The sequence below is a fragment of the Melanaphis sacchari genome, unplaced genomic scaffold (genome assembly GCF_002803265.2).
Source record: "Melanaphis sacchari strain LSU unplaced genomic scaffold, SCAv2.0 Contig24_pilon_pilon, whole genome shotgun sequence".
Classification (NCBI taxonomy): Eukaryota; Metazoa; Arthropoda; class Insecta; order Hemiptera; family Aphididae; genus Melanaphis; species Melanaphis sacchari.
In genome coordinates this window covers 2,668,936-2,813,114 of record NW_020271125.1, presented here as the reverse complement: position 1 = coordinate 2,813,114, position 144,179 = coordinate 2,668,936, and the positions used below count along the sequence as shown (strand labels likewise).

General features: G+C 27.7%; 2 protein-coding genes and 1 long non-coding RNA gene across 5 annotated transcripts; 1 reads left to right on the top strand and 2 right to left on the bottom strand.

Annotated features, from left to right (window-relative positions):
* Window positions 1–6,962: 6,962 nt before the first annotated feature.
* Window positions 6,963–12,024, bottom strand: LOC112595021. Its single transcript, XR_003114684.1, has 4 exons — window positions 11,761–12,024; window positions 11,374–11,445; window positions 7,845–7,947; window positions 6,963–7,203 (listed from the first exon to the last, which is right to left on the bottom strand). It is a non-coding gene; the product is annotated as an uncharacterized LOC112595021 (long non-coding RNA).
* A 14,174-nt stretch (window positions 12,025–26,198) lies between these two features.
* Window positions 26,199–34,585, top strand: LOC112595022. The gene is made up of 5 exons (XM_025340092.1): window positions 26,199–26,590; window positions 29,238–29,382; window positions 29,489–29,628; window positions 33,864–34,049; window positions 34,237–34,585. The coding sequence occupies exons 1-5, from the start codon at window positions 26,401–26,403 to the stop codon at window positions 34,413–34,415; spliced, it is 840 nt and encodes a 279-aa protein (XP_025195877.1). The 5' UTR covers window positions 26,199–26,400; the 3' UTR covers window positions 34,416–34,585.
* A 16,055-nt stretch (window positions 34,586–50,640) lies between these two features.
* Window positions 50,641–121,995, bottom strand: LOC112594960 (putative inorganic phosphate cotransporter). Of its 3 annotated transcripts, none has more exons than XM_025340002.1 (10): window positions 97,006–97,364; window positions 87,752–88,321; window positions 70,570–70,760; window positions 69,153–69,398; window positions 67,834–67,921; window positions 66,608–66,834; window positions 62,553–62,702; window positions 62,201–62,333; window positions 55,562–55,803; window positions 50,641–51,175 (listed from the first exon to the last, which is right to left on the bottom strand). In XM_025340002.1, exons 2-10 carry the CDS (start codon window positions 88,143–88,145, stop codon window positions 50,978–50,980), a joined length of 1,869 nt encoding a protein of 622 aa, XP_025195787.1. In that variant the 5' UTR covers window positions 88,146–88,321; window positions 97,006–97,364; the 3' UTR covers window positions 50,641–50,977. The 3 variants fall into 3 exon arrangements, with proteins under 3 accessions (XP_025195787.1, XP_025195788.1, XP_025195789.1); XM_025340003.1 differs by having other exon boundaries at window positions 87,752–88,243; XM_025340004.1 differs by lacking the exons at window positions 87,752–88,321; window positions 97,006–97,364 and adding an exon at window positions 121,324–121,995.
* Window positions 121,996–144,179: the final 22,184 nt, after the last annotated feature.

The window sequence follows — 144,179 nt, the reverse complement described above, 5'->3', positions numbered from 1 at the left end:
TCATTCAGACAAAAATTAATTTTAATATTTACTGAAACGTCATTCGTAAAATATTTAGTAAGTAATATATTTTCAAAATTAAAAAAAAAGCTTTATAATCAGTTATGTATTATATTTCAGTAGTTTTTATATCTTAATAGTTCAATAGCTTTATCAGATCGCAGCCCATTTTAATTAAATTAAGCTAAGGGAAAGAATTATTGTGCGTAGGTAAAAAAAAAAAAAAAATGTATTCAAATTCTAAAAATATTTAAATACTATACAGTTTTAATAAACTACGTCTTTATATATTGAATTGAAGAATAAAATAAGTATTATTTATCAAAAACATAATTTTATAACTTTATGACTTATGTGTACGTAATGTTGTATGGACAGCTAGGTATTTTAAATATTGCGATGTACACAGTATGAAGGTATTGTATAAAAAATTGTTAGTGGTTTCGGATGTCAATAATTAATATTATTGTATTAGACACGGGTGAAATTAAAACGAGACTTTGACGATCAAAAACTGTGAAATCTACAGCCAATCGTGTTTGCGAAGCTAGTTGGACGGATTCCAATTTCTCTTAACGAATTAAATTTTGCCATTAATGCATTAAGTTCCATATCGATTTTTAAAGGTCGAAAAGGTTTTTTTTTTTTTTTTGGAGTCTTAATACAGGTTTTTGGACAATTTAAAACCGAGTTACTATTTACACCATCATTTTCTATTACTATTTGTTATTAGACGCTAAGATGGCATAGTGCAAAAAAAATTTAATTAAAAGAGATAAACATTTAACAGAAATAACAGAAATCCAAGACTTTCGAATGTCAACAGTGCAATAACCTGATGGAATAAAGTAAATTGCGACCGGATTTGGTGTTACAAAACCTTTCTAATAGACGTTCAGATTTCAAGTTTTAAAATATTTCAATGAACCTACATAGATTAAAATTAATATTTACGACAAATCGCTGATAGGGTAAATTATATAAGGAGCAAATAACATACTCATTTTTTGTATATTCAATAATAAATTATGAGCAATTTTTTTTTTTTTTTTTATAATGCACTTAAATATCAATTAACAAACAATTTGTTTACATATATGTATATTTTAAATTTATAACAACAACAGATAGTATTATTTCTGAAAGGAATTTAATGAATTTAAAAATATTTCACACATAAATTTTAACTGTATATACTATATATATTATATACATAATATATAAATTACTATTATTGTATACTATTATAGTAAAATAACAAGAAGTATTTTAGTTTGACTAACAAACAAATACTATAGACTATTATTTTACTTAGTCTCATACAAATTTCATAACCTAATTTGATATATAACTAACAAGATTTTTAAAAATCCTTAAACGATATTTTTTTATTAATTTACACCATAATTTTATAATTAATAATAAGACATACTTATTTTCAATCTAATAAAAACAATTATTTAACTTGTATACAAAATTATTTTAATATTTAATATTTCTTAAATTATACTTTCAGAATTGTGTAAAGTGATTATTTACTAATTATATAAAAAAAAAAATGATTCATTTAAATAATAACTTTATAATTAATATCAATCAATTATTAAAGATAATATATATTTAATTAATTTATAACACATACGTTGATTTATCAGATAACATTGAAACAATTTCATTCATTCTCAGATACTACTTGGAAGTATAGATTGAATAATACTGTGCAAAAATAGCAATACCAATGTTGGTTAAATGCTTATAAATCATTTATATCGTTTTAGTTATTTAAATTTGATCATTTATTACTCGAGTATATTTATATTGGATCAATTGTTTATATTGTTTTAGTGTCCTCGTTTATTATTTTGTAAGCTAATAACATTTACCGACAAACGCAATGTTGATGCATTATTATTTTTAATATATTGTGTTGTTGTATTCGTATCTATAACTGTTAACATGTATTGTACATAAACTCTCAGTATAAATAATGTATATGTGAACAATGAATATTGTTAAGTAGTTTAAAACTAGTACAATTTTTTTAATTTTATCTTACACTTAAGAAAATAAGTTGTGATTTTATGTTTTCGAAATTTAAGTACGTACGGCAGTCAGTAGCTATACACGCAACAAAAAATAAATAATAAATAAAAACGGTTAACACTAACATTGGTAAAGTATCTACTATCTAGTATACTTTTATCATTGTTAAAAATGTAAAATACTGCTTTTAGCGACCTATGGAATTTGATTTTACCGAATTTGTATGCTCAAAGTCTGTGTTTGAAGTATTATTATTGTTATGAACGTAATTAGTTTAAACTAATATTTGAAAATCGTCCAATAGTATATTATACCTAAAGTATTTGTTACATTGACGACTGGTTATAGCTGGCATGTCTGCTGTAAAATTTTATTTAGGTCTTCTGAAATACGTCAAGACTCTAGATCGCCAAAACGGTATATTATTATCATATTGATAGATCGCGGCTGTCGACCGCGTTCCATTGAAATTAGAAAAAAAAATAAGACGTACACTCGTGACATTTTGACCACGGAGAGGAATAATAATAATAATAATAATAATACCAATAATTATTATTTATTATAACCATGATCGGTGAAAAGATCTTTGTTCCGTTTGGTATCAATAAATGGTCGATTTCATACAATGATTCAATTATATATAATTCATATTATATAACATAATATACAAAATAATGATTCACCATACGTGTTTATCGCTATTTATTCAAACATGGTATTTTTGAATATACCTAACTGAGGTAATGAAAATAATATTTTAAATTATTTAGATTTTTGTATTGTTTAAGAAGTGGAATACATAATTTCAATGATTTTTTTTTTTAGAAAATTTGGATTTATCTAAAACAAAATTTGAAATTTTGAGTTATAAAAATATATTATGTTATAGCAAAGCTAATATAGGTAGTCATTAAAAATGGTATTTTTAAAAATATAAAATAGAAGTAATATTGAATCTAGTACTTATTATACTTGAAAAATTTGTACAAATTATACGGTGTTAATAAACTAATATAGATCACTATAATTTTCAAATTCTCATAGTTCTCATAATTTCTCAAGTTTATTATCATAGACCTACTATCCTTGATCATACAGAATAAAATATCCCAAAGCTACTGGTTCGGATTTTAAATTAGATACATTGAAATTTTCCACTCGTTTTATAAAAATGTATAAGAAAAAAAGGAACGGTTCTCATAAACTGTGAAACATAAATCGTTATCGTCACTGGCACACCTTGCTGATTGGTACCAATACAAAGTACTAAATATTTGAAAATTTAATCATCAAGACGTACCTATACTTAAGGATCTCGAAAACAATTAATGAGAAATCAAAATATAAATTCACTAACAAATGATAAAATTGCGGTGAAGGGGGGGGGGTGTACACCGTCGGTAAATCACTCTGTACGTTATGTGTGCGCGTTATTATTATAATATCGAGTAGGTAGCGTTATTATCGTTGTAGGAAATTTTCTGGTCAAATTGGCAAATGTGACGGATGTGTAACGCGGAATGTAATATAAACGTGGTCTGGGGAAAGGCGTTTATAATATAATATAATAACATTATATGGTCGGCGAAAGTATGTCCGGCTTGCCACTGCCGGTATAATATAAATATGTATTTGCGTGTGCGTGTGTGTGTGTGTGAATTATAGAGAAAAACACACACCGGTCCGGCAATGGTAGGCCGGTTTTCTGGGTCAAAGAATGCGGGATAAAGACCTTCGGAGGTCGTTCACTCACACCGCCTGCAGACGGCGGCGGCGGCGGTGGTGGTAGACCGTACATAATAATAATAATATTATAATATATAATATATTTATCGCACATAATATTATCCTCCTTACGTACGTTAAGTATAATATATTATTATTATTATTATTTTAAATGTTGTTTTGCGTGCTGGCCAATAGCGTCGTCCATGTCGCAGCTGCAGTTAGCCGTAGACGCTGTCGTCGTAGTCGTCGTTGTCCTCCCACTTATTCGTAATGATTTTCATTGAAATCGAATTTTCAATACGTACGTCCGCCGCGGACGTTTGACGTCATTTCTAAAATTATACTTCTTTATACTTCTAAGTTCCGCCAAACGTTACTAAACATACCTAAAAAATCAATAATTTTCAACCCGTTCGACGTCGTGATGATAATAAATTGCTTTTAATAATGGGCGCGTTGTCTTAACACATGCATCATTATGATGTATGATGGTGAATTGGTTCATCGAAAATGAAAACACCCTATTGATATCATACACACTTACCTGCAATATTCACATTTAATTTTTCGAGAAATATATATTATTTAATCCTATACAATATTATGCATTTAAGTTATGGTTTAAATTTTGTTTTTACCTGCGCTGTCGATTTGAAAAATAATTATTTCATACAAACAATATACACCTTGTCGATAAAACATTTTGGTATTTATTTTTAAGATATAATATACATATATTGAATATTAATAAATTAACGAAATCTTATGTCGTTGATAATCATTTAAACTTCAGGAGTTCATAATACGTTTCTAAACTGCAAATAAACTTTCTTTCTGTATATAAATCTATACATTAAATAAAATATACTTTCTTGTTGTCCACCGATCGATACGATGAATTTGTTTTTCACTGTTGAGAAATATCGAATGAGAAAAATCGTTTTTAACTTAGAATTGTACTAATCTATCGTCGTTTGGCTTAGTACATTTCAACGAAATAATTTAAGACTATAACACCATACATATATGAATATAAATGATTCGAATGATTTAACTGCATCGGAAAAAAATTACATACTAAATGGCCAAAAAAAATAAATATGTTTGAAACACAGTATAAAATGTTATAATTACAATCGTTTTACGTTGTGCACAAAGTATCAACGTGTTATTTATGTTTAATAAAGAATCAGTATAATATTATGTACGCACTACCATCGTTTCCAATCGTAATACACGTTTACGTCAAAGGTACAAAAGTGTTAAGAACAATTTTGAATCAGTTAGACGCTTCAAAATAATAGTAGGCATAGACACTCAAGACATTTTAGAGACTCGTTGGAAATGCCATTGAACGTTAAGATCAATCGGTGTTCGTATGTGTCAGACATAAATGAAGTGGCCACTGAGTTCAAGATTATTGTTTAAAGAAATCGCGCCATGTCAGCAGAATGCATTAAGTGTACCTACGTATTTTGTTCCGGATGCCATAAAACATTCTACTACTTTTCTCTCTCTCTCTCTCTCTTTCTCTCGAATGAACTATGCATTTCGTGCGAACAACAGCTGTTTCTTGAAATCACATTTATAACTGTTTCCATCAGTAAATGCATATATCATACAGATATATAAATACACGTAAAACATTACGAGTTTGGCATTAAAACGTCGCGAATGTGCATCACGTAGGCGGTATTCACAAAACATTATGAGTAAACTAATCTATTGCCTTTTTACTCAGCCGTTTCAAGTTATTGATTTCCAAGATCTGTTATGTTTTGACCGGAAGCTAGAATACGACGAAATGATGCGTGATGCATAATATATTATAATTATTTCTAAAGTTATACCGATGACGCATTTCAAGCGGTGGTTATCGTCTCATTCGTCTGAGTGTAATATTATTTTATACCTACACAAGTTTCCTACATAGAATATATACACAAAAAAAAAAAAAAACGAACAATGTCGCCATAAGTATATTCCATGACCTTTTACTGTTGATTTATTGTCATGTTTTCGACGTCGTTTTATATTTCAATCGCAAAGTAGATCAATAATATTATGTCACAATATTTGACTTGGCTTCTAAGCCAAAACATAGAAAATAAAATATGTTATATATTTTCATATAAATAGAAGATTATAGAAGGTACAATAAATAAATAAACACTACATCCATAAGTTATTGTTTTAATGAAATAATGTATTTTTAGTGTTCCTACATAGTTATTGATTTTTCTTGCATATCCGACCACAGACAGTTTGATAAATTACCAACCATCATAAAAACTGTTCTCGGACTGTTTTGTTCACGACATTTCGTCCATTTTTTTTTTTTTGCCCATCCATTTGTAAGTACCCAATTTGTTTTTGATCACGCCAAGCTGACATTAATAACAGCGCCACAACCCAAACATTAATCATTTCATTCAAATGTTATTTGAACTATCAAGTATACTAGGTCATATTTTACTCTTTTGGTAATATATCAAATATTTAAATAGATAGTATGGATTATACATTTAATTTTTTTTTTTTAGTAAGGTTTTAGTATATTGTTTATAATAATTAATAAAGATAGGTACCTAATTAATAAAACCGATTGTAATGTTATAAATGCTTAAGTATTTCTTAAGCGTAGCATAATATGAGAATAAAAAATTATACTTAACGACTTGTCATAATATAAATTGTTGTTTTATGATATAAATTAATAAAAAGTTTGCTAACATCAGTAAAAATATTTTATTTGATTGATTAAATATATGAAAAATATTTTTATTTCAACGAACTGTAAAGTTGAACAAAAATTCTATGCATAAACTTATTTAAATTATAAAAATAATAGACGAAAACACGTAAATGCCATTTAGTCGTATCGAATAAAATATATTGTGTTCTACAATATATTGTATTAATTTTAGATCAGGTGAGTAAAAATCATAAACATTGTTAAAATGGAGTTGTATTCTTTTATTTCCATTCGTATTACATATGTCTATAAATGTAGTAGGTATAGGTATAATATAAATATAATTGTGTGTGACATACGTCTAAGACGCTTACAAAGTATATATAGTATTATTAAACATTCAAAGATGTTTGAGCTTTAAATTTACAAAAAGTAAAACCATATGTGTGACATAATATTATTATACATAAAATATGTATAATAATTAATAATGCAATACTATTATAGTTGTTCTTCACTCTAAATGTTACAAAATATGTTTGGTCATTGAATACACGAAACGTGTCAAAATTTAAGGTAAGATTAACACGATCATTATTATGTAAATATACAATGAAATTGCGATGTGTATTATAAATTACAATAAAAATATTATAGTGTACTTAAAGAATTGTATTTGATTACGAATTACTGTGAAGTTATCATCTTCAGTGAGAGTGCTAAAAAAATAAAATCTGAAACAAAAAACAATTGTATATTATTGAAGATGGTGAAATATAAACATAAACTAAGTATCATTTATCATAATATATTTTTATAATTTTATTAGTGTTAATTAAATTTGGAAATAAAAATTAATCAATAGTTCTTTTCAAACCTATTATTCTATCAATCGTTTTTTGGTTTTCATTCTGATCTAAGTAAATATACTCATAACTCAAAACTTCATATCAATAATATTTTTAAATTTTAGATTTATACTCAAAAAAGTATTTTTGTCCAATAATTGTTTATATGATAATTTACAGAACAAATAAAAAAAATTAAAAATGAACAGAAATGAGCAATAATAATTTGTTTGAAAAACTCAACATCTATATTTCACGTTACTAAAATTAATACAGATACCTAAATAAGCTTTACTTAAAATTGATTTTTTTTTTTTTTAATGTCATATCTATTTATATGTTTAAACAATTATTGACAATTGATTCGTAAATTAATTACTGCACGCATAATTTATATGCAAACAGTATGTGATAAGTGTGCACCGTGGAAAAATAAAAAATATATTTTTATACAAATACACATGTTCATTGTTAAAATATTAACCACAAATAAATGTATTAATATACAATTATCATATAAATAGTACCTTTAATGTGTGAATATAGTTTCTCATTTCTCTTGTTTTTTGGTCTCAATACTTGGTGCTTTGGATAACGATTTGTCTGATGACTTCTGTCGTTCTACTTTGCCTTTAAAAACATAATAAAACAAATCGATTTTTACTATTTTTATTAAACTGTCAAAATTCAAATATGTATTTGTTTTGGTTGAAATGTAAACATATATGTTTTTTTTTTATTATTGAATAATCGTTCAAACATGGAAAAATAAGTGAATGCGGTGTTCGAGGAAAAGAAAAAATGGTTCACAGAGTGAAGAATTCATTCACTCAAGGAACTTTGACTCAAAATGCATTGTCTGTATTTTATTTATAATATTATTTAAGCAAAAAATATTCCATTAAACGAACTATTTTAATATAAAAAATTGAATTTTTAAATCGTTTAGAAATTTAAGTTTACCTAATTTAGATAAACTTTAGTGCTCATAAATATTTAAAACATAAATTTGATACACATTTTATTTATTAAAACATATGCACTTTAATATTAGCATAGTACTTATAATGTACTATTTTATTCATTCGATATTTGTGTAATATAAAATACATCCATAAAAGCGTTATTCAACTGTTATCATAGTAATTTGATATTCCATTGTTCGAGTAAGGGTGAAAAATACGACGGTAGTGAAAATAACATTTCTATATGATACCGATCGCCTAAGTTAACGTCCAGTGCATGTTTTCATTATTCATGATGATGTATATTGAATAATGTTGACAATTTTGTTACATGAACATTCAAGAAATAATACTCTACCGATTTATGGTTTCCAGTTAAACATAAATTTAGATAAATACAATAACAGTTTAAATGTTGAATCAACAACCGATCGACAATTGTAACCAATTTTTACATACCGTGCAATTGTGTATGTTGATTCAAATGACAATTAATAATAATGCACCTTAATTAAAATCGATGTCAATTATAAGTAATTTATTTTACAAAAAGTTGTATAATATGTGTTTATATGCATATTGTAGACATATTATAAACTACGACAGATAAAAATAATCGATAAATCTACTCTAACAAATATTAGGTAACATAACAATTTATAAAACTTAATAGAGTTGACTGAACATAGGTACTTATTGTATTCTTGTTTATTATATTATACTTATGTATTTATTTTAATTCTATACTTAAAATAAAATATTTTTGAATTTTAAATACATCACAGATAAACACATTTATTTTTATTGGCATTAGGTTTATATTATATTAATATTATGATATAAATCGGACATCAATTCAACTATGTCTCAACTAATAAATATGTAAAGAATTAAATAAAATTTACTATACAATAATAATGATTTTAAAGTTTAAAATTGTATCATAATATATTTTCATATCTATTTTATATTCGTGGTTAAAAAATTTAGAACTGTTATTGTTTTTTTAAATTTTGGAATAGAAAACATACATTTAAAGAATTTGTTTAAATATATTATGCTGTTTATAAATAATATTATAAACTATTGTTTAATATTTCCATTAAAATCTTCTAAGTTTCATACAATACATTTTCACCATTAAATGTAATTATTTTATTCACATTTTTAATTAAATTATTATTTATTTATTTACTATTAATTCTCTTATATATTCATATACTATACAGTATACACATATTATAATATAATTAGTTAAGGTACCAACAATCAATAATAAATGTTTATACTGCTTTAGGTATCTTTATAATTATTATAATATTTCTTAAATAATTCGGCGTATTATAATTTATTTCGTTAAACTTCAAACAGTAATTCGTTTTGCTTAGAAATTATTTTAAATAAAGGGTACCTGTATACAATTTTAATTTACTTTCAAGATAAGCACATTAATTAATGTAACAATTCATACAAATAAAAAAACATTTTAAATTAATTTTTTTATAGAATAAAAACTGCGTAATAAATAAATAATAATAATCTGAATTTCTCAGCGTATATGAATGTGACATTCTTTGCACCCTGAAAAACGTCAGTAAACATGCGTGTACACACACACACACATACGTATGTCTGAATTCCATAAATTGTTCGCGTTACCTTGACCCAGCATTAAGAAATTACTTCACCTACATTATAATTTCTACGCATCATTAAAATAAAACACATAACTGGATTGTAAACTCTATCGTTTTTGCAATATTTGTAAAAAAAAAAATTCAACTTTTATTACAAAATAAAACAAAATAGATTATCATTATTATGGTTTCTATAGAAAATATACAAAACAGAATAAATGTACTGTATTCAATAACTTTTAAAGGTTTTATAAATTAAAAGTAATAAAGTAAAAATATAAATATTACTTAGGAAATTTAATTTCATCGCTTTGGTGATTATGAGTTCTCAATTATTAATAACATTATATTATTATTCATAACTGCGTGTTTTGTAATTTTATTAAATACTTAAGATTAGTTGATTAAGTAGACAAGCAGCTTAAGTCTTTTACGCTTTGTAATTATTTTTAATACTCGTGTATAACATATTTAATTGCTTAGCATATAAATCGCTTCAATTTTACGTTCATAATGACTGTTATATTTTTCGAAACAAGGATTTGGTATAATATTTTATTTAAGTGAGATGTATAACACTTCAGTTATAGAAAGTGTATTAAATTGCTTAAAATTTGATAATAAATATATTTGGTATATGTCATACGATACATTGAGTCGTTAGTATGATAGCATTATCGTCCGAATGACCTTTTAAATGCATTAAATATGATTTTGAGTACGGATTGTCGGAACGTAATAATATTTTGACATTACGACGGGACAGCAAAATATTAACAATATCATAATCACAATGTGCAAAATCGTTTAACACGATGTTTTTCGTAAGCGAATAAATAACTTTATCGTCTTTCATAGTTTCGTGTTATTTTTTGACGTAAACACGACTTAGATTTCGTTAGTCAGAACCATATGCAATCGTCCAACTATATGCGCATAATTAAAACGGAGGGTGAGCGCATATTGTAACACGATGTTGTGATGTGCATGTTAACGTTAAACTTTCGTGGTTAACGTTCAACTCGAAGTTTCGTTAAGCGTAAGCGCTTTTACTTGTATGCAAAATTAAATAGCATCGAAAACGTAGTAACAGTTACGAACCGCACAGCGCGACAATAACTATAATATTAAATTATATTATTGTAATAATAAATGCAGAATCACTAGGCGGCGATCTCCGACGAGGGAGTGGGAGCGAAAAAAATTGACTAGTCGTCGCGTATTGGATTTTAGCGCCGTATGATTGATCAAACATAATAATATTAATACACTCTACGACCATCGTCGTTATATCAGTATTTTCATCGTTGTCGTGTGTGTGTGATGCATGCGTGTGCAGTCATGTCCACGTACAGGTATCCAATTCCGGCGAGACGCGCGCAGTAAATAATGATCATTTTATCATCGTCCATCGTAACATATTATTATTATTATTATTATTATTATACACTCACTGTTTTGTTTTTTCGCCATGTGTCTAGCCTTGGCCCTCTCCACTTCCTGCATGGCGACGTTCGGGAAGGTGCCTGCGAACAAACACGACAACAACAGTTGCAGCGAGTACAATAATAACGCGATAAGATAATAATATAACACTATAATGTATTCTAGGAAAATAATTACGGCGGCGGCGACTTTGAGTGCGATGGGTTCGAGGACAGATATTCGCCTGTATGGCGAGTTCACAATAAAGTGTGGATTGGTGGAAGGATGTGTGAGGGGGTGGAATATAGGATTTTCCAAAGGAAGTGGGCATCGGAGAGAGATATTTGTTACCGTATGTAGGTATACACATTTTATCTACGCATAATATTGTAATATCGTAACGTTTCGTCTTGTACCTCTCTTGCCTCCAAGCGCGGACGGTCCATAGTTATGTCTCCCCGTGGGAGACGACGAGCTCAGCCAACAGTAAATGGTGGTGGCCTTTGTAGTACCGGTGGAGCGTTTAAACGTCCGCCGCTGTCGGCGGATGAAACGGACACGAAACTCAAATGTCGTGACAAAGGACTACCGTGAGTCATCGGCAACGGTTGCGACGGCGGTGGTGGCGGACGGTCGCATCTCGCAAAGCCTCGGAGTCGCACTGACCGCCGCCGACGCCGTCCGGGCAAAGAGCTGTCGATATGCGTGCGAAACGGTCGTCGAGCGCAAGCGCCACCACCGCCCGCGCTACCAACGCGAACGCAACCTCCGGACGGCTAACGACGCCTTCGTTGTGCAAGTCTCGTCGTTAAATTCTGGTGTTGTTGTCGTGAGGAAGACAGTTTTTATTATTTTTAATTTTTTTTTTTTTTTTTTTATCACTGGATCTCACAAAATGTATGCGCATAATCTAATAACGCAATAATATTGTTATTGTACGATTTCATTGTCAGACTATTTTTCAAGCAGACGTACTAGAACATAATACAATGTCTACGTATAAACAAAGTGTGTGTGTGTGTGTGTGTGTGTGTGTGTGTGTGTACATATACGTATAATAATGTTTTGCGAGAGCAAATGCGTTGTTAGAATTTCTTTAATTTAGATTTGTCCATTTCCGGAGGGCCTCACTCTCACTGCGGTAGATAAAAACAATATTATCATCGAACCAGCGAGTATAACACGACGTGGAGTCCATCATTCACTGATATTGTATTATGTTTATCGTTATTGTTTTTTGTTATTGTAAGTACTAAGTACCTACCAAACGGTCGCATAAATCGAGTGGCTTGTGTCTTCATTTATTTCTTTCTTTTCTTTTTCCCGGTCAGATCATAATAAATCATTCTTTGTCCCGTTACATTTCTTTACCGTCGTCAAACTCTAATCGAAAATCGATCACTATATTATAAACGTGTAAGCATTTTTAACCACCTATAACGTACAAAAATACTATAATATTATAAAATAAAATCATTTATAACAATATCGCCCAATTATTTATTTATTTTTTTCTACACTTTTATTGTTTTCAAGTAGTAAGTCACTAACTATCCTTAATACTTATGCAGAAATTAGCATTATTGTGCAATGTTTATAATAGAATAGACAAGGAAAACAAACAGAATCGCTGAGGATCCTTTTAAATATATTTCTTATTATTTGGATTACTTTCAATGATTTCAAATACTTTTGTGTTCAAATGCCAAACTAACAATCAAAGAGTATACTAAAAATCATCTCATTTCCACACGAACGCATTATACTTTAAGTCTTGAAATCGAGTATGATTGTACTTCTTAAGTACTTGATAATGTTTGTTTATACTAGAATGTATCTACTAAGAATTTGAAAACTATATATTATTTAAGTGCCACCTCGTTCAATGAATTATGAATATTATCTATTTATGTCTTATAAATATTATTCCAAAATTAAATTAATTGTATCATATCGATAAATTAAAATTCTTTTTTATTTTAAGTAATGTATAGGTATAACTAGCTCTATAACTAATTATTTAATATTATCAATTAAACATTCCTCACATTACAATACAATCAGTAAAAGTTTATACAAAATATTTATTTCAAATTTAGTGTTTTTATATTAAACGATCTAAATCGTTTTATCATAGTTTTTTATATGTTTTTAACAAAATAAGTTCTAATTAGTTTATTATGTTTATTTTTAAAAGCTATCGTTATCTTTTTATAACTTAAATATTTAACCTAATATTTTGTAAATAAAGCTTTAATTATAAATAAAATTTATTAATTTAACAAAATTAAACAAATTTTACAGAAAAATTCTGTAACAAGTTTTTAATATTCGCAGGTACCAATAATTATTATTAAATTATATTTGTGTAACCACCTGAATAAAGTTATTTTTCAACAGAATAAAGTAAATTATTCTTAATGTATCAAATGAGTAACCTGTAATTTAGGAATTAACTCAACATTTAATTCAATGAATTTATTTATTTTTTTAAATTTAATTTTCAATTCTTTATTATTTGTGGATAAATTTAATTATAATAAAATATTGATATAAACATCAATTTTTTTCATTGCATCGTATTTGTGTAAAAACATGTAATTAAGTTTTCCTTATACTCTAAACAAAATACTTAACTTGCAGAGGTTAGGTTAGGTTTTTCCTAAAAATGTAAATTATTTATCTTTTGATTTATAAATAATAATATCAACGTTATGCCTATAACTGTGCAAAATAGTGTCATAGAAAATTTAAATGATGTAAATGTTTTATGATGTATTGTTATAATTGACGATGGTATAAAAGACAAAAATAATTGAAAAAATATTCTCTTAACGATACGCAATACGTACAAAATTAAAAACCATTTTAATCTTTATTATCAATTGAAAATGCAACAAATTTAAACGCTACTTATTTTAGTACAAATAATACTTGATATCTTCAAATCATTGAATATTAATTCTGATTTTATGCATGGGCAATGCTATAATGGCACTAGTGTGATGAGTATAGCTGGGATTTTGATGCAAAGGCATCTTTTTCTCTGATGTTTCGTAAGTATAACATGTGTTTTGGGTGATACTGCTTATATTAAAGTAATTTTTTTTTTTGCGTCTCTTAGAATTTTTTGACGAAATCTACCCTAAATGTTTTTTGAAGGCATTTTGACGATTTTAGTTCATTTTCCTAGTAATTAGAGCATTTTTTACAATATTTGAATTTGTGAATTCATTAAATGAACAAAAATTATTGCGATTAGTAAATAACTTTCAAAACTGCCGATGGAACGAGTAATTAATTATAAAACTCGACAAGTAATTGTCAATAACAATTATTTTATCATAACTTGGCCTTTTCGTTTAAATTTTTGTTTGAAAATATAACACAGTTTATTATTATTCAGTATAATTTATTCAGGTTAGTAATAATAAGTACTAACTAGCAAAAATCAGTTGAAATGTATTTTTAAATTATTAATTTAGAGAGAAAGATTAAGAAAAAACTGAAGAACATTCAGCTAAACAAGTAACAATGTACAATACTATTGAAAAAAAAACAAAAACAAAACAAATACACTGATGTAGTACTATTTTTAATTATTTTTCTAATTTTTAAGCTGTAATGAGTTAATTTAAATATATTTTTATAAAACATTTTTTGAGTTTTTTAAGTAACTTTAAAAAATTGTTGATATTTTTAAGGCGTTAAAATTCCAACTCTAGTGAGAGTGATACTAAAGGTACTGATCAAGTTTTAATATTAAAAAAAAAACTTAATAGAACCACGTCATATATTTATTGACATAGTTCGATGTTAATGTACTCCACAAATTGCACGCTCAATATTTTAACTAGGATGAAATTTAACATAAACGTGTTGAACTACCACCTAGTCATTAAGAGTATGTTCAAGTGTACAAATATGTTTTCATAATTTTAGAAAGCATCTTTCTTAGGTTTATCCACAAAGATCTAAAATTAAACGAGACATATGTACAATTTTACAGTAGTTTGCGAAAAATAAAATTCTAGAGTAAAAGCAAATCCGAACCAAAAATTGAATGAGTAATGTGGTATCATTTTTTTTTTTTTGTAGATTAAATAAATCTGGATAGTGGACGTAACAGCGCTGATAAATGATATATTTTTTATGGACATGAGGAATGGCACTCTATGAGGAGATAAACTAAAAATTTATAAAATTTATCCATTAAAATGTTATTGTATTTTACGGAAACCTGATATTTAGAACTACAGTTATAGTAATCTGATAACAATGCAATTAAATTTCAGTTAGGTTTTTTATATCTAAATTAATACATTTTGAATCATAAACATTTTAGTGATAGTAAACATATTTATATAAATCTATATCAACATGTTTTTGGATTTATTCCATTTTTAGTATTTATATTACTATATGTATATGATAAAAATATATTCTAATATATTGTTAAATATAACTGTTTATAAGTTTTTTCAACTTGATTTTTAATTTTTAGTTTTTATAAATAACTAGGTATTACTAAGAAATGCTAACATGGTTTTAAATATTATAAAAAAAATTAAAACTATAAAGTATATATTTATTGTATGACTGTATATATATATAAATCTATAAAACCTTGTATTTATGAAATTTAAATAAAAACAATTGTACTTGAAGCTTTAGATCAAACCAAAACATATCAAATATATAAAATGTATTTATTTATAAAAATAAATGTTCTGTTGTTAAATGTATAGATGGATCGTAAAGGTACTTTGAAAACACTTAAGTTTGTACAATAATTCATTGTGCATGGCAATTCTTATATTTAGTTTATTTATAAAGAGTGGTAATACAATATATTTTTTTAATTTTCAAAAAGTATTACTTTGTAAATTCAAACATTTCCATAAAGTAATGAATCTTATGTTATGACGTAACGTTACACAAAAATGTGATTTCTTAAATATTAGTTTATAATATATAATGCAGAACATCGTAAGATATTTTATAATAATTTGAATTGTTCTTTTATGTGATACCTACCTTTTAGTAAATATGACATATTTTAATGTATATAATGTAAATTGTAAAATATTTATAAATGTCTCCAAACTGTTTCTTAGTCTATAACGACTAAAAATAGAAAAATATTCTGTGAAAATGTAAGGGTAATCTATTGATTGAAAAAATCTAATCTTTTTATATTATTATTGCATCTATGTTGCGCTAGTTTATCAATTTTATCTGATATTTATTTATTTTTAGAAAAATATAAAATGTTTCTTGATAGAGTTTTATATAAACGATAAAAAATAATTAGAGAATTTTTAAAATTGATCATCGGAAAAAAAAAGAAGTCTACCACTCAACCACTATTGATTACAATAATTAAGAATTTTCTACAGATAACTGAAGAGTAAAGGCCGTGCTTTAAAATACTTTTACCATGCAAATAAAATAAATAAATATTATTGATAAAATATAAATCATACTATACTAAAAGTTAAAACATTCAATACTATCGTAATATTGTGGCAGTTAAAAATCTTAAAACAAATTTACTCAATATGATATTTTCTACGTTGTAGGTATTACAAGAAATACAAAATAAGTCAACAATAAGATAAGACATTAAAAATACAAAACTTATTTTAACTAAAATTACCAATAGTATATTTATGGTTGAATTCAGTTAATTTAGAATATATTATATTGAAAAAGTTTTAATGGTAATAATAAATAAATTATATTATATTAGAAATGGAAAAAATTTAATTAAGGTAATTGAAATAATTTAATTTTTTAAAACTGTTGAAACGGGTTTTTATGTTTATCAAATTAATTGATTGAGGTACTCGATGACTAAAAAAAAAAACGTTGAATTTTAATTAATATAATTTAACGAACAAATATAAGACTAAGAGTACTATGTACTAATTAGCACACGTCATACTGCATACTTGCCTACCTACAACCCTACAACATTGCGTTTATTTTGTTCGTGTAAAAAAACTTTGCTTACATAATCAATATTTCGTATACCTTTATAGCCTTTAGACATACACATTTTATTAGATTCACTTAATTGTTTAACAAAACTAACGATATTCAAACGTAGGTACGTTAAAATATTATCAGTTTAATTTCTTAATTTCATAATGATTATACATAATGGTATCGTACCTGATTAAAAAAACAACATATTATTTTACATCGATTATTATGAATTTTAAATTATTTAAACATATATTGGTAATATTCGTTGCACTTGAAAATTACTTATTGTTTTATATCATAAATTTAATTGAAAATAATATGTAACACAAACAATCCTACAATCCTAAGCAGGTAAAACGGTGGGTGTAACGTCCAGTAAATTTTTAGATACGTACTATATAATAAAGCAGGTAATAACTAATAATATGTTTTTGTAGAACGTCTCAAAACATCAAAGAATAATTTGACGGCTATAAAAATAGCACGTGACTTAAAGGTTAAAATTATTTTTACTTGTCATAGGTAAGTTAACGGACATTTTTAAATGTATTGAATTTTAAGTCGCGTTGAAGAAAAAAATTAATTCACATAAATTTTAATTTTTTTAGTAATTACATTTTGTTTTAACATATTATTTTAATTAGGGACTATTAATTTTTATGATCATTCGATCGTTAGATTCTTTTTTTAAATTCAATATCTGTTTCATAATCTAAGTTTTATTCAAAAGAAAAATGTATAATAACTTATATAATTTATATCCAATTTTATAATAATATATTATACTGGGAAAAGCGTAAACAAACCTCTCACAGTAACATAAATTCATTGTGACGGCTGATGATTAATTCGATTATTATAATAAAATTAATTAATGTAATATGATACTATATTAGATAAAATCCGATTTCATATAGGTAGTATTGTTACGATTTTACGAATATATTTGTGTTCAGTGTACAATTGCTATAATTTGTTTTTCCTTAAAATTAAAAATATATAAATCGGTTGTTCCATTCAATTAAAAATTTTAATTCATTGTGTAAGCTATTTTAATTAGTTTAAAAGTAAGTATGTTATTATAACTAATAATGTATAAATATCTCATCATAATAAATAAACAATACAATACGTATTACAAAATTTAGGTTATTTAACTATTTAAAATCAGCAAAACATACACAGTTATTATATAATTTATTTTTTTAATAATTTATATTTCCTCTAAGACTGTTATTAACTTATTACCTATATGTAGTTACTTAAGTACCATCAACACTTGATGAGTATCGTATTATATTTAAAAAAGATCAGCGTGGTAAATATTGAGTAAGTATCGAAAAATAATGAAGCGAAAATGTTCTAATATTACCTAAATAAAAGAATATCAAGAGTATCTATCAAATATCCTATTCGTAACATTAATTAATTTTACATTTTTCAATTTATGTTCTTTGTATTGTAACATTTTTTTGAAATATTAATATCATAAAGCACATTTATATGAATACGTTAAATTAAAGTATTGGGAATAATGCATAGTAAGTATTATTTTTATTTAAGATATATGCATATTTATAATTAGGTATATTATAATTATAGAAGTGAAAATATTTATATTTTATCACAAAAAACATTAAAAAACTAGTACAGGATATTTGTATATATTGTGGTAACATCACCACTTTAAATACCCAAAAGCAGCTATATGTAATACATTTATTTTTTTCATATTTAATATTAAAAACGTTATAGCATTACTCATATCTTATTTAAAATAAATTTTGCAGTTACATCGTCGCACCCATAAGCGCAACTAAACCAATAATTTCGGGAGTGCACAAAAAGTGGTAAGCTAACAGAAAGCCAGTAGCGTAACAAATACTTATTTTTTTTCAATACATGCTATAATTTGAAATATTTTAATTAATGTCAATATTTACTTCAAAATAATCAAATTTTAATGGAAAAACGTTTTTATTTTTGGGATGCACAAGTCCTGCACTGTGCGTCACTTTAATTTCACTAATGGTCATACCTATCAATATTATCGAATCAACAAAAACCAACTCTAGGTTTTTAAAAATCTAATCGGTACTAGCTGCGTAATATTGAATTTTGTTCGAACGTTATACAACGTACGACAGTATTCGATCGGTAGAAAAACGAATGCAAAACTACACCAAATGCATGTACAGGTGCCATCGCCTACCGGTGTGGGTTAACTTTTTACGTGTGCAATGCAGTGCACAGAAAACAATACAACGAATTACTATTTTAACAAATTCTATAAAAATAATCTGGTCATTGATCGTTTCCACCGGATTTCGAAATGTGTAAGACACGTCCCGCGGATTTCCAACCGACCGAACGCGTCTTAACTGCGTCGGCTAAAATGAAAAGTAATAAAAAAACGCACACGCGCACACACACACACACAGTTCAGTGGTATTCGATAACCGGATGTGATGTGGTCGCGTACGCCATACCGCTGGCTGTACAAGTGACGCAGACATACACGCGCCATCGCGACCACGTTCTTTGAAGACTTCCAATCGCTTTCGATACTCCGGACCGACGATTATTATTAAACTCCGATTAATGCCAAGATATACCTACATAATAGGTATCAGTCCGTTGGTTATTACCGTATGACTAGTGTCACGGCTGTTGGTCTCGGTGTTATGCATTGTACTACCTTATACTATCCCATACAGAACCGTCCGAAAAACGTAAAAACCTTAACCAGAACTCTGGGTTGTGGTGAAGATGACGTCGACAAACGATTCAATTAACAACATATTATGTAATCGTTTTTATCGACCATTGTGTCAATACCGTGATCTCAGGTAACGGTTACGTCACTTAGTCAGAGTTAATTTTTGTTTTTTATTTATTTATTTTTTTTTTTTCACGAAATAAAATGTAAAACACAAATTAAACAATATTCAAACGCCATGACACTCGAAAATACCAATGTAGATATATTCATATTTAATTTGTAATGACATTTTAATTTCCATTACAGGTAGGTATGTCTTACATTCATTATATTACACTCGAAACTATTTGCATTCGAGTCAGACAATAATATATGCAACTATAATTATATTAATGCATTAAAGATGTTTTGAGAAAAGTATTAAATTTTTCAACCCGTTTGAAAATAAAACCATATCGGATTCCATGAATATTTTATCAAAAGCAAAAAACTTAGTACTTACTATTTTCATATTGATACGACTATACGAGTAAATTAAGTATCATAAATTTCATGAATTGTCAAATAAAACTAAAAACTGTCTATAGTTGAATAATTTCACCTTGATTAAGTTAGTTTTCATACTACCTAATATTATAAATACCTAATTATTTATGGCCTTATTTGAATAGGTTATCGAAATGTATAATTAAAATCGAATATAAATACATGAATATATTTTTCTAATTTCAAAATTTTTAATTTACATCAATTAATGTATAAAATGAAATACCTACTACGTTTTGTTATGTTTACAAGTTTAAGAATGTATAATAAAAAAAAAAAATAAACAACCCATATAATTACTGGCTTTTAATCATTTAACTATCTATTTAAGGAATGTAAATAATAGCAATAATAATTAATGATTAATTATTTACTTATAATTAATATTCTAATATTAGTTTAACTTAATTATTCTACATTTCTTTAAGTACTAAATAACTTACATTATATTAAATATCATATTTTTATCTAAAGTTTGAACGAATAGTTTAGGATAGATAAGGATGACCATACGTCCCGTTTCAGACGGGATTGTACCTTTTTTGATCATCATGTCTCGTTGTTCCGACAAACTCCGAACGGGATGCTGTTTATCCTGTTTTTAAAAGATTGTATTGTTTGAATTCCGTTATTTCCATGTTATTAAATAATGTTTGTATAAAAAATATCAATGTATTAAAAAAATATAAAATAATTTTAAAAAGAGCAAGATGTTATAATTATTATTTTAAAAAATTGTAACGAAAATGTAATTAGAAAGAATAAAAAATTACCATATTAATAAAATTAGTTTGTTCCGTTTTTATTTTATAAAAAATGGTCACCCTAGGCTAGATATTATTAATGTTGGTGCAAAACACATGTATGTTTGTATACGAATATTAAATCATGGTAATTGATATATTGCCAACAATTATTGCATACATCAAACTATAATTTTATTTTTGGATTAATTGTTTAAATACCCATTAGTGTTGTAATAAAACAACGTAAATGATATAATAATCAGCATGAAAATAATAAAATAATTGTTATAACCCGTTTACGTTTCATAAATCAATTAATAATATACAATGTTAGGAATACATTTAAATTTGTTCAAAATCTGTGGTATTGTTAATATCTATTCTGTAGGAATATTAAATAATTTATACCGAAATTCAAGATTTTCATTTATTTAGTAATAATAATAAATATACATAGGTACACTGTTTGTAAAATTTTCATTTGAAACGCGGCCAATTTATAACAATAAATCATAATTACAAGTTTCAACAAGTCCACTGATTTTATGCTATTGGTACCACAAGAAAAGTAAATTTATACATGGTCATTTAATCAAATACGTTATTTAGTACCTAGTGAATAATAAAACAACTTTCAAAGTTAAACTCTGTTCTATTCATTATTTGTCAGGTTCATAAAAAAACGAAAATAGTTTGATACTAGCAGATCCATTAATAATTCTCAGTTCATAAATTAATCAAAACGTACGAACACACTGTTCACTCTTAAAATAAAAGAAAAAAGTTACTTATATCTCATACTGATTATATCATAATAAATTAACATTTTTTTTTTTTTATTAGTTTTATGCTTATAGTTGAGTTTAATGGGTATACATTAAATTGGACTGATATAAATAAAAATGTTTAGAGTGTTTTTGTATACCTAATTGATTAACATAATTACTAATTAGTATTTTAAAATATGTATTTTGAAGTTTCGAGTTACATGATAATTTATACTAGTGGTGTGTATTATTAAAAAAATTTATATTATTTATGTTTCCCTTTCGCAGTGAGTTAAACACTTAAACAAATCAATAGAGATAATATTATGTTAAAGTCGTTTATTATTATATAATAAAAATAAATTGAAGTAGTAGGCTACGAAAACCAAACTACACAGTACATACTATGTATGACTATTTAAAGATTGCCCAATAACCGTATACTTAAGTTTTACTAAAAATAAGCGTCTTCTAACAATTTATTTATTTTTTAAATCAGATAAAATAGAAACATTTTATTTCATTTTTATTTCCAATTTATAACGGAATTACTATTAATACTATAAAAATACTATTAATATACAATAATATGCGTTATGATAGTGCATCTAAAATTCTAAAGAATATGAATGAAACCTAAATACTTTTAACGTAGCACATGCATTGAAGTAGTATAACCCACTTGATCTCAAGGTTCAAACATGTAAAAAAAATTTGATCATACGATGGTGTAAAAATGATTTGACACGTTTTAAAGACGTATGCAGAGTGATACATTCTTTGTTCGCTTTAAAGACCATATTTTCAAATCATTAACCAAGTGCGCTGTGATGATACAAACATTGAATTTTCATATGATAACCTCTCTTTTTTACTGTAAATTATTTGTTGTATAATTTTCTTGAAAGATTTTATGTACCATATTAAAAATTGAAATGAATAATTTTTCCATCAAACAACTTGTTAAATAAATCAAAAATTACTCTCTCGAAAAAAAATGTTCGTCGAATAATTTAAAGTTGAAAATAAGGGTTCTAATTTGAAATATAGAAAATATTGACGCCAAAAGACCGCTACTCAAGTATAGAACAAAAAAATCACAATAATTCGTATGATATTACCTTTATGAATAAATTTTAAGAATTCTAAAAATCAGACTTTGAATTACTGCATTGTCGAAGAAAAAAAGGGTCGAGCACGGTTTAGGATTTAGGAATCACTACCCAGTGTACAACAGTAGGTAGGCTACGCACAGCTCTATGGCAGAAGTAGGTACATTTCGCACTCACGAAGACAGTATAATAATAATAATAATAATAATAATAATAATAATATTACTTCCGTCGGCCGTATTCGATCGTCATCGTCGTTACAAAAACAGTGCATCGATTTATCGTGTCACGCGTCGTTTTGGAATTATTCGTATCGGAACAGAGCGCGGATTGCAAGCCGCGGCCTCGAGACGGGCGCGCGAAAAGGAAGAAGCGCCGCGTATTCCGCCCGTCACGTAGCATTGTCTCGCGGAAAACCTTACCGGTATTTCCGGTATACCCGCGGTTGTTTTCATGCCGTTTTCGGACACGACCGACATCACGCACACGCTCGCAATACCGGTTGCTGCTCGCGGTTTCCCCGCGGTATATCCGGCTGGGCATAATAATAGTACCTACCCGAGTGGTCACAATATTAAAGTCTGCGACGCGTTTGCACGACCTCAACCTCACCGGGGTTATTTTAGTGGTAGTAATAGCAGCGTTAGTACTAGTACAGTAATAGTAGTACTGGTAGTAGTAGTAGTATAAGTCGTAGTAGTATAAGTCGTAGTAGTAGTCGTAGTACTAGTAATATTAGTAATTATAGTTGTGGTAGTGGCAGTTTAATATGGTAGTAGTAGTAGTAGTAGTAGTAGTAGTAGAAACGGACTATAAACGGTCAACCAAACCGGCCAGGAATCGCGTACCCATAGCCGTGTGTGTGAGTGAACGTGCGTGAATGTGTGTGTGTGTGTGTGTGAATGTGTGAGAGCGTCGTAAGTGAGCGAGCGAGTGTGTTAGCGTGAGTCGTTCAATGAATGGATAGGTACGAGTTCAGTACGTGTATGGACACTGGGCACGCGCACACGATATTACGCGCCGAACCGCTCGACCGGCGGCGGCGGCGGCGGCGGCGGCGGCGACCGTATCTCGCGAAATCCGTCGAAATATTCTATTCTATTATAATATCGTCTCTTGTTCGATTTCGATTTTTTCCGTTTTTTAAATTTTATCGTCGTCAAAGTCTGTACAGTTTTTTTTTTTTTTTTTTTTTTTTTTTTTTTTTAAATCCGAATCGTTTTTCTTTCCTCTCTGTGCGGCGGAAGTCGACGAAAAAAAAATACGTAACAGATCATCTCTCCGTCGATCACGCGGGTACCTACGTCGTGTTGCCATCGCGCACGGCGACACACACATCTCGAGTGCGTCACGGACGGACGAAGGTTTCATCAATCGTGTTACAGATGATCGTGTCGGTCGGTGGGACTTTCGTTCGTTTGGACCGCCCTCGCAACCACCGTCAGCAGAAATTTCGTTTCGTTTCGTTTCGATTTTGTTTTTCTCGCCGTCGCAATAATATTATTCGGTGACACACGGCGCGATGATTTTACATCGTATAACGTTCTACTCGCGTAAGTGTAAATCATTCGATTCGGCGAACGCTCTGCCAGTCGCCGAGGACCGAAGAAAGCTTTCTCCACTCGAACGGATATCCTCGCCGAGCGTAAGACGACGAAAGTTTTTTTCAGAAAAAATTATGCCGTTGTTAAAACGCCGTAAGACGCGTTTTTCTCGCCAACGATTATTGTTACCCATATTTTATTATTGTACACCGAATCATTAAGATGTATTGTTTGTAGATTCGTGTTTGATTACTAGACACTCCACATATTATTGTTATTATAATTTATAATATATAGTTGTATACACAATAATACAGCATCGACAAAATATAAATATTACGTAATTTTTTAAGTATTTTTTAGTTTTCGGAACACCGGTCAAATTGTATAATAATTTTATGTTTTATGGTTTTTATTTTTTCACTAAATGCATTCACAGTGTTTTAATCGTCTAATTAGTGTTTACTTTACCACATACCTATTTATTTTACAACAAAACTTGATAACAATATTTCTGTACAAACATATGTTAGTTCTTGCGATTGCCAGTGATGAGAACAGGTGATTTCGAGGTGTTATTTTGTGATTTACTTGGACTTTGAATTTCTTGATTATCGTGTTCAAATAATATGTACTTACTTATTGTATTTATTCTAATACTCTAATGACCTATTTTTGTAAGAATTTCCCTACAGATAGGCTCTAATACGAATTTGATTATTATTATTTATATCAATTATTACAAACACTTAAATTTCGAACACTTCACGTGCATCGTTGAACAATAACCGTGCAGAATAGAAACTATGACCGAATATTGTTGTCTCGCGTCTACCTATACATATATATATATATAAATATACGTTATTGTTATGATCGATAACGTTAATTAATAATAATGATTAGAACAAAAATTAAGTCGTAAAATGTGTATTAGCTATATTGGTATTTTATTTTTTTTTTTGTACACTTTTATTTTAACGACCGTGTTACGTAGTGTATTATATTACATTGAAATAATATGTTAAGCCGTCGCTATACGAGTCAAATATAATATAATATAATCTGCGGACGTGATTGTGCGTGCGCGTATTTTTTAGGACAAGATTTTCTCAATAACTCCAGCAGTGAACAATGTTTTTATCTATTAGAATAAGAAATACCGAAATAATAAATCCACCCGAGAGCTGTTGTATTCCACTAGTTATATCTGGGCCTGCGAGAGTTATATCAACGCACGTATGTGTAGGTACGGTACAGTAGAACACCGGAGACGGCTGGCGGCGGCAAATGGTATTCGGTTCATTGCGACCGGCATCGGCTTATCTGAATGTCAATGTCCAAAGACGGTTCTTCCGCCGCCGTCTTCATTCATCGGCTGGTCTTCTCCCACCCACGGGCCGACCTTATCGCTTCGCCCGGCGCGTCCGCCGACACCGTTGTTCGAGATCCGTTCGAGAAAGTCTCGAGTCGCGGACCGACCGTTTACCCACGTTCGCGGTACAAAATTTTGATAATAAATTACCGTAATTTTCCGTCTCCGTGGTCATCGCGAACCCGGTAACACTATACAATACATTATACTCCTGCACGAGAAATTATAGGACGGCGGAACCAACCATAATATAATGGCGCATTCACTGCGGTTGATCACATACCTGGTGCCCAGCCACCCCGTTGAGTTGTACGAGTGCATCGCCCATTTCCTGGAAGAACAACTGCACGTCAGCGCGACGCTCGTCTACGAATCCAGAGACCCCATCGGCTTGTACAACGATGACTGTCCCGATCCTTTTTGCCTGAAAGAAGTGGACATAGGTACAAAAACAAAAATAACTATTACTTAACATAGGTGTTATATTTTAATGTCAGTTGTTAGCTGACCGACTGGAATATTATAATGGCAATAACAGTATTATATTGTATAAATGTATGATCAATCTCAAATCTATATTAAAACAAGATTTCATATTGAAAGTAATGCAAATGCATAGGTAGTAAAGTTGTGCATATTATGTACTCGTTTCTTATGGCATATTATTTATTATTATTTGCCTATCACAATTATTATTTAACTAAATCAGAAAAAGCCGTTTACGCGCGATGTTAGGTTTCACCGGTGTTATTAATGGAACGAATATAACTTTGTTTAGATAAAAATGTTTCGTATTCGACAGTGTTCACGAAAATTTGTGATATTTAATTTTGCATAAACCCTGGTTTTTAATGAAATATTTTACTGCTTCATAATCGTTTTCTCGTAATATTATCATCTCATGGAAATTTTTTTTTTGAAAATTTTTTTTTTTTTTGAATGAACGACCATTGTATTGCATAAAAATGAAATTGTTATATTATATTTTCACACACGTCTAGTTACAGAGTAATTGATTTATTTTATTCAGTGAATGCCTTAACGCAGTTTTATTGATAACAAGACGTGTCAATACAGTTTTATTATTCAAGGTTTATCACGTGTTTCATAAATGTGCATTCAGAGTGTTCAAAAATAAACCTACAATAACAGCGATAACAGTTATAAACTTTAAAACTTATGAACTTTGTTATCGATATTATAATGCAATTCGGACCTAATTTTAAGAGAAAAAAACACTTAACACTTTCTAATTTAATATATTTATAGCATATTTCACATAATTAAATAAAATTTACTTTATAGTTAGGACTATATACTATTAAATTGTTTTGAATTAGTAATAACTTTTAATAATTGGATACTTTATTTTCCGGGTGATTTATTCGTTTAAATATAGTAATAATAATAATTAAATGTATTTATGCCAAGCATTAGTTTATCGTTTGCTAGTTTCACCTTGGTAGGTCGATACAGGTAGATTAGAAGGTATCTTGTTAGTATACATATTGAAAATCGATAATTTTCGATATGTATAAATTATTATTGAATTATAAAAGATAACTTGAACATTAAACTAATGTATTTAAATATCTGATGAGAAAAAACAACTTCTATTTGGTCATTGTGAGTTGTTGTGACCAACGCATTTTAATGTTATCTGTTTGTATATGACGTAATGAAAACATTCCTACTTTTTGTATATTTTATGTCTGCACGATTCCAAACAGTTAGATTTTTCAAATGAAATAGTTTTAGAAGAATTACGTTTTAGTTGTTTTACCAATAAATTTATGTCAAAGCCGCTTATGTTAGACTAGGGATTAGCTTTTTTCGAACCATTTAATTTTTAAACTTTTAATTTATTTATTTATTTATTTTTTTTTTGTTATTATCTCCTATTTTACGTAACTAATAAATATTAAATATGTATCGTTATAATTCTAAACTTCCACACTCTTAGCAAAAACAAAATAACCAAGTAATCTTAAAAATTATTTTTCATTTTGTTGCATTAATATAATACATCGATTTCAGTTATTACAACATTTTGAATTTTTACAATTAATGTTATTATTTATTATAATTTATTTATTTTTTTTTTGTTTCGATATCATGATATTAAAATTAATTTTTTTTTTTTTGAATAATTTAATACTTAAAAAATTTAAAATTATAAAACATAAATTAATTATTTACATATTGTATAGATTAAAAAAATATTAAAACTAACAATTTTAAAACAATGTTAACATAAAAAGAAAACATAAGATAAACATAAAAGATCTCCTTATAAATTTGATAATTATATATTGTTCAAACATTAGTTTATTATTGAATATTAATGTTTTTTATAATTACATAATTTATACTTACTTGGACAGAGAACACAAATCAATCATCAGTTTCTTTCCTAAATTATTATTGCTATCATCATCATCGCCATAATCTTTGTTGTCGTCGTTAACCGATAATTTTAAATGACTAATGATCTCATTAAAATATCCATTAATAGCGTTATGTGCCAAAAACAAAATTCTCAGTATAAAATTTATAATATGATTGGTGTATAGCGAATACAATCATTTTAAATTTTCATTCATCAAAATTTTAAATATTATACTATATAGTATATACAATTGTGACGATAAATAATTATATGTTCAATGTATAATAATTAATAAACCGCAAATATGAGAGCTGACAAAAATAAACATATTATATTTATAAATTATAGTCACAAAATAATGAGAAAATGTTTGTTGAAAGTGATGTGTTTTCGTTTAAAATATAGTACGTATAACAGCCGTAGATGAAAATAATATTTTATAAGTACTTTTTAATACTGATTACCGACTACAATATTACTAAAAAAATATATTATTTTGAAGTGTTTAATAGATTTTTATACGTCCGCGAAACATTATAACACCCACTCACTACATCACTTTCTCTGAATAAAAATGTGCACGTTAAGTTATTAATACGTATATTAAAACCGTATCAGAGGACCGATATACTGTAAAAATTTGTGTTACCTACATAAATAATATAAATAACTGTAACGCTTCCGTGTGTTTTGGTGAATAGGTTTTTTAAGCCCGACACAGTACTTGAAGATGAAAAGGTCGAAAAAAATCGAATTGCTGCCGATTACTCCTGTGTTCGTTCATTCCAATAACGCGGCACAAAAACCAGGATACTTCGCGGACATCATTATGCACACAAATGCCGAGTTAGCTAGCCCACAATATCAGCGGGAAATATTAAAATATAATCAACACAGCCAATAATCCTATTTTATTTGTTTTTTTTTTTCATTGAAACAACTGAAAATATAGGAAAACCGTTAAGTCGTTTCTGGACCTGAGAGGCTGCAATTGGGGATATACGGGAGACAATTCACTCAGCAGTAGCGTTTCCATACAGAAGTTGCTCAGGTTGCATGGCGAAAACTCGTCGTTTTTCGGCAACACGATAAGTAACTATAATTTTATTACAATTATATTTTGCACATTAAGTATCGGTGGAACAGCGGAGCATGTTAACATGAAGGCTGAAAGTAATACTTATAATGTGTATACACGACAAAACGTTAAAATTTTAAGGCGACAAATTATTTGTTTTCAATTTGTCATTTAAAAAATTCGAATTGATTATTAGTGCAAAATATTTAGGTCAAATTTAGTAGGTAAGTACACAATTTTTTTTTTGTTTTACACTGAATAATAATAATAATAATAAAAAAAAAATACATTCTTAGACATTTATAAGTATATATTATCCAACACTAAAAATATTTTAATTATACAATAGATGTGTGAAATTATGTCTTCATCTTGCATAAAATAAAAAAAAAAACAACATATATAAAAATATAATCATAAAAAAACAATGTTTGGTCGACAATAATATTATTAGAGTGACTACTTCAGTGCAGCTAACTCAACAGTAAAACAAATTCTGAAAAAATTGCACATGAAGACATTCCAATGTTCATACTAAAAATATAACAAGTGAAGGTAGCTCGACAAGTAAAACAGAAATTAATTAGAAAATGATAAACACGCATATATTATTGCAAAATATCAGATATAAAGTATTTGCGTGAAATATCTAAATAAACACGGATATGTCTGTCACACCTTAATCGCGTATAAACATATTAATAACAACTAAGTAAATATAATAATATATAAAATTATGGGGAACTATATAAATACTACCACAAATATATAAAACTATTATATTTTTATTAGGTTTGTATTTTACGTATTTAATTACAATGATGGTATTTTAATTTACTTTAATATTGAAAAAATATTTTGTGATCTTTGTATTATTATTTTATTATTTGACAAACTATGTGTGTAATATTATGTACCTATTTATTTACATTTTTATTTTCCATTGGTGAAATAAATTGAGTTTAAAAATATTGCCATTTCTTTAGCTTAAATTTTAAAATATTAAAACTTTAAAATACTGTGTAATACTATGTAAATATCACTATGAAATAATAAATGTCCATTTGACATTTGATGTACGACCTGATAATTTGTTGGAACTCAAAATATTTGTAAAATTAAATGCCGGACTTCATGAGCACTGGACATTGAAAAGTTTAATGAAAAATTATGATGTAATTAAATTTAATTCATTGGCTGTTCGCTAAATAATGTGTGCACGCATACATGCATATTGAAAGTTAAAAAGATAGTCATTGGTAATAAAAAAAATAACTTACTTTAAAACCAGTTATATATTTGTGTGCAAGCGTTTCACATACTCATATAATCTTCAATGTGATCTATATTTATAATGAATATCCTAACATATTTCACTGAATTAAAACCAACCTTAATTTGCACTATTTATAAGTATACAGTTTATACAGTTTATCTTTTACTGTAAACCAAGTATACTATTTTTATAATTTTAATCGCAAAGTTTTCTTATCTTATAAGTCTTCATATAAAATTTAAAAAAAATATGATTTATTTTATTTTTATTTCAACATTGTTTCTAATTATTTAGTTATATATCAATAGATCAGAATAGTTAAAAATTTATTTTAACCTTTATTTTAAAATATAAGCTAAATAATTGCTAAGAATGCTAACGTCGACATTGTTTGTTTTCGTATATTATTCATTGTATATCGGTCTTGTATAAAAAGTTCTGAAACACATTTGTCTGTGTTTTTCTCTTAAACGTATGTTATATACTTTTAATTAGATTTACTTATAATACATTTTAAAGTGAGAAAAGTTATTTTTCGTTATGTATAGAAATGTAAAATATATTTTATTATTTTTACAATATTTCGGATAGAAAGTTCACTTAATTTAAAATAGAAAGTACCTACAACGACAATGACAAACTAATTTATAAGCACGGTTCTTTCACTCAATTGTTCATATCGATTATCCTTTTATTATAACGTGGTTTTTAAAGACAATGGCCATAATTAGTCGTCTAATTAAGGGAGGGAGAGGGGTGGTTAATTAATTTTAATTGTAAAATAAACATTTTTTTATTAGTAAATAAACTAAGTTAAATTAAAATGTTTACAGTTAGAAAAAAAACCGATGAATACAAAAATTATTAAATCTTAGTAAAGAATATGCATTTATGTGTATAGTACCTACATATTTAAAATAATTAAATAACATTTATTGAAAATTAATAGCTTTTTAAGTTGTTTATCAAATCACTATAGTTGGCTTATTAATTGGATAATTATTTTTCTATTTAAGAAAAATTTTAACTAAAAAATTTGATCTTATATTGTTATTTTTTTATAGAAATACAGAAAAGTACTTACACATAATGAAACTAAAGAAAACCTACTTATTTGGTTGGTCATTCTGAAAAATAATTAGTTGTTGATTATTATTATTATTTTTATAGTGTTTTTCTTAGAAAACTTGATGCATACTCTTCACAGTATGTATTACCTATAATATTACGTTAGGATGATAATCAGTACAAGTCGTATCTGTCTATATATTTTATCACGATACATTACCTGTTATTATAATACACTTATAACTACTTGCTTAATTGTTTTTTGAGAGTAGAGTAATTATACACAATAACGATTATTATTATATATAATAGTTACTTAAATAATTATTATGAAAAAAAAATCAAAGACAGTTCATTACATGAAATTTTAAAACATCAGACGCATTGTATAAAATACCACAACGGTTAGATACTCCAATCATGCAATATTCATTTCAAATTATTTTTTTCTTTTCCAATTGATATACGCATTATGTCCATAATTATACGTATATTTTTGTATACAGTGAAACTTCTCTTAACGAAATCTTCTAAATAGTCGACATCTCCAAAAACTGGATATGTTTTCGAAAACTAAAATATCTTCACTGTTTATTTATAGAAAATCCTCTAAATAAGGGAAACTTAAAAAAACAGATACTTTATAGGTAGATTTTGATTATTTTTACCGTAAATATTAGCTGTTTATATTTTATTATAACGTATAATTTTCATTTTTATTTATTATTATGTTATTATAGCTTATCTTATCAGTAGTAGGAAATGGTCGTCTCATTTGGTAACCGAGTCTGTTTTAAATAATATTACATATAATTATATTAATGTATAAAAATAATATATTTAATAATTTGCATACGTGTATCATGTTTTTGTTTATTTTTGTATTTACCCCTCCACTACCTTTAAATAGTAGACACCTCCAAACAGCGACAAAATGTTGGCGACCGAAAATGTCCAGTATTCAAAGGTTTCATTGTAAATATAAGTATATTTAGAACGATTTACAAATCATGTTTATCCCCATTTTTCTCTTTAATAATAAATTTATTCAAGTTTTGATTTAGGAATTTTCGCATATTCTTATGAACCATTTTTTTTTTTAAATCCGAAGATTTTTATGCAATTAAAAGAGTTTTCTGAAGTGAATTTGTGATACGAACTTCTTTTTCCAAATGTAAACCACTTTGTTTTATTAAAAATTATTACCATTATTTTATAAATAAATTTAATAATATAATATAAAAAGCAAAATTAAAATTATTAATTCCTAAGTTATTAAATTTTAAGTGCTTAATAATGATAATAGTTCATGATAATACATTTATAAATTATAGAGGCCATTTAATGATTTTAAAATTGTAGTAACTAATAATATTAATTTACTAAAACTTAACAATTTAAAAAATAAATGATAGAGTATTATAAGTACTAGACTAAGTCTATTATTGTCAAGTACATTTTTCTTAGTACAAAATAAAATAACTCAGAAACAGAGTTAACATTCTTAACATAAAAAAAAAAAAAAAATTAAATTAATAATTCATAGAAAACATTATAGTTTTCTTATTAATATATTGAATATAAGAATTTTATTTCGTCGCAGGATACCAATTAAAATGTTAATTATAGGTATAAAAAAATCTAAGCATTTGAAAATATTATTTTCAATTAGTGTGTCTATAGTTACAGTTCAAACAATTATAATCTTAATAGAACAATGAAAATACGTGTTATAAAATAATAGTAGGGGGGGAGTGTGGTTATTATCCTATATATACACGTGCTACGCATAGTTTGTTCATTGAACCATAACTACAAGTTGAGACTACGACAAATTATGTGAATCATAAATTTATATTATAATATAGTATATGACGCCCATCGATGTGCGCGTGCGTGTTACAGAGACCGGAAATCATTTATTGACAGTGGAGAAGGTGAAAGATAAACAAGTGATTGCCGCAGCCGTTGACTCGGTGGCCTTTTACAATTACAAAAACGTTTTGCATAAAGACTCGGACGACATAATCATTTTGCAAAGCATCGGGCCGCTGCCTCCGTACGCAATTGTCTGCGGGAAAAACTTAAACGGTAATAAACGGTTTGATTTGTTATTATAGTAATGTTGCGCGCTACTATAACAATATAATTTTTATTTTGGCTCACTTATCATATTGTGTGTAACATTTTTTTTTTTTTTTTTTAATATTAAATTTTTAAATGAAGTTGCAGAACGTCTTTGTGGTAATAATTTGTTTATGTTGTTTGATTTCTACAGGAGATCTGAAATCGAAAATCGCGAATGCTCTGTTGAAAGCCACGACTTCTTTGCCATGGAAAGCGAAATTCGAGAAGTTCGGTCTGATCAAATTTGCGGAAAACTCTTCCAGCGCATACTCTGAACTAGAATTCAGCGAGCCTCTGGACGGAAAAGGGTTATCATCGATTTATTATTGAGGATACGATGGTACACGTAAAACAACTGCATCATAGTAATACCGTGATCCACTTATCAATCAATAATCATCGTTGGCTTTAAATCGGACGATCAACAGTTTTTTATTTATTTAATATTATACTCCGCTTTATATTTTAGAGAGAATTTTAGTTAAATTAATTATACTAGATCATACATAATATTATATAAATACTATTAAAAATCCATAAATATACATTACAATATATTATATTATTATAAATTTATTCATTTTTGTTATTTATAATATAAAAATTTCAAATCAGCATTACTGTAATTTTCTATTTTGTAACAATTAACCGATGTGTACCAAATAATTATTCTGTATAAAATATTTTATTATATTATAATTCATTCACACCAAATACGATTAATAAGTCTTATGTTGACTGTTGAGGTATTTTTGTCAATAATATTTGTTTATTAAGAACTTATTGGTCGTATTGACAATCAGTATGCTGTATGACGACTCACGCCAAACACCAATAATTACTTATTTTCGTTACTAAATTATAATTTGTTCACTGTGTTATAACCGATTTATAATTAAATAGTTTGATACTATCATTATAATATTTAAATTAAAAGATCAATAATCATTTTTATGTTTTATACTGTAGTAGTTATATTTTTAGAATAAACTGAATATAGAGTATTAATTACAAATTATGGGATTAGTGAAAACTATAAATAAACATTTTCATTTGTTAAATGTAAAAACTAAACAATACGATAAAAATGTAATTCTAATAAAAAAATCAAGTTTTTAAACATTATTTTATTTAATGTTTTTTATTTTTAATAAATTACTAATTAGTCAAAGTTATGAAAAAAATAAATCTATTATCCCTAAGACATAGAAATAATATTAAACAGACGTTTCAGTAAGTAACCACTAGATGGCTCGACAAGAATCTAAAAAACAAAATTATTGATGGTTGTAAATAATTATTGCAGAAAATAACGTTAAATATTTTTTTTATTGTTTAACGGAACCTCGGTAATTTAAGCACATCTGTTAATTAGGATAAACTGAACTTATTTTCATTTAATTTAATTAAATACAGACTATGAAGAATTCATAAATATTTAACGAAGCTATTAAGTTGTATTTTATTTAATTACAATAGAAAACAAAATGTAAATAAAATAATACTTCCTTTCTGTTAAAAAATAAAAATAAAATATCCGTTATAATTACACAATATACATTTATTTAAGACGTAATTTTTTCATGTGCAATATAATTAATTAAAATTTTGTGAACTGTAAGATTTACAAACGTTTTATTATTACAATTAGCTGATATAAATGATTCATTAATTATTTAATGAAAATTCCATTAAATTAATTTACTAGTTTACTTGAAAAAAATATAAAGTATCCTCTCCCAAGATATAATTCATGAGGTCAGCATTTTAGGAAATTGTACCTTTAAAATAGTATAAAATTGAAATTTAAAAAATGTCAAAAAAACAATAGTTGGACTTCAGAATTAAATCTCATCAAACAGACTTCTACTAGTTTGAGCCACATGAAGTGAATTAAATTTAGAATAAGACAGATTCAAACTTGTGTTATAATTGGTTATGAGATTATTGATACAAAATGGCTAACATATCATACTTACAGGTTATGGTTTTTGAAAAAAAATATTCAAAAGTAAAATATGCTGTGAACTAAGGGCTCTAATAACCTGAGATTTTGAATACAAAATTTCTATGATTACTACATTAATACTTTTAATTTATTTCAAAACATGGACGCGTTAATGAACTACAAATATTTATAGAAAGTTATAACTATTAAAGTTCAACAGTTATTACCGATAATTAGTAGTAGTGTAACTATTGAACACCTAAAAAAAAAACAATTTAACAACTAATCATAAAAACGAATAACAGATTAGTGTCATAGTACCTAACTGTGAATAACAACGTGAAATGGTAAGTAAATATCGGAACTTAAGTCTTCGAGTAAACAACATTTAAAATAAGATTGATTTTGATTATTTAGAAAATGGTTAACATATAATCATCAAGTTGAAAATTATAATGATAATGATTTAATGAATAATTGTTTTTTTTTTAATAACCTCGACTTTTTTACATAATAGAAACTTAAAATATAAGCAATTAATTTTTCACAATATTATTTTTTTTTTTAGAAATGCTAAGTTCAGAAATGTTTTTTTAAAAGATATTGATATACGACTTATACGTAATTATTCACTAATTCACTAATGATTTTAAAGAGTTGTGTGTAATATTTAAAATAAAAATTATTTTATGCACATTTACCTTGATATTAAGCGAAGCAAAGATCTTCACTTTCAAAATATATACAAACCCAACCGAGATGAAAATAAGTAACCAAACTATAACATGGAATAGCAAGGATCAGGCAATCAAATACCTCGGAGTGTTTCTTGATGAAAAACTAACCTGGAAAACACATATAAACAAGAAATTAAACCAAGCCCACGCTAGGATGAGACTACTATATCCCCTAATTAATTATAGCTCTACGCTACAGATTAAATATGCACTCTTAATATATACATCGATAATAAGAACACTAATAACATACGCATGCCCTATACGGGCTGCTGTTTCCCAATCAAAAATGAAAAAACTTCAGACAATACAGAACAAATTCCTTAGAATCCCTTAGCCCTTAAATCACCATGGTTTATGCGCAACAAACAGCTTCATAATGACACTGGAATCCCTTAACTAGATAAATGGATCCAAGACCAATACAAAAAATTCCACCAACTAAAATCAGTTAAAGGAGCCGTTCATTACGAAATCGGCAAACGAACAAAATACTCCAGACTGAAACTTCGTCTCCCACAAGATATCTTCTTATCTGAAGAACCAATATCAGGATCATCTGAGTCTGAATCAGAACAAACATAAATACACATTCACTACCTTAAAATTACAGCTTATATTTTATATTTATATTTATTTATAATTATTTTATAACATATAGGTACACAGGTACAATACATAAGGAATTATCAAATTATATATATCTTTTACTATCTATATATTCAAAAATAACGTGTAAATGTAAACCGCAACTTTAAACTTAACATTATTTATTAAAACCTTGTAAGAACAAAAATATTAATAAATAAAAAAACCTTGATACTATTTGAGTTTTTAATATTCCTCACAATATTATATCGTGCGATTTTTAAAACCGTAATTGGTAAATTTTAACACGGCGTAATGTTTAGGCAACATAGGATTATTATATTTTAAAATATAACATTATGTTTTTATATTACACAGATTTGTTTGTTTTGAGTTTTCTAATTGATGTTTAATATGACCTTACAAAAAAGTAAATATATTTATGTGAATTCTAGCATGATTTTAGGTTCCTAGATTCACGATGCTCATCCATGTCTGAAAATTGATGTCAAGCTTAGCTGAAGTTGGTAATGTAATTAATTAAAATCTTGTTGAAATACATTATTTCACTTTATTCGGTATTGTGAGTGTGTTTTTTAAAGATTCCAATCGCATGAAATATGAAAAGAATGCATTATATAATATGATAGTTTAACACTTTTCACCAATTAAATCTTCTTCGCCGGGTATTGAGATATTAAGATGGTCAAATTTTCATCCAAAACAACAGCTTACACATAATTTAAATAATAATAAGTATATAATTATTATTGTTAGGAAATGCACACATAAAGTAAAAATAATTGCTGTAATGAATTGTTTTTGTTTTATAAAGAGTAAACAAAAATATATACTAAAAGCCTGACAGGATGCATAAACCACGTATTGTGTATTCGTCACACATTATGTTACTCCGTGAAGGATAACCATAGAGTCATAATATTATCATCGGTAGGTTAATTTTAATACAATATGGAGTATGTTTTTAACAATATACTTCTAAAAATTATCTCAGTGATTATATTATAAAACATTTTTTAAATATTTACAAATATTGTTTTTTGAATTAAATACAACAAAATAACTCAAAATATGTCAAAGTTATAACTTATAATAATAAATAGGTTATATTAAAATATTATTTCCAATTGTTAAATACTTAAAAAAACTAGATAAAAAGATAAAAATCACATTTTTAAATTAAAATTATGATCAGATAAAAAAAAAGTTCTATGCAAAAGAAATGAAAAAATAATTAATGAAACAAAGTAGTAGACAACACTAATAAATGTATTGTCTTTCTGTAAGCATAAAATGCATCGATAAATTGAATTAAAACTAATTTTATTGTATGAAACCATTATTATAATCTACAAAAAAAAAAAGTTTTTCATTTAATATAAGGTTAAAAAACTATTTTTGATTTATTATGTATTAAATATTAATATATTGTGCATAATATTAATTTCGGAAAATTGTAAGGTGTCCCCAATGATATTTTCAATCTACTGTTGGTTAAATTTTAAACTTTTGTAATTAGTCAAAAAAAAATAATTACATTCTTCTTTAGACGTTTGATTATAAACTTAAAAAAAGAACAAATGAATGGATCGGGCCACAAATTTTGGTCAAGTTGACTCTACGATTTTTGTTTTTACGTTGAAGAACACAAACAAAAGTAAAACTTATAGTTTTTATGTAAATTCCTAAAGTTTTCTATTTAGTCAGAGATAAAATTAACTTTACTTAATTTTATTCGTCTGTGAGAGTATGAAACTAAAAGTCTTGCAAAATTCATCAGTATTAAGCGAAGTTAAAATAAATTGATAAATAAAAGTGTGAAGTGAGTAAATAATAAATATAATAATACTATATATTACTATTCGAACAACTTAAATTCAGGTTCTTTAATGTTGTTTATTTTAACTGAAAAAATGCGAAATTAGTTTATAGTGTGAACGTTTTATCAATTATCACAAAAAAAAAAAAAAAGTCTATAACATATTATACAATTAAATATACTGAGGTAATATATTTTTTTTATCAGTTTAAAAAATAAAACATTGTAATTTAGTTATTTTATTATTTTTATTATCGAATTACATAAATAATTTTATTTATTCATTTCGTAGACTTTCGTTATAATATAATCAAAACACTTTTACAAATAACAAGCACATATACACATTGTTATATTATTATTTTTACTGAATTTCAAACACTATTGTTGACCAAAAGCTACTCAGATACTTGATTCAAAACATTTTTCATTAAATGAATATAATCAGATTGTATTTATTTTTTTTTTCACAGAAATTTTGATGCTTTTTTTTTTAAATCCTTATACACATACACAGCAATCTATACTTTATAAATACAAAAAACAGCCATCGTAAATCGTGTATAATATAAAATAAGTAGAGGCTATGCACTTGGAGCGTTATGTTAGTGTCAACTTCACTAAATATTCGATGGGATGGTCCGTTAATGATGTTTATTTTTTAGCATTTGAAATAATGGGATTGGCCATTACTCCACTGGCTACACTTCACAAACTGTTAACCCTACTTATCATGGCACGTATGCATTTATAGTGAATTTGTTACACCGCAGTATGATTATCACAATATTATATTAGTAAATGTGTAAGTTCGGTTTTTAATTTAATTTTTTTTTTTTTTTTGGTTAGTGAACAATTTTCATGAAGAAGACTAAAATGATAGACTTGTAGATAATTTGGACGTTCGAGTATTTTATAATAATTAAATAAGCGACGTGGACTATACCTTTCTAAGCTGTATGTAGTGTAGTGAATATGGTTCGTAAATTACGGCGATAAATTTACATAGTTAATAATTATTGTTACTATTCGATTGATTTTGACCAAGTTTTAATATCCAAAATTATTGTTTTCATATTAATTATGTTATTATCCCAAGTGGGCTTAAAAGTTGATAGAGGTTTTCAAGCTTATTGATTTTGCATGTTGACGACCAACTCAAACACCTTCTAAAAACATTTCAAACTATATATTTATATTTATTAATTGATGACTAGAATCACGTTCTTGTTTGCTTTACAAAATCAGTTCTTGTTGCCATGTGTAGCTCCATATGTACGAACTTTACTTTAAACCGTATATATATTACTATTGATCTGTAAAAACTTTATAATACTTTTCTATATTGTTCGATATTAATTTGTTTATCTTAAAGTTTTTATGTTTTTATCCATCAAGTTTTTTATAAAATAAAAAAGTATATGTCCACTTGTATCATCTTGTGTAGTTTTAACTGTATTATTCTTATCGATTTTAACAATCAATAATTCTACACTATTAATAACATATTTTATTAAATGTCGCAAAAACTTAAAGTTTTTTATTGATATATTCTAATTTATTTACTCACAGGATGTTCTATGAACAACGTAGTTGTTTGCCAAAAGTTTGTTTAAATATAGTATGGGATGGATTCATTTAACGTAAAAACAATCATCGTATAAAATACACGATCAAAGTTGTTATTATATTAGAATAGTATACTGCGACAGTTTTAATATAATTTTAATTTGGTTTTCGGTAAATTGTATTTACAATTAGTTTATTCTTATTAAAAAAAAAAAAATAAATATTTTTATTATTTATAACAATTCTATGTTATTTATTAAAGTATCATTGTTATAATATCCTACAGCAATATCATCAAAAACGAATAAAAATCGCATTCACGTTTTACCCGTTATGACTTATTATTACATGATATCATAATACACACAATGCACGGGAAAATAACTTAATAACGATCGACCACGTATTATTTTCCTGAAGAACAAGAACGACGATTGAGTAGGTGCTAATAATCGGTGTCATTCGCAAACAGACTTATAACCAGATGGCGCGCCCGTAGGTACACGTGTTTGTACTGATTGCACCTTAATATTATAGGCGACGGTGAAGGAGCAATAAGCATAATATAGTAATATGCATACGCTTTTATAAAAGGTATATATTATATATATATATTATTTTTATTCCCAGTATCCATGTATTATATTGCATACATAATGCACTTTGTCAGCTTTTTAATTTGTTCCCATCGTGTGGCATTACGACAACGACAGAAAAACGTCATAGCACAATAATACACAGCTTTATGCAGAGTGGGAACGGGATAATTTACCACCGAACGAAGGAACACTCGACCGCTCTTATTTTTCATTTTTAAATGTGAAGGTTGTTTGAAATAAACACATTAAGGAAAATGTGTTTTTTATTTAAAATTGTGTTTTGTGCATAAAAAGGAAAAAAAGAAATAGAATGTGAGGTCATAATATGACCCGAGACCACGACGGCGACAGAGTGTTTTTAATACGGCCGATTTTTATTTAACCAAAAACGTTTTGATTTATTACTAGCAGTCACGAGCAGTGAAATTTTCTAAAATCTGATTACGAATATCGTGTTTCTGAGGCGCGTGAAAAATATATGCGAACATTACAAGGAAATACAATGTAACTCTTTATGTTTTTATTTTTACCCTCTTGTGGAGTGTAATAATTTATTTTAGCGATAAGTTTTTTAAACCAATTATAACTTTGATTAGTAGGTATATAATAATGTATTAGGTCATACCGGGTTGGTTTAATGTAGCTGTTACCACAACGTTAAACTTTTTCTATTTCATTTTTCCACGTATATGGGCAGGCTATATTCACTGATATTGTTTTGACGTCGTATGGAGTGGCGGAAATAATATTCACAAGCAATTATTGTAAAATATTGGTGAGTTGATAGGGATTATATTCTGCAGAGTGTAAAAAGTTCAAATAACAGTATTTATAAATCGAAGCACAGAATAAAATATTATTAATAATAATCGTATGCAAGTCACATAGCTCTACGAGTTAAATTTAACAATAGCGTGCCGTGTGTTTGTATGCGTTTAAGTATGGCTTTCGGCATTCGCCATTTAATATCTCTAGACACTAATAATACGTATCGTTTTTATATTAACAACAATATAATATACTTACTGTATGACGTGTCTTTAGGGCGTACCAAAGTTATGTGCTATGTTTCATTTTAATAAATATCTGCACCGCCAAACCGTTTGTCATATTTTATATTATACTATTGTTATAATAATATGTAATTTATAATATTTTTCAGCACGGTATACCTATACGTAGACGTGGGAATATGAATAGGAATTGAATTATGCACAAAACGACAGACATTTTTTAAATAAACTGTTATTCTTTTGGTGCACTCGAAACAATCTGGCGAGTGAAAATAATATTATTTAGGCATACATAAACACGCAATGCATTAAAGGTAAACAAAATTATTGAGAGTGGAAATCCTTACATTTCATATACAGTGACCAAAAAAAAAAACAAAACGCTAAAAATGTACTGTTAGGTCAGATCGCATGGTTTTAATGCGAATCTCGAAATGATTCCCGCGGGACAAACAGCGTCAGTGGCGGAATAAACGGATTGAACGGAAATTACGTTTCATTCATATATCACACACACTCACATACGTTCGTAAGAAGAGAGAGTATAAGGGTCAGAGGCGGAAAATCGGATTTTCAGTCATTTTCGGTTTGTACTTTCGTTAGAATCTATATCATACAGTATACAGTTTTCGAGTGTAGAAAGGATAAACGATGTGCGCAATAAGTATAACGGCGATAATGCTACTGGATCAGACGAGTTTGCCAAGCCCGATGCTTAGTCGAAACCTACCCATAGGTACCTGTATAATGAACGGTATGGACATCGTTAACATTCGCTGATCAAATTTACATTGTTCGTCTGTACGTTATTTATACTTTTGTCAGTCATTAATAATTCTGTCGCAAACATTAATAAAGAGTATCCTATACCAATGTAATTATTGTTCATTGTTGTAAAATAAAATTATCTAAACCATTATGTTTCACAATTCGCTGAGTTTTAACGAAACACTAAAAAATTTTAATATTAACAATAAAAATTACCAATAGGTATTTATATCGAATAAATTGTTTGCTTCTGAGTACTTTTAATCAATTAGTATTTTTAGTCAGAATATTATAAATATTGGTGTATTATTAAGTAGTATATTTGTATTTAATGTTGTCGTTAAGTATACGAGTAAAAAAATAAAACTATATTGAATAATTTTTATTATAATATGTTTATATACTGTTTAAAAATAATTTTGTAACATCATTTTGCAGTTGATAGGTATTTGATAGTGTTTACTATCATTGGAGCATGTAACTAGTATTTTTTTTAAATATTATTAATAAATAATCAAGTATACCAAATAATTTTTTATTCAAAATTAGAAGTGAAATTCAATATTAAATAATATTGATTCATTTTTATTTACCAATGACTATTTTAAGCTATTAAATTACTGAATATTATTGAATATGTTTAAATAAATAACCTAAATAAATAAGTTCTTTTTTCTTTTAATTAACTGAATCAAAATTAATGTAATATAAAAAAAAATACAGCATAAATTTAATATTATTTAGTTATATTCATTTAAAACGTAGTTTTTACTGAAATAAAGAAATACAATTGTTTTGTATTTCATTATAATTATAGCATTGGCGCACTACATAAAATACCTATATAATTGTACATAAATATTCTGACTACAATATTTCAAATTAGCTAAAAACTAATTAATGATAGTTGTGTACAAATATTATTATCGCAAAAAAAATATCGAGAAATAATAATGGGATCAAAATACTTGTTTCGTCATGTATAATTTTATATTCGTATGTTAGTAAAAAGTTTCTTCTCGGTATTATAAATTCCTAAAAGGTTTCTCAATTAGCTGGCTTCCAACGAACAATAATGAATTAATATATAAATGTTTCTACTGAATAAATGAAAATAGTATATAGAGTTGACCTACCGAATTTATATCCAATGTATAATGTTAATATTATAATGATTAGTGAGAATGAAACAAGATAACCTAAGAAAAAATATACATATATATATTGAAGATATTGGATCTTAAAATTGATTGGTGTATAAACGTTTAAATTTTTGGCATGCGTACACAGAGAGAAAAAAGCTAAATGTTATAATAAGTTCAATGTACTTAAGTTATTGGGAGATAAGACGGTTTCCATTTGCTATTAATTTTTACGATTTTAGTTATGGAAGTGATTTGGGTGGTTCCGGATATAATATCATGTATATTACTATACCTACGCTTATCCAAACAGACGTTATCAAGTAAACAAAAATAATGTGACAGATCTGATGATAGTTACATACGTATATATATAAATATATATATTTAATTGCGATAGGTGATATAAAAATACGCACAAGTGACTGTTAGTTTTTCCGTTTGATGGACAATTTAATTAAAACTTAGTTATTTTTAATTTCAAGAAAAATTTTATTTTAGATTGATATGTTTGTATTACTTTGTTATAAATATTTATATATATATATATATATATATATGTATTACTTAATTATTAATATATTTATATTATACTCGTTAAATTTTATTACAATTACGTACAAATTTCGTTCTACTTATATATATAAAAAAAAAACACTTATTTAACAATAAATAGATTCCGATAAATAAAACAAGAACAGTACAAACGTTGAAATTCTTAAGGATCCAATTAAGAACAGTAAAATGTTTACATTGGAAGAAGATATACGTGTATTTGTAGTCGTGAAAGATATTTGAAAAAGCACAAGAGCTCAAATACCTATTTTCAAAATGAATTCTTTTAGAATTCATCAGTTTAAGTTTATAACACATTACTCTAGTTGTAGAATCCACATAATGTAAGTTATTTACTTTGCTTCTATCTCATATTTTAAACCACTGGAAATTTATGAAAATAATTATTATAATACCTTTGTATATTTTATTCTGACTGAAGTTATAATGTATTGATTTCACATTCATTTTCGTAATTTATTATAGTAATTATAAGTAAAAAAAATTTTTATAGTTGTAAAAACTCATTTTTATGAAATGGAAATAGCACTTAAAAAAATAAGTTTTTTAGAATATATTGCATAATTTTAAACAAACTTTCGTTAAAAAAAATAAAATATTGGGAATAACTTCATTCCTACCATAGAATAATATTACCAACATATATTTTATCAAGCAGATATAAGTAAAAATTAAAATAATATTTCTAAATAATTATAATTATATTATAATATAATATCAGCTTATAAATGTCATAAAATTGAAATAAAAATATTTGAAAGGTCATTTTTTACCTAATAATTACTATATTAATTTAAAAATTATTATAAAACGTGATTTGAACAGATAAGCGTGGTAACAAAAAGAAATGAGAAAAAACGGTAAGTTTAATAACGTTTTAGTAACAATATTATTTATTTATCATTATCGTTCGAAGAGTACCTATATATTATACTGGGTTTTGTGGCCACTGGCGGTGGTTAAGAGTTTTATATTATAAACCTTTTTCTTCTTCACATTTTAACTCTACGCGCACCCGTCTTTAATTTCAATTACGTTCCAATACAACCGAGAGAATCGTATTATATAGTCGCCTGTGTGGGGCAATCGATTTAAAAACACCGAACTGTTCTCCTATCGTCCTTAATCAAAACGGATAACGTAGTTTTATCCAAAGTAAAACGACAGGTTGTCCAGTGGTACAAATATACGACTGACAGAAAAAACTATTTTCTTCAAGTGGTTTCAGGTGTGTATCCATCCTCGTTTTAGCAGAATATTGATCGAATTCCTTGGCCGAATTAAAATGGCCAGAAAAGAAAATAGAATCATTCCGGTTGATAAATTAACACGTCTTATACACAGCAAAAAACGTATAGAAATATTTCAGATCAACGCCGTCACGCCGTTAAGTGTATACTGTATTCAAAGATGAGCACGCAGGCGATGTCATATTATAATTTGGTTTAGCTTAATACCTATAAATATTTGTCTTACGATATAAACACTGTGACATCGTGTTTCTCTTGGTTTCCTTATAATAGTTATATTGTTCAATAATTACAGTATAATGATGTAATATCAATCTGGATTTTTATTAAAAGTGACTATTTGAATTTAAAAAAAAAAAAAAAAAAAAATTCTTACCAATCGTTATGAAAAAACATCAAAAACTTATAGTTTACATAACTGAGAGGTTAAAATTCAGCTTAATATTTGATTGGAACAAACAATAAATGATTATCAATGACAAAATATTATGTTTCAGTAATACATAATAATGTTGAGTTACGTACATTACGTTGTATATATTTATGGTGGAATAAAAGGCTAATATGCATTTAAATTACATAAATAAAATGAAATAACCAAGTGGTTTATCATTTTGTGTGATTCTACTACTACCTGCACTAATGTGATAATAATTAATTATAACCCGATGGATTTAAAATAAATCAGTAATAAAATATTTTAAACCACAAACTCACAATACATAAAAATTGGATTGAATAATCATTTTGTTCGTTAATTACATATTGGTGCATACACACAAACCGAATATTAAGCAGATGGTTATCTTATCAAGCATTTCAAGTTTAAAAAAGCAATTGTAATGTACCTACAACACACTAGCTATACTAGCTATGCTACTTACACTTCATTTACCTTATACAAGAGGTTTCTTCACAAGAAAATATTTAAAAACTTAACATCGGCGATGATCAAAAATGGATTTTCAAAAATTAACACAACCCATAGAGTAAGAACATTGAAATGATACATAAAATGTTAAAACCTAAAGCGTTTTAAATTTTTTTCATAAATGTACATATACATTACTCGTCTGACTCTAAACAACAAAATAAATGTTAGTTGTCAAAACCTTGTTTATTGTGATGTAACTGTTAAATATGAAAATCGATTCGCATTTTATATAATATGCTGATTGTCGTATATTATAATAATAATATCAATGTTCCGCACAAAAAATGTGCACGGGAACAGAGTAGAGGGATAAACTAACACGTATCAAAGCAATGTATAAATATATAATAATTTTTATAATAATAAAAAAAAATAATATTACACGTATGAATTTTACGCATGTGAAATTCACGTTGCGTGCTAAGCAAGTGCACAGCGTACACGTTATATTATGTACAACTATACGTATAATATATAATATTTTCCATCATAGTTATACATGCTTTTGTGCTTTGACACGATTTTTATAAATATTTTTAAAATACCTACGTATTTGCGACTTATAGATGGTATCTTATTCTCGAACCCATGTCGAATTTGACCGCTGTTTTGACTTATAAGGTTGACTCTATTCGTCAAATTTACATAATCATATAATACGTCTTAAAAGTGACTGTCGAAACTGAAAGTTTACTCATAATCTTTGAACAAGTCTTGTTGAACACTTCATTGATTTTGGCGTATTATTACCAGTTTTGGAGTTGAAAACTCCAATGGAAAAGTTTGGAATTTCTATCTTCAGGTTATATTTATTTATTTAGGTATTTTTTTATTTAGATTGAAAATTACACATCACAAGAGAAGATATTATTATTTGTACAGCCATGGATTGAGCTCCACTGCAGTAATTCTTCTTTTAATTTGTTCGTTATTGTGACGAACATAGAGGAGGCGGAAAATGTATTTCTTTGCTTGCCCTCTTATCTCATCAATCTCAATATGATGGTATAATATGTCAATGACGACAAATACACGCATGCACTGACTGTCGTCTTGTCGTATATTTCGAAAATATTCAAATCCAGTGAATGGATCACGTTGCATATCTGTAAATAAAACTCATTTATCAATATTGTATTTAAAATATTTTCAATAATTTTGCGCAAGGTCTCATTTAAGTCGGTTGTCTTTTGAAATGATACAACGAAATAAATGAGTCGTCGAAATAGGGTGATTCTATTCAGGATACAAAAAAAAAAAAAAACAACAATAATAACAGTTATTGACAACTCATGTATTTATTTCTAGAATAATAATTGACAACCTAAACAATAATAAACACATAATTTCAACTAATGAACAGTCATTTAATTTTGTTTTATTTTATATCAATATAAGTACAGTAAAACGTACGATACAGCATCGCACGCAGGTGGTATCGGATTAATAAATGTTCATTTAAATTGGATCGCGCTTCTTTTTAAAATACATTAATTGAATAAATAATTAGGTACTCTTTTAACCCTTGTATTTTGTTTGTATATTATTTGAAATAACGATTGGGTTTTTCTCTCCGAAATAACGTTTACCCCTCCTTCTAAATGGACCCCTTCCAAATTATAAGAACGATATTAATTAGTCACCAGAAAATGCACCAATTGATGGTTATAATAAGTTGCATTATATTATATAAATAAACTTGGTTCGGAGAGACAAAATTGTTTCGGTCTTCATAGTACATTATCAACATACAAGGGTTAAAAAAAATAATCAATATGCTTGCTAGTTATAAGTAAAATTTTAAAGTCAGTGATAAAAATTAACTGTGCTTAAGTAACGTGCGAAAAAATACAAATTAAAGGTAAAAAAAAAAAAAAAAAATAGTAAATAAATAAATAAATTAAATTAAATATATCCTACGTAATAATAATAATAATAATAATAATATTATCATCATTATTATCAAACAATGGTATGAACTTAAGTTAGGTACTATATAATATTATTTGACCTAAATTTAAATAATACTATTACCCTGTTAAATATAAGGATAAAGTAAAAAAAAATTAACATAACGTTAAGATAATAATAAACTATCTACTAAATAATGAGCCATGTATATTATAAACAAATATATATTATATATATATATAATAGGTTTGATAGTTTTTTTTTTATTTCGATAGAGCAGTGATTTAAGATATATTTCTCGTCATTTGCTGTTTATTGAGTTTTGTTTTAATTATTATTATTATAATATATATATTTTTTTTTTGTTTTGATTTTTGGTAACTTATCGACTCAACTATAGTAGTAATTTGGAAAAAAAATTGATACATTTTTTTTATATTCTACGTATATTATATAAATATATATATATAAATATATATTATCCTATAACATTTATGGTACATAGAGTAGTTTTTAATGGATTTCTAATAAATAACTATCATAACGTATTTTTTCTTTTAATTAAAAATGTAGTATAATTATTAATATTTGTAACAGTAATAATATTATCATTCTCACTAAACGACAAATCCTAAAAATGAATACAACAATAATATATGTAATCCAGAAACAGACCCTTAAACATAAAAATTAACTTTATTACTATAATAATAAATCTTTTAACGAATAATTTAATAAATATAATAACTATCACATTGGAAAAAAAATATGCAGCGATAATAATATAATTAATAATTTTATAATAGATATGTGAAAAAAAAATACTGACAAAATGTGAAAGAAATTAATGAGAAATTTTTGAATAATTTCCCCTTTCGTGAAATGCCCAGATCACCGTACACGCTCTCAAAAAATGTCACCTACAGAAAAACAAATATAATGACCTATTTTATTTATTGCTTAAGATTATTTTAATTTTTAGTTACATTTCGCACATCTTTTATCAAAATATGCATGTCTAAAACAACGAATATATTGAGCTAGTCGAAGGAACACAAGATCATATAATAATAATCAAATTATGTTTTTTTTTTGTTTTTCTTTTTTTTAATTTATATAATTAATCAAATATATTTTAATCTTATTGCGTTTACTCTTTTTTACTTACAATCTATTGAAGTATAATCGGAAAATTGAGAGGGAATAATTAATGTTTTTAAATGGGGAAGACATAAATTTTGAAAAAATCAAGAACACATCAGGCTATGTACTTTTCCGGAGCAACAATATACTTCTAACAATATCACAATTTTTCATATATATTTTTATTTTTTTTTTAAAAAAAAGAAGCTAAATAGTCAAATATAGAACGAAAAATTCAACTTATTTTCATATTTTATCCATTAAATAAGTTTTATTTTTAAAAATATACAATAATGATCTAACATCGACTTTTTTTTTTTTATTATTCATTAATAATTATTATAAAAAAATATAATTATAAATATAATTAATAGAATGTGCTTTCTATGGTGTCAAGATTCGACACCCAAGTAAGTTAAATGTAAATCTAAAAAAATTAAGTTTTTTTTTAAACGAAATAATAAATAAAGTGTGTATACATTTATCAACAATATTATATTATATAATATACTTTTACGAAGAATTATCCTTTTTTTTTTATATATATATATATATATTTCAAACCTTTCACAGATGTGCTTTACTTTTTGTTTTGTTAACAAACATAATATTCACTTTTACATAAACACATCCACGCTTAATATGCAAATTGTTGTATCCATCGTGCTTGGTACTCTCCTTATATAAATTTTTACACAAAAACGTGCATGCGCATATGTAGATGCAATATAAATGCAATACTCGCGCGATTCGACTGAGATGGTAGTTGATTTAATGGGACGTGGGTGATTGCATGATTATTTTGGGAGGAGGATTGGTGAGCTGGGGCTGTTGAGTGTAGGGTGATAGTGGGTACGACGTTGGGGTTCGCCGTTCATTGAACGGTGTCCTCGATGTCCATGGCCATCTTATTCTTCTTTTTATTTTTCTTGTGCTCCAAGTTAATTTGATCGTTAGACGGATTGTCCCACGGTTGACGAGTGCCGTTGCCAAATACCAGATAAATTGTACAGCACACCATGTACACGACTGCCGATGTTATGAATACGACTCTCCAGGCTGCTTGGGTGGGCTGAAATGTTAAACAAACATAAGACGAAAAATTAATTTTAGAGTAAAATATATTTTATCATGCACGTCATATTATAGACTATCGTAACGTATAGGTATTATTAATATACATATATAAATATATATATGTGTGTGTGTGTATACATTATTTGGGTTGGTATATTATGGCTGGCAATGGGATCGATTGATATTATGATCAACTATATATAATATTGTTAGGTATAATATTATACGCATCTCGTGCGTTGCGTTTTTGGTATTAACACGACCGTATCGGTATCGTATATATTAAAATTTATAATAATGTATAGGTGAGACGTAAGTATAATTATTATTACACATTATAGGTTATACCTATTTCATGGTTCGGGTGTTATCCAGACGTTTTTAATCCGGATTAAACAGGTTGTCATCGTTTTGGGTTAAGTTTCTTATTTGCTATGGTAATTCGAGAGAGATCAGATTAACCATCGTCCTAATTTGAATATTGAGTAATATGTCTTATATAATATATATATATATATATATATACATGTGATAACAATATCTTGAATTAAATCACTATACGTTGATGAATTAAAACTCGTTTAAGGATCATATAATCCTAACGCTATCAATATCGTTTTCAAAATCCAGAGTGTAATGTGGAAAATTTAATAACTTAAAAAAACTTAATAAAATTAAAAATCCAAATTTTAACATTGACATTATTCATTGGTTATCAATAGAAATTAACAGAAACAAAATTAAACATGTGAGAAGTTGATATTTTATAAAAACTATAAGTGTATTAGAAGTTTTTTTAGAAATAAAATAATATATTACAGTTATAGTCAATATAATACAATTATTAACATATGTGTTAAAATTATTGAAGGTAACATTTTATCGTCAAAAGATTGTATTAATATTAGTTTTACAGCTATTTAGTTGATAACACGATTTGCTGTCTTTACAAATCTACTTTTGAGTCTAATAAAATATGACCTTAATGTCACAAAAATAAAATAATTTATATTAAATTAAAAGCTGGGTAACTGCCATAAAAAGTGTTCATTTTGTTATTATTATTATTATTATTATTATTTTTTAATAAATTAAAGATTTAAAAAAGTCTTAATTTTACTTAATTTTTTTCAATAAGACATTTTGAAAATCTTTTACACATAAACATATTATAATACATAATATTTAAAGCTGTTATTAATAAGCTTTATCATTTTATAAACATACATTTTTTTTTTTTATGAAAAAATATTCTAAGTTAAGTGCTTTGAATAAATATAACAATAGTAAATAATAAAATATATTTTATACAAGGCCTTAATACTTCCATTAGCCCATTAAGCTATTGTTAAGATAACTTCATTGTGGTAAACAATTACTTTTTTGAATAAAGAAAATATTATTAATTATTATTAATGCAAATAGCATTTTACTAAAATATAAATTTTTATTAAATTTAAATTTTTTATTGAAATTTATAATAATGACTTAAATATAATGTTTAATTAATTATAGCGTTTAATTTTGATGTTAGACGGTATTAAAAAAAATATATATATATATATACTTTATTTATTTATATACATATACTTATATGTGCGCATAACACGTGATATGAATTCATTATATTATTGTATTTCGAAAGTGCCTTAACTATAATATTGTTATAGATAGTTAAATATTTTGTAAAAAAAATAAAATAATATAGAATATTGATTTAAATAGGAACATGTTTGTTTACACTGTAAAATATGTAAATTAACATGTATATATTTATTTTTAATAATATTCATTAAAATAATGAATACTTATAAGTGTAATTTAAAGATTGCTACACTTTTTGACTACCTACTTACATCGTTTCAACAAAATTTTAAAACTATTTATAATTACTTATTACATATTGAAATGTGTATTATTCATTTATAAACAAACAAATATATATTTATATACATATTATAATATTGTTGAACGGATTTACTTAAACTTTGTAACATACCATATTATATGTCATATAAAGTTCTACAGTAATCCTTACTATTTTGTATTGCAAAATTTGAATGTACTTTGTTGAAATATACATTTGCACACACATATTTATATCATATAAGATACTTATTTATTATTCAAGTAGATATTCCCTCTATCCCTCACGAACGAATTCTTTACATATTATATAAAGAATATCTAAGATGAATTTTTGGTAAACTTAGTATTATAAAATACCATTTTAGGTACATTGCACAAAATATAACTAATAATAAGTATTACGATCAATCGTTATAGAAGTTTAAAAGTAGTAATCAGATCAGCTTAATGCAAATTTATTATATGTAAAATACAATATTCACTCCTTACTTAGGTTTAAAACATTATAGGGTAGTAAACATTGTAATTTCATTAAGTATAATTTAACATGCAAACTCTGGATGGAGGTTTACACGAAAACGTTGTATAAAACACGTATTTGTGATATACGATTAAGTTAATCACAAATTTTATATATATATATAAAAAAAAAGAAAATTTCATTTCAGAATATACATATATTTTTAATAAAGTATTTAAGACCTATATTTATTTTATTTGGGTAATAACAAAATAAAAAAATAAAATTACCATATTTATAAACGGCATTATTAAATTAATTACGACGAACATAAATAGCGATATTATGATTATGTACTGTAAGATTTTCTTTTTATTGTATTATTTGTATTCTTCTATACTATTAGGGTTTGAGCAACTGAGTTTATATAAAGTTTCCATAATATTTTATAGTGGAATTTCGTCAAACATGTATAGAACACTTTATCTGAAATTTTACAGTAGCTTTCCTCAGGACATGAAAAAATTCTAGTCACGTAATACATTATTCGATTTAACAGAACACACGTTAATAATATAATGTTTGTTTTATAGACATAATAATAATATGCGGAAATAATTTTGAGGTTTTAAAATTTTGAAATTATATATTTTACATGGTATAATAGTTAAACATGACATCAATTATACGATATTCTATGCATGTTAAAATGACCAAAATCTAAACGTATTTAAAATTATTCTCATAACTTAAGTATTTGCATATTTTAGGTATTATTAATTCAAATCAATTATTTTACGTATTAATTGTATATTTATTTTTATTGGTATCATATATGTATTTATTATTAATGTCAGTTATTATTTATAAGAACTTTTATAAAAATATAATTAAGTATCACGTTTGAAGTAGTTTTATTAAACTATCTCATTAAATATCATAATATTATAGTCTATAATAGTAGACTTGGGTTTTTAAATACAAGATTTTGATATTAAAACATTAATAAAGATAAATTAGAAATAAATATTATACCTAATATATCTCTTAAGCTTTGACTAAATATTTTTTTACACCAAAATATTTTTCTAATAAACATATAATAAGCTACTCATCGTGTTAATATAATATGCTATTTTAAATGCACAGATACTGAATGTCTGAGTGTATCTACTTAAGTTTTGTTCGTATTATCATTGAAAAAGAAAATAACTTATTATTGCAATATAAGTTGGAATTTATTATATGTAATGTTTTAAAATTGTAAAACTAATTTTTTTTTTTTTTACCAAAAGTTTTTTTTAATTTAAAGATAATGCTAAGAAAAAATAATATCAAGAATTAGCTACTAAGAATCTATTATATATTTTTATTCGGAGACATTAATACATAAGGTAGATTTTTGTGTTTTCGTACTTTTTTCATGCATATTTTTTTTATTTTTTTTTTAAAGATGTTTTTAATTAAAACGTTGTTTTTTCAGGGCAACTATATAATAATTAGTTGAAAAGTATATTTTTTTCGTGTAGAAAAATACAGGTATACCTCAGGCTACCAAACGCGACCATTATTTTTAAGCATTTGTGTTCAGTCATTGAATAAAGTCTCAAAAATAAAAGAATAAAAAACCAAATTAATAATTGAATCGATAGCTCAAAAACCTAACTAAAAAGAGAATTATTAAATCGGAAGGGATAATAAGTCATAATTAGGAATATGATGAATTCACGATAAAATAGCAATTTTCCTTTCCTTATTCAAATGGTGATGTTGCGTTTGATCTCGATATCTTATTATTCAAGTTGTAAACTTTTATTTTCAGTATTTTATAATAATATTTGACTAATAAGTACATATTCGTAAGTAGATACCTATAAGCTCAAATTCAATACAAATTATCAATAGTACACCAAATAATATGATATTTAAATATGCCCACCTGTGACATAATTTAAAAGGTGTATGACCTTAATTAATACAAGTAATAACGTTCCACGATATACACTTGTGTTCACCTGTCACCATCCTTACACATTACAATTTTCGACTTACCCTTTTGTCGATAACGTAGCCGGCAACGATCGGGGCCAACAATCCAGCTAAGTTGGCCAAGCAATTGGTCAGGCTCATCAGTATTCCAGCGAACCGCGGCGATATGTCTAGATGGTTGACTTTGAATCCCGAGTAAATGGCGCCGTTGAGACCCACACCCACGGTCAATATGGCCACAGTCAGGTACGGATCGCAGCCTGTATATGATGCAGCGATTAGCGCTATTGCTGGACCGAATTGACCTAGAAACAGAAGATGGAGTAGAAGAAAAATTATCAAGGTTCGACCCGATCATTTATTAGAACTATCTCTGTGGTACAGTTTTCGAGACATGATCAATACACGTGTCTATAATAATAATAATAATAATAATAATAATAATAGTTATATATTTATCAGAATGGCGATGACGCTCTACAGAACACGAGGGAACCAGATTAGGGGTTAACTATCGTCAGTAGGCTAGGACAGCGTTTTTGTAAGACTAAAAATAGGGGCGTAAGTGGAGCGTGAAAGTTGTTGTTTGCCTAAGTGTGCAGTTGAAACACTCGAGTTGGTCTTGATTCTCTGATTATGATAATAATAATGATAATAACTGTTGCCTGATGGTGTCACACATAATATAATACATATAGTACACATTGCATATCCCGCAACATCAACGGAATCCCTTTGTACGCTAAAATATAATATATTACGCTAAATAATAATAGTTATTATGCAGGCACTCCAAGGTCTATCGTCGATCATTGTGTTTATTCTGTTAAGAAGCCGTATTAGAAGATGGCTCGTCGTCGAATTTCGGTCCGTAATCGGAAATCATTAAAGCGACCTCTGACCGGAAATTAGCTTTACGAACGTGTCGCTAACGATATTATAACCTCGGCAGCGGCTGCTGTTGTTATAATGTATAACTCACTACTTTATGTTATTTTTTATTTTAACTCATCGCCGTATCTTCGTCAACTGTATAATACTGGTCCTTTAAAATAATCTTTCAAAAAAATAAAAACTATCAAATTTTCTTTGAAAATATTTAATGTTATTATTATTATTATGTTTTTTTTTTTATCATTACTATAGTATCCATTTTAGATTTCGTTCAGTCTAATACATATTATCATTTAAATATCCTACTTAAGATTCATATATTTTTCGTTTAATGATCGGAATATCGCAGCCTATAATCAGAAATTTTGAACGAATATAATACACGGTAATTTGCTCGAAATGCCTTTTTATCGTTAATTAATGCATTATTTATTCTGTTTTTTGGATTTTTAAGAATATTTTAAGATCATGTCTTTGTATACTTAGATTTTTTTATACCATTCAAGGAGTAATATTCTTTATTTTAAATTAAAATTACCCTTTTTTACTGTAAATTAGGTACCTATAAATAATATATCAGCCATCAGCTATATTGATGTAAATTATGACACATTTAAATCAGAATTTGGACAAACAGTTTCTGAATAATTTAATACTTATATAATAACAATAATATAGTTCTTACTGACCATTATAAAATATAAAATATATGTAACATTTAGTCCAGTTCTTATAATACTTTGATACTCGGACAATTTTTATAAACTATACAATTGATTCATAAATATATTAATATTAAACTCTCAAATTTTCAAATCATCATCACTCACATATCTTTTCTGTCAGTTATTTCGAGCTATTATCAACAATATATTATGTTTGATAACTCAGAAACTGTTAGTTCAAATTTTAATTGAGATGTATCATTTTTCAGAAAAAAATATCTGTTTTGATTTATCATCTGACAGTGTAAAAAAAAAAAAAAACTAATTTGTTTGAAATAAGTTATAACTACCACAGAAGAAATTTCTAAAAATCACATAAAACAATTTAAAAAAATATAATTCTTGAGTACATTAAAATTATAAAATTTATAATACCAATAAATTCGTTGTTAAAGATATAAAAATGGTGATAACACTGATAACTATACTTGGTTTTCATTTAAAAACATATAGTTAAAAACGAGTTATTGTATTCAAGGTGTTCTCTTTTGCTAAAATGCCAACAAATATATATATATTTATCATTTCGATTATGTTTTAGAAAATAATTAAACAATAATTAATAATAATAAGAATGTATACACATTAAAAATATAAATATTAAATATTTAGTTAAAAAAAAAAAAAAAAAAAATGGAATTACTTTTTGAAATTATGGGCTAATTTGATTTACTTGGATCGTGAAAATCATCAGTCTATCTTTTTTTAGTAAGTTTCTATTTTTTTTTTTTTTTTTTTTTTTACTCAAACTTTAATTTATTTATTGTGTCAGTTTTAAATGTGCCTCCACTCAGAATCTGTTATCGAATTCTACAAGTCATCAAAAAAATTAAGTAATCTACCCTAAATATTGATGAAATGAAATGATATAATTAAAAATATAATTAACATAATGTGAATAAAATGAAAAGGTTTATATTTTTATATTTTTAAATTAATTTTAAAAAATGTATTTAAGCACAGTTGCATAAAATATTGAAAATGTATATGTTTACTGTAAATTATATTTTTATGTCGAATTATAATAATATTTACAAGTAGTTTATTATAAAAAGAAGTTATATAATAAATGTTGTATATGATATGTCTTCTGCATCCATTTTGTATAGTAACATTTAATTAAATAATTAAAGCATTTTTAATAGTTTAAATTTATGATTTTTTAGAATATAATACTACGGTTAAATTTAATTGAGAAATGTAAGAATATACAGTACTTACATCTCGTACCATCATTTATAATTTTTTTAATATCTGTATTTCCAAGAGTTTTGTTTATTTTATTAAAAAAGAAAATTTGAATAAATTTGTTTTTTTGTTTATAGTTTATAAATATTTTAATTTCCAGTTCACTGAACGTAATGGAGTTAACTACAAGTGTGATAATTATTTTTCGTGTTCAAAAGAAAGAAGAGAAAAAAAGAGAGAGAATATTCGGTCTAAAGACAAACAATACATGTAATACCCTTAAATAAACAACTCTTAATTAATTTAACGCCTCGAAAACAGTCTTGTGTTTGGATATTGTGCATTAATTAAATTGAATTACTGAATAAACCAATAATTTTATATGTGTATCATATAAGTAAAGTATATAATAATATGTATAATATTATAATAACATACATTTCATAAAATATAACATTTCATACACAATTTTTAGTGATATGAAAAAAAAAATATACTAAACAAGAAAAAATATAATAACTTTTTTTTTTTTTATGATATTACACCAAATACAAAACTTTTATATGACAATTAATGATTGTCGTCATATGTTGTAATTATTCAATTTTAATTTGTGATAATGTAATTAAATTCAAATTAAATTCGATGAGTTTTTAATAGAAACTATCATAAAAATGTTTTATATATTATTATAATTTATAATGTTTATTAAAAAGTTTATAAATATATTATATGTACTGTGTCCGTTGTACAACTCAATAAATATTATATGATTGAAATAGAATATCTCAGAACGTATACCGACATTTTCTTATATTCAGAGTATGATATGACATCAAAATTATTGTTATATATAAAATGTATATGCGTATACATATATATTAAAGGTAAATTAATAAATCTCAGTTACCAGCAAGCACAATAGTAAACCCGGATTAAATTATAAACTTGAACTCTGTAGACAATTTGAATGCTTTTCCAAACTTTAAGACTTCGAGATTATTAATTTAAATTATTATGACTCGTATTTCTTATACACTTAATATATTAGTATATTATTAAAAATCAATAAAAAATAGGGTTATTGTAGAAAGAAAAACTTAACTATCTAGCGTGATTTGTTGATAACATTTTGTTGGCGAATATTGATAAATGTTATAAATTATAATAATAATAATAATTTATGATTTATAAATCTACCTACATGATTATTCTGTCATTTTAATTGAATATTTGCTTAAATAATACTCTGACTGAAAATTATGCAACTATCATTAAAATTTAATATTATAATATCGTGCAGTCGGAAAAAACATCTCAAGTATTCATGATTTCTCATTATTTTTTTTCTTTGCTATAATATTGCGGCACTACATATATAGGTAATAAAAATATATATATAATTTTTAAGCCCATTTATTTAATGTGAAGTATTTATATATATATATATTTTTTTTTTTTACTACATTAGTGATTTCCCTTGGGCTGCACTATTATAATCAACATCTCGAAATTGCTGTTGAGATTACCAACAACTGCAGTTAGGCACTACTTTTGACGTCACAGACTAACATTGAACAAGATTTATGTGAATAAATATTGTGCAAGGCTGTTTTTTGTAAATATGAAAGAATTTTATATTGAAAATAAACCGTATATTTTAATAAACTTAAATTAATATATTTTTATAAAAGGAAATGTGTATGTGTGGTGAGTTTATAGTAGAAGCGATCTACAATCAAGTTTACCAGATTTCAAGTTTTGAATTTTGTTACATAGGTACATCTATACCTAAAAATGTGTACTTTGAAATCAGTTTTTAAATTTTGCGTTTTAAAGTCGTACTCATACAGGGATTTTTAGATTCATAAAAAACAATTTTCAGGGTTGTCATTAGATACAAAAAATAAAATATTTATTGTACACAATTTTTGACCAGCATTTTATAATTGTTTAAGAATAACCAAATGGCTGTATTAAAAATATGAATAATTTACTTTACTTTTAAGAAAGTTTAAGACAGGATAAATCTACTGGCATTATTTGATTTATCAAGGGCATAGCCATACAGAATAAGCTTATATATAATGTATATGTGTGTGTGTGTGTACGAAAACAATTAAGAACTCTATTTATTTTTATTGTTTTGATATGGATTCCTTTTTTCGTTTGTTTTTACATAGCTAATATTTGTTTTCTACCACCGACCTTAAAACATTATAAATCATTGCGATAGTGTTACTTTTATCCCTAAAAACTACAATTAAATCCCACCGTGAAATTATATTATTTTCCTCCTAATAAATTAGCCAAGAACGAGAAAAGGTTTTTCTTTTTAATTTACAAAAATGTAAGTTCAAATCGTATTTATTTTTATGGAATAAAATTCACGATTGGTTTATATAAGTATAGTTAAATAAGTTAAAATAATTGTAACATCTGTTTGTTTTGAACCTTTTTTAATTTGGGCGTATATACCGTATATAAATGCGAGTCTTCGAATAGAAAAGTACTATTTATAGACGCATCGTTAGATAACTACAATATGTCACGGAATAACGATAATGATACCTTAAATGCATGACTATTTTTTTTACGAAACCACATTCGTCTACTAGAATATTGTATGCACGTACGCATATATGGTCGCGAGCCGAAATATTATCTCAAACTATTATACTTTCTTTATACAGGTAGGTCTGTACGAAAGTACATACACTTGTAATAATATAATATTATAGACAATACGGTAAATATTTATGGTGTATACAGTGATATACAGTATACAAGGAGGATTTGATTAAAATTTATCAATATTTTTAAACATATTATAATCACTTTAATAATCCGCAGTTAAAATAATTGTTTCTGATTAAAAAAAAAAAAAATAAATAAATGTTTATCGTCGACGCTCTTTAAATGGTATAACAATTTTAAGTGCTTAAAAATATTATCTCAAGTGTTTATCTTACAACTACAAAAATCATTATTTGAATAAACTTGTTATTAAAAGACGAAATAGGGGTGGCACATGCTTGAAGAATCACACTGTATATATACGAAAACGACGATAACAAAAATTAACATCGATTTTCAATTATTATATAATATTATTATATTTTATGTTTAATTTTTATAAATTTGTTATACATTTATTAGTAACCTAACCTAACGGCTAAAATCCATACAACGGACAACTGTATCATACGTTGTTAAATCATTAACGACAGTCAATTAGTTATTAATATTTCAAAATTTCTTTCTGGGTAAACATTTTTTATTCAAGCTTGTGAATTTTTTACCAACCTTGAAAATACATTAAATGCAAAGACGGTAGACTAACGTTCCTTGTTTCCCCTCGTAGCTACAATATTATATTTTTCCGTCTAAATATTTTCTATGTGCTTAACATGCAGAATGTATTGTATACGCTTGTATTATAATTTGATAAGTTCTAAGACTTCAAAGCTTTTAAAAAAGCTTGTTCTTCACAAAGTCTCCTCGATACGATCCGCACTTTACAAATATATTACAACTTTGAAAGGAAACTCTTTCCGAACGTTCACCTTATTGGTTTATTTATTTAGTGCAAAATCGTGTTGAAGGTCATAAAATATAATTCGCTACGAAAACTTGGCTGTTTAAACTAATGACTACCTATAGGAAATGTTGTACTATAAAATGTATCTACCCAATATACATTGTATATGCGTAATGTACATTACATCGAGATCCAAGACCAAAAAGATCAATATACTCAAACATTCCGCCTGCCATTTGCACATCAGTTCAATATCGCCTGTTATTATCACTATATGTACCTATTGCACCTATCGTTTTTATAACTGTAAGCCAGGTATTCGTGACGGGTAAAATTAATTATTGTAATTCTTACCGATAGAGTTGACGATTTTGCGCGTGAGAGTGTGCGAAAACTTTTCTGAGGAGATCATCATGTCGGCTATATGGCTGGCCACCATTGAGAACACCCACATGGCGAGGTACGGCAGTGACGAGTACGTTCCGTTCTATCAAATAACAAACGAATAGTAATGTTTATCGATTACTGGAAACGTAGAGTGCAGGTAAATGAATAAAAATGAAGATAATAAAATAAATATCCCACCCCCCCACTCTTTCCAGTGGTAATATAGTTTTAGTATCCTGTAATGTTTATAAATCATAATAGTGTATACACACAAACGTAAATAACATAATAAAATACTATTATAGTTTTATATACTTACAGCTTTTATATTGAAGTGCAACACTTGTTTCATGAAAGTCGGCAGCTCGGTCATGAGCGTTTCGTATCCGTAATTTTGACCCATGTGAGCGACCAATATGGCCCAGAACGGAGCCGACTTTAATATGCTTCTCCATGGCACAGGGGGAGACTAGAAAATAAAAACAAGGAGTTGTGAGAAACGAGATTGTGTTTCTAAAAGTTCCGCCGAACAATAACATATCTATTGAGTTTTACTCGTTCTTCGCGCACAAAACGGCCAAAACCCCATTGCCCAAGACGTTATTACGATTGCATATTATACGAAATACTATAATACCGTACACTTGCGCATGGCTATTATTGCGCGTAGTTGCTAAACAAGAATAGTATTGTTTTTATTTTTTTAAATAAGGTAAAATAAAACGATTCGAACTTCCGTGCATCATAATAATTTATTTTATATTACATTCAAAGTAGTACGAGTACCTACAGCCATATTTAATATGCACACGGGTTACCCATGAATGTATATTTTACATGTCCCAGTATTCAATAACAAACACTTTGGTATAATAACAGTATTACTTTTTTTAATTTGGTGTAGGCATAAATGTCTATACGATCAGTTATTTCTAGAGTAAATTATACAATATCCTTTTAGTGTGTACTCTTATTTGTATGTATTATACAAATTAATAGTTTAATTAACATTGTATATAACTTTGAATAATACATTTTCACATCAATGAATAAAGTCTCAACGATATATTTTATGTTAAACATTATGCATAATAATTACAAAGAAAAAAGACAAAATGTATTAAATGTAAATAAAATGATAATTATACAGACATTAAGACTCATGAGAGATGTTGAGAAGATAAATACGCTCAAAAGTAACTGTTTTTTTTTTTTTTTAACAATCATGTTTCTTTAAGGATGAAGCCTATAACATTTTTCATTAATGTTTTACTTTATTGAAAGTTATTATTGAAGTTATTTTTGACAACTATAGTAAAAATATTTTTGGTTGAATATAGCTTTCTTTTTTTAATTTCGTGCAGTTGCCATATTATTATAATCTGTTAAAGAAAATATTAAACATTTTTTTATGCAACTATATTTTTTAGTTTCATGTGTCTACACATAGTTTGCGATGACTAAAATAGTATTTATTTATTTTTTTTTTTTATTTAAATTTAACTTTTATTAATGTTATATAAAAAAAAAAATAAATAAAAAAAAATGTCTTCATGTCACGTATACTGGTAATGCGAGAAATCATACAAATCAATTATATAAATAATGGTAGATTAAAAGTTTTATTCAAATCCGTGAATTATAAATTATAATCAAATATTAAACTAATACAAAAAACGATGATTGCAAAAAAAAAAAAAAATATGAATAAAGAATTAGAAGAATTTAAAATAAGGTAACGAGCTTAATTGGGTAAAAAAATATTTAAGATTACATTTTATTTTATTCACGAATTCTGTTAAAAGATTCACTAGTTGAGGTTCCGCAACATCGAAATATGGTAAGTTTGGGAAATTAAATTGCAACCAAAGATAAAAATTTAACAATATAATAAAACTGCATTGGAGCTGAAAATGCAAGAAAAAATCATAACCCAAGAAAAACATAAACAATATCGTTATTTAGGACACTGATAAATTAAACCCTCTGTAGCTCACGCCCAAGTTGATAAGTTGATACCCGGGAGTATAAATAAATAATGAATGTAGGTATTTCCCTTACCGTCGGATCTGTCGGAGTGTTTATATAATGTATATATACCCAGTAAGTTATAGCGAGTAGAAAGCAAGTAAAGGAAATTTCTTACTTAAAACGTGATATCAAAAGTAATTTTTTGTTGGTGTAAGGGCTTATCATATTTTAAAAATGTATAACATTAAGTAAATTAAAATAAAACACTTGCGCATTGGATTCTTAAAGTTTAACAAAAAAAAAAAAATTGACAAATTTAGTTGAAGAAGGTTTTTATAATTTATTTGTATACAAACATTATATATAAAAAAACTTTAACGGATCAAGTAAATAAACTTGAATATTATAAACGGAATACATACACAATATATAATTTCCCACTAAACGTACCTCACTCATTTGTTTAAAAACACTTAACAATTTATCAATATTCAAAATAATAGAATTTTGCAGGTATATTTTTTTAATCAATTCAACATAATATAATGCCCTACGAATTTCCTTTCAACTCATCAAACTGCCAACGGTTGTTTTATTCCACGCAAAAATAATAATTATTATGATAGGTAATTTAATTAAAAATTATTTTCATAAAAACAAATTAGTATACCAATAGAGATAAATAAATTGTACAACTTGTGTGGAAAGGGATTCATCAATAAGGGATAATTAGTCATAACTCACTTAATTATAAACTGTAAATTTTGTTTTAATGTTGAATAAAGGTATTATTATTACGTAATGTTTCCGAATGTGTAAATTCCGAATAAGAGTTTCACCAAGAACGAGGGGTTATTAGTTTATAGGCTGAAATTTAATTCATTAGTTGGAATATCGAATTATATTGTTTAACCTTCATCAAAACATTGTCAATAATTAATACTAAATTTTAACAAAACAATAAATTAAAATCCAAACACGATTTTACTCAAAACGATATTTTAATAAACGAATGAATGCCAATTTCATAAATTTATAATATATTATTCGTTTCATATTTTTTTAAACATCTTATATTTTATGAAATTCAAGGAAATAAAACCAACTACTAAAAATATTATCAAAGCTTTAATAAGGCGATGGAAAAGTCGCAGAAACTGCCAATTACAAGACTTCCACTTCGAGGCATTCTTTATATTATAAGAATCCTAAATACCCTTCAACAATGGAGGCTAGTTTTATTAATTAACGTTATTGTAAGACTTAACATTTTGACAAATTATGACCAAGACGAGTATTTTATTTATGCGCACAGCACAAATGATAAGTGAAACGCAAAAAAAAAAAAAAAAACAAAACCATACAATACTCGTATAATCTACTTTGCGTAATATATTGAGTGAAATACGTTAATCTCCTGTCAAACTGAATACTGTTATAAAAGAAATTATATTCAACACTAAAAAGCTACGGTTTTTTGAAGCTCGATTATATTAAACGCATGATATTGGAAACGTCCATATCATTTATCCTTAACACGTCTCATATCGTTTAATACGTAATTTTTATGGATTTTGTGATTAGACGCAATTTAATTAGTTGTTTTGCCTGCAATTAAACTATAATTCTTCCCGTAAATTGGTTATTTTTAGAAATTTTTTAAAAAGTGATAAGATATTCGAGCCAAGAAAATATGGCAAGTGTAAACATCAATAAAAATGGTCAACGGAGAATTAATATTACCATCAAACTAATAATAATATGTGTTTATTCGAAAATAGTGTCGTATCAAATACGATATAAATCTCATAATCTAATAAATCATGAATAATAATAGCCAAATTGTGTGACAGCAGAATTTTATTGCCAATTAATATTAATAATATTATAATATAATGTATTTAACAAATTAAACGTATATTTTGCGTATTCGTGCATTATAATACCGTAACTAGGCACGACGACGACTATTTGTTCTATTTCGAAACGATCGCGATGCATGTTTTTTATCCATACACGATGCATAATATTTGAACAGAATACTATATTATATAGTATTAATTATAATATCGTGTTTTCGAGTAAATAATACCTACATAGAATTTTAATTAATTATTATTTACATGTCGGTTCTTGTGTTCAGCGTGTACGGTACCAACGCGGGTTTCATAAATATTCCACAACCACCCACGATGCTCACAATGCACGGGGGACGGGGGTGTAGGTGCGGCGCTTCAGAGGGTCAGTGTTTAAAACGAGGGTGTGTATGCTTGCAGTACTTTGTGATCTGTGTGTGCGTGTACGTGTGATGTATATTTTATCATTTAAAAACCAATAAATTCCGGTAGTTTAATTGTTATTACCGTTCTACCGCGCGCGCCAAAATAGTTGTAATACACTCACGGACACACCGGCAGCTCCCCAAACGGAACTAATAATGTATTTCCTCTCGTCATGCGGTATGGTGGGATGAGACTCGGGGTCCTCGTGTACGAGCCACAAAAATGCGACGGACCACAGGGTGCCGATAGCACCGAACACGTAGAATATTGACGGCCATCCACCGGCAAACCCGTATTCCGAAAGTACGCCACTCAGTGGCATGGAAATGACTGTGCCAAATTGCGCCCCTGTTAAGTAAAAAACAAAATTATTAAACGATTATGGTTTGATAATATTATTGGCTGAGGTTAGGATAATATTTTATTGTCGAATACTGAAATCGGTGTACTCGAATACCAAATCCGTTATATTTTATATATGATAAATTATATACAACGAGCACATTATATATTTAGTGATCCTGTGTTACGGTGTATTGGAATAATATTATAATGATATAATTGATCATAATATGATTAAAATATTTTGTTTAGACGTAACGTTCATTACGCTTGAAAATGTTCAGTAATCTATATGTGATTTCTTAAAACTCTAGATAAAAAAAAAAAATAAAATAAAAATGTCAGTACACATTTACCGAATATTAGCATTATACCTGTATGTTGTAATAACCTTTTGTGTTAAGTCATGGTCGTTTCGCAAAAAAAAAAAAACCCAAATATATAAAAATACTAGGTATATTAAATTAACCAAAACACGACGCATGTATCCGATATATAGTACTCGTATGTTAGTTGAATAAGTACAAGCATAACCATAAATTCAGGATTAAACAAACATGACTTAAATTGTATACGCTTAAATTAACAAGGATGACTCAGCAGGATATTGCAATGTGTCACTTTAATAAGTTTAACTCTTTTAGGGATTACGTTATAATTTTAATGTTCAAAAAAAAAAAAAAAAATTAAAACCCAAGAATAACGACCATATTATACTTGTAAAGGTACTACTACTAACGTTTGTATAAAGATCACCTACAAGTACCCATTGTTATTTCACGTGTTTAAAAAATGTAGTTATCTATGAATTATCATTGATGTATTTTTTTTTTTTTTTTTTTTTTTTGTATGAAGACGAAAAGAGAAAATAAACTATAAAATTGAATAATAATAATAATAATAATAGTAATAATAATAAAAATAGGATAGGGATAGGCTATGCACTCCAGTAGCATTTGGTTGTATAATTGTACCTAACTTGGTGGTATACGCATAGTAACTAACCTGCATAGACGAATGCTCCCATACGGCTCCTCTCGTTCGGAGGGATCCATTTAGCAAGCAGGGCGTGTGTACAAGGAACTATGGGACCCTGAAAAAACAAACAAGGCAAACAACCATTAGAGTCTTTATTAGATGTTTGAAAAATAAAACACGGTCTATAGTTAAAGAGTAGAGTAGGTAATATATATATATATATACACGGTCATTAATCCATTTTCCTAACCAAGCTAAATTTTTGTGCACACCATTTTCACGAAATCAACACCATGCACTATCGACGCACGATAGTTTGAAATTTAAGGGACGTTTGTTAATTTTAAGTTCAAAAAAACGTCAAAAGCAATAACTAGGTCACGTGTATTTCGTATAAACGAACGTCCACTAACTTGCAATTTGTCAACACCTTAGTAATCGAAAAATAAATTATTATTCGGTTTAATATCGGATGTTCGCATTCCGAAATAGTATACATAATAAATGTATATATAAGTGAGAATTGTAAGATATAGGGATATACTGTCGAAACTAGTTATTAATTAAAATAGAGAAACAATAAAATTTCAATGTGAATATTATTTCATACGTATTTTTATTGTTTTTCTGGTAAAAGAGCAAAAATATAAATTTGAAAATGGATACACAGGTGGGATAAAATATAAACACATGTTCCATGATTTCAATCATCCGGCGATGTTAGGGTAAAAGACTGGTTAAATTGATCACATTTCAATATTTAAAACCCCCATGGGAACCATTCAGAACATGTGCGCCATCTAGATCTTCTGCTAAATCCTACCCACATCAATATTATAGGTAATAGTGAAAAAAACCCAACTGACGCATATTGCATAAACAGTGAACACGTTAAACATATTTTCTATGGTTTGAATGTTTTCCATAATTTACAATATTTCGTATCTAATTTGGTAAAATAATACATTTTTTAAAGTTTTTAATATTTTACTTAACCAACAACTGATGTTAAACACTTGCTTACAGTCATTCTTGGGATTTTAAAAATACATGTACCTACTGTTCTACTCCTATATTTATTTGCATTTTTTTTTCAAAATTAAAAAAAAAAATTTAAAAAATCTCGATAAAAACACGAACATAGTTAATATTTATTGAGAAAAAATAATTAGGTGTAACTAACCAACAATATGATTTCACCTATTTTAACTTTTACAATGTCATATTATACTAAATGCATCGTCTACGTTCTGAATAGAATATTCTGAATGTAGATATTTTTATATAAATAATCTATTTTCGTAAGTAAAATACTACGTCATATAATATTATACAACGAAACTTACTTCTCCAAGGCCCTGAATGAAACGTATGGTGATCAGAGAAAATATGCCGAAGTTGGCAGATAACGGCACCAAAAAGCCGAACACCGAATTTATGAGCATGCCAACGCCAAGGAAATACTTGGCGCCATACTTCTTCGACAGTATCCCAAATGGTATTTGCGTTATAACGTAGCCGTAGAAGAATGAACTGAGCACATAGCCCTGTTGGGACGTGCTCCATAAGAATGATCCCTCGTTGGACATGTTCTGAAATAATACACAAATAATAAAGCATGCGTTAGTCAATGATTTCATAATAAAGCTATTAAAATCTTCGTATATTATTATAATATGCGTTATTAATTATTTTTTAATAGTGTTAATATAGATAAGCATAATTATACAAAATAAAAAAAAAGAAAGAATATGTGTATTTGTATGCAAAACAAAAATACTAATATAGCTTAAAATTGAGCTTAAGCTATTTTATATAATTTATAACATTATTACATATATAACATTATATTTGAATAAAAAAATTAGTTATTATCTAAATTCTAAGAACTTAGTTTTTTTTTTTAAAGTATTACTATAACAGTATACAGCAGTGGTGGATTTGAAAATAATGACATGTAGTTTATAACACTCTTAGACTTGTTTATGTAGTCTTTAGTGAATTATAGTTGCCTTATAAATATAAATCATCAAAAATGGTTTTATATTATATTGCGTATACATAGCACTGTAGCAGTTAACCCCTTTCCCTTAAATGAGCTTCATATCCACCACTGATGTATTGCAACTTCCTATTTAAGATTACGTACTTTCTTACACTCACAATACATACAAAACAATTTTAAGATGAATAAATAAGTCTTAAATTAATATAAAAATCATATTAATCTTTAATATGAAAATAATTGTGAAGTCCATTTGAGATTTATACTAGCCGTGTATATTTCAATATAAAACACAATTGTTTTCATAGTTCACAGTACAATTACCCACGAACATGAATGTGAAGTTAAAAATTAAAATTCTGTTCAAAAAATTATAATAATAATTTATCCGTCCAACAATTTACGAATGAATTACGAAAAGTTTTTATAGTACCCCCGCTACCGAACTTAAACAATTATAATTTTTCATTGGTAGAACTTTTTTTGACTTTTATTAAAAATTGTATAAGACTTTTTTTTTTATTACTCCAATCAATATTGCTGTTCCATCGTTAGTTCTACTGCAGCGTAGTTGTATTATAAATAAACATAATTTAAACGTATTTTACGTTCACTTTTCAACGGCGGATTTTTTAGCGACGTCAATAACAAGTTAAACATTTCTACTAAATGTTTGATCATTCTTTTTTTTTTTTTTTTTACGTCCGAAAAAAGTTAATTGTGGGCTCTATTATATTGTGTAGTGTCGGTATACTTACGTGTACGGTTGTGTTCGCGGCGGGTGTGTAGTAGCCCTCACATTCGTCGTCCGGAATGGTCGGGTCCCTTTCCAGTGCTGTCTGGTTGACCATGGCCACTATGGCTACTGACATGTTGGTCCTCATGATGTAGGCGTTGGCCATGCCGAGGAACAACATGAACGTAACGATGTGACGGGAACCAATCCATGCTGAAAACAAAATAATATATAAGCGTTAATTTGTGTATAGTATATGTGGCGTAGCGACATTAATTTATGATGAGATGGCGTAATGTAGAAGAATGTTTATAAACCCTTTATTTTAAATTAAATTCTAAATTTTTATTTGGAGAAGTAACGATTAAAATGACGAATACTATTGGCTATAAGACCTACTATTGTTGTAATAATTAACGTGTGTACTACACAAGCACCGAGTGAAATGTTTTTACTCATCCAACAGGCCGGATGATTCCAAGTCTAATGAAAATTTATGTAATAAAAATATAATAATATGAACTACCTTTTTAAAATGGTCGTAAAAATTACTATTTTATTATAAGCAAGACTCAAATGTTTACACTTCTGGTAATAAACAGGAGACTAGAGATCTAGTTTTATATTTATCTATACACACGAACACTAACTTCGTTAGAATAAAACGGTATGTCTGTATCGCACACATGAAATAAGTAGTAAGAAGAAAAATTTAAAATTTTTCGAGTAGAGATAAAAAGAAAATCATGAATGGAAAGTTGTAAATCAAGTGATTTCAACAAATATGAAGTGTGTAAATATATATAAAACTTTTTATCAACTTAGCAAACAAATAATTGTGACCCAGAAAATCAGATTTTTTTCTTTTTAATTAGGTCCTTTAAATAATTTTCATTGGTACGTTTCAATGCAGTTTTAATAATTTAATTATAACGGAAGAATAAACTGAGAATTTTCTTAATTATACACAATATTATAAGTTTACAGTAATTTTAAGAAATTTTCAACCATTATTGGTCACATCTTATCAATCGTCAGACTCCTACTTAAACTAATGATTTTATTCGCATGATATGTATCCATTTGGTATACAACTGTTTGCTTTTAACATACTTCAACTTTCAAGTCATTGATAAATAATTATCGATTATTCTTTAATAGAGATGGTTACATTTTTAATAAATATAATTACCTACGTAAAAATACATTAACTCGTTGCAGTTAATTAGTGTATGTTAATATTTATAACGTCTAAATTCAAAGCTATGGTCAATCGTTATCACTCAATACTTGGTAATCTTTTGTTGACTATATTATAAGTATTTTAATATTTCATTGAACATTATAGTATAAAAACAATGCAAATAATTGTCATTTAGTCGGTGAGCAATTTTGTTACATTGTTACAAGTATCCTTGGCAATAAAGAATAACGGCTTTACATTATAACTATTATGCGTTTTAATACATGGAATTACAATTAGATTTATCCTTTTTCTTAGTATCAATAATATTTGAATGGGATAATTTTTTGCCTCGAAGATTAAATCATCGACACGTAGAAATACGATCCTCCGTTCATTTGAATTTTGTTGTAGTTGTATCTATTACACCACTCAAAATAACGATCGTCGTTTTAACATGGTCAATTTTCAAAATATTTAGTTACACGTACACCTAAAATTAATACATAATATCACCCACCGCATCACCATTAGGCTTAATGGTGTAGATTATTATATTTATTACTTCTGTTATAAAATCTGGACGTATAATATGTGGGCCGTTCGAGAATTAGTGTTACTCTGTTTATGCGTGTTTGTACATCAATATAGCATCAAAGCAATCAATTGAAATAGCAAATTAACATTCTAGGCATGGAACTAATTGATTATAGTAATTAATTGTGTAGACTATGCATCAAAGGCACGTGCATTATTATCAGTCAACTAAAACCAATATAAATTGTCAATTATCTGGTTAATATTTTCCTACGTAAATATGATACAAATTATTACACATAATTTATTATTTACAAAAGTAGTGTACCGGGCTTTGTACTTATAATTTAATACTATTAAGATGTTATTTTTTTTTTTTCCAATCGTTCTCGGCCTGTATTTTTTATTTTTACTTAAACAACGCCAATTGTTCTTCTATAACTATACACTTAAAATTGTTTAAGAAATGTTAAGGTACTGGAAGAGATAAGTCGTGTAATGAATTGTCTGGCTAAATGTACTGAAATTAATTTTATTCCGGTCTACCGAAATATTTGGCCGAAGCTCAAAAATGTAATCTGCTCAATGCGGTATACGTGGGATAATAAATCGAAATTTATCTATTTTTTTTTTTTTTTTTTTACTTCAAGGAGCACAAAATAGAAAGAAAATCGATGTCTAGATCCATCAAACATCTTTTTGCATTTGTCTGTTTTCTTATTATACTGAATCATATTTCAACAACTACTTCAACTAAACATAGTAGTACACTATAATTTAACTTAAAAAAAAAATACATTTCATATTAATAGAAATATCATTTGGCAGCATTATGATTAAAATGTTCCATAATAATATATTTGTTAAGAAGATGCCACACCTGCATATGTTACCTCTGTCTAGCAAACATACAACACAGCAAATTATTGTTCAGCAGAATCCATTTTATGTTGTTAGCTTTAATTTATAGTAAAATTACTATCATCATAGGCTTTTATTGATATTTTAATTTTGAACTGAATTATAGCAATGTAAAATATAAAACTTTAAAATGCTCATAACTTACTTTTAAATTATAATATTAATAAAAGCTTATATGGTGGACTAGATAAAATTCTAACGTTTAAGTTTGATAATAGGTAAATTTCTCTAACATTAAATCTTCTAACAACATAAAATGGATTTTTCTGAACGAACATTTTACATGTTGTATGTATACAAGACAGAAATAATGCATGCGGGCGTGGCGTCCTCTTAACACGAACGGCTGGTAATGTTTACAAAACAACCAAACGACTAACGATAATACAATAGGTACCAATCATATATACCATACATACCTACTGAATATTATATGCAGTACTAACTAATTACGCTTCGACGATTTCAAATATATAATTAACGTAATAAAATAGTTTTAGAACCAGGGAGAATTGTAAATAAGATTATAAATGTATACTAACTAGCGACAACATACCGTAAATGTATTACAAATGTGTCATTATTATTTAAGTTTAAGACGATACTTGTTTAGTCAAGTTGAACGTTGCAGATATTGTCATCGAAATAAATATAAATATTACTATTAACCCGATCTGGCCAATTTATATTATAATTAAATTATATTCGACCGTTCATTTCGTTATCGACTGGCGTAATATAATATTTTATGGATACGTACAACAAATTACAATATACTATATATACTGTACATTATATATTATATACACGTAATCGCATGCACAAACGGAATTAAAACGATTTTGTGGTATATATTATTATTATTATTATTAATATTATGGCTGTTGTATGCATCTACCGGATGTTGACGGATATCCGTTATTAATTACAGTTGCAGCGTGGAAATATATGAAGCGGATGTGCGGTTTTCGCGTTTCTAGAACCCGGAATACATACAACCCGAGTCCCGGATTGAGAACCCAGTATTAGGTCCTGACCTAGACATTACTCTAAATGAGGTAAATAAGTCTACATGATCCCAATCGATGGCTGACTATTTCAATCATGTACTATAACATATATAATTAAAAAAAAAATTAATTCGGATATACGATTAAATGGGTTATTACCTATTGGGACAATTGTGTTTTAAACTTGAGAGAAAATATTATTAATTAATAAATTTTTACTGAATTAAAACTATTCGAAATTAGTAGAAAGTTTGTTAAAAATAAATGGTTAGTTACATCACAAGAAATTTAAAAACTTGATTTTTTTTAATGTAAAATTGGCCATATTTTAATTTATAAGTGTAATCATTTTTTTAACACCACGAAAATAAATTTCTAAGAACAAAACATAATTATTGTAAAATTAATATAAGTGGATAAATACTTTAAAAGAAAAAAAAAATCAAATCATCTTGCGATTATTATTAATAATATGGTAATCTATGGTAAAATAACGTTTAATTATGATGTCCACGCAGCGATACCCTAAACCATTGAACTAACGACCATATTATACATATTATACATAATAGCCCACTTCTTCCGTATTATCGCTTACCATTCCTTTAATCCTGGATTAGAAACGATCAATTGGATGGCAGTCGATCGATAATGTATTACATATTACGGAACAATAATCGTGGCGATTGAGTGCGTAAACTATAATATTATATTATACGCATGGTCGTATATCATTAAAGCATTATTATTACTGTAGAAAGTCGAAAAGCCGAAAAGCCAACGACGATTATGCTCAACGGCGGCAATATCGAATGCATATAATAATACATTCTAACGGGACGATATTATATACGTACCCACACCGGAACCGGGATGTGTTCGGGAATCAAAAACCCTTTTGGTCTTTGCGTGACGGAGACATGACGACCGAGACGCGGTTCGTACGCGGGTTAACGACGATATCATCGCACGCGCCATGTCTCTGCAAGCGTGTGTTCCCCGCTTTGGCGACGTTCGATTAGGGATAAAAAAAAAAAAATGTGGCGGCATGCTGTTATCGCAAGACTCGTATAAAAATATGCGCGTCGCAGACCTTGCAGATGTAATAACAAACAATACTATAAAATAAGTACAGATATACACAATACATTATATCGTATGGCGTCTATATTATAATAGTGTATGTATGTAATAATAATAGCGTTGTAAATTTGAAACATTACAATCGAGATAAAAACGTTGCAGCCGTGCGCAGACAACGCACAGTATTGTAGTAAAACATTATTTACTATATCGTTATTATAAGTACCTATACCGTATAATATAATATAGTAAGGTTCAAACCTATTGTAACCAATGACTATTGAAGCCCAATAGTTTAAAGTTTAAGATTAACAAGAAATAAATAAAAAAAGTAGTACATATTATTGTTATAGTTTACATGATCTTATTCGTTTTTTTTTTTTTTTTTTTTGTTATGGACATGACCTTTGACGAAACCGTGAGTAAATATTATATTATATATCATTACGCAGTAGAAGTTCAAATCCCGAAACAACGCTTCATTTTTTATTTAATATCGAGCTGAGGCTCAATTAATAACTTTCTACGAAATAATTTAAAATCGAATTACATCACTGCTTAAAAATAAATATTCATCCCAACGGATTAAGTCGGGAAACTAAATAAGTAATAACCTCCCACAATAATTAATAACTCACGCGGAACTTAATTGATTTCATTTTTACTCAAATGAAGATTCAATATTTAATAACCATTATATTTTACCTTCGCTTATTTCAATAACTATTAATGAAATGAAATGAAAACGGTTTAATAAGTATTTTGTAATAAAAAATAATAATTAAAAAATAATTCACAAAATTGTATTCTACAAGTATAAGTATGAGAAAAAATTGTTATATATAGCACAATCAACGCAAAATCAAACATTTTAAGTTTTATAAATTGCCAATAGTTATGTTATATAGATAAAAACAATATGAAGAATAACTATGATTAAGTTATTTTATTTGAATACAAATAATCCAATACTCTATAAAGTAGAGTCTACACGAAGACTGGGTTCCGGCATCATGTTGACTACAAATTATTGAGCAGCGCAAAAATGGACATGTGCGAGAGAAGGAAATACAATTTAAGTTTTATTGTGGATAATTCAAGTTGAATTTAGTGATTTTATTTTGCATCAATATCAGAGAGTGTTTCTAAATTAAATAAATATACTTTTTTGTAATATAATAAATAGTTTGGTTTAAATGAATACCAATACCAATAATAATAATATAGTACTGCTTACGCATGCACACGTGAATAATATTGACTTGGATGTGTACTACTACAATAATGTATTAAAAAATTTTATTAACCAAGTTTGTTGTTTTTATTTTCATCCTATAAAAATATTTATCATTGTGTAAATATACACTATATATATATTATGTATATTGTATTTATGTATTATTTTACTGTCCTTCAATTATTAATACAATTTTACTTCTTAGATAAATGTAAACATGCACTATCATTATATTTTATAAATGTAATTGAAATTAATTTCCGTAAATAAAGAAATTATTATTATTGTTACATAATAAATTAGTATTTTTTATGTATTATCCAGTAAATAATCAGATACCCACTGCCATGCATTTCAATCGACTTTGTCTAATAATTACCTATAATTATTTTTATCTATACGTCACATTAAAATATTCTCTATATAGCTGTAAAACAGAGCTAGAAAATCTAATAAGTTAATTGCAACGCGATAAATCGACGAGATGCATCCATTACACAGCGTCAGACTGAAGAGGACAAAACATTAATTTATTGTTACTTTTCCTTATTGTAACGTCATCGTTTTTGTAAAAAATCCAATACTAAATAATTTTTATATGGGTTTTCACTAACGGACGTATCACTGCAGTGAGAAATCAACTTTTAACAGCGAGGTCGGCAGAGGTTTAAGTAACTAAGTAACCACGCCACCACTACCACTCGAGAAAAAAAACTATACATGTTTAAAACATGAAAATTTCCTTTATTTTACTACGCCATGTCTACAGGGTTTTTTTTTTTTTTTGCCGCCGATCGAAACACAAAATTAAAGCAAAACTATAATTTATTCTCTATTGTGGTTTTTTTTTTTTTTTAATTTATTTATTCATTTGCAATATTAGTAACCAGTACCAACTACGCGCAGGTCATAACAGATTAAGTTCCTTTGCGCTTGATGTAAAAAAAAAAAAATGTCAACTAATTACAAAGATGTACTATGAAAATAATCTGTATTTTCGTCGATGGTTCAAAAAAAAAAAAAAATAAAAAAAATACGCGAACTAGAATTTTGTCATAAAGTGAAACTATGGCAAGCCAACCGAATATTTGCGGTATACAAAACAAATATGCGCCACCGTGAATTTTTTAGGTTTACCGCGAACCGTCTGGTAAGAAGTAGTTATATTATTTTTTTTTTTTTTTTTAATGAAAACTTTGCTCCCACCGCGAAGGCTAATGAAGTTTTTTTACGACATCATTCATTTTTAATTTAATTTCAGTTTTTTTTTTTTTTTTCATTCAGTATACAATATTTACTTACATATTGTCGCATTTTTATCGGCTTTTATCGTTCCATACGTTGATTTTCCAATTAATTTTATGGGAATTTAATATTCAACGCCATACTTTAGCTCAACATATTTTTTAAACATTAATCCATGAAGAATGATAGCAAGACTACTGTCTATAATTAATGTTTTTTTTTTCTGTACAGTTATTCATTAATCAACCCAGCAACGAAACATATACCATATAATACCCATATTTTTAATTTATGAATAATTTGTGGTAGTAACAACATATTTTGGATAATAATTGTACACATTATATTAAAGAAAGTAACAACACACGATAAAAAAAAATAAAAAAAAAAGGTTTATCATATTATATAATGTACATTGAGTACATTTTTTTCATTACTTGTGATAATAAATATTCAGTATAATTATAATACAACCACGATTAGAAAAAGTTTACTTTAAAGTTGAAATATCAATTATTTGATCTCAAATCTTTTATATTAATTATAATGAAATTTTTTCAGCTATTCAATATGTTCATATTATGTAATTAGGTATCTTTTATTTGTTTGATAAATTTACACATGCTAGCAAAGATTTCTTATTTCGTATTTTTTTTTCTTATAATATTAATTATGTCCACTTAAATTGCAATAAAGGTTAATTGAAGTGCATTTATCAATTATGTTAGATTATTGTAGCACTTATTTGATTTATGGTAATTTACAATTAAAAAAGGATTTAATAATTATTGCTAAAACACTTACACGTGATTTTAAATATTATCATACAAAAATAATTTATAATCTCGGATTTTTAAAAATAACTATCGGAATGTCGTTTTCCTGGCAATTTAAGTATATCTTACGTTATCCATTTTGAGGAAAAGAAAGTGATTTATTTTAAATTTGAATACGTTGCTTATTTTTTTGCTGTAACTGACCAATTATTTTTTTTAAGATTCAACTACCATCCTATGCCACCAGTATATATTTTTATTCAAATCAAAGACCATTTACACTACGCGTGTAAATTTATGACATAATAGAATACGTTTTTAACGTTTTTACATGCCTGCGATAGCATATAATTTATAACCAATGTCGAATACTTCACCGAGTATCATCAAAACAGATAGTTCTTAGGAAATGATACACTTAAAATTCAATTAGATATATTGTACACGAAATCACAACACACGTATTAAGTTGGGTAAATGAAATGATAAAATATGTCGCACAAAAAAGAACCTTTTTATACTAAAAATCCCGTTGGCTGACGCGCTTAGAACTTTTTCATCAAAATCCGAAAAAGATAGAATTTTTGTTTTCACAAAGATTTATTTTTGAAAAAAAAACGTTTCTATAAAACATTATTTGATTATAAATATTGATTTAATTTTAATATGAAAACATAACAATCATATATGTAAGCTAAAGTAAGGAAACTTAATAATCATTATATTATATTGATATAACACATTTACGTATTTACGTTACATTAAAATATTTTAAAGAGTCATATAAAATTAAAATAATGTATAAACCAAATATTACATTTTAATTAAAAAAAAATCACATTCATGATCATAGATTCATCTTTAGAAATTTAACTATATTAAATAGTCGACTTATTTATTATTAAAGGTTAATAGATAGTTTAATCTCATCTAATATTAGTTTTATATTATATTTTAAAATATCTTGATGTAGTTAGTATTTCCGTTACCAACGATTATCGCTATATAATTGTACAGTAGTTGATATTATTTTCAAATTTCGAAGTGTTATTTAATTTTTTATTATTATGTATTATATTATCTAAAAATTAAAACCACCTGTTTTCAAACTTTGATTTTTATGTAAATGAGAATATTGTGCCTTTTTCGATATTATTTTGGTAAAAAAGATTAACACCCTACCAAAAGTGTACCTTTTTTTCCTTTTTTCCTTCAAATAAAATATTGAATGGTTCTATGTTTTTGCCGAAATTGATTGTTTTCATATTTCATTTCTTTACCATATTAAATACTTGCACTATAATTTTTTCTTTAATTTTACACAATGTCCGTTTTGAATTTTGAAAAAATTGTTCAGAAAATGGTAACGTTAAAATTAAGTTCCAATAAAAATAAAATGGGTACAACATGTTTGCGCATCGATTACTTTTTAATTAATTAAATCATAACACGATTGCGCACATAACATGTGAATAAACTATACATAATTAATACACAAAATAACACACATATAAGTAACGATAAAAAAAAAGATAAAATAAACAATTTAATGCATGTATTAATGGTATAAAAAATGTTTTATGGAGAGGGCGAAGCATACTTTTTGTTGAAATAAAACATAATTGATTGCAATGGTTTCCAAATGTATTGTTGTATCACAGTAAGAACCTATATGAGATAACCAGATAAGTAATGATAAAACTCCAATTTTCATTTAGATTTCCAAATTCAAAAAAATCCAGAATTTTAAATAATTTTATAGATTTGTTGTTATCACACGCAATGTATGTATTTGTTCAACATATTTTAGCTCGGTAATTAATTTACCGACTAACGATAGAACAAAATAAAGGTACACACCACACATAAATAGTGATTAGAGAACGAAACAAAAACTGTTGCCTTTGTTTATGAAAATTTTGAAACTTAGCACAATGTTTGTTGTTAATATAAATAATGTATCTGAGCATAATATATATACAAATACGTTTACATACATGCGGATAAACACGTGGAGCATAAACTAACAAAATCAATTTCAATAAAGCGTACATTGTCTTACCGTTATAAGCAAAACACTATAACATCAAAGTTGCAGCAAAAAACTATTTACTTTAAAATTGGCAATAATACAAAATACTTCCACTCAAATTTAAATCAATCGAAAACTTTTATATATAGTTTTAAATAAGTAACAAAGATACTAAATTATCATTACATGCAATGCATTTATTAAATTTAAAATAAAAAAAAAAAATTGTACCTAAACTATATATTTTGTTTAATCGTGTTTTTATATATGTATTTTTAGGCGTTAATTTAAATAAACATTATCTGATACTTTATTTAAAATGTATATAAACATATAGTTAATTTTATTATATTGTTAAATTTTAATATTTTAAAAACGATCAATACATTTTTTGAATAAAAAAAAAAAAAAGAGATAATTTATAAATTAATTTAAAAATCTACAAAATAGCATACCTGCATAAAGTTCATAATAAACATACATGTTACAAACAAATACTATAATGACAGTAGCAGCAACTACTATTAAACAATTAAAACAAATTTGACTCAATTATAATTAGTTATATTAATATTTGCACGGTTAAATTTTTGGACATGGCATTTCATAATTATTATTCGTTCTACGTATAGTAGGTAATATTTTATGTAATAGCATCGTTTATTATCAATTATCATAGAAACAGTTTACAAGGTCATATTTCATAATAATTTTAATCAATTAATTAAAAACAAATATTTTAGGGCTAATACACACTCTTCCTTGACAAGTAAAAACTTATATAAAGGCTATCAATTATTATTTCGATAAAATAAGTTTTTTTAAATATGATTAATTGTTCAAATCTGTTCTCTGTATCAATATTTTAAATGTTTCTTCATTTAGTTCATTGATTGTTTTTAAAATTATAACAGTAAAAAATAATTTATATGTATATTGTATATACAATATAAACTTTACACTATACATGTTAAACGAATTTACCATCATCATGAATCTTAACATAATAAATATATTTTGTTTTTTTTCATCGATTTATATCAAATTACTACTTAATAACTGCATACTAATAGATAATAAATGCAGTATATGTATGTAGTTTATAATTGGTCTAACGTGTTTATTTATTAAAAATAATTACACAATTACATAACCTTGTTATTTAATAATTAAAATATTTTTCATACCATAGCTCTAGTACACTTACAGTACTTGCAATTTTAATTCTTTTTTTCACGGAAGGTTAAAAGCGTCTTATGTCCTTCAAATTATAATGACGATCATTTTAAAAAGATTAGTTTAAAATACCAAAAACCATGCATATTAATTCAATAAACTAATTAGAAGTTAAATAATAATAAAGTGTTTATGTGGCCTTAATGAAAATTATTATATCATGTAAACGAGTTACAAAACAATATTTTTGTTTCATTAATATGTATATATATCAAGTGTAGTAAGTCGTAAAGGGTTACATCACGTATTTATAATATATATATATATATATATATATATATATATATATATATATATATATACATATTATATTAATATTGTTTATGTTTTATTTATTACTTCACAAAATTAGTTTGTTTCAAGTTATTAATAGCACCTAAAAAGCTTTAGACCTTATGCAACACCTAAAGCGGCAGCATATTATATTATTATGCAAATTGATAAAACGGATTTTGTGATACTATTTAGTATTTACCAGAACACCAGACATATATAACCAAATTATACATTTTGCATGCCATAATTCAACACTTAAGATATTAAATTTGGTTCTTAATAATTATTAATGATTATAGAAATTGAATGGCTAGTTTTAACTAAGCAAAATTGCAGATTATTACTTATTTAGTCCAACATTTATGGTCACTGCATAAGGGTTATTCGTCTTCTTTAAAACAGTTACTATAAATTTGTGTAGAAAATTTTTTTTATTAAAATAATATAATTTCGAAGTCATGAAAACATTTTAATATGTTTTTATTTCCTAATTACTTATATATTGTTTAAGAAAATGAAAATGTATATATAAAAAAAAAAAAATACTTATTATTCAATTATATATATATATATATATAATAATTAATAGTATAGTTTTTGGCATAAAATATGTAATTGACGACAATACGAGAAAAAATATATAAGAAAAATATCTAAAAAAATATATCAATTTGACTTGTTTAGTAATATATTTTTAAAATCAAATTGTAAAATTTCTATTTTTTTAATTTTGAGTAATGTAATATAGTTGTCAGTCCTCAAAGTTTACATTTTTAAATTTACAGGTACCTTAACAAAGTAAGTTTATTGGAAGTTTTGAACATTATGGTTGTATCTGTTTTATCCTCATCTATAAGTCTCAAAACAGTGACTTACACCCATATTAGATACAAATGAATTTATCGATTTTATTTAATCGATCATACTAAAAGCAACAACAAAACTATTAATGCAGTGAGTATAACTGCTTTACTGTAACTGTAGTAAATGGGCATTCAATCGTTTAATTTAAACCTGATTTGAGCAAAAACGACTTTTTTAAACCGATTTAAGACGTAACTGCGGTAAACTTTAAGTTTGAGGTAGATGTTTATTATATTCGTATGTATACCTATATATATTATTGTATACACTCGTATAAAATCAGTATCAATATATAATACTACATCGATTTATACTTAGTTGAACGTCTAAATATGAACAACCATTGTATAGTTACATGAAATACATCACAAGTCGTTTCAGAAATAATTTTATAATAATATAGTAAAATAAAGGTTATAGTTATAACATTTAATTTAATTAAAACTCTTAAGTCTATTAAATTTTTTTTATTAAATTCGTTTAAGTTATAATTCAATCCAATATGCATATATATATATATATATATATATATTATTAATGATTATAAGTATTTATTTTAAAGACTATTTTTTAATTGAAATAAAGCTTAATTTAGTAATATTAAAATAGACATGAACACGATTCCACAATATATTATTATACTTTAACGATGAATTAATTTATTTCATGCATAATAAAATGAATAATTTTACGGAATTATATAGTAGAATAATAAAAAAAAAAATGTTCAAGTTGAAAGCAGAAGATTCTGCTATTAAAGTTGAAGTTTGATCGGTCATATTTATATATATATACAATGATTAATGAAATATACATTAGGATAAAATTTCAGTAATTTGACAAATGGTTTGAAAATGATCTAGATAAGAAATAAGAAGGAAATAATAATGATTGGAATAATAACGAAAATATCTCTGTTGATTTCAGCGATAAAACGCAGGCATTTAATATTAAATGCGTTGTTTGTGTTTTTTTTTATATATCATGATAATATATTTTTTCAGTAACAATGAAAGATAAAAATACAGACATTGCTCATTCGAGAATTCAAAAATAATTTGATTATATGAATGTTGATATGATTATTTACTTTTTATTAATATATTATTTTCTATAAATTATATATATATAATATATTCATAGGTACCTTATTTATGTGTACTGGTTGTACAGTCGTATACAATTATCGTAATAATAGTTTTATAATCATTTACTAATTTTACTAATATACTAACGTGTAACGATTACAATTATTATATTTAAATTTTAAATTAATACGATTTTATGTATAATACGGATACCTATGGTTGATTAAATATTTCCTCAAAAAAATAACCCAATCGGTTATGATACATAATAAAATTTGTTTCCTTATTTTGACCATGTAAATTTTGTATTGTGTCTAAATATCAAATTAATTTCTTTTGAAAATAAGTAATAACTAGACTAAATCACTTTAATGAGAAATAAATCAAAATGCTATTTAGGTATGTAATCTGAACTGTTAAAGTGAATGGAGAATTGAGATTTATATCGGTCTACACAAATTGACATCACGATGACGGTTAAAGTGGAAACACGTTTTAATTGAACTGGAGCATTCTGGGATTATTGTTTTCTAACAAATCCAATTTTATCCGGATGCCAAATGTAATTGGATAATAGCACTAGGCTAGAGTAAAGTTTTAGATAATGAGAAAGAAAAAAATGGGATTTATAATAAGCACCATTGTTAAGAAAGTGTCGAAATAAAATCACCAGGATGCGCACACACTTTTGGATGATCGAGTAGTTATTGGCCAAGTCAACATTGACAGTGATTTTTTTTTCAAAAAACATTTGGCACAACGTGAAACTGTTTCGAGGTCGTTTGCACATGACTGATCATCACCTCGCTCCGTCCGGCCGGCACAAGTCCCTCATACAGAAATAAACTATCGCACGCTTTATAATAATTAATAATAATATTAATGCACCATAATGTGTTAAATGTAGATAAAAATCAAAATAAATAATAGTAAAAGGCTGTGTATACTTGTTGTTGGTATCAATTCACCGTGTTTTATTAACTTACAATATAGTTTCTCCGAAATTAAAACTTTAGCCATGGTAACTCCAAAACAACGAATGTAATGGGCAACATACTATGAATTAAAGTGTAAAGCGGAAAAGCGCGAAGAATAGAAGAATGCTGCCATATATTTTTTCAGCACAATCAATCGAAATCGTTTGGCGATTCAAATATTAATATCAATCGCATTGTACCTTATTATTTTGTAACAATACAATACGAGTATATACAAATATTTTATGTGAGGATATTTTAACAATACAGCACGTAGCTGTGGAACGTTGATGAGTTAATAAGTATATAAGTTAAATTGATTTTGACTTTTTTTTACATAGGCAGAAAAATACCAATGAGTTTTATTTTTATATTATAAATAGTTAAATTTTAATTAAATCAAATATACATACTAATCAGTAACTTTGTTACTCGAAGTATAACGCTGTGTAGTTAAAGAAAAATCGTTTAAAAATAAAATTAACTATTAACTTTTAAATTAGTTAAATTACAATTTCACATTTAATTAAACCAAATTACAATTATTCATCAACTTGGATAGCTTTCACAAAACCCACGCAATACTGAAACGTATAAGTTTATCATATTCAATGACAAAATATGTTGTATTTTAGTATGTACTAATAATTGCAATGATTATAATAATATCGTATAATATACCAATACATACTTAAACAATAAGTGTTTCTTTTTATTTTTTCAAGTTCAAGACACCTACAACTATATTAACTGTTTTAATTGTTGTTGTTTTTTGAGTAAAATGTTTACCAAAGTAGGATTAGAATCTTTTTTCAAAGTTATTGATACATTAATAGATTTTACAATAATATAACATTACTGAAAGTAGATAGGCATATGTTTTAAGATATTACAAATGTACGTATTATAGATTTCCATTGACAATGTAGTATAAATTCTTTACTACTCTAGTACAAAATCAAATATACTCGTTTTTTTAAATTATTCCAATAATTTATAATAGTAGATGTAATACTATAAATTGCGCGAACTTAAAAAAAAAAATTGTGACTGATGACAGTGACCCCTGAACTCTTATAATACAGCTTTGAAGCTCGTTTTAACAAACAAAAAAAAAACAACTATAAATCAAAATATTATAAAATTAAATATATATAATATATTGCATTCCCCTCCATGAACACAACTATTTTTTACGACTAGCAATTTACGTTTAATCGTGTCGACAAATTTAAAAATAATAAATTTATAATGCCTTACTTGTGCCTCCTATATTATATAATATGTACTTTAAATACCTTTACAGGTAAGAGGATAAATAAATATAATTATGCTCGACGAGAAGAGCTCAAACTTATGATAAAATTATAAAGTCACATACATTCAACAAAAACTCGATGCATAATAGTATGCGCATATTTAATGTCTGCTCTAATTTAAAAATTAAACATCAATGTAACCACCATAGTAAATTTAAACCAAAACTGAGATACTCCGACACTGTATGAAATAGGATCCAATTTAATTATGTTAGCTCAATTAAATAATACATTTTTTATACGAATTTCAAAGCTTCAAAGCATTTTAATTTTTATAAATAATAGGCGGTAACTTATACCCCATTTTGAAATATTTATTAACAAGCAATCGCAATTGAATTATTTTTAAAAAACCATTATATTTTTAAAATTTTCCCCACCTAAATTAAATTATTGTTTGTTTAGTTTATTGTATAATATATTTTTAACAAGACATCTATACAGAGCCAGTATAAGAGATGCATATAGAAAAGTTTAATTTGATATCGTTTCAAATGTTTTCTATGCATTTTTCAAAATCTTTTCTTGCATAGAAAGTGATTATTTAATATTAAATATATTAAGGGATATGAAGTAAACGTTGAGACAGGTACTTAACTACTGTTAAATATTCAGCACAGGGTTTCAAATGTATCGGAAACGAATGTCAACCAATGTTAAATCAAAGCAATGAAAATATAATATATAGATCTAGTAGAGACGTAGAGTTATACACAAAGAATGACGAATAATAAACGCTAGTCAATTTAGGTGGTTTAAATTAAATAATCATATTTTGTCTTACGATGAAAATGTATAATATTTAATTTTACTTTTTGTCTAATTTCTTTACCTACAGCTATTTAATAAAAAATACTTTTAAGTAAGAATATAAATCCAATTTCATCATACAATCTTACCTTTAAAGGATATAGGTAAGAAATAATCATTCTAACGTATTATATTTTTCTGTTTCCCTAAATATTAAAATCAGAAAAACTTATTCTCGATCTTCTCCACGATCAAGATATCACGTAGTTTTAGTAAGTGATAAATGTGATTAGTTTAATAATATTATCACATAACATAATCAAATCATTAAATTTACAATACTATTTTGTTATCTCACTGTCATATAATTATATCATACTCAATAATATCCATACTCTTAATATTACCTTCATTTTTTCAACTCATTACGATATATATATATATATATATTCTTCTCGAGAATAAAAACCAAAAAGTGCCATCGCTCGACCGTTCCATTAAATGGTCGAGAAACGACTTCAAATCTACATCTGCAGTGCGCAGTCGACAAAACATAGATAATAATGAAATATATAACACCGACCAACTAAAACGTATCGGCGGGACGAAACTCAATCTGAACGCAGCGTAATTATAACAACTATTAAATACGTGCGTTGATGTTCAATACCTTTGGCCGGCACGGGCCTGTGACTGTACCCGTTGTGGTTGTCCGCGGCCGTCAGTTCGTCCAGTTCCGGCTGATTCCAAATAAGCATGTGCGTGGCGCCGGACGTCCGGTTGTTGAGACAGCACGCGGACGAAGACGACGACGGCCCGGGACATCCTCCGCCGCCACCCCCACCGCCGGCACCGTCACCGCAGCCGCTAACGCCACTTCCACCGCGGCCACAGCCACCGTACTTGACGGACCCCCGGCCGCCGAACGACGATTCCTCCTCGAAGATGATGTCCTGCGGGTAACGGACGGCCACGTGCACGCCGGACATGAGGCCGACGCCGGCCTCCTCCTCCTCGGACTCTATCCCGCAGCCGCCGCCTCCATCCCATCTGCGGCCGGACATCAGCGCGGACCGCCGCCAGACGATGGCCAGCTCCTTCCGCCGAATCCGTTACAGCGCATTGGTTATCAGCCCGCCATCGCTGTGCAGTACAGCGCTGTCTATATACGTATATATGTGTATGTATATATATATATATATATATATATGCACACACCACACGCACAAGCCACTCAAGTCTGTCAACATGGGTCACCATCGATTATAGACGCGGAAATGCCCAAAGGCCGACGATATTAGATACGTGTGTACAGTGGACGTCAGACAAGATTGCCGCGGCGGCAGCACTCAATCTGTTCGCCGCATCGGTTTGTTTGTCACGAATCTGTATGGTAGGTACCGATCGATATTGTATTCGTTTGTTATAAAAAAAAAAAAAAAGAAAGAAAGTTTTTGCCAGGACATCATTTGCCTTTAAATGTCGAATACTATCGGTTTTAAAACGTTACGTGGCGCCAACAATTTGACGATAAAATAATTTATTGGTATCAAAGTCCGTGCGTGGAGGAGAACCACCCCCGGTTGTTCTTCTTATTCGCGCCTCCACGCCAATCTAGCTGACTCGTACTGTACACACACTACAACGACGGGTCGGTCGTCGTTCAAAATCAATTTAAATCGGTCGCACTTATTTGTCGGTATATTTTTATGGATTTAAAAGTAAAAAAATTCCCTATGCACCACACGTTTGCGAAGCTATTCACTTGGCACATCGACGCGGTCTAAACTTTCCCAAACGTTACAATATAAATCAACAAACTATACGCGAACAGTCAGTTTTTTAAACTTTGAACAAAATATTTATATTTTTTTTCAAAATCATAAAAATGTACCGATAAAACTAGTGTAACCGCCATTTATATTTTATAATAGTACGGCGTGTGTGTATCAATGCGCTCATAACTTTAGCCGAATTCGTGTAAGTTTACTAAGGAAACAACAATTCTAGGTTCGCTTGAAGATTGTCTCGATGAAAACAGTATGTGACGCCTACGATAATTTATTCTACGAGTTCTTTCAAATAATTTTGATTTTTTAAATTTTTATTTCTACACTCGAGTTGTAACACTCATTCGTCCATTATCGGCGAATCTTAAGACGTCGTATATTATGCTCGTCGATGTTGGTTTATGAAAACACCGAACTCAAATAACAGTCGGAAACTGACGGATAGGTATAATATTATATAGTGGCAAATTTCGCAGTGATTCAACAAAACTGTAAAGTAAACTGTAGCAGAAAACGCAGCCATGAAATATTATATGAATGTATTAAATTGTATGTATTATTATTTCGAGTCGTGCACATTTGTAAGACTCTGATTAAACTTCTGTCTTGACACAACTCGTTTGCTACGTATTTATTACCTCGTACACCTCTACGGCGCCCGGCTTTCTAATGCAAAATCCACAGCTGGGGTATGGCGACGTGTTTTCAACCATCACACGCTATAGCAGTCAATCGAAATTATTAGGATATGTGCCTAAAGCACGGTATAGAATTTCCGTAGTTAACTCATTGCATATGTCACATTAATGATGGGCGCATCATACACACACACACACACACACACGCATACGTACACACACACATAAACACATATTATTAATATCATATAATATACAATTACAACCGATACTATAAATAATGGTATCACATTCTATTATATTAAAATATTTAAACATTGTTATTACGGCACAACGCGCGCTGAGAAAAAATACGTTAAATCAATAAATATATAAATATTTACAAAACGTATGTACAAATAACTACATTAGTATTATGCTTATAATATATCATATGTGCCTACAAGATATATACGCTCCAGCATTGGGCAATTCAAATTCGCATTCTAATAAGTTCTTACTAAATTACGCAATATTATGTAATAACTGCTCAGACGGTAATTATACGGCTGAATTGACAATTAGAGAACGCGCAAAACGCCGGAAATATTATGATTATTAAATTATTGTCATCATTATCATGAATTTCACCGAATAACGTTGTACATCATTGCAGATTGTGGTGATTATGGATTATATTATAACGGCGTTTCGTGCATGAGTGAAACGTTACGGTCGCAAATAATCACGCAAGCTTAAAAGTATAGAAACGCGTTAAAAAAAAATTCGATTTTATCGCAAATTAACTTATTTATTGCTTAATATACACACACGATATTTAGTTAAGATTGATAGTATAAAAATATAAATAAATAAATCACACCTAAGTTTCATAAAAATATATTTCTATGATTTTTCTTAAAAATGTAATTCCCGTGAAAAATAATGGAATCGTTTTTACGCGACTAGTTGTAAAAGAGTTTATTGAAGTGTCAAACTAAATTATTCGTGCAAAGGTAATAATATTGTACACGAAAATCGAATACAAGAAAGAATAAATAGACGCCATTTTTTTTTTTCGTAATTTTTAGTTACGCCATTTGATGACATTCTACTCGGTGGAAAAATGTAATATTTTATTCACAATATTTGTTAAGTAGCAATGTATGTACAATATAACCACCATCTCATTTAAATATAATTTTTTTGAAAATATAACAACATCATAATATTAAGTGCATATTTTATTATTATAAAACATGTACATTCGCCTTTCAACAACTACGCGTTCACTCTCTGTGTATTTATATTGTGTCCAACAACGAACTTTTTGTTTGCGTGTTAACGGTTTTAAATTTGTTAAAATTTGATTTTAATATGACACAAAATATTGTTGTTGAGTATTATACATGTTAGACAAACAATGTTCTAATTAGGTCAAATATATAACACGGATTAGTATACAAATTACAAATCCAATTAAATCGAATTACTCGGTATACTAAAACATTTAATATCATATAGGTGGGAAAACTAAAACAAAAACGCCATTGCGAGTATTCAGAAGCTTATAAATACACTAAATGTATACCATATATTATTGATATATGAACCACACAATAAGTAAGTAGTAATAAATATCGTAATACCTACTAGTATGGTTGAAAAATGATATTAAATTATTTTTAGTGTTATTAGAATACTTGGCTATACTTATACTGATATTTGAAATCGTGAGAAAAGACTATGACAAATTACAAGTATAGCCGTATAGGTTCGTTTAATATACCGTTCATATCGATTATTGCGGGAGCAAGAATTATTGGTCGAGTCACTAAAATATTATATTATTAGCATCATATACGAATAACTATTGTCTAGGTGTATAATATGACCACCAATCCGAGAATAAAAATTTCTCGTCGGACACGATTATTTGTGCACAGCACGTCTATAAGTTGATCCTTTGAGGAAAAAAATAACACGTCCAACGAAACAAGCATTAGAGATATATTATTATATCATATACAACAGGGGGCCTGTAGTTAACGAGTTACACGAAGTGCAGTGGCGAAACGCAATTAAATTTCACCAGTCCGACACTTAAGAAAACAAAACAGTTCCTGGCAATTCCAGAAGAAGAGTGGTTTGGGGTAACAACAAAAAAAAAAAAAAAAAAAAAATGGGATGATATATTATATTTGTAGAGCTGAGAGCATTTCGACACAAAAGCGCTATAGGTGTAATTAGCCATTGTCGGAGGGCAAAAACGTTCAAAGCAGTTTCTTTTAAATAGGTAACCATTTCATGCATCATATTATTTATATAATTATGCGGCTGAAACGAACTTTTATCGGACAATATAATATAATATAATATATTAATATTAATATAATTAATGTAAAGTAAGGTCGTGGGTCGTGACGTGTGGCGGTATGGTAGGGAGTGGGGGCAGTGTGTTTCGTTATAATAATGTATTGCACATTACCGCAAACAAAAGCTTTTGAAATCGGTCGGATCATTTGACGGACAGGCGAAAAATTCGCGTGCGCCCGGCAACTATACGATGCGAGCTCGAATACTGAAATTTGATTTCCACCCGAGCTTTTCGGTTTCGTTATCGACCGAAATCTCGTTCACGACTCACCCGACCTGCAGCTCTGCCGCCGCCGCACAAAACGCGAACGGGTTAATGTGATATTGTAACGTAAGCCGTCGCAATAACATAATATTATATACGACGAGACAGTTGCGGGGTGTTGTTTTTTTTTCCTTCTCTCTCGCCGAAGTCGTTGTTTTCTTCGTGCTCGCGTTCCAAATCGCACAATTTGCATAGCAAGAAATACGCGTCCTGCGCCTCGAGCTCACGGTGAAATATAACAAGGTGCGCGCGCGCCACGGTCATTATAATATCATAATATTTAAAACGCAAAAAACTAATTATTGCGATTCCTTAAGGGGAGTTGTAATAATATGTTTTTTTAATAGTGTGTGCATGTGTGTACGTGTTTTATTGTGTTCGGCCGTCCTGTGCATAGATTTAACCTTGAAATCAAAACGCACAGTTCAACGCCTGCACGAACGCGATAATCGTATTAATATTATATAAGTACTTATACTCGAATATCATAATAATAGTCACGACCCGAGATCAATTCGTCGCGAATCGACCGTACAGGAGATGTATAGAGGTGTGTACCTATACTAATTCTGTGACGCATGACATTATGATAATAAAAAATATATATTATTGTTAATATTATTGACGTGGTCCGACATATTTTTACATGACAAACATTACATTATAATAATATTGTGTATAACTACGTAGTACACCATGACCCGACCGAAATTCGTCACGCTATTAGAATATTCAAAATCGGTCGTTTGCCGCTGTATCGACGTGCGTCTTAACCTGAACATCGTAATAATAACAATAACAACAACAATAATAACTACATAATATTATTATATGGGTACCATACAAGCCTACGCGTTTTTATGAATCATTTCTGAGAATATTATAACAAAGATCTAATATATCATAACAGATACGTCAATATGATTGTTCATATTAATAGAGGTGTCCCGTGCATGGCGTTTACAACGACGGATTGAGGGGGGGAGAAGAAAAGTTGGAAACGTATTGAAAACAAATTTTTGCAAACAGCGGTATGTCACGAGAGCGTCGACAAACGAAATATAAGAAAAAAACTAACACAAATTAGAAAGGTGAAATATGAAATCACAACACAAGAAGGTGTGTAGACCTGCAAATCACGGGAACTCTGATGTATTTTTATGATGGATGAGTCGGGAAAGTACCCCCCTCCAACCTTCGTAACAAGACCACTTCCTACACACCGAAGTTGCGCGATGCCAATTGACACTATTCGGTTCACTCTCCCATTCGCCAAATGAATATACACGTGCATCAGATATTTTCGTAATACAGTTGTATTTTTGTCACGAGTTCCACAGACCAGACAATCTATAAGCCTGTTCGATCTTCGCATTAAACTAACCATACGCTATAAATAATAATGCAATCCGTCGTCGGTCTCACCGGGTCACGAAATCGATACGCGGATACGTCAATCGTTGTTCAACTTCACAGATATTATATTTCCCGTGAAATATTTCAAAAAAAAAAAAAAAAAAAAAAAATATGGAAAAAGCAATAAATACACACATACACAACTACCAGCTACACTAAACGCTTTAATTGAAAAAAAAAACAATTAAAATTGAGAAGCAAAAATGTAAAAAGTGATGTGTGTACTTGAATATTTAATTATCTAATTAATACAATAAAATTATGAAATAATTGGAAGCGGTACGCAAAATAATTGTTTAAGAAGAAGAGAGCCTCCGTCTCTACATCCCTTCTCATTCAAGCACTATGTGTATAACATATCATTATGCTCACTAAAACACTCAGTCACTGTGAATAATTTGTTGTGTACGCAAATCGTAGGTATGATATACGCGTGTACCATATTAATATCAAAATAATAGTAATTACGTCGATAGTACTCGTATAAATGATATCATACAAAAAAAGACTAATAAAAAAAATACGTATTATACCATAAGCAACGATATGCTTGAGCATATCACTAAAACACGTATTTGATTGAAATAGTCCCTCGGTTAAATCCTCAGACCCGTTGTTCGACTTAGACAAATACAATACAAAAAAAATATATGTTTATAATAATAATAATACCATGCAGAGTTATGAACACAAATACGCATAATGATATTATCAAACTTCTATACAAAAACATAAATCATATTATTATTTATTATTATGCATTTGACTATCGTTTAGAAATAAAACTTGGTCTATTATATTAATAAGTAATAAAAACAAAGCATTTTCGTAAAACTTTACTTGTTAAGTTAAATCTAGTAGTGCCAAAGTCCACTACAATGTGTCCATTGAAAATGCAACTTCTCCAATGGATTAAAACAAATAATTACTTTGCTTTTGTGTTCTTTACTATCCGGAATATAAGTAAACATAATTCATAGTATTATAAACAGTAAAATTCACAAAATGTGTTTAATACATTTAAATATCTTATATCATTATATAGATTGATTTTTTTCAAAAAAAAAACTATTCTTTTTTTTGTATAATTGAAATTCTAATACTAATTCCATTGTAAAATATCAAAACCATTGCAGAAAAAATAACTAACAATCTGCAGGTTTTTTTCTTTAGAAACTAGAATAAACGTTAACTATTTTAAAAACAACTTTAACAAAATGAATAAAATATTAGGTTAGTTGACAAAATTTTGAGTTAAGGAAACATATCAACCTTTAAATAACAACTTTTGAGCTTTTTCAGGATTTAACAGATGTTATACCTACTTTTAAAAACCTTAGTTGCGTGACGTAAGTAATTTATTTTTTACTTTATGAACTTCTAGCAAATATATATACATGGAACATATCATCAAAAAGAAAAACGTACAGCATTTCACAATAATTATTCATCATATCGGGAAAGATTTATACAAACAATTTTAAATAAATTTATTTACTCTGTATACTATTTTTCATACTGAAAATACTTTGAATATTAAAATGTTATACTTAAAATACTCATTGTATATTTATAGAATAATTATACGCATGTGATAGCAATAACTTTTTTAACAAGCTCGTAAATTTATGAAAGTTTATTAAAATAAATGTAAATTATTATTTATTACAAAAGCAATAAAGATTTGAATTACTGTTTTAGATACAAATGAATCGCGGCCACTATAATACCTACATAGTATTATTACTCGAGAAAAATTTCAGTGACGTGTTAAATGCGTTATGAAATAATTATAACAAATGTTAGTAAATTAATTAGCTTATTGTTTAGACGACAACGGCTAATTTGAAATATTCTCTTGAATAATGGTAGGTAGGTGTTGTATCCATTAAAATTACACCTAAGTAATTTTCTAGAAAACAATATATACAATGTATACGACAAAGGAGTTTTCCTATTGTAAAAGCGCGAGAAAAAAATAAAACCTTAAACCACGTTTGCAAGCGATGACGTTCTATGTGCATATCTGAACAATATCTTAAGCAAAAAAAGACGGAAAGTAAAGAAAAATTGCTTCGATATCAACCATATCTAAATTATAGTGAAAATAAATAAACAAATAAATAAGACGAACGAGTGTTATTTAGCAGGTGAATTGTTTACACTTGGCAAGTGTTCAATTTTCTACGTTAAATCATCGTGTGCCAGTCGGGAGGACGTGTTTAAACTTAATGTGAAATAATATTTATGTACACTATACCGATATTGGAAACGTTTAAATGAGAATGAGTTGTACACGAGCGATTCCAAATGATTAAAATAGTATAATAACTTTTATTACTTTTAAACTGAGTCTCAGATTCGGTTTGTTAAATGTGTTTTTTTTTTTTTTTGACGACAATGTATACCCGGTCGTTAAGACGCCAACAATGATAGTTTAGACGTATTGTTGTGTCGCTCAACGAAAACGCGCGCGTGGCGACAATGTTAGGAGTTTTTTTTTGTTTTTGCGAAACGTGATTTTTGTTTATATTTTGAGATTTGACCGTTAGATCGGTTCACAGTAAAACAAACCAAATCTACGTTTCAAATAGTGGTGAAAAAACTCTTCCGAAGAAACTTCAAAGGGACAACAACGAATAGAATGTAATCACTACGAAACTCGTAAGATATCCAAGTTTCTAATGTATATACATAATATTATTATACAGTACGCAGTATACGTATAAAGTGACACCACCACGCGGCCAAACGTCGCAATACTGTATTACGTATTATAAATGCGCAAATAATGTGTTTAATATTATAATTTAGTACGCTCGTCACAAAAATATAATGCTAACGGCGCGGAATAAGTTTACGTACTCGACGTTATTAAATATTATTATAGCAGAGTACACAATTGTCAATTCGGGTATGTATTCTACACCCGGTCGGGTTTAAAACGTTTACATTTTTTTTTTTTTTTTTTTTGTGAATTCTTTAGGGCCCCCAACCCGTAAACACACATAATATATTATAAGAACCATACGTAAGGTATCTCCTCCAAAAACGTGTTTAAACGGAAACACCGCCGTTGGGGGAGGGAAAGGAAACATAAAACAATAAATAATATCTAATCGGAATAAAAATAAAAAATAAAAGAAAAAACGAGCGCAACGATCGATTTGCGCGGGCTGGGCGTATATTATTATGTATGTTAAACGACGTATAAATATATTATAATATATAAACATATTATACATATAAGCAGCGACGCGATAATGAGTGGAGCGTGCCGGTTGTGCCGTAATAACAATGTATAGTAAAAACACGTAATAACTACAACGTAAATGACCGGGAAAGGGTGTTAAGTGGGAATAGAGAACGATAGAGAGAGATAGAGGAAGAGGAAGAGGAAATAGAGAAAGAAAGCGTGAGTGAGGAAGAGGAGCAGGAGTAGGAAATAAAAACGACTTACACGTGCTTGGTCGGTAAAACGGCCGTTGATCTTATCGAGTGGTGTCGGTGCACAACGGTACACGACGTGCAGGACACGGAGCAATAGTGTGTAATATATTATACTGTCGACGCCACTACCCGCAGGACGGACGCGTTCAACAGGACGACGACAGCGGACCGCAATGCCGTCGAGCCGGACACAGTGTGCACACAACGACCGTGGCGGTCAGCAGCAGCGGCAGACTTCCGGACCGGCACGTGCACATGTCTGCACGACGACGGCTGCGGCACGGGGCGCGCGCGAGATAAAGCGTGGTCGTCGTTTTAGGCCTGCACTCGGATGCTCCTCTGCAAGGGTTTGGGGAGGACGGGGCCGAGATAGCGACCGGCGGCGCGCCCGCCACGCCGAGGCACGCGACGACGTCGGTCGGACACGGAATTCGGAAACGACGACGACGGCGACGAAGCGGACGACGGCGACGACGACGACGACGGCCAGAGGGACACTGCGCGCGCGAACCGTACACGACGACGACGACGACGACACCGCGTCGTTTGGTTGGTCGACGGCGCGCTGGCTTACGTTGCTGCCCGCCTGGTGGCGGTGCCCGATGATGCTGTCCCGCGGGAAGTAGCGTCGGCGGGGAGGAGGTGGGAGATACCGAACACGGGGCGCGCGCGCGCGCCGTTCGAGGCGGCGGCGGCGACGATGGACGAGCGCCGGTCGACGGCAACCACCGCGGTCGTACGACACGACAGCGACGGCGGACGTTCTGTCTGCGAGAGGCTGGCGGGCGGGCGAGGTGGGGGCTCGCGGCGGTACGACGGCTGCGGCAGCGGCGGCGGCGGCGGTGTGGTGTAGCGCACAGGGCCGCGACGGACTGCTCGTTGCAGCAGTGGCTGTCTGGTCGCCGGTGCGCGGCCGCCGTCGACGCTCGGCCGCCGCGCTGCCCCGGCGGCGCTGCGTGCTGCCGTATCGATCGGCGGCCGGCTCGCACACACGCGCGCGCCCACGGCGGGGCCCGCCACCGCCACCGTCGCCGCCACCGCCGCCACCGCCGCCGCCGCCCACGCCGGGGCTGCCGTAATGCATGTACCGGTGTGTGTGGCCTCGCGTGTCTGTCGCCGACAGCGGGGACGCTTGTTCCGCACGCCGCCGCCGCCGACCGACACCTATGCGCGCGTACGCGCACGCACATCCGTTTTCCCGTTATATGTTTTTATTATTTATTTATTGCGCACGGCGGCGCGAAAACGGTCAACGGACGAGTGCGGCGTTGATGTTTTGCGGTTATATTATTGTATAGGTGTATCGGTAAAACGAGAAGGATTGATTTCGCTCGCGTCGACGACGAGCACATGGGCGCTTTATATATTTCTTTTACTTTTTAAGAGGCGTCGGTGTGTGGGTGCACGAAGTCGAGCGCCAGAGCGTGTGTGCTCACCGCCGCCGCCACTGATTGTGCGCGCGTGAGGAGGTGCGCGTCCGGGCCGTTCGTCGCCGCACAAGGCCGCCGCCACCCCGCGGACGGGCGCCTATAGGCGTAATGGGATTTTAATGGAAATTCGCGTACCACCTCCGCGCCGGATCGCAGGAGGACTCCCGCGCTAGGGTATGGCGGACAACGGACGACAAACATGACAAAAAATTTTTAAAAAATATTTTGCGCATCGCCCGCCGACCGCAGTTGACCGTACGCGCGCGTTAAGCCCCGGCCGGTTGAAGAACGGTATCCGTGCGAACTTCACGCCCTTGTCGCGGCGGAGTGGAAAGCATATACGACGCGCGATCGCGACGTAGTAAATTTAATGTCTCATAACACCGTTTAGCCGCTGATTTTCACCGATAAAATTTTTGATTTTTGTACCGCAGTTGTTCTATGGATGAACGTTTATTTTTTGTTCACTTACTGCGTCTTAAGAATTGCAATAACACTTTTTAAGCACAATCGGCCTCGGATATCTTCTATATTTCATACCAAAAATCGATTGATCCGAACGTATTTCGTCAATAACTTGTATTTGGATCTTACAAATTTATTTAAGCACACACGCACACGTCACAATATTTAAAAAAAAAAGAATATACATGTTGTTATATACAACCGGTTCTTAACAACGGTAATACAGATAAGCGTATATGATAATATATTACTGTCTAACCAGTAATCCTACAACAATAGTATAACTTATGAATTATCTAATAACATATATACATGGCAAGTAAAATATATCTTATACCTTGACGCATCGCCTCATCGATTAACTTCCGACGCATTTTATTATATCCTAAGTTATGATAGGAATGTAAACATACAAATGCGAGAATCGCTGTTTATATAAGAAATGTATACTCCCAATGCGCAACAATTAACGCACTTGTGAACGACGAATCGAAAACGATTGAACTAAAATCGCAAAAACCTAACATAGCGGCACCACGAAAAAAGTTACCATTTTCATTTATAACACTAACTAACTAAAAATATCGAGACTTCCCGTATACGAGTAACCTTAAATCGAGTTTCCACAATACTCTAGGTATATTATGTAAAATTTAATAAATTATTCAGTTTGTATCTGTAACGTATAACCAAAATTTTGTTACCTGTAAGTGTTAAATATACCCTCCCTGTTTTAGATAAACAAGATGAACGATAGTCACTACGACGGCGGTATAAAGTTGACCATCTCGACCGTGAAACAACATAGGTCGGCAGTCCCTCCCACAATATAAGCTCAGTGTCTGCAGTCTATATTCCACAATGAATATTAGCGAAGGAGTAATCGCAATATTTTCCACCATTTTTCTTTGCGTTCGGTTATTGATCAAACCGTTTTTTAAATTATTGATTTTGAGTAAGTATTTATAATTATCTATGGAATGTAACGAAGTTCTAGATGAACTAGTTTTATACAATTTATAAATTATAATTATAAAATACTAGTATATCAAATTAAAAAAGTGATATTCTTAATATTTTTCTGGATAATAGATATAAGCTAATGCAGTAGGTACGTACTGCTTGGACAACACACTGCAGTCACATCACACAAGCGTACTAAATAATAATTTATCCGTGTCATCTGCATTATGTACTTCGCAAAAACAAAGAAAAGTTCATATCCATTATACAAATCGAAAAAATATAAGCTTTATTTATTATACGCAAGGCTTTTTATGTACATAACATTCACAATATATATCATTTATATGCATGTAAAACATACATAGAACCCAACTCCTTGATAAAATATCCTAAATATCCTAACAAACACCTAGGTTGTTTTATCACACACCAAATACTCTGGTATCAATAAATAAGTATAGACAGTGTTTTGTTTGAACGTAGAAATACATCATGATATTTATTTAGTATTCGAATATGTGTGCCAAAACTACCATCATCATGATCATATTCGCCAATTCAGAACAGACGATTGCACCAGTATGATTCACCAAACATGTTCTACTTCATTTTTTCCTTTAAAAATGAATTTATTGAAATTCTATTTAAAAAAAAAAAAATTAAGAGTGTGTAAAAATAAAGGTGACATTTTAAATTATTTAAATTATCTACACTATTTACTATTTTATCAAAACTAAAAAATGGGTATAAAAATCAACGTATTTGAAAATATAGTATTTAAATAGATACTCTTAAATTCAAAAATTCCGAAAATCAGGGTTTGAATACATTTAATATCAAAAGAAAAAAAAAGTAGTGATCTTGATTGATGAATCGACCTGCATAATATAATATAATATTATGTATAAACACTTACGTAAAACTTTATCGTAAAACAACCATTTTTGTTGTTCAGCTTATATATATTCAGAAGTATTTGCAAAATCGCAAAGGTATTACTAACCAACATGTTTACCGATTCATTAGATAAAATGACATGTATAAACAAACCGTTTTGCAACATGATCCTACTAAGATTTTAAACAATTACTGGTATTAGACATGTATAGAAACTTAGAGAACTATAATAGTAATTACTAATAATTATGCAGTAGTGCAATAGGCATTCGAGATGAAAAAATGTGACTCAAAAAGAAATTATCTTCAATGAAGAGGGGACCATTCATTTTACACCAGTTATTTTGATTAAACATAAACAGCATATTCGTCAATGATTTAAAATGAAACTATCAAAAGCTCAATCGAATTTTTATTGTATCAATTTATAATAAAGTAATTGTATGAATTGTTCACATTATGGACACGGTAAATTCGTTTGAGTTACATCGGGCACATTTTTATCAAATATGTAGGTATTTAGATTATTCCCATCGTGGTAGTGGTTAAGTAATAAAATAACTTTAAATATTTGACTTTATAGTTAAAAATAGTAATAATTTTAAATTTAATAAATATTTTTACATGCAATTAAAATGCATTGCTAAATAGTATATTTAGTATTTACTGTATTTTCGTGCACTGCTTTTAAAGTTTTATAAAAAATCAAAATTCGTCACCACAATGATGGCCTCTAAAACCACATAATTCTACTCACAAATAATATCTCTGGTGATATCATTCTTAATAATCTCTCCCCCATGCCACCATAACTTAAGCATAATTATAAAGTAGTGATTTCTGTCTATAAATAGCAAATCAATGGATAATTTTTATATTCGTGTTATACCACAATAGCTATAAACGAGCACTTAAATAATCATTGTAAAAACCAATTATTAACAGATTATATTATTTTAAAATAATAATAATAATAAAATTATAATTTATGAGATAACAAAAACTGAAACCTTGAAATTGGTGCACCTAAATAGTCTATTCACAACGCCGTGTAATCCTAATTATATAATTATTGGAATAATATATAAAACAAAATATAATATCATATCAACATAATATTATACTAAATGATAACGAAAATGAACCCAATTTATTGTACGTCGCATGATACAAAGAGGATATTTCATTAATAACGGTAGATGTATACAGTGATGGTGGAAATTGTCTACGGATTGATAGATATATAAGTTAATAAATTGTCACCGCTTTTCAATATAAAGTGCGCAGTTCATTCACGTAGTCTAAAAAATATTAATTTAACTCCTTCTTTAAAGCTAAACAAATCTCTACTAATAATTTAATTATGTGCCTTGATTATTATTAAGAAATGTTATAATTATATCATATTTTTATCGTAAAATATGCCAAAAACAATACGTGGGCGTACGTTTCAATCTCGCGTTGCCTGAATAATATTACCGATATAATATGCCTATTAGTATACTCGCTGAAAACTGAAAAGCTGTCAAACTACGGATGATACATTATACTGTGAATAATATACATTCAATTGTTGCTTTTGTTAAAGTTTACAAATTATTAAAAGTCGACATTTTTAGTAAAATTTTCGGTTTTTTTTTTAAAAATAATTTTAAAATTAACTCATGTATGAACATGATAAAACGCGTGACGAACACTTAGGACACGTGACAAACACAAAGAATACGCGACAACGCATCAGTAATATACGCGGATGTTTCACATAAAACAAATATTATATAAGCCATCATTGTCCTAATTTCTTAAATAGATGTTGCAAATCTGTTTGATATTTTTTTTCCGAGACTATACTAGTATTTTCTACTACAATTATTGATAATCTAATGAATAACAAAAATATCGTTATATTCATTTACAGTAAATAAAATAATGGGTAGGGTCCAAATCACTCATAATCATAAAATGTACCGAAACGAACAGAACGAAACCGTAAGAGTCGCGTCATACGTATATTAATATGTTATACCTACAGTGTTTATTACACGTTTTGTAATATTTTCCACATTGTATTTAATATAATATTCCGGTACAAAACACACTATTCCGCAGGCTATTATTTGCGACGATGATGACGACTACAATGATAACGGTCACACTTAACGGGTCCCTTTGCGTCGTATTTCGCACACTGCAGTCTCTGGTAATCGCTCGATGATGGACGTGTACCAACGACCTGCTGTTTAATACTGTGCACGCGTAAACACGTAAATAATATATACGATATACATTTTAATGAAATATGAAATATGAAATAAGAAGATCACGTCAACGGAGACGCGTGTGGGCACACCCACCCACTCACATATTAATCACCCGTGTTGTCGTCGCCGTTGTTTCTCTCGTTATGAACTACAATAAATGATATGTTTTTTGATACGTATCAGTTGTGCGATATGGGTTTTTCCTATTCATCATTGTGCATTCGTCGGTCGGAAATGAACATACCATAATAATAATAATATCTCGTGACTGTCATAATAAACGTGCGTGGCTAAATATGTATATATTATATTTATTAATTTTTTTTTTCATTTTTTTTTTTTTTTTTTTTTTAATGAACATTATTGTTTCCGTGCGTCTTATACAATTTATAATAACAATATACACACGACCGACTATTAATAAATCTTAAGGTTGTCTAAATATTAATTCCTGAGAATATTGGCCGTTTGTACGACGCGCGTTATATTATTATTATTATTGTACTGTTTTAATTACGTTCCAAGGGCTTTTGCCGCTACAGCCACCGCCACCGACGACGATGATGCTGCTACTCGAGTTGTAGCCGAATCTGGCCCATACGAAATAGTAATAACGTTATGTGGGTAGCGGGTACACGCACCGACGCCGATTGTTTAGCGTTTGTATGATATTAATCATCGGGGGAAGCGGAATAATTAAAAACGCCAAGAGAGATTTACCCTTTACCACCGAGGATATTATTATTGCAATTACAATAATAACAAACGTGCACCTATTTAACAAACAGCGATTGCGCAATAATAATATTGACCTGGAGAGGTAGCGACAGCTGTAGATAACAGCTCAGAAACTGCACCGCGCAGTTTTCAAATTACAAATAAATTATTATTATTGTTGTTGTTAAACCGTGGTGGAAAGGGCCACGCACGTTACATTAGCTCGGGCGGCAACAACTGCATTTGCAACACCATCCTCTGAGCAGTTAATAAACGATTGTGTGCTTATTTTTTTTCAATGCAAAAAATCATCGAATTAAAGATAAAAAAATCTTTGAAGGTCGACGTTATGGGCGCGTCAACACTTGTACAATATAACATATTATTATTATTATACATTTAGTACATGACCGGAGGAGTATACCTCAAAAAAAAAAAATAAATAAATAAATAACAAGTATTACATATTATGCTGCGTATAGTTAATAGTTATACAACATTACGACTGTACACACACACGCGAATAATCTAGAGTTCATTTTGTAGTATAAAGCAAGTCGATAGGCTATTCGTAAAAAAAAATATCTTAACGATGATTACGAGATGATGAGACGCCGCAAAGAACATAATATTATATACAACGATTAACGACACTGCATCGTATTTCGATTACAGATTTAATTGCCTTGACCGACAAACTATATGGGAGACTAAAACATCGTTAATCAAAATATAAATACTTTGGGTGCATTGAATGAGAATAAAACTGTAAAGGATGTACTGAGTTACAATCACACTAGTACACACACACACACACACACTCACACATGGTTATGTGTACAAACATTTCGATTGAAGAGCACCGCGCGATTCATGGCCAAAGACCGCCACTAAAAATCGTAATTATAACATAACTCTGAGAGGATATCAGCACGCTACCTATTTTCTCTCTCTGATACACTAACAATATAGAATATTAACATTTATCAAGACCAACTTAGTATTGTGTTTACTTTATTATTACAACGAATATAAGTATAATTATTATTAAGCTTAAAAGCATGAATACTGTTGATGCGCACTATCGCATAGGTTTTTATTGATATTTTAATTATAAAATAAGTAATGATAACTTTTAAATCAGAATATTATACTACCTACATAGTTAAAAATTACTTTAAAATAAAAATATCAATAAAACCCTTTGCGACTCCCTAGATAATAATATATTTACCTCTAGTTCGATAATTAGGTCAATTCACTCTGATATTAAAGCTAAAACAAATCCTAGAGTTTTGTTGAACTTTAATTTGCTATTTTGTACGTGGGCTGGAGAGAGAAAACAAATATTGTACGGACATCATCTTAACATCAAACTATTTAGTAAATAAGAAAATATATATACCTACACTTTATAAATGGTATATAATATTATACATGGTACGTCTAAATGTTAATCGTACAGTTGGTTTAAACAGTCAACAATTAACAGACAAACGAGAAGAACTCAATCAGCTGTAGGTGTCTCGGTCAATATAAATAAACGTACGGCTAATATTATTACCAGCATGTTATGTTTTCAAAAATAAAATATATGGCAGTCATTTGAATGACTGCAAATTGCAAATCATAAAACTGCTATATTACTTTTTAATTGATTTACCATTTAAAAAATAACGATGCGTCGATTCTCTGTACATCTATAGTTGGGTCGTTAATTTATAGCGATATGAATTCATATATTATTATTATTATTATTATTATTATCATCATCATTATTATTATTATTATTATTATTATTATTATTATTATTATGCATTTCAAGCGTCACACGCGCCACTCATCTGCGTATATTTGATACACTGCAGGTCAAACGTGACTATAGTCGTCATTTTAAATTAATATTTAAATACTAAAGGCACACGTTCGGTAACCGTTAAACCGTATTCAAAATTATACATGCCCATACTGTGTAGTGACTGTCCGGCGGTAGACACATCCATAATTGTATTAAATATTATTACAATATAGTTGTAGATGTGATTATATTATTCTGTACAATATATTCATGGGAATTTTCACCACACGACCGGTTAACACAATAGTACATTACTGAAATAATTTCAGTTACGACCTATGATGCATTGTTCACATCAGAAGTGATCAAACGGAAAATCCGAAAGGTAAATGTAGTTAAGTTAGAAATAATTGTTTCTACTGTCCACATTGTATCTTATTTCTGACAACGATAGGGGTGGGGGTCAATGAATAACAAGAATGAAGATCCTAACTCATAAGGAAACCAATACCTATATAACGATACTAAATAATAAAAATATATATTATATATTATATTTTTATCAAGACGATTTTCGTAATCTTGTTTTTTAATTCTAATTGATATTTCCATATAACCTTTAAGTACCAATCCATCTATACCTCAGCCACATAACAAAAAATGATTATTATATCGCACACAGACGTACACACAAATATTCTATAAGAGTTGTATAAACAAATAGCTAATACCACTTCGTATAATAATCACTTTGTATAGTATATATTATTATTACGTGCTGTTCTCGGCATGAGATGATTACTATTATTTACTTACGAGAGTTGAAAGTACGGGACATTGCCGTGAACTACGTAGCAACCACGTATTAACGATATGCAATAACACCGATCGGTGACTGGATAGACTACAGAGATAGATTTATTTTTTTAATGTATTTCTAATACTGTTGTACAAATTACATGCAAGTTTTTTTGCACATGAATTGCATCATTCGTTGGCTGTCTGTCGGTTCTTATTTATATCCCGAATGGCTACTGGTTATCAAATATTGAATCAGCAAAAAAAAGTTTCCCAGTAAACCGAAACCTGCTTCTGGTTAGGTAACCCATAAACAATCGAACAATCTGCTCTTCTGCCAAAATCTTTTTCAATCATCTTAATCAAAATACGAGTACATCAACACAATATCTCGTAAAATGTTGTCAGTAATAACTTTGGAAAGTACAAAAAATTTACAAATTAAATGACATAGGCACCTTCTAAAACTTACAAATCATAAAATCAAACATATTATGATAGTAGGTAATAGCAATAAAAATTTAAAAATGTAGATAATGTAATCCGATTATGATTTGTTGATACAATAACGTAATGTTTAATATAAATAATACAATTAAGTAAGCTCATTTTTTTTTTTTACTTAAGACTTTCAAATATTTAATATCAATATTACCTTGTCATAATTTATGCATTAGTGTTCTTTAAAAATTATGGAAAAAGTGTGCAAATATTTTTTTATGAAAATACATTTTTACATTGACCACGTCATTTTTTTTTTTTTTTTGATTTCGTTCGAAACCGATCAGAAAATCAAAATTCAACCATGCCCGATATAGTATAACTGATGTCATGACATTAGCCATCATTCAAAGTCACAAATTTTGTCTATAAATGTTTTGCTGAATAAAAAATAAACAAATAAAAACTCGTACGATATGTAAGATCAATTGATCAACTTTAAATGGACACAGACATGATATTTTTTTATAATATTGACATGTATATAAACTTTTATGTGCTATACCTATTCGAATGGTAATTTAGAAATCATATAACCACTACAGTAACATATTACTTGAGACAGACATCTATACCCTTAGTTAATTTTTCCCGTGATTACTTCACAGGAAATATAAGCTCATAAGTAATTAAGCAATAATAAATCATTTTAATAGGTATACGGGGGTACCTATTAACCTAGTTTTTATAATTTTAATTTGTACGAAAATATATAAATTTAATTCACGTTAATTGTGTTACAATAAACGGCGCAGTGCTTGTATTGTTTCGGTGCAGTCGGCGAAATCTCAATGACCCACGAGGACTTTATAATGTGAAAAAAGACAATAAGGCCTCACCTAACCTTTACGCCATTAAATGTAAGGATTCTTTTCTTTTTGTGAGCAGCAGCTATACGCAAAATTAGTTTTTCCTTTTATTTCATGTACTATATCTCTAAGTGAAACACATGCTAGTGCATATGCAATTATTTGTACGCGGAGTCTCAGTGCATTTTAATTAAAAATTATTCGATAGACTACACGAAGACGGGGGCGTTGTCGTCGAGCCGTTGCAAGAGTTGTGCTGGTGCATTTATTTTTACCGCACCGCCAGCCGTCCGTCAACGTTCCCGAGCACGATAAGGGTCGCAAGTGGGTCAAGTGCATCCAAGGTCTCTACTATGGGCAACGGTGGTGCAGCCCGAGATATATTTGAAGAGTAAGCAAGTAAATCGCGTTATCGCTGGGGACAAAGGGAACCCACTCACTCGAACCTAACATGGTAGTAAAAAAAAAAAGAGAGAAAAAAGACCACCAACAATTTTTTAAAAACCACTCGAAACCGCTGAAAAAGCCGACTTTATATAAAATTGACTACGTATATTATATTAATAATGCATGTATACTCACTCGTACGCATGTGTCTATAACAAGTCTCACACTACGAATCCGCACTCCGATTTTCTTTGGCCCCATTTTAACTCTACGTATATAACACGTATATATATATTTATATATACAATATACTAACGACTAGGTGGATATTGCGCGCATCCACATGATCGTAAACGACAACGATTTAACACGGAAACATCGAAACTATCTTATGGTTTTACCTTCAGATCATGACTGAACATAATTAAAAAGTTTTACACACAAACATGTACATATAATGTTAGTGCGTGTGCGTGAGAGTGTTTCGAGTAGTGTGCAAAATAATAAACGAACAATTATCCGAACAACCCCACCGTTTCAAGTATTCTGTGTGACGGGTTTTTAATTGCTACGATAATACATGGTATATTATGTACAAGAGTAGGTCTACCTATTTTTTATTATAATAAAATACAATTCGAGCCACTACAAAAACTTAAAGCTTGCGATCTCAATTCCTGTGCACACAGTAGAGGTGCTTCAACGGATTTAGTTGTGGCGAGAAAAGCGTATTCGGAAGGAGAGACAGAGAGAGAAAGAGAGCAGAGAATATGCAAAGTAGTTTAAAACTAAACAATAAATAAATAACCATTAAATATATATTGTTTATGCATCCAGTGGCCTCTTTACGGTAGGAGGAAAAGCCATAAAGGTGAGTTATACTTTCTTTGTAAAACAGCTTTTATATTATACATATCGTCGATAAGATGAAAAACCGTATCATGTTCTAAAAACAGATTTTTCAGGACACACACAAAATGTTTACGGTGTTTAGAAAGAAATTTTAAAATATTTTCCATTCACCAATTTCCATTCATTTTCCATCCACCGAAAGATTAAAAATTATTCTAAATACGCCTCTGTATAGTATATAGTTCTTAAGTCCGAACTACAATTTTTCGGAGAACAATTTGTCACCAGATATTTTATGACGATACCGCATACGTAATATGACGTACGCATGACGTTATGATTTATTTGAATCAGATACATTGTTTCGTTTCTAGCTTTTGCCCTCCACTACTTAACAATTTTACGTTTTTTTTTTTTTGTTTTTTTTTTTTTTTTACTTTCTTTTTATAAATAACTTTGAATTTTCAACACAGAAATCTACCACAAAGTGGTCTGTCTCTCTTTATTGTCCACTTATTCTTTCTCATTCACTTAATATTTTTCCTCTAGTTCCTTCTCTCCTCCACTCATTGTGTATCCCAAATACTTTAACATCCAAGCGGTGTTTGCGATCCATTAACGAGGGTGCACTATAGTAATGATACTCAGTCAAATGAAATGACACCGAATGTATGATATATCGTTTGCGCACACCTATTGTTGAAAATAACCCTTTTAATGCTACAGTTTTAGAGCCTAGGTAATTTTATTACCAACAAAATCTGTATAAACGACAAAAGATAAAATAAAAAAAATAAAAATACATTTATCGCCACGCTCAGAACCTAAACATGTAATTTGATTCCTTGTTTTTGTATACAGGTACACATATAACGTTTATTGGTATATTCCATAATAATGGAATTATTGGGACGTAATGGTTAATATCAATATAACAGAAACAACTATTTTATAGAATTATTTAAACTTAAATTTAATACATAGTATATTCTCTTCTCAGAAAAATCGGATCAAATTAAAATAATAAATTCATTATTGCTCGATTCATAATTTAAAATTAATATTTGAATAATATAAAATTAAATTATGATTTGTATATTTAATTTTCATTTCTACCATTTACCTGTTGAAATCTTACAAATACCATAATATTATCTATAGTGTTATTTAATTAAAACAAAGTACTTAGTCAATTTTACAAAATAAAACTGCCATTCTAATTTGCTACATTCAAAAATTCCATTTATTGAACATTGATTAATGATCATTATACCAAGTTTATCAAAACACAGCACAATATTACTATTTCAATTTTAACCGAATTAAGTTTATACTGTAAGAAACGATTTAATCCAAGTAATCCAATAATAGGATTTTTGATTCAATAATTATTGTCTTTCTTAATGCAATTATTGTTAAAACATTCAAGACAAAGTCCTGTAAATTTTCCATTTTAAACTTTTTTTTATGGTGTTTCCAACTTAGGTAAGAAAAGGTAATTAATTATATTATATTTGCAGTTAATTTTAATAATAATATAAATTAAGTAGTCAGAAGTTTAAGAAACGATATGATTAAAAAAATAATAATTAGTTTAAATATAAAACAAAATAATATTTTTTTCCAATAACTAGGCTCATTTTTAACATATATTAATTATTTTATTAGTTGATATATCTACAAATATAAATTGTACAACAATAAATTACCGATAATTTTTAAACACATAACTTTAATTATTATCAATGTCAATTAAACGAACTAAGTAAAATAATAGAATACGCATCAAGTATAGTCATGTTCTTTCATTTAAACTTAACTTGTCAATTTTTATAAAAAAAATTAATACTTTTTTATTTTAACTGTCTACTACAACTATAAATTGATTAAAAATAATCGTATTAATCGTAATATACATAACAATAACTATATTATTATAAATAATAATTATTAAGAAGAGGAGATAAAACAAATTAGAACAATAATTGTATAGTAATAAAAGACAATAATTCCTTAGTAAAAAATATGATTTAGAGGGACAATTTAACTATCATCTTATGCCATCCACTAACTACTAATGTAATAGGCCTAGAAAAATATTTCAAGATTTTAATAAAAGCAAAACTTTTGATAACCTTTATCAAAATCATAACACAAATAAATACGTTTTGTATTTAGTTTCAAATATGAGCTCAAAAAAAATCAATCATTCTAGTCATATTACTCAAGAAAGAATACTTATTGTTTTATATCTTTAAATAATTTTTCTCCGATAATAACTTACGAGTTGCTTAAAAGAATTTAAGAGACCTATTTTACACAATTACATAAGTACCATTAAATTGTTCGACCTACGTAAGGTGGTCAATACTGCACACGTTTATTATATTTTGCACTTATAACTTTACTTTTATCGCGTGTCTACGCATTTAATAAAAATATGTAATATACTTAATAGTTGAAGTATTTCGCATATATTATAAACATCACCAATAAAAATTATTAGATACAATTTTAAATTTTTTCAATAATTGAATAATATAAAGTTAAAAATAAATAAACAAGATAAAATTATAAAAATATGAATGCGATATTTGTTCCTTAAATCGAATAAAAATATATTAATATAAACAATAAAAATGCAGTAATAACTATTATAGATTAAAAATATAAATATAAATCATGGAATATAGAACTTACATCTAATTAAAATAACATTTAAAGAAAAAAACAATTATTCATTATAAATATTTTAATATAGGTACTAAGTCTTAAGACAGATAGATTATCTTTCTGGTTTAAAAAAGTCTAAAGGAATACATTTATTACATTCGGAGAAAATTATATTTAACGAAGTGTTAAAAGTACATGATGTTATGTGAAAGAGCATAATAAACGTTGGAGATGAACGTGAAAAATATTGAGGAAAATGGATTGGTACAAGATATACATGTTCTAGTAGGAGATAATGTCGTTCAATAATGCATACTTACATAATAAAGTGACATCTTCTCGCTAAAGTATCAAGGCTCAAGTTTAAATGATATATATGTCGGGATGAAATTGAGTAGTATTTTATGATATTGTTATTTTGTATAATAAATAACGTAAGATTACTACATAATATATAATAAATTTTATTATTTTTCTAAATATATTATTAGTTATATCTAATATTATGGTAATAATTTTGTATAAAATCAATAAATAAGTTTAAAACGAATAAATAAATATCATAAATACTATTGATATCGGTAGGTAATTTATGATATAAAACTGTTATAAAATTAAAAATATTTTATTTTATTTTGGCAGATACTTGTTTTGAGTAAATAAAACGATGTACAAAATAAACACAAAAATAAATTTTAAAAAACTAAATTACTTTGTTACCCCTTTCGAAAAAGTTTTTTCGCTATAAAAAGTTAATAAACGGATTTTTCTAAGCGTTATTTTTCCCATTCGTCGTTTTTAAATGAGAAATAAATGATTTTGTCTTAGGAACTATATTATTGGCTAGTGAGATAATGTTGTTTACTTTTAGTGCTATGCTTGTAAACATATTACAAATCTAATGCTGCAGTTGATTTCACGTACCACTGACCCCGGGCAGCGACGACTATTCAAGTGTACGAGTATATAGGTCAAATGTACAGCATCGAGACTTCAACATCATGATAATAATACAAGGGGTTGAATAACGACAATAGACTGGTGAATGTGGTGGCCGGTTAGGTTTTATTATTTTTTTTTTTTTCAGCCTGGGGAATAATCTACTACAACAGTTGCATTGGCTTGCTGTAAAAAGGGTTTGGTCACATCAAAAGACATTTGCCCCCGTTTATAACGATTACATTCCGACGTTTACTATTAAAAATTAAAATAACAATATAACAGATAAATTCGTGTATGTTATTATTATAACCTCTTGCAGCATGATATTCATCCGTATTCGTTGTGTTCTGCATTGGAAAAAAACAACGTTAAAAAACTGATATGGTTGTTAGGCAACGTTGAATATTTTTATACTCCTCGGCGATTAAATAATTTCGCTTCAGAAAGCCAGAAGAATCCCAAACAAATCCCATAAACCATATTTTTTTTCATCCCTCGCATTGGTATACGGTGTTATATTTTAATATTTTTCCGTTATCATGTTACAATCGCTGTGTTAGTATTTTCATTCACTTTAGGGTACGTCATAATACTCAATATATATACCTCTGGTGAACTCGGAATATTATTAATAGTAGGTTTTTATTTTTAAATACTGGTAGGAATAGTCGAAACAGATTGAGAGTTTACCCGAGACACTGGATTATCATTGAGCAGGAAACAGTATGGTCTCCAGAAATTTCGTTTTACATAGGGGATGAGTGAACAGGTAGTATTAGAGTTTGTGCGTGATTTTAATTTTTTTTTTTTTAATTACTTTTTCCGTCATAATAACAATAACTGTCGCAATAAATATCACTAAAATATATATTTAAAAATTTATTGTAATAATATCTACGATTGTTCAACTTATTTATTTATTTATTTATCTATAATAACTAAATGGACAGATACAAAAATGGTTTAAATTACATCAGTGAGAGATTACAATTGATAATAAAATAGGTCGGGTACATACTTAGAAATATACAAAAATGTTATGATAATAATTATGAAACTATTAGTTAATTATAAATGCAATAAAATAAGCTAGTGTAAGACAAAATAAAAAATAAACTTAACTACCTAGTTAAGATCAAAAGTATAACTATTACCTGCAATCATTAACAGATTATAGCAGGACAATTTAACATATCTATAGATTTTATTAGAATGAACAGGATAAAAAAAGCTCAGGATCTCTAGTGTTAGAGGAATTAATTTTAAAACGTATTAAATAAAGTACATCAGGACAATCAATCAAGCTAGAAATCAATACATGGATAAATTTCGAGAGCAACTGTAAGCGCCTAGTTTTAGTTTGAACAATATTTAAATAATTTAAAATATTTCCAAGTGAATCATGCGGTGGTCTATGTATATTGAATTTAAAGACATAAACTCTAGCTATTGCCCAGCTATACGGCTGAGATTAATCGTTTTCCTGCGTTGGACTCTGAGATTTACACGAAGATTTCAAAATGGGGTTGTGTGCAGATATTGAAAAAATAAAATATACGTATTCATAAAAAAACATTTTTATGTTTTTATGACACGATTTGGTGAAAACAAATCAAGGGATCGACTCTGATCGGACTTCTGGTGGTCCATGCTGTACGCCTACAATATTATACTTAAATATTATCATTGTATTATAAGTATGTTACATTATGATATTATGATTGCAGCAGTCTTGCGACACGTTGCGAATAGTTTTACGACCGCTCGGCGGCAAACAATATAATCGTATACGATTACGGTCAATAAATCGAACGAATTTTCATTCAAGGCCTCGAATTTATATTGCGGTCTCGGTATCTATATACACATACCTACATGTACGTGAATTGCGTATATCGGCAATTACGGTTCGGAGAATTTGTGGGATTAAACAACAGACGCATCACGTTTATTACAAAAATGCCGAACTTGTACGATAGGAGAAAACACGTGTGTATCTTATATAAAATATATTATCATGCAATATAATATCAATATATATATATGTATATGTGTACGACGTCGTTGTAGTCAAATTAATTTACCGGAGACGTATTTGTTTTTTATTATTATTTATTGCTTTCGAGTGTTTTCACCTAGTTGCACGATTAATTACTTATTCCATATATGTGGTTTTATCCGTTAGATGCGCGAAACTGTTCTGTTCTAGAGGATGGCGAATTTCCAAGAAAAAAAAAAAACGAATAAATTATATAATATATCCATACGATAAGTTGGGTACCCCTTATATTTACTGTATTTTGTTTAATAGTAATAATATACCTATGTGGAATAAGCCGAACGGAATAACGAGTCATTAACAGTCAAGAACGCCAATATAATATCTACCTACGCATCCACGCCAATATTTGTATTTAAAAAGAAAAAAACATGTTTTGTATGTTAAAGGTTTTTAGGTACCTGAATTATTACGATGTGCATATGATTAAAATATCATTAAATAACTTAATTGTTTGGGGTTCAATTTTTTTTTTTTAATTTTACAAACACGTCGATACTTAACTGCGCATTATTAAACGATTATTTACTGACCATTTTAGGTTGCACAATAATAATGATAACAATAAATAATATTATGTTGATAAATAATATTTTGATATGGTTATTGAAAGACACAACTCTATTAGTTTCACTTATTATTAAAAATCATAATTATAAAATAAATGATAAGTATGATTTTTAATCATAATTTTAACATATTGAGTACTAGGTATTTAATATTGTTTATTATTATTTAATATTCAATCCAAATTTATATATATATATATATATTATATAGTTATATTTTACGAAAAACCTAGGTTTTGATATAATTTACACTAATTTGTATTCTATTGAAACCTTTATGCAAATTTAGAAAGGTTGATAAAGCCCTTTTGATAATACATAAAAATATGTTTTTATTTTAATAAATTAATGTTCAACCCAACCTTTTTGGTTCTTAGAAACTAAATGGGTTTTTGGTTGGATTATTATTTCATCAGGACCGTGATTCTGATGTCATGTTTAAAAATAAATCGAGCTTGTCTCTGCAGTTACACATTCAAGTTGTGTAATTAGTTTATTTAGATTATTGGATTTTTGTTTTTTTTTTGTTTTTAAGTTCTTAATTCTTTTCATTTCTTTATTTTTAAATGGATGCAAATTAGTTGATTATTACTCTCTAATTTACACCTGAAATACAATGAACAGTACCTATATGAGAGCTAAAATAAAGGGATGAAAGAGTCATTATGCTGTCTTACACAGCTTTTCTAGTCTTAAAGTTTTAATTTAATGTTCTAAACTAGGTCAGTATACATGCGTATTATTAAAACTTTGACTTGAAAAAATGATTTATATTATATATATAATATTAAATCATGGATTGTAAAACTAAATTGAAGTTTCTATACGATATCTGTTTAATGTTGACACCTGGGATAAAAAATATTATGCAATATGCTATGAAAAATAAAAAAATACAATTTTATGTATGTATATATGATATATAGTGTAGGACGTGAAAATTAATAAATTTAAAGGTTTGGTATAATGTAGATTCTTTATTTAATAAAGTTCTCTATGTGTATGTTTGTCGCACACTAGTCCTCCACCACTTAAAATTATTAAATTTTCGAGGAATACTTTGTATATAGACTAAGCTATTTTTTACAGCATTTATTTCACGTTATTGTATAAACAATTATTATAATATGAAACATATTATTATTCATAGATGGAAAGTAGACAAAAAAAAATCCATTGTGTAGTTTCTAACTATCCGATATTCTAATGTAGATTCTAACGTAACTTAAAGTTACTACTGAATGTCAACATAATTTTAGATTTTTATAGTTTTAAATTAACAATCTTTAGTTTTTAACAAACCTAGATTCGTTTTAACAGAGCGATAATAATATATACATAATAATGAGTACTTCCCTACTATCAATAGATCAATAATCGCTATACATTCAATATCGTATGTTTGTTTAACAGTCTAAATTTAAAAATGGTCTATGATTTATGTACGCCAATATAAGTTTACTATTTTACACTAAGTAAATAAAAATTATCTACATAAATGCATTGTTTATATATTCGTGTTTCGAATATCAATATGTATTTTATATATTCTTTGACATTGCTTAATTGCAATTTGTGGTGGGTTTTCACAATGATACATGTATTTATTCTTTAAACATATTTTTTTTCAAATACTGATTCGAATTAAAAACTGTTTTGAAATATATATTTATTGAATATGCAATTATACATGTATATTATTATTTATTTCAATCGGGACTCCAGAAATTGTATAGAACCGTCTAAACGTAAATTATAATATTATTATTGTATAATTTTCATTTGGGACGTGGTATACATATTATATAGTTAAAGAACTGCATGGCTGATCGAATAAATATAATTTTAATTGAAATTGTATTGATTACAGACAGTAATACACAGCTCATGGTTGATGCATCAGTTTATTAAAATCATAATTAAATTTAATTCATTTCTATCATAATTTATGTACTTCTTTACTTATTCTGTTACTACCGTTAAAATTAAATAAATTTAGACTAGGTAATATTTTTCATTTGATCACTACATTATTATTTACTTTTAACAATTCTTTAGGTTTAAGTTATTTGTAGTAAACTTAATAAATAAATAGAATAATAGCTAAACAGAGTCGTGAATTTTTTTGTAAACTAATATTTAAAAACAGTGAAATCTCATACACAGAATATGAACAAACTCGTAACCTTCAAAATGTAAAAACCTATAGTAAAATACAAATATTCAAATACATAGATAATTGAAATGTATTTTATTTTATGATTAATAGGTACTTTTATTATTAATAAAGTTTGTGAGCATTTATTATCAGAAATGGTTTTTACTTTTTTATACCGTTATATTTTTACGAGAGCATGACAGGGCAGTATGTAGTTTTAATAAAATATTTAGTTAATATATCATATACCTACCTACCGAAATGTTTTAATTAGATTCTGAAAAATTTTAATCAAAATTATTTTAATAACTAATAATAAATTCAAATAAGTACATACGTATATATACATTATTTGTATAATTGTAGTATGTATTTTAATATTTTAACAATTAGTCATGTTACTTTTAAATATTGTCCTCAACCAAATTATTTATGAATCTAAATATAAATATAAATAGAACAATATTTATGTCAATGAAATAGATAATAAAGTACCTTATTTATTAGTCATGTTGTTAGTAAATGTTGTTCTCAACAAAATTATTTATAAATCTTAAAAAGATCTATATCAACAAAAGTTAATAGTATAAATCACGTAAGCAAAAAAATATTTAAAGAAAATAATATATTAAGTGAATAGGTACCTGCAGTAAACTCAAATTATATATTTATAAAAAAAAATATTTCTGATTGTTTATAAGTTGATTGTCATATCAAATTACAATATCTTGGGAAATCGTGTAAAAACTAGATTAAGATAAAATATGAACTGATTTGTAAATGAATAACATGAAAAATTATTCATTTATCTTTAAAACTTAAATTAAATCTTTTAAAATTGAAATTGGCCGCGTGTAAAACAGAATAATATAATCATGTATAATGTTGTGAAGAAATAAGTCATGACTCATGATACTTAAATTACATTTTTAAATTCAATATTTTTCTATATTATGCACATATTCCAATTATAGTTTATATAATAAACTTAGATTTAAAAAATTGCTTAATAAAAACCATAGTACATCAGTACATGTCGAACGGTTAAGTCTTAGATAATTTTTTAATAATTATTATCCAAATTATTTAAAATTTTAAGAAAATTTAAAAAAAAAATGTATGTAACAATTTTTGGAAAAATAAATGGCCTGTATTAGTTGTATTAAAATTAAAACACATTCAACCGAACTGTTAGACTTCAAAGATATTCTTGATTCTGGTATGAACCTTGAACAATTTTTGTGCAAAAAGACAATATCACATATTTATTTCCGGAGAATCACATTACGTTATTAACTTGCAATCACAACAACATATTTATGTGAACACGGATTTTTTAGCCTACTTATAATAAAAAATAAACTTGTTTGAACGCAAGTTATGATATGCTTTTAGCTTTGACTTATGAATAATAGTATCCATCTTAGAATTTCAAAACTAGTGGAGCTAAAAAATTGCATTAATAAAGTAATAAAATTATTAATGTTAAGTGATAACAATAAACATCTTTTTTTAATTTTTTTGGTGTATTCTTGTTTAAGAACAAAAAAAAATCTCTCTAGATGTGATAAAATTGAGGTGGTCCATGACCTATCAAAAGTTGTCCGAGTCGTCCGTGGCGATAAAATGGTTGAGAAACATTAATCTAACACAATGATCAAATGGTATGTATATTACATTATTATTTTATATTTAAAATATACAAAAATAACTGTTTGACTGGCAAATCATTTAAAAGCAATTATTACACAGTTATATATTTTTATACTTGTAATATTTTACTCATCACAATAAAGAGATGATTTTAAAGCACCTCTTGACTTCACCAATGTCTTTTGTAAAAAAAGATAAATTATTATAAACTCTACTTGAAATATATTAATTACCTGGCAGTGATTAACTGTACTTACTTACGCCGTATTGCATAAAAAAAATTGATTAACCTAACAATTCACTATAATTTGAAAATCCAAGCATTTTATTATCATAAAGGTTATTTGGATTATAAAATCGTTACAACCATTTATTTAAAACGAGTACGCGACCATAATATGACTTAGTAAATTAAATTGTATTTATTTTTATAATTGCTTATGGATACAGGTTAATTTAAACGTAAGCGAATTTATTCGTTTACTGCTATAGCGACGGAGAATATAATATCAGATAAGAAAATAATAATTTCCAAACATATTATCAACTATACGAAATTAATAATAATAATAAAAAAAAAAAAAAGGCGTACTATTTAATACGGTAGTATTTACATTCGTAGTAAAAGGGCAAAAACCCTGAGACAAAAATTAAAAAAAATATAAATAAATGTTTGCACAAAAACTCTCCGAGATTGAGTATCTACTAACACAATTCAAAGGGTGACCTCAAAATGTTTTTAAGTGTTTGCGGGGAATTCTAAAACTGTTGTGCAGTAGAACGTCGCACGGTAGGTCAGGTACACGGTCGGAATAATAATATTATAACAGCAGTGAGCTCACTGCAATGCGCACGCGTATTAATTTCCAACAACAGTAAGTCATAATCGCAAGTTTCACAGTTAAGTGAAAAACAATAATGGAAATTCCCGAGCAAGAAAAATTGAAAGATTTATCGCCACGACTCGGACGCATATTATTGTTGTTAAGCTATTATTCTAACATCTGAATTATCGAAACGCCATTTCATTTACCTACGACGATCGACGCGCGCCGTTTTCACCGTTACGTCCGTAAAAAGCGCATATGACACGACCGATAATAATAGATAATGGTACGATGCGCTGAACGTCGAGTTCGCTCTAAACGTATGGCCGTGTTCTAGGTCGTGATCATTATATATTAACCACATATTCACATATAGGTACCATTAATTTTCATCTGATGGAAATAATACGTAGATGGGCACGTTAATAATAATATATTATTATTGTCATTGATCGACTGCGATTACGGCTGATGATCAGCGTATAACACACACACACACATATCGCGTTTAATATTACCGGCGAATATACCACGTGAATTGTATGTATATATTATTAGAATGTGGAATGCCATTCGAACAGAGATTACGGTTTGGAGTGATTTTTGATTTGTCATTTCGGAACAACTATTATTATTATTATTATTATTATTAATGTTATATAAATATATCCGGTGTACGCGTTAAACGCGACGAGTACCTATTTTAAGCCTACGTACGTACATAATATTATTATCCATTCAAGTGCACAACGCTGTTATCGAAATACCGAACTACACGATGGGCGATTGCGATTGTGGGTATTGAACCACAATGATTATTTACTGTCGGTCGTCGACGAGATACAACAAATAACCATAATTATTATAATAATATATATAATGTTATAATATTATTTCAGCAATAATAATAATTATTGTTCGCGACGATAATATCGTCGTAAGCTCGGAGATAGCACCGTCACCCGTCGTCACGAACCGAAAACCTGTTTGTGCGTTATTAAAACAAAAATTCTCGATAACTTTACGGTAGGTGGGAATCGTCGTCGTCGACGGTGATGGACCACCGGTGCTCGTTCGACCTAGATTTCCAGCCGGCCGGCCTATGGTGCCGGAGCACAGGTGAAGTATCGAGTGTCGCGTGGGTGACCACCGACTGTGCCGCGGACGACAACCGGGTAAGGGCAGTCACGACTTCGCGAGAGTAAATGCGCCTGTAAATATTTGCAGTAAACTTGGCGCTCGTACGAAGTACGTAGGTATTTTGTCGAAATGGAAACGGAACGGAGCACCGGGTCGGATATCGAGGCGGTGTCGCTTTTATCGGCGGCCTTCTATTTTAGTCTCGCCCTAACCTAAAATCGAGTACGACGACTTGTGAAGCACGGTACGTCTACTACACAACATTATCTTTATCAAAATATATTAGCACCGCCTGCCCGCGGTGCCCGATCCACGCAAGAGACTTCCGAGTGATATCTTACTTCTTATCCCCAACAACTGTTATTATTTACTGATCTACGCGAACGGACCCGTAACGATTATAATATTGCTAAAACAACGACTGACCTCTGGGCGTCAACAGGTTGTCTTTGCTGGACATGGCGTTGTGGTCGGCGGCCGACGGCGTCCCGCAGCCGATCTCGAACTGCACCGGCGTCAGCGTGGACGGCGGCAACTGGTGTCGGTCCGGCCCTGCTCCGGCCGCGTACCGTCCACCGTTCGCGGCGCGGTGGCCGTCCTCGGCGGCGGCGGCCGGGCGGAAGTACGCGACGTTATCGGCGGCCGTGGTGGACATCGTCGGCTCGGCGGCTCGTCGTCCGTCCTCGTCGGTCGTACAGCGGCCGGACGTTTCCGGCCGGCGGAGGTCGGTCGCGGCGGCGGCGACGTTGTCTTCTTCGGGTTCTACGCGCAGCGGCGGAGGCGTCATCGCGACAGCGTCGTCTGACGGTGGCTGCAGTGACGGCAGGCCGCGGACATTCGACCACCGACGGGCTAGCGATGCGGCGGACGGACCGCGAGACGACGGGGATACTGCTCTTCGGGTCGGTCTGTAGGTGTCGACGGCCACTCGCTTCTGGACGTGTAACGAACTCGGCGGCGCGGGCGGTTGCGATTTACCGGGCGATCGCGTCCACGCGCGTATTTATATAGCGTTCGGGACGGTGACGGCGACGGCGACGACGACGAGTCGAACAGAACACGCGGACGAGAGATCCACACGATTGAGACGGCCGTCCGGCGGTGGCGTGGTGCGAGTGCAATGTGCATACGCGCTCCTCCCCCCACCACCACCACACCGCTGGGTCCTCGTGGCGCCCCCGTCGCCTCGCCGCCTTCCCACCACGCGCCGTAGTACGCCGTACGCTATCACTACTACTACTACTTCTACTACTACTACTACTACTCTACTACTACTACTACTACTACTACTACTACTACTACTATTACTTCTACTACTACTACAACTACTACAACTGCTCTACCTTTTACGACTATATAACTCCACTACACTTCTATAACGCGTATATTTCACTGCCGCCCGTACTTAATAACGACGTATACACGCACTACTTAACATTATCGTACTTACTACTTCTGTTCTACTTTAAATGTGTCATTTTTGTATTTTTGTATTTTTTTTACACCCCCCGACCTTTGTGTCGTGTCGAGCAAGTACCTACGCCTGTTTGGTTTTTCAAGGTCTGCGGCGCGCGATTCTTCGAATACGACCATCCCCGTCCACTCGCCACGCGACAAGTGCACTCGTCGCGCCACCGTTTTTTTCTTACCTTTTTTTTTTTTCCATATTTTCTCTTGTCGTGTAATGCGGCGAAACGTATTTCATAATAATGTTATTATATTATTAATACAATTAATTTACGACTAAAATGTGCGTCTGTATTACGCGTCTTGTATACTTTACACACGACTATTGCAGGTTTAACTCCGCTGGCAGTGCTAACTGCCGGTAATAATACTCAATTAGTGTTCGTTTCTCGTGCGTTTATTTTTTATCCCGATATTTAGGAGAACACATCAATATTACTGTCGTGTTACGAAATGCCTAGATGTTTTATCGAATTTCTAGCCGAAGGTTAGGCAAATAGTGAGTATATAGTTATTACGGATAACAGGTTTTGAATTAGACGATCGCAGAGTAGGTAACCAGAAGGCAGATAGGTAGGTAGGTATATTTTATTTTATCAGACAGTTCGAAAAAATTGTGCTTATTCAAAATATAAGCTTATACGAGAATGTCTTTCAGCGACATGATTTTTTTTTTCTAATTTTATAATACAAAACAATTTAAGTGAATTCTCGTATATTAGATGATTTTTTTCTCGGATGATCATATTATGCTATTTTTTATCTTGGTCAGCTTTAACTTTACTATTATAACATAATTATTAATGGATATTTAATAAATTGCTTACGTCTTCTAAATGACGATAATATATTACATTATTATTACATTATATAAAGAATTGTAATACTCCAATATACTCACTGGCCACAACACATTATATCGACGATAATATTATATCTATAAAATATATCTACTGTTATATTGTGTATACAAGTTGATAATAATAATACATGGGCTACCTGCTGCCTGAATCGTACAAACACAATCGGTCGCCTTTGGGTTTCCAATCACCACCCCCGCGTGCGGTCGCCGCCGCATTTCTTTCCGAATTCTTTCCCGCATCCTATTGCGCCGCATTTTTTTACCGCTAACAATACACACAACGTTAGTATGTGTATACTATGTATTTTAATAATGTATATATGGATATGGGTATTCGAAACATTCCGTAAGGGGCAATCGCGCGCTAAGCGACCCGCCAGACGATACTACACAATACGTAATATTATATTTATATATATAATATACCTATTCATGCATACGCTGAAGCCTGACTAAAAACGTAACAATTATACCACAACGACGAATTTGCGTGATTTTCATGTTTCTAAAACTGGAATAATCCATACGATTGCGCAAAGATTTCATTGCGATAAAGATAATTAGAAACCAACAGTCCCATAAAAACTTTTGTGATTTTAACGAACTTGGTAGCAAAATATTGTCGTACAATTAAAATGGCGTTCGAATAATACTCGTTAGTCGATGTATGCGTCTGTACAGACATAAGTAGGATTTGTAAAAAGCATATTTAAAAAAAAAAAACCTTTTGTTTCAAATCTCTTTTTTTTTTTGATATGCGTGTGGGTCGTATTTTTAAAATGAGCTTTACGTAATTATATCTGTCTTAAACATATTTTATGTCTCAAATAAACTTTCTTTAAAAAAAATCAATTTTTTAATTTAACTTTTGATGTAATAATTGTAATTTAATCAACAATCCAGTTTATATACCTACATAATACATTTGAGTCGTATACTTGTGTAACATTAATATATTATATATGTATATTTAATAAAATATGTAACATTTTAATTATCATTTAATATAGTAGGTCATATGTATATATTGGGAGTATACGTAATGTTTAGTCATAAGTCACAACTAATAGTATAAAATCAAAATTGAAAATAAACAATTTATATTTTTAATTTCATAATAAAATCCACGAATGTGATTCATTTATATTATAACGATGTTTTAAGATATTCAGTCAATAGTTTGCCATCATGTCAATATGAATTATTTAAAGTAACTACATAATTATACCTATTGCTATTTATTTTTTCGATTTAAAATATGCTATTTCAGAATTATAAAATAAAAGTCATTCAGGCTACAACAGTAAATAATTACCCATGTCATATAAAATAAGGTGTGATCGGAACTATTCGATGATAAGATCCTTCAGTAGACATATGATGTACTGAAGTGTACAGTAATAACTAATAATAATTTAATTGCAATATGATAATATGAGTAAGCAAATTATGTGTGCTTGACTTAAATCTAATCAAGACATTGCAATCATACCATGTCGAACTGTTATTATGACATTACCTTTAGAAAAAAAAGGATTTTCTTTTAACGTAATACGGTGTACGCTATTGACTACACAAATTAAATCAAATATCGCATAACATAAATAATATTAATGATAAGCGATAACTAATAAATATATATGAATAAATTAGTATAAAATAAAAGCTTATTAAGAAAAAAAAATAGTATAATTTAATTTATATATTGGTCTAATTATAAAGTATTTTAAATTATCAAATCTCACATTTCATCAAACATAAATGTAACTTGAAATTTTTTAATAAAATTAAATATAAAAATAATTATTAATATATAAAATTAGCATTTATAAACTAAAAAAAGCATTTCTTTTGTTTAAATTATCTTTATAAAAACAATTGTTTTGTTTGTTTTGTCTTAAAATACAACTTTTTTTATTATGTGCTTATAACGTATTTTAGATGTCTAATTAAAACAAAGTGTTTTAAACATAAGCACATATAATAAGAGAAATTCACGAAAAAAAATGAAACTAGAAAGACGCAAACTTATTTTAATGTTCGGTTTTATAGTTAAAAAATTTGATAGAATTATGAAAAATTAAAAAATAATATTTGTTAGCAAATCGAGATTTTTTATTAAAACATGTGACTTAGTTTTTAATTTTTAATTTTTTTTTAATCTATTCTCATACACATGTCATCAAAAAAATGTTCAACTATGTTTAATATTAATTAAGTTAAATTAATGTATTCCAAAATAAATAATATATCGACTTATGAATGTACACTAGCTATAGAGTATATTTATTTATTTATTTATTTATTTATTTATAATAAAATCAAAGGACATAAGCTCTTTAACAGAACGAATAATAAAGAAATATTGTACATTTAAAATAAAAATACAAAAAGATAATAATTAAAATTAAAAATTAAATTAATCACAGAAAACATCAAAAAAAAATTATTTATATATATATAATTATTTTTACAACATAAATAAGAAATATATGAAAAATTAAGCTTTATTTTTTAAAAATAACAAAGTTTTAAATTTAAAAACATGGTGAGATAAGACAAAAAAATCTAAGACAGTGGAGACTTTATTATAGTATACTTGGTAGAACTTATAAGTGCGTTTGACTATTTGACAAAAAATCTGGGTATTCAATTTTGTTTTTTTTTCCTTTTAAATATGTATTTTATATTTTAATATTATTTAAACCAACAAAATTTAGATGATGACAAATTGATGATTGTTATATTCAAATAATTAATCATATTATAGTAAATCAAATATTACTTGGAGGTATTTAAAAAAAAACATTCTATGAAATTGACAGGAAAATTACAAACTAGTATAATGTCCAAAAAGAACTCATACTCTGTATGACTCCAATAAAATTTAATTAGTTATGTATCAGAAAATGACCAGGTCAATATACAAGAACTCTGTATGCGATGAAAGAACGCTTCATAACTGGTTATTAAAGCCACTTTTTAGTAGGATATTTATCGTGTGTTTTTTTATAGTGTTTTTTTCCAAGAGTTTTTTTTCCTGGAAATTTTCTGTGGTTTTTTTTTACTGACTTCCTTATAGTCGCTATATTAATAATTATGCAATATTCTCATTTATGATACTTCTTAGTACTTGTAATTAATTTATAAACATTTATATATTATAGATATATTAATACAATTCTAAGTATATAAGTATATAGATTTCACTAATATGTCCTAGTCGTTTTCAAATATTTTTTTTTGAATATTTCCTACGGCAGTACAGAGCACTATATGGTGTTCGTATGTCCGGAAGTGAACTATTTATTTCGTCTATCTACTCCTATCAATCGATGCCTTTAAACGTAAATAGAAAAAAAAAATACCAAACTCGTGTATTTTAATACGAGAACATCGACCTATATAGCCGGATATCCTCTAGGGCCACTTGCATTGAAAATGTCATTTAAAACATCTACAGATTGCAATAAAATCGACGCTTTGGAAAACGCGTAGGTAGTCAATTGGCGATTGCGTACTAGGAAAAAGCACTGATTTCTATACATTTCCACTCATCGTTATAATCTCAAGGATAATAATATATGTGTATCTATTTAGTACATCACGCAAGTATGAGTTTGAAACATATAATCGATTCGAAGTATTAAATGTAATGGTTATAACTTATGTACACCTATTTTTATTTCATACTTAAGAAAAATATATCATAATAATATTTCCCTGTTTATTTTTATGAGACATTTTTTTTTTTTATTGGCTATATTTTAACTTTAAAAATATATTTTACTTATAAATTCTGACTAACTTTAATAAATTGTATTCTTTAGCGTTACATATATTAAAATAGAAAAATAAAAAACTCTAAAACTCTAAAATGACTACATAATATACTATATATGGTAAGAAAATCAACTATTTTTATTTAATGAGTTATCGAAAAAAATGTGAAAGTATATATCTCCAATAAATTATATTCAATTTTAATATGTAGTAAAATTTTTCTAGTCGAATATAGAAAATTTATGATAGATAATAGAATATATATATATATATATATATATTTAAAATATTGTATTATATTATAATACATATTATAATAATATAATATGGTAAAACATAATTTTATATTATGCTGTAATTAGATATAAATGAAATGACGTAAAGATAGTTATTCTTTTAGCTGACTTATTATACTAAATATTTCTTAAATTTGAAGGCTCTATTTGATTAATTATATGTTTTTAGTATTATTGTTGTAAATATTTAAAGACAAACACTTAAATAAAGTTATAATATATAAACATTACTTATTGTTAATGTTGGTAAATAATAATGATATAATTTTAATTTAAATTGTAGAGATTGAAAGTTGAAAAGTATTATATTAATTAAACGAGTAGAGCGATTTTAACTATTTTACAACTTAGTGTCAAACTAATAAATAAAAACAAACAATATGACGTTTAATTTTTAATTTAAGTTTCTTTTAAAATTGTTTTAATAAATATTTTATTCCATTTATAATAAGCTTATTTACATAAAGATTATAATTACAAATATATAAGTTAGATATCAAATCCATAGTATTATAAAAATATTAATACTAAATTTAACAAAAAAAAAAAAAATTATATGCTTATTGGTTATTATAAAATTAATTGTTACAATTGATAGATATACAATTTTTACAATATTGTTTTGGAGTTGAGTTTAATTTTTAGTTGTTGTATAGTAAAATTGTATAAAAATCTTAATTTAAATAGTTTTAGTTTTAAAAAGTAAGTACTTACTTTGTGCTCTGAGAAGTATAGAAAACAAAAACTGTTAAATTAATTTTTTATGAACATTAAAATCACTTTCCAGCACTCGTTACTACTTACTGTTCTTTTTGGTTGAGTAATTTTTTCAAAGATAATAATTATTATATAATTTAGAAATTAACTTATTTCATAATGACTTATAATTAATTAATATATTTGTTACAAGAAGGGTTAAATCGAGTAGTATATATTTTAATGTAGGCTTATTATAATATTCTATATCATATTATTAACTTGTTTGATTTTCAAATTACTATTAATAAGTACGTATGGACTATGGATTAAAATAATTTTAATATATTTGAAAACACAATTCACACATTTGCCTCAGGAATAAAAATGTTTTTTTATCGCAAATACCAGCCGAGTAAATACAAATTCGTATTTTATCTAAACCATAAATCAAATAAAGGTATTCACATTAACCAATTTCATATTTGAAAATATTATTTAAATAGGTATAAATTATCAATCATTATCGTACAACCCTTTTATTTAGGCATGACTGTTGACATTTCACTTATTGATAAACAAATTTTATATACGTTTTGTAGAACGTATCATATTACTATACAATTAATAATAATCGTTAATATATATAATACGCGCAATTTATTCATTTTCAACAATAATTTTTATTCTCAAGCCATCAGTTATATACAAAATAATATTATCAGTACCTAACAAGTATAATTAGTTTAATTTAAATGTATATTATTTGAACATATATATGTTTTTAACAAGAAATCTTAAAAATGAGAAATATCCATATTTTAGGTACCTGTAATAATATGTTTGTCATTTTAAACAAAATATTATTTTGCATTTTTATTAAATTACTAAAAGAAGTAAAGTATTATTAAAATATAATAACCAATAGGTTGAGGTTTTTTGTATACAAACCAACAGATAATAATACAATTAAAATACATAAAAATTATGAATTTATGGTATAATTTATATTTTATATAATTAAATAAAAAATAATATTTCTGTTGCAGTTAGTATTAGTATTATTTATTAATATATTTTACAGTACGGTTTATCATTGTCTATCATGGCTTACGATACAACAGTATAAATAAATAATATAAAATATGAGTAATTAAATTTATGACATTTTATAATAATATAATATATAACTCATAATGGCAAAGAATTTAGATGTCTTAAATACTCCTCATAATATAGTTTAACACTATTGATTAAATTATAAATATTATGAAATAACAACATTTATGGTTCATAATATCAAATAAATTTTATAACATAACATTATTCACAACACTATTATTTCATAGCTTATGTATAAGTAAATGCGACACAATTAAATGGAGAGGAAATTAAACTTTACTGTCTCTTTTATCACAGTTTCAAGAAATTAAATCTCTAGTGTTTTCAAAATAATGTCTATGTAATGTGTTGTTTGTTTATTAATTTTAAAATAATTATCATTCGTTCAATTTTGGCGGTTTGTCGTAAATATATATGTAAATTCATGACTCTCATTTCTTTTGATCAATAATTAAATGCATTTATCATGTAAATTATAATTACTAGTGTAGAGTGTAGATACTAAATCATGTAAATAATAAATGATACATTTTACTTTTTCATAATAAATAGTTTAATATTATAATGCCCATAATATAATGAGGACCAAGTTAATAAACTATTGTTATAAAAATAATTTCGTCAAAAAAACTAGTAAGGAATTTATACTATACTGCTTAGTTAACCTAATCTATTTAAGTATTAAGTGTAGTGGAAATTTCGATTTAAAATTGATTGTTTGATTACATTTATTTTTATTTTAAATCTATAAATAACAAATTACTTTTAATTCAAAAAATAATTTTAACAAACTATCTATGCACAGTTAATTTTTACTAAATAGTTCTATTCTGTAAAAACATGTGTTCACTATTATGCATTTAGTTACAAACCTTTGACTTAATTCTTTTTGTTTTTTAACATTTAATACTTTTTAAAGATTACATAAATTAATTATATTTTTAACAAATTCCAAAACTTAGACTTAGCACACCTGAATTATTAAAGAAACTCCTTCTTGGGTGTGACGTTCTAGGGAATCACTCTATACGAAAACATATTATACTATAGTGTTAAAATTTGAATACACGTTTAACTATAATGTGTACATTTATAAGGTTCATATATGTATATAATTTATTAGATTTTTATTAAATACATTTGATTACGATAAAAAATGTATTTAAGTAATATATAATTTATATATATATAATTTAAATAGAAAGATAAAATATGTTATGCAGTGTTGAATTAAATTATTTGCTAATTGCTTCACTAATCATATTATTATAATAATTATACATACCTATTTTAAAATTTAACTGATAATAATAAAACTATTTAAAAGCATTATATTTATAATGCTTATATAATATCTTAATATTTTTTTTTTAAATGCCAAATATCATTATTTTATTATATATATTTTGTGTGTATACTTTGTTATTTTTGATAACTTTTTTCTAATTAAAATAACAATATTTACTATGATCAATTTAAAATTAAATTTAGTTATTCTTTTTTTCTCTATGAAATATGCCATTTATATATATATAATGTAAAAATTAGTATATAATATATATATATATATATAAGCTTTTATTAATATAATTATCAAACATAATTACAGTTAAATATTATTTTAAATTAGACAATTTCCATTCCACTCACATAATAATAATAAAAGTAATTCAATTATTTATTACATTCATGTTTAAAACTTTAAAATAAATAAAAGTTTTAAAAAAAAAACTAAACTTAACAGTGAACATGCAGTATCTTAATGGTATATCTAAACTTTTAACGGATAACGTAGACATTAAAACATTAAATTTCTTATACATACATGGCTATTTAGTATTTACGAGTCATTATACTGTAGTAGATTGAAACACAGGCTAGAACATGAGATTTATATATATATATATGTAGTATTAATTTCTTGTAAGAATTAAATATGTGTATTAAAATATTCAAAATCAGCTCCATAGCGATAGTAGTGTCTAATATGCATACGTTTTAATTTTCTTTCACCATTTCACAAGTAATAAATCAATCATTTTTCTTTTTTTTAATTAAATGTTTACTATTTTACTGTTTCTATGCTAATCATTAAACAATTGTCACACAATTTAAAAAATATATATATGCATATTTATAGTATAAATAACATAAATATTAAACTGTCACTGACAAACGTTGTCTAGTATTGCATAATGTAATATTCACGTCACGGTTCGCGCGGTCACCTTATCTATGGGACCGTCGACGGCAGCTTAGATAATCTTAATAACCTACTGCTGTAATAACATCGAATAAAAAAAATATCGAATAACAACGATAATTATATTCAACATTCAAATCTCCTAAATAAACCTTTCATTTCCAGTTCAAATAAAAATAAACGCATAAATATAATGCAAATAAAAATACTGAAAATAATAATTGACTCAGTAAAATAAAAAATATCACTCAACACCTTCAAATACAGCATCTGACCCGACCCAGCATTTGTTCATTTATTAATTAAAGATAAATAAAAAATATTTGCTACTCCTAAACGCTTTGAATTGCTCACTCAAGAAGAACCTGCTGAAAACCCACAATCTGATATTAATCCAACGAATATTGATAGGTACTATATAAAAAATGCATCTATTAAAATATCTTTTCAAATATTTTTTAAATGTGTGAAAAATATACTGGAATTATGCTGTGCCTTAATAAAAATAATTAATGTTGACAATATAATGTGTATATGTACAACTAATCGCATTTTTACTTTACATTTTTATTCGGACAATATTTAATAGAGCTCTAATAAATTTTTAAAAACTGAAAATGTGAATTATGCTTATTAGCTCAATAAAGATAAACCAATACGCTTAGTTATTTTAAATATTTATTCATTTACTCCAAAATATTGGGTGAAAAATGAGTCAGAAGTTTATCTTTAAGATTAGAAAAGCCATACATGTTCTTCACAAAGTCACCAAAAATTAATTTCCACTCTTTTTTGTTGATCTTTAATCAACACCGAGATTGAAAGAGATCTCAGAACTTTCATTTTTATCACACTCCAAAATTGAAATTTAAAAACTGTATAACTCAAAAACTATTAATCAGTGTTTGAAATACCAAAAATTCGGTCATTTTAGAGCGTATATTGTGACTATCAACTCCGTTGCGTTTACCGTGGACAGTAATACTATAATAACCATTCCACTAATTGTCTAAATGCATGTGATACTCCTCTAAAATGTGGATTTTTCGCAGGTAACTATCTATCTATTTGCAGGGATTGAATAATAGCATACAAAGAGCTCTAACATCGAAACAAACCCAGTTCAAAAAGTAAATTTATAAATGATAACACTAAATCTAAGCTACATAATGTACAAAGTTGTTATCAAACCGAATTTACTACTTCCAGCTAATCATATTTCAACTTAAACACAAACTTACTCTCAAGCTACATCTAACAAATCCATTAATAGTTTGATATATCCTATTTCTTAAATTTTTGCTACTCTTTACATATGGCTTTGGTATTGAAACGATATTGGCTGGAGTTTGCAAATTGTCATCGACTTTACTTGTCTCTGAATCAAAGTTATTACCTTTTCTTAGATTCATTTTGATATTTTCAACTATAATCTGTTGTCAATTATTTGATAAATTTTTGTAATGATTTTTCAATGTGTAACGACCGTTTGGTTTAGAAAAAACTGGCTATTATCTCCTACGAGTGTTTTATTTATATTATAATTGTGATCGAAAATGGCAATTATTGAGCGTAAAAACATTAAATTATACTTGAGGTGTATTCTTTCGGGCATATATTTTAACGGACGTTATGGTAGGACTCCAGTGACCAGTATGTACAGAATTTTTTGCATGTTGTAAATCTTTTAACAAATCTTTAGCAATAATAATTTATTTTAACGCTGAGTAAGAACTCGCTATTAGGATGTTTCAAAAGATTTTTTTAGTCTTCATCGTTTAACTTTTCATGCTCACATTTTATTGTTATACCATTATCCTTCCCATTTGTGTACATTACTAATATAGTAAAGAACTGAAGTGAATTTTTCGACACTTAATGGTCCGTCACCATTAAAAGTTTGAGAGGACCGCCATAAATGGTTATTTATACTCGTTTTTTATGAATAGGTATATAGATACTTTTTTTTAAGACCTTTCAATATTTTCGACAAACTTTAAAAAAAAATTCTACATACACATTAAATTCATGTTCAATTTAACATTATTTTGTACCTCGAACCATTATTATTGTTCAATACTACTATTTTATTTTTCAATTCATTTGCAATTAACAATTCGTAAGCTTTTCAACAAGTTCCGGGAATCAATACCTTTTTGCACTAAATTAAAATCAATAATTTCATTGATGTGCAAGTTCATTACTGAATAAGCGCAATATTTTGCACAGAAATACAGGGAATCAAATAATTGCCCTTCCCCCGTCAACCAAATATTTTTTCAAAATTTTTAATTATAATATATTTTAATTGTTTTTGCAATGTTCATGCTATAGATCATCAATTATTGAATCTCTTTATAGTTTCGTTACAAAGCCGGTTGTGCATAGTGTGTTTACATGAAGAATAGCTAGGTTTATTGATCCACAAAAAACTGACATTTGAGCAAATAAAATTCCCGAAAGCGTTAAAGCAGCTCCAATTACAATATTTCCTTCTGGGCGTTTTCTAGTTATTTTTTGATAAGTCCATTGAACAATATGACCCTCTTCACAAACTGTAGTAACAAACAGAAATGTACCTTTAACATAATATTTCATAAATATATTTATTGTTGAATATTCTTGTCAACATTTAATTAAACATAAAATATTTTACCAATAGCTTATAAAACAAGTATCGTTGTTGATGTTTGGTTTTTTAAATTAAATCATTATCTTCAACATAAGAATCAGTATCATCTCCATCACTTTCTTAATGAAAATTCCTTATTATTCTTTAGTAAAATATATAAACCAACACTTTCACTGTTTAAATCACATTGTACACCACAATATCATTAATATTATTTTCAAAATTTTTATTAAAATTAGAATTGGAGCTTAAATCAAAATAATGTTCATTTAACGTTTCCAAAACTTCATCTTTACATTTTTTATCGGTATGCTCGATTTTAATGAAGCTGAATATATTTATTTTTTTCTATTCTGTTTTTTACGTTTTAAACTTGTAAACGGTAAGGTAAGAGTAGGATCGTTACATTTTGTTTTGTAAATAGTGAGAAATAAATTTGACTTAAATCTGATCACTACTTTTGTGTTTTGCATGAGTTGTCTATGTAATACATTAGCCTTATTAAATCCATCATTTTTAAAATGGGATGAATAAATTCTATAATTTTATCCTGATATAAAATGCTTTCGTTTACAATAATGAACTCATACTTAATATTTTTTTAGAGATCTTTCGCGCTTTGAAAACCTGTAAAAACGGATGTTTTTATTCTATTTTTTATTATTATAACACGCACAACCAAAAACCAAACACATCATTCTAAGTTTAATAACTATAAAAAGTAAAAAAAAAAAAATGAAAACGAAGACAAACTATAAAATAACTTTCTACTATCGAATAGGGTCACATTAAGAAGTAGGTTCACGAGTCACGACTGATATTTGAAAATAAACAGAAAAAATATTTATTAAAACGGTATTGATGCGGACAATGCAATTACATTATAAAATAATAATTATTAGGATTAGACTGTCATAACATGGGAAAGTGGTGGTTAGGTTAGGTCTACAGATAATAATAAACAAAAAAAAAAAAAGTATAAATTATAGATAAATTAAATGTTTTCTACCTTTAATATATATTATTTCAATAGGATATTGGTATCGGGTTGAAGAAAAATATCTGAAATTTTGTAATATGGAAACCGCTTTTAGTTTTGAGTATTCTAAGTTGATATTTATATAAATTAATAAAGACGCGTCGAATAAATGTGTGTATTAAATAGGCAGGTCGATGGAACCTGTGATGTCACGTATAATTTTAAAACGGTGATAACGACCGAATGGAGTGACGGATATTTTAACGGCAACCAATTTTTAATTACACTAAGTAGTAAGAACTAACGATTTAGCTTTCATCTATTGTTTTCTTTAAATATAATCCTTTAATCATAAATTTTAAGCATCTGAACATCTATCGTTTTGTGCTGGAATTTTTGGACGGGTTTAAGAAGGGGGGAGACTAAGGTAACAGTCATCAATTCTTCATTAATATCGTAATGATATTTTTGTATTCATAAATATACAATATTATGTGTATGTACTTTAGAATCAATGGAACTATTTACTAACGTTTTTGATTCTACAACGTGATAAGTACGCGTAGAGGATATTATTATTTATCAATAAAAATTAAGTGTTGAACAATATGATTTTTACAAAAAAATAAACTTAACACTTAGGTACTAAGTGTTCATACATTGTTCATTAACTATTAGAATAACTTACAATACAGAATAATGTAATTTTTCCTTATAAAGGTTTTAACGGGATAAAACCATATTATAATAACATGTCCAATAATAATATACAATAGCAGGTTATCTATATTTATAATGAGTTTATTTTATTTTATAAGTAATTAAGCTAAAAACTATAATATATAAACTAATTAGAAATATTGATAGTGTTGATATTTTTAATTATTTGTAAAATATATGAAGTACCTATAATAAAAAAATTCTGTTATAATATTAAAACTCAAATAAGTTGTAATTTAAAGTATAGTTTAGCTCCTCCCCCTTATTTCGGAAATATTCAAGCCTATATGTGTAATAAGTATACCTTATTAGACTTTAAATATTTTCATGATAAGTTGGTTAAGTTTTAACAGTGTATTTGAGTGTTTGAAAAATTATAAAACAATTTTTCTTTATCGACTTACTATTATAGTTAGTTTATTTTTTTATTTCACTCATTATCTACAATTATAATTTAAAGAAACTTTACTGTTAATTCAAAAATTGTTTTATATGCATAGAAAAATATTATAGTTCAAGGTCTGACAGCATATTATGTTTTTGAACGTCTGTACAGTGTACACCTATAGCTTTAGTACAACTTAACATTTTACAATAAGTATAAATACAATAACAAGGAATTATTTGGTTTTGTATATTTTTTTTAAAAAAATACAGATTATTATAGCCGGTGTCAATATTCAATAAACAGCGATAAGAGTATAAGAATTTGTATTTTGAAATAGAATAGTAGAAAATTAGTGACGAACGAATACGTTTCAAATTATTGTCATCTTACTTTATAGGTTTTTACAAGACGTAAAACTTTATATTGGTGGAGCGAAATTACTTTTGCAATGTACAGTAAACGAATAAATGATTATTTTCACGCAGTAGATTCTTCTGAAAATTACCAGAATCGTTTGTCAAAGGACTCCTATTGTATTAACGTTGGCATTCCATTGAACGGGTTGTTTTTGGGTACCTAATCTTTTTAGTTGCTCGTTTGTATTTGAATAAAAGGAATAGGAAAATGATAAGATTACATTGGCGGGTGGGCGACTGTATCGGTATTGGCAGTGTTGGAGTTGATGTTGGTGCGATGGCGGAAGAGAGGTGATGGTGGTACGCTTATAGTGTAGTGTAGCAAAGCGCTAAATTCGTTCGACAATCACGACAGAACACTTCCACACGACTGCTCTTATTTTATTGACATTTATTCGGTAAATATTGCGATTGAGACATTGAACAGCCGAGTTAGTTGTGCCAAACCTAATCATTGGATGGTGTACATAAACTATGTAATGTATATATTGTATATGCCTAGTGACTGTGTAAAATAATGATGTAATAACGGTAATATTTAACTTCCGCGTATGATTGTTATAAACAAAAACAAAACGTTACGTATTGTACAATGACGCCTATTTAGATGATACTCTTGTCAACAGAAAAATGTAATACATTTTTAATTTATCGGTTTTATTGTATTACGGAATATAATATCCAATGAATTAGCAGGTACATGTAGTAATTAGGGTCCAAATGTATATTGCATATTTTTCTGTAATTCACCAAAAATAATTTTGATTAAAAATGTAAATATTTGGATAATTGTATAAGTGTTACATATTATAGAATACTAATTAAAATAGTAAAAATTGATTTTCACTCGTGATATTTTTTTTTATGAAATACCCACAGGTCGTTTAACTAAGACTGCATAGTAGTTAAGATTATAAGAGAAAAACATTAAAATGTCGATTGATTAATTTTATAATTAAAAATATATTTTAAAACGTATAAATACTTAAAAAAAAAAAAAAAAATGTATTCTGATTTGAGTTTACTTCCTTAATCAATATTAACTCACTCGGGTTTAAGCAGAAATTTACTACGAGGAATATTTCAATGAGGTAAAATGTGTTATTTACGCTTTTGATCAAACAATTTAAAGTTTATTATTGAAAAAACACGTAATTAATTTTATAGTACAAAATTAAAAATGAGCTCGAAATTATAACAACTTACTTTCAGTGTTTAATAGAAACTACAAAAACAAAACTAAAGAAGTCGAATATTACCAGCGTATTTATCATAAGTTATAAGTTATAAAAAGAAGGATCATAAATAAATTTTATTAGATCCAAATTTACAAATTTTCCGTCAAAAAAACCGTGGATATTCTACTTTTGAAAAAATCGATTGTATAATCAACAGTGAGTTAACAGAATGTGACGAAAATGAAAAACTGTTAGTTGAAAATTTATCTTGTTTCAAATATGCTCCAATTGTGTCTTGGGATGTTGCAAGAAATGTTTCCAATTACTAAATTATACTTCGAGATAATCGTAGAAGTTTTTAATTCGAAAATAAAAAAAACTTCTTACTACCTACCTCATACTGGTACTATCGTCACATAATAATAATAATAATAATAATACTAATAATAATATCAATTCAATATAAATATTATAATCATTTTAAACACTATTTCATAAAAAAAAATGTTATTCTAAATTTTTTTTAATCAACTTTTTTATACGTCATATATTTAGATTGTTTAATTTTTATCCTAAAAATCGTATATTTTATTATTATCAATTTGTAAAAAAATATATTTTTTGCATATTTATGATATGGATCTGCAAATTTAATGGAAGATTTTTATTGTATATAAATCCGGGTTCTAGTAATAATATATAACAAATTATTTTATCTGGACTATAAAAATAATTTATATTATGTTGGCTAATATATATTATAATAACAATTATTATTATTGTTTTTTTTTATTTTTTAACTTTTTCACTGCTAAGTTTTTTTTTCTAATATACTCACTTCTGTCAACTTAATTTAAAGTTTTTTACTTCTTAATTTAAAATACAACTACAAAGATTATTTGCCTTATATAATTGTTATTGTTACCTTTATGATCGTACATTTTTTTTGATTTTTTTTTTACTTCAAATTTAATTTGTTATTAATTCTACTACATTGTTTACAGTTGATTGATAAATACATGCAAATGTGATAAATCAAATGAAGAATAAAATGTTGACTTCTAAATTTCCATTTTTGAATTTTCCATTTGAATAAATACATAAAATATGTAATTTATAAATCAAATTCATGTTTGTGGCGCTCTTGTGCGTTGATTGCATTGAATATTCATAAATTATTATATATTATTAAAAATACTTTTATATATCTTAAATAGCTTACACATTATACATTACCACTATATCCAATTAAAATTTAATTTTTATTAACAATGCTGATAGCTGTTAACTCATATGAATGTACATTTTAGAACTTTGAAAAATTACAGTGAACACCTAGTATTTATTTAATATATCTAAATCATTTAATTAATCATAAATTTCCACTTTAAATTATTAATCAAAATAATATATGTAATAATTTATAAATTTAATATGATATACAGAGTCTGACAAAAAAACCTCCCGTATTTAGAGATTGTGCTGTGTAAGTTGTGGTGATAGTACAACTATCGATAGCTGTGTGCCTGTGTAGATGCCATTTTTAGTAGGCTTAATGATGTGGATCATTAAAGATCGCTCATTTGCCGTAGAGGAGTATATTTGTTGAATATTTATTTCGTTATAATGTAGTATTATATTAACAATAAATTGTGAATAGTCATATAAATGATAATCCATAATGATAAAAATATTATTATCATGATAATTATATATTTATTAACTTCATTGAATATGTAGATATAGTAATTTTGTTTGTTAGGATTACATGTTGTACAATAATTGAAATAACCACTGCAAAGACCAAAATAAGATATAATCTCTATAAGACCGTTTCCATGCATAGGAACAATAATTTTTTATTGCAAATTTTATTCATATTTATAATTAGTTTTGCTCATTGTTGGTTTATCAAGTACAAAAACATTTAATTACATAATATAGTCGTATTTCTAACTTATGTTATTACATAAATATATATTATATATTATACATGTTTAAACATTGCAGTCGTTCGATTGACCTCGAATCCAGTACAAGTGACTTTTTTTATGATTACCCGTCTTTCATCTATATCTTAAGTGTGGCATTAAAAAATTCACCCTAAGGGAAATTGATCCTCCTGTTCTTCAGACGTTATTTATTTAATCAATATTTAAACTACTTATAATGTTAGTATCAAAAAATTAAGTACGTATTACATTAATACATTTGGTTACACTATCTGGGTACTTATATTTATACAACTACTTAAAGATAATATAGATATATTTGTTTTTAATAAATTTTATATCGTCAATAAATATATTAGAATTACACATCAAATTTTTTAAAAAAAAAAATCAATTTTTTTTTTTTTTGATGTAGGTCTATACCAGTGTTTTCTTAAATGTTACTTAAATAACCAATTAATTTATCCTCAACACATCGTGCTTGTAGCTTAAAATATAAGAGTACTATTTATATATATATATATATTTATATCTGCACTTGTATTATTGTACTATATATGATATAACACAAATAATATTATTTATAATGGTTGCTTTAATTATGTAAAACAATATGAAAAGCACATATTATTATTAAGATTTAAAAATATTATGTATGTATAACATATTCTGTATTGGTTTTAAGTATATAATATTTTTATCTAAAATGTTAAAAAAAAAATAAATATATTTTAAGGCATATGAGGTATTATTTGTTCATTTAGTTTATTAATTTATCAGATCTTAAAAGTTGTCTTATGCTCAGTTAAAACAGATGACTCCAACTAGATTTGATTTTAAATCTACTTTAAATAATATGTTGAATAGTCCTCGTGCTCTAATTAGTGGTCATAGAAAAAAAAAAAAAAAAAGTAATTGTAAAATAATTGCAAAACAAGATTATAACGAGATATCTGTATATTCTACAAATATTTTTTAAGTGGTTTTTGATAATACTCAAGTGTTTACAAATCATAATAATTATATTTCATGTTATAATTAAATTAAACGTGGTTTCTTAAATTAATTTATGGTTGATTATTACTTATTTATTTTTTTATTTGTTATAGTTTGCATGAAGCTAAAACGCACTTTAGGTTAAAATATCTTTGATGTAGAACTTTTTAAAACTTATAGAAAATGACGTATCATATAATAAGGTGGTATATCAATAGATTAGGTATTATATATTTTCTTTAAATAGTATTGCTGTGGATTTTAAAGTCAAGTACCAATTTAGTACATACCAAATACTATTATTATTATTTGCTTACGTTTTACCGTAGCGAGATATCTGTGGCAATAAAGTAATGCTTACTTGTAGATAAGGAATGAAATATGTTCTTCATACTTAAGAGTTCTATACTTAAATATAACCTAGCAATATTGTATTACATTACTGATTAATGTAATATTATGTTGACGTAGTAAGTATAAAAGAATACAATATTACAATTATTATTAACATATTTTTTGCATTTGTATGAGATGAACAGTGAGTACCTACTTGAAGGTTTTCTGTAAGAATTATCGTTATATGATATACCTATTTTATAATACAATGTCGTTTTGCATCATTAATCTTCAACGGTAATCATACTTTTAACGATTCATCGATCAATATAAATTTATGCGTATAGATACTTTATATTGTTTACCATATACAGAAAAAAAGTATGTGATTTACTATGTAAATATAGACGATCGATTAGTTTGAATTAATTTTCATTTCTGAATTATATTATAATAAGTAATTATTTTATACTTGATTAATAAAATAATATTTATTGGTTTAAATAACTATTATTTATATTCAAACGACATAATACTTTGTAAATAACATTTTTAATGAAATTAAACGTAAGTTGTAAATGTATTTGATGTTTTTCAGTCACCTTGTAACACTTGTGAACCGTGAAATGTAAAAAAATATGAATGAGAAATGTGATAGTTCAAGTGTGAGGACCATAACTAATTATTACCATAATACAATTGATCTTTAAGATCGTCGTATAAAAAACTAGTTATTCATCATAATAAAAATATTACGGAAGTATATATATTTTAATGAAAATATTATGAGCAAAATATTTATAAAAAAATTGTTACATTCATGTGATAAAAACCAACTATTTTTTTAAATTTTATTATTTTTTTTTTTATACATAAAAAGAAATATTTTCTTAGTATATTTTACCAATGTCACATTAACACTTGATGATGACATAACGTAAAAGATGCTGCACTATCTTCATTAATTTATCATATTATAATACGTACTAAAATATAAAATTTAGTTATTAATAAATATGTATACCGCATAGGGTCCGATGAAATTTTTTTACGCGAATGGTCGATTGCTTATTTTTAATTAAATAAACTGTGAATGGAAATATCAGTAAATGGAATTTTAAATTAATGGCTATGCCTATGTTTTTATTAATATAAAAATAGTACTAAACACTTTGGTAAATAAAAGTTAATAAATAGTAAAATAAAACTTGTTGGTCGTATGAAGTACCGCAGCTATTATTGATACAACGTAATTATTATTAGTAATTACGAATTAGTAATAATACAAATGAATTATGAAATGCGAATTGAGCTAAGTAAATACCCATTCACATATTTCGCTAAGCTGTATTATTGCACATTGTGTGTTCACTTATAGTATGACGACATTCATAATTCTATTTTTTAATTATTCGAGTACGTATTACTGAAAAAAAAAAATTAGTATTTAAGACCTTAATTCGAGTTTAAAGTTATTATCTTTGTGGATTTATAAATGGCTATATTTATAATATTTCATCGTGGTTTATGTCTAGGGATTACGATATATATATATGATATTATAATATACAATATTTTATACCTGATAGAAAGTTCATTGTATTTGTTGTCAATCACCATGACCATACTACCATTGCAGTTGTTGCCACAATAATTTTTTAATAGCTAATACAATTATTTTCCCCTATACTCCAATCTGTTGTTGGCATGTTATTTCCGGTATAATATAATTATTGTATTATCTTTTTAATTATTTCAATCAATTGTTTATAAATTTAAACTTATTCGTAGAAGTTTTAATTCTAAATATACGTTTAAAACACCTTACATATATCATATCCCCTTCAAGTCCATTTGTTACTTTTAACGGACTGTATATAGTCACGATTATTTGTATTAAAATTGAATAATGCTTATAAAAAAATTAAATTCATAGTTTGATTAAACTAGTCTAACCTTGCTCTTTATAGGCATTTTTATCAATACGTTTAGAAACCGAGACTTTAGTATACTCATAGAGTAAGCTTTTTTTAATTTTGTTTTTTTCTATTCTTAACATAAGTTTTTGACGTAAAACATCATGTGTAATATTAAATAGTGTAATTATGGTTTACCAATTGTATTTATTGTCTGTGCTTACCTTTGTTTACTATGATAATTAAAATAAGATAAGTCTCTTGTTGAAAATATCCACATACGTTATATGTACCTACTATAAATTCTAAAGACCATATATTGAGAAAAAGTTTCTAAAAATTCATCAAGTAGGTAGAGAGATTTATATTTCTAAATTAAATTATAGATGCATAATAATTATATACCATTAACATTGTCAATTTATATGATTCAAATAATTTATGTTAAGTATTTGCAAAAATGATTTTTCTTCAGTATTTTATTCGCATTTAATTGATGATAGTTTTTATTTCATACAGTTCTCATTAAAATTTTAACGTATTTACCTCATAATTTTTTTAGGTATTTGGTTTTTAAATAATTTGTAATTAAAACCTTCGCTAACTGGTCCATGTAAACATTAAATTGTTGTTTGAAAATATTTTACGTTTTGTAATGATGTTTTTATTTTAAGTAAATATTTTATTTTTACGCCCAATATTTACAAAATGTATAATGCAATGTAGAAATCGTCAATGCGTTAAAATTAAATGTGTTTTATGCAATGAATATTAAGTTTTAAATTATAAAGATTAACATTAAATTATATAGGTACCTACAATGTTTATTAAAAATATTACGTACCAAATATCAATTGTAAATATATTTTAATTAACAATAAAATAATAATTAAAAAAAGTTTTCATAATATTTACCTATATCAAATTATCATGTATTTTGCATATTCGTTTATATTTGAAAAATAATTTCGTAACAAATTTTTTTACATTGGTTTTGAATAAATATAATCTATGTAAAAAAGAAAAATAACACATATTTGATATTATTTATATAATTTATATAATACGCAATTTTTTATATTTGACAAATATACATTTAATTAGTATAAAGCACTTATCTAAGGCATTTTAATATTTTTAATGAACAAATAATATAGGTGCATTAATATTTTGTGATTTTTTTTGAGAATACGAAGTGACATATTATTATTAACAAGTAACACGGAAATTCGAAAATGTTCATATTGATAAAAAGTCCAAACAAAAATAATTTTGTAATACATTGGTTCAATGAATTTCTATGGCAGCTTAATAATAATAAAAAAAAATTAACAAAAAAA

What these genes read in the sequence shown, in the direction of transcription:
- LOC112594960 (XM_025340002.1), bottom strand. Translation starts at nt 88,145, where the DNA reads ATGTCCGGCCGCAGATGGGATGGAGGCGGCGGCTGCGGGATAGAGTCC. An exon ending in CAGGCCCGTGCCGGCCAAAG is followed by an intron (nt 70,761 to 87,751) that starts GTATTGAACATC and finishes TTTTGTTTTCAG; the next exon opens with CATGGATTGGTTCCCGTCAC. An exon ending in CAAAATCGTCAACTCTATCG is followed by an intron (nt 55,804 to 62,200) that starts GTAAGAATTACA and finishes TTCTGTTTCTAG; the next exon opens with GTCAATTCGGTCCAGCAATA.
- LOC112595022 (XM_025340092.1), top strand. Translation starts at nt 26,401, where the DNA reads ATGGCGCATTCACTGCGGTTGATCACATACCTGGTGCCCAGCCACCCC. An exon ending in CCTGAAAGAAGTGGACATAG is followed by an intron (nt 26,591 to 29,237) that starts GTACAAAAACAA and finishes TTTGGTGAATAG; the next exon opens with GTTTTTTAAGCCCGACACAG. An exon ending in CTGCGGGAAAAACTTAAACG is followed by an intron (nt 34,050 to 34,236) that starts GTAATAAACGGT and finishes TGATTTCTACAG; the next exon opens with GAGATCTGAAATCGAAAATC.